At 40.4% G+C, this 144,179-nt stretch overlaps 1 protein-coding gene across 1 annotated transcript; it reads right to left on the reverse strand.

Moving 5' to 3' along the window:
• Positions 1-21,698: 21,698 nt before the first annotated feature.
• ANO5 (anoctamin 5) lies at positions 21,699-80,456 on the reverse strand. The gene is made up of 23 exons (XM_081999927.1): positions 79,289-80,456; positions 67,617-67,661; positions 64,949-65,019; positions 58,316-58,363; positions 52,784-52,825; positions 51,475-51,588; positions 45,104-45,172; positions 43,693-43,977; positions 43,214-43,327; positions 41,051-41,217; positions 39,996-40,130; positions 38,639-38,744; positions 38,489-38,549; positions 36,742-36,893; positions 32,395-32,469; positions 31,493-31,715; positions 28,867-29,036; positions 27,661-27,758; positions 27,279-27,409; positions 25,289-25,494; positions 24,045-24,226; positions 22,835-22,940; positions 21,699-21,976 (listed from the first exon to the last, which is right to left on the reverse strand). The coding sequence occupies exons 1-23, from the start codon at positions 79,803-79,805 to the stop codon at positions 21,755-21,757; spliced, it is 3,339 nt and encodes a 1,112-aa protein (XP_081856053.1). The 5' UTR covers positions 79,806-80,456; the 3' UTR covers positions 21,699-21,754.
• Positions 80,457-144,179: the final 63,723 nt, after the last annotated feature.

The following is a 144,179-nucleotide window of genomic DNA, read 5'->3' on the forward strand; positions in this document are numbered from 1 at the left end:
GCTGCAGGCAGCCCCCGGGTTTCCCGGCAGCGCGGAGCTGCCAGGCACGCTCAGAATGTCTTCTGGGCCTTGCAGCGTTCGGCGGTGGCGGGTGGAGGCAGCGCCATGCCCGGCTGGGGGTGGAAGGAGATCCCTTTGCGGGAGCGTTTCAAAGAAATCTCGGTTTGGCGCTGGCGGTGTCCCCGGCTGTAGAGCTTAAGGGGGAGGGGTGCGATTCGCCGCCGGAGGCAGGCGGTCGCCAAGTACCGGAGCCGCTGGCTAAGTCCCTCGAACGGCTAGCAGCCCTGGCGTGACCCCGCCCGCCCACCCGCGCAGCGCTGCTTCTGCGCGGCCGCGCAGGTCGCGCCCCGAGGCGGCGGCGGAGGCGAGAAGCACCCTGAGGGCGCCGCACCCCACGTCAGCACCGCGGACAGCGCCGCACCCCGCTTCAGCGCCGCGCCCGGCTTCAGCGCCGCGCCCCTTCAGCACCGCGGACAGCGCCGCGCCCACTGCGCGCCGCGGGGGCGGACGGCGCTCCGCAGCCCACGGAGAGCCGCGCTCTCGCCTCCCACCCGCGTCCGCGGGGCCTCGTGGGGGGCCATCGTCGCCCCCTTCTTCGGGGCCAGCTTGACGCCGGGGGCAGCGCTGCGCCGCGGGGTTTGCCACTCCTCGGAGCCAGTGTCGCTGATCCATTTGTAACTGTTCGTGTGGAAAAAGGACATGGCCTTCGTGCGGTCAGTCGCACGTCAAGGGAAACAGGGCTTTAATTGCAAATAATGCTGCTCTTGCTATAAATAGGTAACATCTATTCTAAAGGTATATTTCTCTCTATCCATGTTTACTTACACAGCTTATTTGTGGCGTATTAGGCATCCACTAGTGACTGCTTTCTCTTAAGCCTTTAATATTTTCATCTCTTTTGCTTTCATGCCTCTGAATAAGCCAGTGTAACATTTGGACTTGGTTTGTGGTATTATAGCACTGGAATGAGCTGGGCATATTCTGAACAGAATTATTTTTCTTTTCAGAATCTAGTAGTAATTTTCTGACTTTAATCACTTTGAAGTAGATTGAAGGAGCAAAGTGTAGTATTTCTGTCTAAGTCATGACCGTTGTATTTCACTTAGGCTTCATGTTAATCTTGAAGTTTCTGTAGATTTGATAACAAAAAAAAAATATATATAACTCTGGCTCTGAACAAATCCTTCTAAAATTATTAAGCTCCTTCACTTGCCTAATTTGGTAACAAAATGTAAACAGCATATTTTAAAAGTAAGATTCCCTAATGAAAACGTGTGCTGCAGCTGCAATATCCTAAAAGCAACTGCTGTTTGGATTTATATAAATATTTTTTTCTAATGTTGCCCTCTGGTGGAGGGACAATGAAGTTTTACAGCAGCAAAGCACGTTTATGCAAGAAAGGCCAATTATTTTAATATTGAAATTCCCGTAATGACTAATCCTTGTAGAATTTCAATAATTCCTTTCAAAGTTGTAAAAGAACTACTAAGTACTAGAGTAGAAAATTAATTAAAGCTATATGTACTTGAAATGTTGCTAATTAGCATCATAACACGGTGCTGATGTCTAAATCATGGTAGATACTGAATGTGATTTTCAGCATAGGTTTCGGTACAGCATCTTCATTACCTTTACACTGCTGAAAGGATTTTTCCCAGTACATGCAAAGCTGCACAGTTACATAAGCAAGTTTTTCCAGTGTTTCATGGCTCCAGTGTGCCATTGCAGATGCTCTGAGAAAACCTGTATTAATAGATTTTTCTGAGGGCCAGCAGAAACAGGAAATTGTTTAGTAGGGATGAAACGGGATTGGATTCTGTAGCGCAAGCCTTTCAGAAAAGTACTGAGCACTTTTCTGAGCTGAAATTTGAGACTGTGAAGTCTGCAGGGCCAGTGTGCTTTTGTTTATTTGCACACCACATACAAGGAGCTCTGGCCCTTTTTATAGAAAGCTCAGCACTGGCATGTTTTTGATGCTCTGGCTACTAAGTAGCAGCAATAACTATTAGTGAAATAATAGCATTTCATAATTAAATGATGACTGACTTGGGAAAGGTAAATAATTTATCGTGTCACACAAAAATGGATTTAAAGGTCAGATGAGACATTCCTGGGTATAGACTCTTACTAGGGGTGAATTAGTTAGTCCTTAATTTAATAAAACATGCAAAATAGCAAGCAATCCTGGTCTAGTAAAATGCTGCAGTGACTAGGCTGCTGCTGTAGCGATCGAAGTAGAAATTTTATGTCTATCACATTTTATATCCGGATATTACTATGTCACATCCTTATCAAGCTCAGCAGTTTGTCTTCACATGAGGCACTAATAAGAGCAGTAGAAAGCTGATGTCATTAGTGTACAACATGTACAGACTTGTCAGCTTTTTTAACACTCTATATTAGTTATTTAACCTTGGTAGAATAAGCCATTTCTAGAAAAAAAAACACATAGCATTAATATATCTTATCAAAATTGTTATCAATAATTATTTCTATAATGAATACCCATCACAGACTCATCTCACAAAATGCCTAATTCAAACTCCAGTGAAACCATTGTGAGATCTTTCCACTGGTGTCAGTGGCAGGTGAAATAGGATGTTATGCAGAAAATACTAGTCCAGATATCACTGCTAAGTGTTCATGTATTGACCAGAAGGAAAGAGATTCAGTCAAAAGTCACCCAGTAAAAAATGCAGTTCTGAAAAAGCTCTGAGAATATCTGTGGGATGATATGGTATGATCCAGGATGCTGCGGATGCCTGCAGTTTTTCCCATAGAGCAGAAAGCTCGTTGTTCAATCCTGAAATTTTGTAATTAAATACAATTCTCTTGGCATGATAAGATTTTTTCTTTTGCTTGTGTGAAGGCTAGAGGATTGAGTCCTTACCCGCCCTTTTGTTTCTATAAATAGTTCCTTTTTACAAGTTTCTGACTGAGCTATTTCAACAAGTTAATTGAAGGAGATGAAGAATTACAGATGTGGTTCTTAGCTTGGTTTTTCTTATTGCTATGTGTCTAATCTTAATTTTTTCCACAGTAACCCTCAGAATAGTGTCTAAATATAGTGTAATCCTTGTAGAGGACTACAAAATCAACACAGCAATATACATTTCTCTTCTCTAAGTTTTAGAGAAGCTAAAGCAAACTAAACCCTAAGCTAAAATTTTCATCAGCGATACATACCAGTGATTTAAAAATGTGAATTATTTACATTCCATTTTGACCTTATCTTTGCTGCTGATACACTGCAATGTGGATTTGCTTTTTCCCAAGTGTCATGCATGCAGAGCTTGTAAGTGAATATGTATTTTATGATCCATTTTGAAAAATAATCATATATCACAGAATCACAGAATCATTAAGGTTGGAAAAGACCTTTAAGATCACCAAGTCCAACCATCAACTCAACACCATCATGCCCAATGAACCATGTCCTGAAGTGCTATGTCTACAGGTTTTTTGAATACTTCCAGTGATGGTGACTCCACCACTTCCCTGGGCAGCCTGTTCCAATATTTGACCACTCAGTAATTTTTCCTAATATCCAATCTAAACCTCCCCTGGCACAACTTGAGGCCATTTCCTCTTGTTCTATCACTAGTTACTTTCAATTCATATGATCATACAGATAAAATGTAAGAGATTTTGTTTTCCCCATCTACTCAAAGGTGACAAAATACTGCTCTTAATGATGCAGTATCATCTTCAGAAAGAAATCATGTGCTTAAAATCTTAGTTGTGCCATTAAATACATGTCTATAATACCGAGTCATTTGGGACTAAGGATAGCATAAACATGCTTCAAAAATTATGATCTAATTCTCACTCCTAATTATGGGAGCTGTCCATTGAATCCAATGGAATTTGATGTCACCTTAAGAACAAAGCAATTTGTTACCTTCTTTGGGACTATGGAACAGCAGAATCCCAAAGCAATGCCAAAATAATGATCTTGCTTGTTAGACCACCAGGAAGAAGATTGTCTGGAAGAAGCAACAGCTTTGTAAACTCTTTTTCAGTAAACTATTTATTGAAAATAAATATTCAATATTTCAAAAAAATATTGAAATAAAATCTTGTGCCAAGCCTTTGACTGAAGAGGCAGAAAAGGGGGACAAGGAGATTGTTTTAAACCAGGAGCTTCTTCATTCTCCCTGAATGTTTGTGAGGGTCACTCCCTAGAACAACTTACGTGGGCTTTTGGTTTATCCTCCAGTGTCATGATGATTCACAGCAACAACTGGACAAGTCTCTTGAAAAATCACACAATCGAGCAATTTGAGGATTTAGGTGTAGTGTCCATGCGTTGACACATTAAAGACATGTTTATGCTGAGTCCTGCACTCCAACCTGTGAAGATTCCCAAATCCCAGATAAAATGACATGAAGTTGGGTTGACAATACTTTATAAATGATTTTGCCTTTTGGAGATATATCCAGCAGTGGCTAAACATCTATTTTATGAAACAGCCTTGTTCTTTTTTGTGCACATAACTCCAGACCTAGCTTGTGTGCACAATGTGGTTATTATGTCCCGTTGAGAAGTATATTACACAACGGTGTTGAAAGGAGTAGCTGTAATGTGCTGTAATGCTAGAAGTTCATAGAATTTCTTTCTGTTTCCTCCTGATCTTTGTTGCTTATATCTTGAATGATATTTTAATTTCCTGAACTGTGGGCCAGATTGGTAATTTATATGCTATAAAGCAAACATGGCAGAAGTTGAACTGTTGGATCAGATCTTGGCTCTTTATCTCTACAACAGCATGAAGACTGTTTATCTTTCTCATTTTGTGTCCCAAAGAGAAAAGGCTTGAGCTGAAACATGCTAAAGAATGCATGTGTCTGGGCAGAACATACACATTCACACGGAAGGTCACTCTCAACCAGCTCGTGCTTCTTGGAAATGGGAATCTGGAACTTTGGGCCAAGATCACAGGGACAAAGAAAAATCTAGCAGGAAGCTGGCCGCAGAGGCAAAATAAACTATGACTGTGGATTTTGTCAAGCAAGGTTGTGTAGCTTTTCCATTACTTCAGCTAAGTGTGATATATGACAGCTTAGAGCTTGTAAATTGGGCTACTCTCTTTCAGATGCCCGCATTCAGTTGCTAAAGCATTATTACATTGCTTTGCTAATAGCCTAGTAAGTGCAAGAAATGTTACATAATAGAGGACAGAAGTTGCATGCTAATTTTTCAGGGTGATTTCTGGTTTTAAGCTGAAATGGATGTAATTTGCCCAGAAACCTCTGCACTAACATACATGATGAAATACTCTAATGACTTGCTACAAATCCCAGTATTTTGAAAGTTGCTCTTGCTTTCTGAAAAGGTGGCAACGGTCGTTTGATAGAAGGCATAAAAGTATCTGAAAGCTGCCTTTTTTTCTATTAAGGAATATCTAGTTTTTAAGCATATACATTCATAGTGTTAACTCTAATGGCAATGCCTAATTTTCAGATTAATCCATTTGGCTCGTGCAGCAGGGTGTGTTCATTATCGTGTTGAAGCTGTTGCTTCAGCCCTCTAGTGGTAAAAGCCATTAAGGCACTAGAGTGCTCTCAATTTTTATGTTCTACTAGTGTAGCGGATTTCACTGTGAAAAAAAACCACAAAAAACAAACCCAAAACACTAGGTGATTTGCAGTTACCATATATGACTACTCCATTGATGGACATTTTCCTGCTACATTACATAAAGATTTATTTACTTCCTCCATCCTTCCTTTCCTGTCTAAAATCTAGTTTGTTTTTAATATTAGCAAATGGATTTTAAAAAAATCTAATAAAAATCCACCCAATGGCAAATGCCGTTTAACTCATGAAAACAATTATATTAGTATTAAAAATCTTCTCTTTTTTTTTTTTTTCTATCTGTGGAGAAATTTGATAGTATTGGATATATTTAACTTAAAAGTAAATGGGGGTGCTTATCTTCTTCCCAGATATTACAGGAACATCTGTTCCTTTGAATTCCTGTACTGCTCCCTGAGTTAAATGCAGAGGATCCCGATGGACTTCAAGCCATCTGTCATGTTACACAGACAGAAATGCACCTACCTCTGGGCGTGAGCCCAAGCAGCAATTCTCTTAGTACACAAGAAAGCTGTGCAACACTTGGTGAGTGGGATGCAATTACCCACAATGAAATTTAGCCAAGGATTGCAGCATATTATCCTATCTTTTATTAATATGACAGTTAATCATCTTTTATATCATTAATCTATCACTATTTTATTGTTCCATGATGTCCATCATTGGACTGTTTAACAGCTTAGGCAAGGCTTTTAAGCAAGAGTCAGTTTGTTCTTAGTGACAGTCAGGTCTCTTTTCACTGCGTGAAAAACCTTGAGGGAAATGCACAAATTGAAGACTGTATTATGGTGCCTTTTTATTGCTAGAATTAGAAAATCAGAACCAGATTTTCTAAGGCTGCAGTAGTCCTTTCTTTTCTGCTGACTTGTCTCATAACATTATTTTAAAATGCATTAAGAGGAGTTTGGGAGGGGAATTTCTGTCGATTCAGATCACAGGTTGCACTGATTCGAACAGGGCTTAAATCTGTTATAGACATTCATTTGCTAGGAGAACTGTTAAAGAGATACCAAAGGTAACTTCAGATACATCATTTGACCAGGAAACTATTCCTGGTAGGGAAAACCAACCCAACCCAGCTCATAGTAGATATTTGGAAAATAGTTGTGCTTAGTACAACAGGGAACTGACATCTGAGTTTGCGGGCAGACTCTTGGACTACAGTGTTGGGTCTGGGATTGATATTACAGCCTGAATTTGTCACTCATTTTTTCCATGCCTCAGGTTTTTTGCTTATGAAAGAGGGAGAATAATCCTTCTTTAGCACAAATATTGATTTGTCAATAGACTAAATTAAACCAAACTACATAAAATGCTGTGTAGGAAGAATGTATGGAGCTTCTATTACTTGTAAAGCGGTTTCTTTAAGGAGAAACACGTACATAAAACTGTAGTTAGCAATCTATACCCACAAAATATAATTTGCTAGTGATACAGACAGCCAATACATTTCGCCTTCAGCACTAGACTCTGCCAGAACAGGTGGCAGTGATCTAGAGACACTTGTGCGTTTTCAACTGCTATACCATAGCTTTTCTATGTAGAAGGATATTGAGGCATTCATCCCCTGTTTCCTTCTTGAGTTTTATTTCTTGATAAGCTGACAAACATCACATGAATTCAAGACTAAATGTGACCACATTTCATCTCTTAAATTTCATTGGAATAAGTCTAATAGAATTGTCTCCAAGCTGGATCCAAAAAAAAAAAAAAAAAGAAGAATTGGTGGGGGGAGGGTTCTTATGTGATACGTTTGCATCTGTATCAGATAACACTAATCCAAGCTAGCAATGCCAGCATATCCTCAAATGACTAGTATTTTAATCAAAAGACTCCCATCATTTTACTTATAACATAAAATCAAATATTCCTTGTTCTATGAGAATCAGAATGAATGCATCTGGCTCCCTTAGGCTTCTTGTCTTCAGTAACTCTAGGTTTCTACTACCCCCTCCTCACACTAGGCCCTGCTCAGGATCTATGAGAACTCCAGTCCTCCTCTGCATGGTCCCTAGTGCTTTCCTGTCCACATCGTCAGTTCCTGTCATGTCTTCAGCATGCCTTTTCTATCTCCTTCATCGTGTCACTTTTATTTTACTTTACAAAACCCTTTTTCTGAAAATTGTAGGGAACCCTTAACTCTGGGACTTTTATGTTTCTGGCAAATTTGACCAAACTAGGTTCAAAAGTGATTATGAAGGGGAACAGGCACACAAAAAATGTGTAAGTCTCATTTCATTAGAAAACTGGACTGAAACAGTCAGTGTTAGATGTTGTTTTTGTTGGTCTCATGTTCCATTAATAGCAGAAGTTATCTTCGATATTACTCTATCTTTTGAGAAACAATTCCTCTGCTTTGTATAAACCACAAAGGTCTCACCTCTTTTATACAATAAACACTTAAGAAGTGCTAGATACCTTCTTTGGACAACATATCCATGGGTTTGAAGCCATAAAAGTCTAAATGTTCTTTGTCTTACCACAAGATACAAAGGAAAACCAAAGACTGCAAAAGGTTTTGAGGGAATCTGAGCACAGAACCACTGTTCCTGTTGTTTTGTTGAATACATAAGATGTTCCTCATCCCCTGAAAGCATTACAGCAGCACATAATTCAAGATGACAGGAAAACCTCTGCTTTATTTTAGGGCACTGCTAATGAGCAGAATGGTGATTACATTGTGCTCCACAGGGCATGGGGGAAGATTGGGGTATCATGTAGCTAGCTTTGCGCCAAAGCACTCTACCCATCCATTTAAAAGTATCCGTGATCTCTAAATGTAACTAAAAATACCAAGTTCTCAGTTCAGACTCTTTTTCTAAATGTCACAGGGAACACCCTCAAGCTTAGGCTTCATATGCATTTCATTTTATAATCTGGTGTTTAAGAGCTGGTGGATTAACTGCTTGATTCCACTAAAGGAAGCTGTGGCTCCAAATGCATTGTGTAGTGCCATGGGGTGATATTAGCTTTCACAGCTACACTAGCACGGCACTGCTCTGGCATGATTAGGCTCTGCAGGCACAAACTGAAATGGGTGGAGTGCCTCTGGACCCTTATTTAGCACCTTAATTTTATATATAGATATACTAGATTAAGGACAGGCACATACGCACATTTAAGAGCATGGTCCTTATTCACTTCCAAGTCTGTCCTTCCTTTTCCTTCCCAGGTTCCTTTGGATATAGTTAGCCAGAAATTCAGATGTTTCAAGGAATGCCTCTGGCTTCTTCAATTCCACCTGGGTCAAACTGACCCCATCGATTCTTGTGTGACTCAGTCTCCGTGTGGCCAGTTCTGATGTCTTTAGCTATGCCAGGGCTCCTACAGGGGAGGTGAATTTTAATTACATATTTAGTGGTCTATTACAAGACTTGGAAGTTCAAACAGTTCAAAAGACTCATGCTCAACCTTCAGCCCTTACCAGACTCAGGGATTGCTTCTCTGCCTCTTAAATTGGCATTTTCATCGTGAAAGCCAGGACAAGCTTTTCTGTCTTTTAGTTTTCAGCCCAACAGCCCTCAGTTTAATAGCTGACATCTACTGGGCCTTCACCATGGACTTTTACTGCATTATGTCTGATTATTACCACTCACTCTGTACTTGAGGTACTTTCTGGCTCTTCTTGTGTCAAAGATTTTCTGGCTGCTTCCCTTTTCTCTCCAGAGGGCACTGTCTTATGGGCAGTTCTTAACTGTCTTTTTTTCTCACAGCTGGAGAAGTGATCAGTATTACCTTTAGTGCTATCTCTGTATGCTGTGGTGTATGATCTACGAATGCCATTCTGTCTGCCAAAGCCAAACACTAAAATGTAGATAGAAAGCTCTTATAAGGCAATGGTACTTATTGTCTGTTTTAGTGCTACAGAAACTTCTCAATCCATTAGAAAAATACCAATTTAAAGGGGGAAAAAGACAAATGTTAATGTCTCTACTTGGGCTGTATCCTACCTAACTCAGAAGGAGGCATGTCTCTGCAGAATATCGAGAACGGAATTCAAGATTTGGCCTTCTGTATGGAACTAACTTTAATGTGCACATTGCATTTTACAGTGGTCTATCTTTAGCTGAGAACCCTTCCATACACAGTTTCACATCTTCTATGCTCTCCTTTCAGAAGCGATGCCAGTTCCTCAAAAATTGTCTTACCATTTGGTTGTTCTAAAGCCCTGTTGAGGAATAGGTATTTCTTAGATATTAAGCCTGCTTTATCCATGAAAAATATGCATTACGCTACAGCCTAGCAAAGATCAAGCCTGAGATGTGTATAAGTACATTAAGAAAAGGTAGGCTATGAGCACAGTTCTATTGCTGTTCGCCAGATGTCCTGAGATCACACCCTGGGGACTGCAGCTAGGTAATTAATTTCTGCAACACGTAACTTGTTAAATTTAGCTGTTTGTTTTCTTGTTCTCTCTCACTTAATATTTTCCTACAGTTCCAAACTGTAGGTCTTACTTTGTATATAACTCCAATAAAATCACTGAGGCTATTTCCAGAACAAAGGATCTAAATTTTCTTACAGTGATCTGAATCATGCCATATGTTTTCTATGCAGATCATTTTTTTCCCCTTATCATGATTGATTGACTTTTAACTCAGTAAGGAAGGTACTAGTGGTACCTATTTTTGTTTTGTTTTATTTTGTTTTGTTTTGGAGTGATGCATGTGTCCAATAGTTGGTCTGAGACTGCCAATTCATTCACATATAACACGTTGTTATATATTCCTTTTTTTCTGGATGTCTTCTGCTTTCTGAAGGGCTGAACACATCAGAAGCATTACAAAGGGTAGTCTTTGCGGCCTTTGGAACAACAGGTTTCATGTTTTTTTTACTTTCTGTTAGGAATAATCATATAATAATCCAAGTTCTGAAATAATTACATGTCCCCTGACTGAATGGCTGGAAAGCAAGTTGTCCCTAAAAATCCATTCTGTCAGTCACGTCTTCTTCTCTTCCAAATTCCCCTCTACTTTGAGGCCTCCATGGCTCATGGAAACACCTTTCCCTGGAGGTAGCGTATCTTTAATAAAAATCTTCACTGAATCCATGAGTTCAGTCAGTCTCATATTACTGAGTCACTCTTGGTGAATTGAGTTGGTCTTCTGCTTTCAGAGACAAATTTCCTTGGCAGGTTGCCCATTTTGTCCCATTTATGACAAGAACATTAATCACTCTCTGAATAGTGCGTGCTCCATCATCAGTGCACATCATAAATCATTGAGAGGTACTTTCGCATCTGGTTAACATTACACCTAAGGGTTTCACGCAGCACATGCTTTCCCAGTCTACATGGGCATCTTTCCTTTGCTCATGTCTTGTACCTTGGCTAGTGTTCTCCAAAAGGCTTCATAAATTGATTGCTTGTCTTTCAAAAGCTGCCCTATACTCTCCAGCACTTCTAATAGACTTCAAAATGATCCTCATTAATCCTTCTGCTCTAAAAGGATGGATGACCAATCATACAGCCTGAAGGAGATGGGAAAATATGAGCAGTGAGAGAAAAAGAGAGCATGATTCTCTCTTAAATCCATGTGGAGCATGGGGGAGGTCAGACAGTGTAAAAACCAGCCCAGGTTTCTCTACTTGAACTCAACCTCAAAGAAAATGACCTTAAATACAACACAACTTTCTCACGAGTGCTAGCATTTTTGCAGGAAATCTCACAATGATTCATGTTCTGGAATTGCTTTCCCATACCACAGGCAGGTTATCAGCCTGAAAGCAGACCATAACTAGGCCTTTTGTGGGGGGTGAAAGGGGTTTCTGTTTCACATATATATTCCTTTTTTTCCAAAATACTCTATGCCTCATCATCCCATGCCTCATTTACCCAATTTCCCTGTAGTAGGGTAACGAGCAGTTTACAGCCCCAGTGGTTCCCAGTGTATGAATGAATCTTTATCAGCAGAAGTAGGATGGCAAGTGTACAGGACAGCTGAATCACCTTCTTCTCCAAGCTTTTTCTTAATGTAATCCCTGTTATTTCAGGGTTAGAGTGACATAAATTTCAAAGTTGAAATAAGTCTAAACAGTTGACCATGTTGCTAAACATTTATGCCCAATTCTGATACGCTTAACAAATACTTGACTGATGTGTAACTTCATGAGTTTTTTCTTCTAGGAGCTACTCCAAGAGAAATCAGGCTCTGAAGTTCTTAGTTCTCTGCACATCAGGAGTAAACTGAGTAAACTGAGCATGTGCAAGAAATTTTTACTTCTTGATTACATTCAAATACCTGATACTTCTCAGCATTTTTTATTTATTCTTTAGGAATGAATTGGCCTGAGAACAGGTCTCTAGCTAAATGTGAATAGGCTACTAATCATATATAATCTGTCTGATATTATGGCCACATGGCAGCCCGCAAATGCAAGTAGCTGAAATGGAACTTGAATGTGGGAATTGGTAACTCAGTCTTGCAGAGCAAGATGGAAGATCAAGAATAGCGAGACATAGAAAACTTTTTGCCTTGATGATAACAAAAAATGAGAACTTCTGTTCTTAATATTTTAAAATATTCCCAGAAGCATACTTTACAACCATTTAGAAAATTTTGTACGATTTAAAGCTTTTTCATTTTAAAAACTGTCCACATAGAAGTTTGTTTTTCATGAAAAGTCCTATTTTAGAAAAATTGGGTTAACAACCAGGAAATAAAACTAAGGGAATAATTTCATTTGCCAAAAATGGTGGGTCAAAATGTTCTAACTCCTTTCACTGGCATTTTTTATAGTACATGTGACGTATGAAAACAATAAAAGAAATAAATGAACAAATCTTGATGAAGAGATCAGTTGTGAGTCTTCAAAAGAAAATTTTGAAAGCATAATTTTTGTCAGGGTTTCAGTTTTTCTGCCAGCTCTATTCATGCCTACTTTGCTTCATTCAAGATCACAGAATATTCAGGGTCAGAGATTGACAACTGCAGTGCCTGAAGCCATTTTGCATGATCCCCGAAGTTGCCCAAATTAGTAGTCTTTAGAACAGAGGCATCATGAATGTCAGTATGTTCCTACATATATGGTGTAATCCCATCTTGGGAAGTTGATGAGATTTCCTATTGATTTCAGTGGCAGAAAAGTTTTAATTTCTTCAGCTAATATTGTGGGATACTGGAGATATATACTGGTTATACAGGTGCCCTCTGCTGCTGACTTTTCTGAACTGTGCTGTTACAAAATGAGGAGGCTACTCTGATAACAATCTGTTCTCAAAAAACCCCACCAGCTCAGAAGCAGAAGAAAGGATTGATGCAAGTATTTAGGCTGCATGCTGCCATCTTCAGAAAGTATCCACCCACCCAATGGCTGTCCTGGCAGTGGGCCGCCATGCTTTTGAAAAGATGCAGGTTTTTCTGCACAAGCGTTAACGAAAATAAAGGCAAAAATGGTCAGAGTGAAATACCTACGTTTGGTGAGTTTATTCCTGTTAAGAAAAGGGAAGGAGGGCTCCATTTGTCAGCATCCTGATGCTGCTGCAGTTACAGTAGCAAAACCAACAAAGGGCAATAAGCAGCCGGAAACTACACAGCTCAGGGGGGAACGTCGGAGAGGGGAAGCTGGAAACTACATAGACGCAATGAATAGTGGTGGTGTTTGGACATGTTTGAGCACTGGCAACGGAGGTGACTGGCACACTGGTCAGGGTAGTGATTGTCCATATGGGGACACAAATCAGAACCCACCACTGTTTAACACCCTCAAGGATTTCAGTGGATGCATCAGGGCCAAATAGTGATCCACGCTCTGACATGTGACAAAATAGATGGTACCGTAGTAGCCAACAAGGTAAACTGTCCTGGTTATCTTGCAAAAAAATCTCAAAAGATACAGTGGAGCTGGCTCAAATGGCAAACAACCAGAAAGGGAAGGGTTAGGAGCCACAAGGTTTCAGCTTAGACCGGGCTACAAGGGAAAATCATGCTCTCTGAGTCCAGCATTTCCTTTGGAAAATGAAAATCCAGGTAACAGAGATGTTCAGTCAGCCCTACAGATGGGATGAAGAAAAAGTCCCTGGAAGGAGAGTCCTGTGGACAGTGTCCAAGATGGTACCTGCATTTCCACAAAAATCTGTCTCTGTTTTCTGTCCAAATGCAGAGACATAAAGCACGATGTTTCCACTTTACATGACAGTCATCTCCTCTCTGCGTTACAGTTAACATGAACATCTTGTGATTGCCTGTACCATTAGTGCCAGCTCTGAGAAGAGATTTATGGTGGGAATGTCTTAATTTTTTTTTTGGTGTTTGACACTTACTGAAAAATCACTTGGTCTGATCAAAAGCATTAAAATTGACAGAGAAATTCCTACCTACTGCTTCGGATTGGCCCTATCAGAACACCTCCAGGCCCAGCTGCTGTTCCAGCATGCTTTAAAAAGCCACAAGGAATTTGGTATTTGAAGACAATGATCCCATATCACTTGCTTTTCTTATGCTAAGTAATATCAAAACTTTTGCAGGATAGAGGTTTAATTATAAAGTTTCAGAATAACTAAGAATTTCATGTGTTTGTGTGCCAAATATACACCAAATAACTGGCATTTATTGCAGAATGAAGACAGTGGCCAAGGTAGACTTATATGAAGTTGTAATTGCTCTCTCTACAAAAGAAACTGAAGTTACCCTGCTCAGCATTTGCCCCATCCTCATCAGACACCCCGAGTTCTTTGGCAAAGCACTTGCTCCTATGACTGTCTTTGTGCCCAGGGATGAGTCAGATGGTACCCTGCAATGACAGATGCCTGAATAAATCAGTGATGTGCGTGCGCAGGAGGAGGGGAGGCTGCTCTGTGCACGGGGAGATGTCTGGTTACGCTGGATAGACATTTGAAGCAAAGTTTATCCTAGCACTGAAAGCAAAGCAAATGCTCCAAATGTTTTCTTTGCATTTAATTTCTTCCAGGTGCAAAAGCCTGCTTTTCCCTTTCCTGCAGAATCAACCTCTTGGATGCCCCATTTCAGTTCCTGTATTAACTGCTAATAAAATTGGCTCCTCTCTCCTAGGCAGGCGAAACTTGCTGACAGACTAGCATTTACATTTAAAGGCTGCTTCCACACATCTAAGTATTAACAAGTGCCCATATCAGTTTCTCTCTGGTCTGGTTTCAAGTCTGTCTGGTGCCTCAGTTTTTCGATCTTCTCCAGTTCATGAGCCTTTACACGTCCATTTATTCACCCTCCCCCTTTTGAAGATAGTCATTGTATCGAGGACTTCATAGTTCCTTGCTAAATTCAGTTCCCTCCAGATGTTCAGCAGGTAGCCTTAGCACTTAGAACTTACACTAAAAGTACAAAGCAGGTTTCTTTCTGCACTGATTTCCTCTATCCATGTCACCTCCTTCAGCTCTAATCACAGTAATGACCCCATTAATTAGATCATCGTCTTTTTACCAGTCCCAGAGAGAGCACTTTCATTTGATGAAAAAGTTGAATGTTGTTTATTGGTACGTGGTGGCTCAGCACGTTGTGGCATCTTCTAATTAAAACAGTAGTTGTCGTGACAGGCTGGTTGTAGCCACATAATAATTAGTTATTTTCACATGAGTGCACAACAAAAAAATATAATGAAAAAGCATCAAGCCACTTACTGCTTACCATAAAACACACAGGATCTTGTTCCCTCACTCAAAGCATAAGACTTTTCTACTTAGAAATCTTTGTTAAAAATCCCTTTATGGTGCTCTACCAGACTGTTCCATTTAAAAAAAAAAAAAAAGAAAAAAGTAGAGGGCTGGAATGTTTGTCTTTTCCCAAGAAAACACCCCTGGCACACCGCACAGGATCATCTCCCGTTGTTTCTCTGTCCTGAACCTACACACACGAGCTTCAGTGGCAGGAAACACCATTAACACAGGGCGCCTTGAGTCCTTGGCTGAGATACGAGGAATATTTGTTGAAATGTTCACGCAATGTGGCATCAACACTAATATCCTTCCCCCAGCGCATTCTGTATCTCCCTGACATGTGCCCCCTCATACTCTGCAGTGTCTTGGGAGGGTGCTCTGGGGGCACGTGAATCCCACTTCTAGCTGAGAAACTGAAAGCAAGGAAGCCTCTGCTAGCAGGTGAGTGGAAGTGTGACCTGGCACCTCAGATTTGGTGTTTGGTACCACTGCCACGTTGTCTCCTGTATTGCTTCTGAGGAAACCAAAAAAGCCAGCACAACACGGAGGCAACCCTGTGTGAATGGCGAAAGCAGGGAATCCTTCCCGACTGCAATGCACTAGCAGCTTGCTTAGAGCAGCATGAAGTCTAGACACCTTAAAATTAACAGATTGCCGCTATACGGTGAACTGTATGGAAATCTCTTGGCTCACCTATTTCATCTGTTTATTTTTCTACCTGGATCTTTGTTAGAGAAATGTTGAAATCTTGGCCACATCTGAAAATAATAGTACAATTTCCACCAGTTTAGAAGGAGCCAGGATTTTGTCTGAAGAATAATATAGATGCCACAATCAGAAAACAGGCTTAACTGTAACATTACTATTTGCTGACACTCTACTAATGGGCTAATGTCAACAGAAATGTTTATTCAAGAGAATCCGATAGCAAAATTGTTGTGATGAGGTTGTAACATGGCACAGAATCCAGCCTTTCTATCAGTTTTCCCTGCTAAAGCCTTCTGCCTGGAGTATTTTTATTTCTTTTTGAAAACTTGTTAAAAGAGCCAGCAAGCGTGCAGCGTATGCTTCTTGAACATTGGCTTCCTATTACATTGCACCAAGCACTAGCTGAGAAAAATTAGTAAAAGCCATCAGCATGGGAGATGCATGGAACTAGGGCCCATATGGGACACCATGACACAACTTTTCCACCGTGGTCTTTCATTGCTGAGGATGGTATGGTTCAGTTATACTAGCAACATTAAGCATTTTAAGCCTACTGTAGTATGGAAGGGACAACATAATAAAAAAGCTCATTTATTTAATGCCTCTTGACTACAGAAGTAGTTATGCTGTCCCTTCCATCTTTCAGTACCAAAACTGAAATGCTGAATAGCGTCGGGTGTTTAGAACATCCACGGACAAAACTAGGTCAGTCAGTAATTTAAATACATGTGTGCTTCTGACTAGCTAACAGCACTGGTTTGTTGAGGAGCTGAAAAAAAAATTAAAAAGAATCATACCCTTACTAAATGTTTCAGACTGACTCATTTCTGACTGACAAATCGTAGTCACTAATTATTGCAGTGGAATGTGCATATGCGCCTTCCAAAAATTCATGTGGCTGCTGAATTTCACATCCTACTCATCTCCCAGCAGATTTCTCGGTACACATGCTTACATAAAAAAAAACTTCCTGAGCTGCATCTGAATGATGTAAGTGTTGGGTAAAGACAACTGATTATTTAAAACAAGATGAAGGTTCGATTTAGCTATGTTTAACCTCCAAGAGCAAAGCTTGAATGCACCTGAAAACTTTTAACCCTTCCATAATACATAAATATCCCCCATATCCTGCATAGCAAGAGCACCTGCCTTTGTCTTCTTTTTCTACTTCTTTCTCACTTTCCTTTTGCTACCGCTTTCTTCTCAATCTTTCTTAATGCTTTATTTTATCTTCTGATACCTAATTATGTAACCTACCCCACCTCGGTAACCAGCACAGTAGTAGCAGCATAATACATAATTACACCTTGCTTGTTTCGGTCTTTTCTTCTTTTTTTTTTTTTTTTTTTTTAAACACAGACAAGATTTGTTTTATTCATCTCATACATTTTGTTCATTTAATTACTGCTATTGCATCTCGCTTAATTTAGCATTTCAAAGTTAGAAAGGAAATTACCTACCAAGTCTGTCAGATGACCCTGTTCCCAGAGAAGGTCTGGTAACAGGAGAGATAACATGTGCTGACGCTGTCTACTGAGACCAAGTCATAAACTCAAACCCAGATTCTCTGTGATACAATTCCAAGTCCTACACTGATGCCAGAAGTGAGTTCTTAGAAAGATTAAAATACGTAGAGGTATCTATGAGCAGTAGGACTTTACCAGACCCTTGGAAAAGCTTTAGCTCTGCCATATTTTCCAGTATATGTGCTCAAAGCTATTTAAGTGCACGTACATGACGCACTTGCACTGCATGTGTGACTGACTGAGAACTTGAGAAGTCACCCCAGGTCCTGACATCACAAGGATAAAACCTGCATCAAGAGAATGAAGGGAAAAGCAACCTGGCTGAAAATGAACGCGTGTTAACATACTGTTCATGCCGTACCTAAAGGAAGATGAAAGTGCTGAGTCTTTCACTGACCTGTCGACTTCTAATGTAAGGAACTCGCAAAGCTAAATTCCCTCACGGGCTATCACACACTCATGCCTTCTTGGTCTGTGTGCATTGCCTACATTATGTGCAGAACTTGGTGCAGGTTTTCCTTGCCAATTCATTCTTAAGGAAATGCATGAAGACAGAAAAGACAGTCACACAACGTGATTATCAAGTGGAAGATGGCAGTCAGATGGATATAATAACCTAAGAAACTTGTGAAGTTACAATTGCGGGAAATCATAAACAGCATCCAAATATCCTGCAATGAGTTGCACAAATCTGTATGAATTGTGCAAAAAAGCATTGAACTTTTAGTACTTCTGCTACTCTCTGAATTCTTGGCATTTTCAAAAACAAGGAGACAGCACATTAAAAATAAACACTGCTTTATTTGCCAGATGTAGATCTTATTAAATGTACATATATAAGTTAGCTGAATGCAATGTTTAAAAAAATTTATCCCAACATTAGTGTATCATATACAGCAACATACTTCGCAGACAAAATGCCACTCAGATTACATGGCAGTACAAGTCAAAACAAGCAGTACACATACAACAGTAGGAATGTCCATCTATTTTCACTCCGTCCTGTTGACTCAAACTGAGAGCACTACATAAAAAAGTAAAAGCATAACAACAAAATCTTCTAGAAAAAACAGTATAGTGTCTTATAGTAGCACTCTTATTTTGCAGTCATTTGCTCAGAACATACCACACTAAATCTTTCCAAGGTAAAAAGACTCAATTTTAATTGGAAAAAAAATAAAAATCCCTGATTGTGTTACACTTGAAAGGCCAATTTTCTTTTTCTAATTCTAGTGAAGCAATCTACTGTCACTTAAATTACAGTAGTTCCAAAACAGAACTATCTTCCTGTTGATTAAAGGACACTTTTAGATACTTCTATTAAACATATCAAAATCAAATATTCCAACAGTAAGAATAAACACATCCTCAAACTGACCAGTCCATTTTTCTTATTTTTGCCACTTTTCAACAGCACTTCAGGAAATGTATATGTATGTGGACCATTATAATCCTAATCATACTAATAATCTTTTGTCAAAATACTGCTTAATGACAAGACAAACTATTATGTAAAGAGGTGTTAGACTTATTTTGTTACATAACATTAGCTCTGAATATGACAACACATTCTCTTCAACAGTTTCTATATACTAAGAAGTAATGCTATGAAGTGTAATGATACATTTTTAAGACATATATATTTCTTTTTAAATAAGCTGATCCCAGATTTTTTCCACTTGCTATTATAAGATACAACATATGCAAACCAGCTGTTTGTATAGCATTAAATAGGAAGTGATCTCAAAAAGTAAGTTTGAAAGAAGCAAGAAGTAGGGGTCAAAACATCAGTTCAAATTTGGGGGTCTGCATACAGGGCTTCTGCATATCAATGCTGCAGGACTGATAAGCTAAGGAATTTCCCTGGTTTCCTCCATCTTGCTTTTAAATAGCATTATTCATTCACAATACATCTATTTTGCTGACATCTTTTCAAATGTTGTATATTAGGAAATTTTATTACAAGACCTGAAGAGAATAGTGCATCTAACGCTGAATTTTCAAATGTTTTCAGCTTCGATCAGATTGTACATTTTGCATAGAAATATTGTTTTGCATCTCATCACCTTACTGTTTGAAGAAATTGTTTGCCTTGCTGACAGTAACAAAACCGTGAAATCTAAATTAAGCACTTCAATTAACAGTATATGTGTAAGAAGCAGCAAAGTGCTTGCATCGTGTAAATTCTGGTGTCGCATACATAATTATGGTGACTGATATTCTTCTTTGGCATATACATTAAGCAGCAGAGCTAATTTATTTATACATGCATTCCTCCAATAAAACCATTACTTCAAATATATCTGAATATTCAAGAACACGGTCAGTTCATCATGAACATGAGTTGCCAACATGCTTGATTTATCAAGCAAACTTACAGAACGAAGCGGAATAACTTACAGTAATGAGAAATGTACATCTGCTTCAATTCCTTGACTGGCAGCCAAACCATGTGATGTTTGTTCGAGGTAGGCACTTCAACGTTACAACTTTTGCTAATAAGGATGGTTCCATTCAAGACATTGATTTAAAACTCTGTTACAACGTTAAGGTTACTAGCCAAGTATTCCAAGACGTAGGCTAGCTCTGGTAAAACAGAATAGGGAAACCTCAAATTGTGGATCTAGTAAACAGTACATCACTTGGCTGATATGGAATACAAATCTAAATTTTTTGTGTATACTTGCAAGGAATTATAACTTTCAAAGTGCAAATATAGTAAAATTGCTAATCTCTCTAGCTAGTGTACTTGAGCATGAGAGAACTCAACAGTCTGGTGCTACTTTACCTAAGCACTCTCGCTACGAACTGCTCCCTGTGAACAGTTCGCACAGCACTAGGACAGACGTGTGCCAAGGCAGGCATGGTTTGGCTAGCACTGTGCAGCTATGTGTGCAGGTTCACAGTATCACGATGCCTGCAAGCATACTTTGGAAATACGCATTTCCCCATAGTGATCTTTTTCACATCTTTTGCCAAATGCAAATAAACAAGGCACTAAGCATGGAAGTGTTGATATGTTTAAAATATATAGCAAAATCATAAAAATGCCTAACTGCTTCAAATTATAAAATGAGGGCGCATTCATAAACAGCTGGTAGCTACTTCGCACAAGTAGTTATTATATATTTATAAACTCGGTAACTTTGTAGAAAAGCCCCATGACAAAACAGGAAAAAAAAATCCTTATTAAAGATTAAAATGAAAAAAGAAAACCAAAAACCACAGGCTCTTATGTATAAGGACAATACCAACGTAAACATAGATTATTTGGCATGCTTAATATCTTTTGAGTACAAACCCATCTACAAACCACCCAGCTAGATCAATTAGTGTGGCGGTCCAGCTCCCAGTCCACTCCACGGTGCAGCCATACTCCAGGGTATGCATGGAGTACGGACACACAGCGTTAGCCCTGTGTTGGCATTCACAGAGAATCCAAACAAAGGAGCAGCTTTGACCAAAACTGATGTCAAGCATGATCCTCCAACAGCAGTTTTTGAGGCTGAGGAATAAGTTAGCTGTACTTCTCCAAACTTTTTCAAAAAACACTGTAATTGGATGATTCCACAATACTTGCATTTAAAGAGCAAACTCTTCGGCAGATGATATCTTTATGAAAATAAATTATGGTGGGTTTTCTTTTCCTTCATTAGTATATATTAACTGAATTCTGTGCCTATAAATAATTCCAAGTGGAATTAAGCCAATATATCTTTAGAAATCAATTCCTTCTAAAAAGTGTATAGAAGTTCAGAGCTGAAAACAAATGTTTCATAAGACATAGTGGATACAAAAAAAAAGCCCCAAACCCTAACCCTTGTATCAGGAGCATTCTCCTATTTAAATGATCATGTCATAAAAATAATAATTCTCAGCGTTTTCCACAGCAGGAATCCTCTACGATACCTTTTTCATTCAGCTGGGATACAGCCTGGGACTTTGCATTTCGCAACAGGGAGAGGGCTTGGTGGTAATGACCTTATCATATCCTGTGAGCCCTTTGAGGGTAACATTCCCTACACTGGGAATCCAAATTCTAGGATTACAAGATTACACTTGTACACTTATTCAAAGTGATGGATTAAATAGAAAACAGTGCTGAAGTCATACAGTTAAGTAGATTTACTGAACCTAGAATGCTCAGTAAGACTTTTAAAGAAAAGTCTAAAATCTTTGGACTGAAAGCGAAGGGTTGAAATTGTCCTATAGCTTTCAAGATGATGCATACTGAGCAAATCACAGATTAAAAAAAGCTAAAATCAGCGAAATCCCAAATTGTTGTTTTTTCCACTACATTGCTCTGGATAACTCCATTCTCCCTTCTGTGGCGATGAACTCCTTTTCTGTGGCTCGTTTATCACCTTGACACAGTCTCTCCTTCAGTTTTTCAAGTTCATACTCATGTAGGATTTTCTGTGTTAAGTATTTTTCACGTTTTATTTTGGCTTTCACGTCTGCAGGGACATCAGGAATCATCCATGCTACAAAGAATTTGACGATGAATACAACATGCTGGGGAGGGGGGGGAAAAAAAAAAAAAGAGGAAGCCAGGAGAAATGTAACAAGTCCTTACCAAACAAAACACCTATTGTTTCATCTAACACCAAACAGATCACTTTTTGTTCACAAACAGAATACATTACCTTTGGCTGTCCTGGAACAATACATAACAAACTAGTGTCTATCTGAGATGTGCACAAAGATTTTATGCAGAAACTTTAATTCCAAGCCACTTACGAATTAGCAAACCCAAGAGGAAAGTGTCAGGTTCTGAATCCCTAGCATCACTTTCTAATACCGCTGTGTGGTTTCTTAGAGAAGTTACATGGCTGTGCTGGTAACGCTCAGCTATTGAGAACTGGCAAGACTGGGTAAGAAAAGTGATGAGAAGAGCACTTTAACAACTCCCTTTTCCCTTCAGAACTTGCAAGGTAGCGGCTTAATACTGAAGTACCAATTACCTAAATTATTGATTTAGCTATTTTTTGCCAATACACATCACTGCAAAATGCCTTCTGGGTTTTCAATACAGCCGTCTCACGTACAGCTCTTTAATGAAACCAGCAGGAGTGAAAGTGCTAGTCCTGGTGGTTCATGTCTCTCACCTGCATAAAGACCTTTTTTATTCTGCTGTTTTATTTTGATCAAACTTAGCAGTCTCCTCTGCTGTTTTCACTGTTGTTACTCTGAGGTTAACTCCCCGAAGTTAAAAGACCTAGTTATAGTAATCATTTAGGACATGAGCATTTGGCATTGCTTGGGGAAGAAACTATTTTATATTCTCAGCAATTCCATTTTCTGTAACAGTTGTGACTACCTAGAGAATCTATAAGGTACTGATTTTGGAAGGAAATTTTGCAGGGAACATACCTCCATAATAATTATAAAAGCCAGTTTTGCAGCAAGAATGTGCCAGAACTGCATAGTGTGTAAATATTTCCTCTCATGATCTGGAGGATATCGATAGTCTCTGTACCTGTTGGATAGAAAGACAAGCAAAGGTGAAATGTCACATTCAGTCTGAGACAGACTACAAGCTCAGTGACAATTACAGGCAAATACAGCTGTCACTTAAGGAACCTTTTCATCTTGTTTTAAATGCTCTGTTTCCTTTTGCAGAAAAAGGTTGCCTCTCAATTTGTTTCTCTCATGTTTGCTTAAACACCCTCACATTCACAGCAACAGAGGAGAGATGAGGATGTGTGAGAAGTGGAATTTTGTACGTAGGTTACTCTTTATTTCAGGCAATGATCAAATAATACAGGATGGAGTGATGGAATGTACCACAGAGTAGCAGACAAGTATTGAATAAATGTGATAGATGTTGACAGGTTATGGACTGGACAGATGCAAGGTTTAATGGAAGGAAAGTCTTGAGTACATGTTCTACACTTACATGTCTAAGTTGGGTAAATACCCCTGGAGCTTTAAAGCTAAAACATCATACAAATGCAGCTGCTTCTTCAAGTCTGGGTTTTTTTTTGTTTGGCTCATTTGTTTGGGGATTTTTTTCCCCATCAAATCAATACTTTTACCATGGACTTCTCCAAAGTTCTTTCTCAGTTCTTCTAAAACCTGCAATGCTTCTTCTAGGAAGAAAGGACTCTTTTTTTTTAATGAAAGCAGGATGGCCCAGATCCTTGGTGCCATCTAGTGCAGTAACGACCGACTGTAAATACCGTATTTCATTTTCAGCTTTGGAATCTAAACATCCCCTTAATGATACTTCCCTGCACTTAGGCATTGCAGCCTAAAAATCTTTGAAGATATAGGCTGAAGTTTGCAACCTTAGGGACATAAATCTCCTCCATCACCCAAAAATCAATCGTTTAATTATGTATAAAACAGAAAACATCAGTAATGAGACTCTCAAACAAGAAAAAGGCGATTTTTTTCATTACTGACATGATCTCTTACCATGTCAAGCACTGCCTTGTTAATAGCTTAAATTACCTCTCATACTTCAGAAGCAGGAGAATGACATCATTGAATTCCTAGTGAACTACTTCAATCTGCATTGACTTTTTATGCTGTATTCTAAACAAACTAATAAAACATTTATTATTATACCAACACCAACCTGCATATGACTAAGTTTTCTGGATTCAGTTTAGGCTTGTTTCTGTCAGGAAAATCTGAGATTTGAAACACTGACAAACTATTGTTTATGTATCCAGACATAGGCGAGTCTTCATTTTCAGAGTAAGCATAGTAGTAAACCAAACGAGGAATCATATCTGATGTGAATGCAACAATAAAAGCCTGAAAAAGAAATTGGAAAAAGAAATTAAGGAAGCGGCACTCAAAACTTATGAGCAGATTTATAAAAGGGGTTTTGGTACTGTGACTCTGTGCCATAACCCAGGATCTTTGAAGGAAGGGTGAGCAGGATTAGGGCACTTTACCTTGGTAAAGGTGCTGACTGCGGCCTCTGCTGCAAGGACCAGCACTCAATGAACAAAATACGTGAACAGTCCTTACGAGAGCCACCAAACCCCAAATATCCCCTCCCACCGAACTGTCTTCTATCTCGGATTAACAGCACTCCTTAGTGAAAGGGGAGATGTGATTCTGAATTCTTGTGAGAAAGGATGAACTTGAATCCAGTGTGTGATCGCTTCACGAAAGAAAGGGAGCCATTTTCTCCCGCTGTATTTAAAAAAGAAACAATGGCTACCATTTGCCCGCAAACCTGAGATACTTAAGATGCTCGGGTACCTTGCTAATTAGGCAATACCTGCAAGTGGGTTTGTTGCCTAAGACGCTTGCAGATCTCATACCGTTTCATATTCTACATTAAGAAGAGGCAACTCTTTTGCTCAACAGTCTGCTTTACATTATACTTAAGATGAAATACTAGCATAGCATTTAGTTTCCAGTTTATAAAAAGTACTCTGAGCCACTGCCCCCATAGGGGCATCCAGAAGCAGGTGAAAGAGCAGAATTCCCACAGAATAGGCCTCATAGTGACAAGATAGAAATGTCATCCGGCCACCAGAATTAATCCACCTCTCCTGTCCCCTACAGTCCCCTCTGGGCAATCAGTGTGCTTCGCAAGACTAAGCTTCAGACTAGCTTACGCCACTCCAAAATGCTGAAAAACATGTAGGAGTGAAAGAAAGATTATGGTCCCATGAAATGTGGACTGGCAGCTGCATGTCGGCAGCCGAACCACCCAAGTGGTTTGACCGTATCTCCAGAAGGTAACATGCGATAAAGTGAATACTGTTGATGAAGGAGAAAAAGCATCAGATGATTTTTAAATCTGCAAATTCTGAGTATATGGAAGAATCAGAACCAATGTGGCACAGTCAACGTACTTACATTAGTGACAACAGACAAGATGGCCATTCCGTTCAGGATTTCTTGCCAGACTCCTATGCTATGTGCTTTCGCAGCCACAGGTCTCCTGTACTGAGTGGTTAATTTCCAGGAGTCTACTCGAATCTCCAGGATATTATTCATCAGAGCAAGAAGGGGAGCCAGGGGAAAGGACGCCACGAAGAGAGTAATGAATCCAAACTGAATGACTGCAAGGGAGAAAAGAAAAGGTGCCAAAATCTGCCCCTACAAAAGTGCCCTCAGGGTGATAGTGAAATCACAGAATCTTTAAGGTTGGAAAAGACCTTTAAGATCATCAGGTCCAACCATTAACCCAACACCACCGTGCCCACTAAACCATATGCAAGTTGCCGCCCGCAGACCAATGGCAAACTTCTGCCGGGCTGCACAAGTCCTCTCCAGGCCCAGCCTGAGCTAAGCGACAACGTGCCCCAGCCCCGAGACCTCTCTGCTCCCTCAGGGCTGCCTTTCAGCAGCATCCAAGGGAACGGGGCTTTCGAGTCCTGTCGAATCATGCTGCCAGCAGTGCTGGATACCAGTTCTTTCATGGTGCTGCAGTTCTCTCACGATGGAACGTAATTGTAGGCAAAGGGGAACGTACTCGTAATCAACTTTCTGGATTACAAGAGAGGAACAAAACCAGGCTACTTTTCCTCTCCTGCAGTTTGTACAGAGCAAGCCTGTTCTCCTTTTACTTACCAGCTAGTCTCCTAAATGAAAGAGAGGAAATACTTTTACTTTTATCACAAACTTACCTCCACCTATTGTTATTGGTGTAGACAAAATATGAATACCAATTCTGTATGTAATAGTTCCACTGGGGAGTCTTAACACTAGCTTAAGAATGCAAATAAAATACACAGATGATCCCTTTAGTCATTACCAAAATGAAATGCCTCTTGGTACAGAATGTGACAGTCCTCAGTGCAGAGCCAATACTGCCACTATGTTTTAAAGTTAGGAAATAGAACATCTTGTCTGGTTTAGGCAGCGGATAAAAATAAATTCCCATACACCAGTCACCAGCTCTTCCATCATTTCAGTGATGAGTTCTTCATCTTAGACAAGCAACAAAATTCTACTAGCTTAGCAGCCCCAGGACAGTGCTGGAGTGTACCGGTTCAGTTCTGCTTCAGGAAGAGCAAGGACATCTATTAACGGGCATGGCTGACAGCAGTGAGTGCTCTGAGTGTATTAATTTCACACAATCCCAGCCCTGTACAAAATATCATGAAGTGACGATAATAAAGCTACACATCTCTAGGCAACACTTCAAATTATTTCTGTAGAAATAAAACAATACAAAGGTCCACTTTTCAACAAATTTTGTCTTTATAACAGACAAATATTCTTTTTTTTTTTTTTAGTGTCTTTAGATTTAGTTTGGCTTCAGGTTCTAATTTCAGTTTCTCACGTTTTGTAAGCTAATTTCATATGCTGACCTGTTCACATTACCTTTGAAAAATCCTATTCTGTTACCCATGCTCCCTCTGCTGGTCTACTGGACTGCAGTCAGTGCAAACCTAAAACTAAACAGATTCTCCCCGATCCCGTTCATAGTTCTCATAGCTGCAGTACCCATCCTTACAGCATATTTGGCACTCATCCTATACTTACAATTTCCACTGACGTCAGCTGAGAATAAGCTTGGGAACAAGAACAGAACAGACACTGAGACAGCTGGCTGCACCGAGAATAACGTTCCCCATTCAAATGAGGGAAACAAACAGTCTTTGCAGCATTTCTGTGAAATTCCCTGCAGTCTAAGATGCAAAGGCAGCTTGCCTTTTTCTTCCCCCCGCCCCCATTGGGCTGACCTATTTAATGATTTCCAGCAGTTAATGGTCTACTGTTTACCAGATGAAAGTGGTGGCATCAATCCATAACAATTAATTAAGAAACTATTTTTTTTTGAATGGTGTCAGTACAAGGTGTCTTGTCCTCAATTCCAAATGTGTATTTTTAAACTTACCCATTTCTAGATATTCATAGAACAGGCCTAAGGCTCCAAATGTCTGCAGATCATGGTCTTGCTCCCAGCGACTGTATAAATTTTCTGGATTATTTCTGGCTTTCCGGCGACCCCACCAATTACAAATCCACCTGTATATGCAGAAAAAAGTTAACAAAGAGAGAAGCAGATCAAGTTTCCCCTTCTCTAAGCAGTGTCTTTGTTGCAACATGCTTTTACAAGCATGGCTTTCACAAAAAGAGGCCAAAAGCCTCTATGAAATGAGTCTACTTGTCAGAATTTGTGCTTAACTGACAGAATTTTTCTCAGCTTCTTCATATGACGATACTTGTTAATTGCCTCTGTCTATAACATGGGCATCTCAGCGTACGAGGTAACTTACGGTACAATGGCCTCTTGGATATTTCCCCAGATCTGCTTGCCAGCCATGACTATGGTGAGCTGTGTCGTCAATTCTATCAAACAGCCCGCAGGATCGCACTGGCAGAGACAAATGGGGGATAATGGACATTAATAATGGATGTTACACAAGTAAATTATATCCTGATACTGTATAAATGAAGGAGAGAAGAGGATTTATTAAAACTTGTTAGGACAATACTTAATTTTCACCTGGACTGCCAGCTAAGTTACCCTCTCAGGAAAGCTGATACAGAAGGGCTTTCAATGCTCAACACACTTGACAAAACACACACCAAAACATAACGAGCATTTAAAGACAGAATAATTCAGGGGTGCTTTGGGCTGACCCCTGTGCAGATACACAAAGACGGGCCGCAGGATCCGCATGCAGCAGCCACCCTGCAGCCCCAGCAAGGTGCATCTATGGCGCTCGGTTTGCTCTTGACGCCAGACCAACCCTGACCTAGCAAGCACCTGCACTTTCTATTCATATTCCTGCAGCAGAGGTATTTAAATATCTGCCAGTATCCGGTCTCTGCTGTTTGCTGAGAACACAAGTTTTAAAGTTTCAACTCTTTCTTGAGGCCTTCTTAAGAATTTAGCAGCCAGACCGGTATTAGGAGATACTCTATCACTAAGTGCAATGCATTACTGCATTGTGTTTTGCATGAAGTTTTTCTTTCACTATCGACTCCCAACCAATGCTTCATATTAAGTATTGTATTTTATCTCTGTACAAAAAGCATAATCAGAAATGAAATGAGGGGAAAAAAGCAAAAGCTTATAGATGTGCCTCTTACCAAATGGTTTCTCTGAAAATGTAGTGCCTCAAAAAGCTTATGAAGACACCCGAAAGCCAGAGACCATTTCCATTTACACTAGCTTTCTTCAACCTAGAGAAGTGTTTTTAAGACCTGTGGCGAGATCCACTAGTATTTTAGGAGGACTGCGGCCAAGAAAAGCTTTTTGACAGAGCCACAGATTTTCACTGCTGGTGCATTCCCGACTAGCAACAGTAGGAGTCGTCCTTGGAAGCCCCTCCATCAGCCTCAGGATGGCCAGCTGAGGTCCAGCTCATTCCAGACCAAACCTGCAGCTGGCAATTTATGACTGCACAGGTTGGAGGGGATAAAGAGTTTAAACTAGTTTGTTATTATTCAATCCACCTTAATCAAGATAGTCCTACCTCTTCATTTCGCCAGCGATTAAACATGTATGTGTAGGCACCTGGGTAACCAACAAACTTCCCTTTGAAGAAGGCCACGTAGAAGCAGGATGAATAGTAATTGACAAACTGGAACAGAAACATCTTCATAGTGAGCCTGTTCTCATACTCCATGTGAGTTCGGGGAATCTCTGTGAAACCAGAAAACAGTAATTTCATTTTCCTTTATTCCCTTTAAAAGGATACAGATTCGTAAGTACTCATTACCCACAGTGCCTTTACAGCCCAAAGGAAAAAAAAAAAAGAAAAAAGAAAAAACCACCCACAGACAGTTCAGCAGATGGAATTCCTGCTCTCAGACACTCTGCCTTTAATGTACAACGCAATGCTCCAAGCAGACAGGCAAGTGAAATTCATTCTTGAAATATTTAGAAACTTCAATTTCCCCTTCTTTGTACCATCCACTAGCACTTGTCCATCCCAAAATCTTACATTATTTTTAGGAGATCCAAGATGAATCTCAAACATTAACTATCAGGGTCTTCTAGACGATGAAAATTTCACTGTTGGCAATGCACATGATAAAGAATATTTATTTTCTTTGTGGTAGAGAAGTACGTTACAGGATTGTTTTTTTGAATAAGTTGTATGGGTGTAGCTTCTATAGAAATCAGCAGAAACTGGATGGGTCCTGTGCCTCTGAAAGATGAGGCTCATAGTGGAGGGAAGAATAGGGAAGGATACAAGCATCTCGGTGGTACTGAACATCACCAAGCCTTTGCTTAAGATTTTGCTGCCTTTGTAATGACATTGTCCATCATGTTTACATTTTTAAGGGTAGCAGGAAGCCCTACGCACATTATGGGTAAAATGTCCTGTTAAATGGTAACATATAACCAATTCAAGCTGGGAGAAAGGGGAAGAAAATACACCACAAGCATTCACGTCCCTCTGAATTAGTTAGGACCCAGCAGTTGAACTCACAGGCCCTATTGCAAAGTTATTTTATATAGCCGAGTAAATTAACATTGAAATAAATCTGCATGACAAGGTATTTTCTGGGAACCTGCAGTGTACTACAGAGGAGGCAGTACTCAGGTGCAGCAGTCTGCCTAGGTTGCAGCTTGTTACAGGGTTTTTATTGGCAGTGAGCTGTTCAAATGTTCATGTGAGACACTCAATGTTCAGAGCACCAGAGATAGATTTTGTTTTCCGACATGCACGTATAACCTGGCCTAACCTTTCGAAGGAATTCAGGTGTGAAAAGAGTTAGAACAGCCAACCTTGATGGCCCCAGCCAATATTTCAGACCCTGCACCCAACCAGGTCTCTAAGCCGGGTCTCTAAGCCAGGGCCGCCAGTGGAGGGCAGCGGTCCCACAAAAGTGAGCATTTATTTTCTCTCCCTGTACCGGATAACCACAGGTAATGCTGATACTTCAGAAATTAATCCTCCACACTTTGCAGGCAGCAAAATAACATTGCTGAGCCTTCATGCTTATAATTCATGCCCTTCAAGAATTAAAGATTTAAAAAATTATGATTTTCTGGACTTTTTTTTGTTGTTGGGTTTTTGTTTGTTTTGGTTTTTTTGTTTGTTTGTTTTTCCTAGGGGCAACTTTACATATTACATCTTCTGTCTGTCTTTGGTCTAATTTGGCCAAGTGAGATAAGCAATACAGATCCCTGAGACAAGAGATGGTCCACGATAAGTCGTAATAAACCCTATGCAATGTCCCATTAAGTTTCTGCAAGAAATAACTCTCAATTCTTGATTCCACTTGTAAGACCTCCTAAAAAAAGACCACCCAGGTGTTTTTATGATAGGCCTCCAGCTGAATATTCTGCAATTATTTCTTTCTATAAAGCACCTGCAGCGGTTTTTTACATCTAAGCCTTTAAGGGCAAACTAAAATATGGAAGAAGGGCTCTAGGGAAGGTATTTCCAGCAAGCAACAACAGCCAAACATAAAACCTGCTACAAAAGTAATGGACCCTTCTGGGCCGGCCTGCCTGGTGTGAGCCTGCTGCAAGTAATGCTACCAATGGCTACAGCCACAATGGCACACCTTGGGCCCAACTTCTCAACCTGCTCAATCTCTCCCTTCAATCTGTATTAACTCCAAATCTGTAAATTCACAGCTAAGGGAAATAGTGCCAACATTGGAAAATATATTGTCCCACCCCATTCTCCAGCCTCCTACCTTTTCCTCCAATGGAGGAGACAAGATTATTTAGACTTTTTTCTTGTAAAGATGGCTGTGAAAGCTTTGATCTATTTTTCAAAATGTATCTTCAGGATTCCTAATTGAAATACTGCCAAAATCATGACAGTTTGATCTTGCTTTGGTGACTCTAATATAAAACATGACAATTTTAAATTATGTTCAGTGCTCTGATTGCCTCTGTAAACTATTTTTAATATAAGCAAACATTATACTAAGAGAAACCTACTTATGATAACTATTCAAATGCAGGGAAAATGTTCAGTATGGCCATGGATACAACTGAGCCATTGCTGCAAGCTACAGACTAACGTCCCAGTGCTCCCACTGTGCCCGAGTTGAGAACAACTACCTACAGCACCTCTAGATGGGTTCTACCTCTAGTGACTCCTTGAAAGTTTTGTCTTCGAGTACACTGCTTACCCATATCAGTAATCCAGATGGCTATTCTCTCATATAAGAAATTCAATATCATGATGATGACAAAGTTCAGGCATGAGGCTGTGACTGAAGTTGCCAGCTGAGGGGTCAGTAATCCACTGATGGGTTGTAAAGTTTGAGTGTTCTCCATCAGGCTGGCAAAGGCAGCGTACACAGCAAGACGATACACAATCACAGCTATCATGCTAGCTATAATCAGAGACACCTAAAGAAAGGACAGAGATTTGAAATTGTGATACACTTACAGCTCAGTATAGCTATATGCATGCAACTTCTGAAATAAGATGTAAATCATCATGCTTTATAAATTTTAGTCTTTACATGTACGAGTTCAAGCAGCACTGAAATGCAAAGTACACAAGCAAAAAACTTTATTGTATTAGGTACATTAAACCCAACAAAATTATTTTGTTAACACAAGAAAACCAAACAATCTAATGCCAATTTAAAAAAAAAATAGTGGAGAAGGATACAGACTTATAGAAATGGAGACGGAAGGGATAAAGATTATATTGTCCACCCGCAAATTCACTCTGCAGGTATTTCTAGAGGAATATGTAGATACCTTGTTGTAGTGAGGGTTTTTTTTTTCATTTTCGCTTTTATTACAGATTTTTTCAATATGGTCTGTTAACAGCACATAAGCCAGAGAAAAAGTTACCCCTATGCTAGAATGTCCAATCAAATTACTAATTAATGACAGATTTCAAAGGTCTTTTTTTTTTTATTCTGAAGTGCATTTTGCATGACAGCAGGAAAACTGCAGGGCAATAATAAAAGCATGTATTAATATCACGATTAAAACCAGTTTGTGTTAATGTCATGATTAGGGATGACTAGCAACTCTGATATATGTTAAAATGATGATTCAAAAAGATGCTCACCCAGAACAACACTGTAGTCCCTGAGATGCAGAACCGCACAGCCTGGCTAGTTATAGGCAAATAAGGCTCCATCTCCTGAAACAGTCAAGCAAGCACAGCACAGTTCACAAATCCATAATCTTATTCTAACGTCAAGCAGCACACAGAGCTCTCATCAGCTGTGTGAAAGTGCCCACATCCGAGGAAAATCATTCAGAACCACCTGCTCTAAAAGGGCAGGCAGGACATGATTTTGAATGTGCCGGGAGGGGGGGGGAAAGATCAAGACAGAAGTGGTCGTAACAATGCTAAAAGTAAAGCCAGTACTTGAAAAGAACGGTTAAACCTTTGCAAAAATCAATCAGTAGCTGAAAGAAAAAGACCACCTCCTTCATTAGATGAACAGGACAGAACTATCACTGTAATGCTAGCTCAGCTGTCATACAGCTCTTGGTCCGAAACTGGACTGAATTTTAAGAAATTCTTCATGTTGAGGTTTCTTAAAATGGTTATTTACTTGGATGTACCATGTTTTTCCACACAGCCAGAGAGTGTTTGCCTCCACTCCTTCAATTTTTGTTGTTTTTAATTGAAGAAATGGCTACATTCATTAGTTGCCAATCTCTGCTGCAGCACCAGGCAGGTAGGTCTTACCCAAGCGAGTATCCCCATATAGCACATGACCAATTTTCCATGTTCGTGTAAAGTTCTCTTTTTCGCAACCAATTCTAATTCCTAAAATATCAGGTTACATGTATTAAGAAAGGATCATTTAAGAATGATCTTCTTTTGGCCAAGGCGGCCAACAGCGTCCTTGCCTGTATCAGCAATAGTGCAGCCAGCAGGAGCAGGGCAGCGATCGTGCCCCTGTACATGGCACTGGTGAGGCCGCACCTCGAACACTGTGTTCGGTGTTGGGCCCCTCACTACAAGAAGGACACTGAGGTGCTGGAGCGTGTCCAGAGAAGGGCAACGAAGCTGGTGAGGGGTCTGGAGCACAAGTCTTATGAGGAGCAGCTGAGGGAACTGGGGTTGTTCAGTCTGGAGAAGAGGAGGCTGAGGGGAGACCTTCTCGCTCTCTACAGCTACCTGAAAGGGGGTTGTGGTGAGGTGGGGGTTGGTCTCTTCTCCCAGGTAACCAGCAATAGGATGAGAGGAAATGGCCTCAAGTTGCGCCAGGGGAGGTTTAGATTGGATATTAGGAAAAATTTCTTCACTGAGAGAGTGGTCAGGCATTGGAACAGGCTGCCCAGGGAGGCAATGGAGTCACCATCAGTAGAAGTGTTCAAAAAACGCGTGGATGTGGCACTTCAGGATATGGTTTAGCGAGCACGGTGGTGTTGCGTTGATGGTTGGACTTGATGATCTTAAAGGTCTTTTTCAATCTTAATGATTCTGTGATTCTGTGAAGAACTAATGCCAATGGAAGCTGAATTTGATAAATTTTTGGGACAGGCACTGTAGCATGCTTACGCTCCTCTGGGACAAAGGGGCACTGACTACTACAGGCAAGCACAATATTAAGTACGTTATCAATAAGTATACTGAACCAGGAAATGCTTGTTTTGACAACAAAAGACATTGAACGTGTAAAATGTTATTGAAGGGAGTTTGTTTTCTTTTGCACAAAAGCCCAGAATGTTCTGGCATAACGCGGTTTAATTACGCCGAATACAACGGCCGCAACCGAGCTGCGCATTTCTCCCTGATACAGCCAAGCAGTAGCAGTTGCTTTACAAGCATTGCCTCTTGATGGCGATATTCTTCAGTTGGCATGCTCATACCAATGGGATTGTGTCTGACGTGTAATGCGCTGTTCTCTCAGGAGAGATATACTGCCCGTACCTGCCTAAGTATACTTACTAAACACAATCACTGATACCGTAGTCTTGAGTCACAACAAGTTGTTTGATGTGGCTTTACACAGGCTCATAACATTTTATACATATTATGCATTAATAAATAAATAATATACACATATTCTATTCTAAGAACAAATGTTTTGCACATTCTAGGCTATTCAACAAGTTTTCTACTTCAGAACAAAATGTAGGCAACAATGTGCAATGACAGAGCCTAAGTTTGAATGCAGTGCTTCATTATTTATGTCAATTCAGTTTCTACTGTAATCACCAAAACCAGATTTTAGCTATGATCTAGCTGAATAGTTTAGCATCGTGACTAAATGAGGTGTTAATTAAAGCTTCAAGATGGGCAATTTCTGTTTCAGTGCACTTTGAATGCAATGCACTTCAAAACTTTGAATCACGGCCAGGAGTAATGAGGAAACAATTTTCTGAGCAAAGCAAAACCAGCCTTGGGACAGAAAAAACTCAGTGACCTGTATCCATATTATCTTATTAATCTGCTGAATTAACTTATTTGAAATCACTGTCCTTTCACGTGTTGCACATTATCTAATGGAAGGCAATTACGCTACAGCGTGGCTAACCTGTATGGTTTGCTATAACTGGGTATTGACAAAGATCACTGCTAAACTCTGCTACACAAAAGCTTCTGAAAAATCCACCAAGGTAATAAATTGATGTGTCATAAAATAAAGGATTGTACAGTCATTGAATTTTTAAGGTAATTGCTAACGCATACTTAGAAAGCACAGAACAGTGTAGTACCTTACTCCGAGGTAAGAAAAATACATTAAGGTCCAATTTCTGTTTCCAAAATACAGTCCAAATAAAGCATCCTACCTAAGAGATCTGCATGAATTGAGAGAGAGAACAATCTCCTCCCTCAGGACAGTTACACAAATGCACCTCACCCACACCATCTTTGTCTGTCACCTGCAGTGGCTGATTTGCTTCGCCAGACTACAGGTTTTGGTCCATGAGCATGCAGAAATCAATGTCTTGGCAGAGCTAAACGTAAAATCACAGTGCATGGTTACCCAAGATCCCTGCGTGACTACAGCATATAAGTTACAGGTATAAGAACAACAGCATTCATGTTGCATTTGCAGAAGGGGAAGGAGAGACAGAAAACTGTCTCTCATCAGGAAATACATACACTAACATTATTTCTCATCATTAAGGAGAGAAACCCTGAAAGACAGTGCTATTGTTAGTAGAACGATGGTGCGTCCCATGTTCTGGCTAAGCTTCTATTTCTTTTCTGAAGACTGTGTTATCTAAGTCATCTTATGACCAGTGAAAATAAGTTATTTATATACAACTCTAGGAAGAGAAAGGATGTTTTAAAAATACATCGAATTGAGGTGCTAAATGTTACATTGGAATGCAACCATCTGATCCCTAAATTTGTCAAATAATTTCCACCTAAATTAAATGAAGACAAGTAACATCTAGTAGGTGTTTACATAGAGCACTTAACAGAGTGTGGCTAATTGTATCTCAACTAGATTTCAGCCAAAGGGCTTCAGCAACCTTCATCCCTCTAACATTCCTCAAAGTGGTTGTATATCAGAAATAAAACCACAGCCAGTCCTACTTCTGTATCTTTAGATCAAGGCGACTCCTCCTTCATATGTTGTGCAGGGATGAGAAAGGGTTCTTTCAAAGGGGCGAAGATTTCAGAGACTGCTACCTTGAAACATGAAGGGCACTGTAAAGATGGTGTTAGCCAAGTGAAAGCTATAAACTTTGCCTTTGTACTCCTAATTTAATATATCAGTTTCCTGTGGAAATTAAAATCAATAGAGGATAGTTAACGAAAGTTATGCACACTCCAGAGGCAAAACACTGCCATGTTCTCATTTATTCTGTGTCACAAGCTTAGATAACAAAAGCCACCTGCAGGAAGAGAGCCATGGTCCAAGGGATGGGGCATGCCTGTCAGTGCAAGAGGAGGCTGAACTGCTGAGCACCCTCGGTCACCGTTACCTTCAGACTGGAAAGCAGGACAGCCACACCGCAACGGCCCTGCGTCAGGGTACAGAGACCCTTGAGAGGCAGGGCTATCAACTCCAGAACCTACCGACACTAACTCAGCCTCGCTGCTTTCGGCAGTTAAAGTGTTTATCTCTAAGACTAGTCAGCGAGAGCACAAACCCCAGCACTCATCAGCTGGATGCCTTCAGCGAGAAAACAACATGTTACCAAATTCTGCTTTGATGTTCAACGCAATCTATTGTGTTCAGTGAGGGTGTGGTTGGCATCACGTTCTACATATTTAAGCCAAACTCGCTGCTACCATAAACACTGGTCAGTGGAGATGTAATAGCCGAGGGCCTGCCCTGCTCCAGTAGAAATGCAGCACTCTTTACATGTCTCACACAAATCTTTACCTAGCCGTGAGATAGAGACTTGTTCCTGAAGCAGAACTCACACATCATCAAACCACCTTTCGGCACACAACCGAATCTGCATGCACATCAACCAGCAGGCTCCTTACCTGAGTTACAGGATTCTTCTTCTTTTGGGTACATTTTGCCTCGTACTCAGGCCTCAGCTGGAGTTGTTGCTGTTCCTCTTCAAAATCAACCAAATCCCACTCATATTTCAGTCTAGCTTGCCGTCTCTTCCAAAACTCCAAGAAAAGCGTAACTGCAATGTGGAAATGTTAAAATAGAGTTCAGGGAGAAGCGAACAAGTTCATGAACCAACTTAAGCTTATTTCTGCACTGGCTTCTATTCTGTGGCCTATTATTTATCCTCAGTGGGACACATCTATTTTTATTGACTCCCTATTAAAGTTCACAGCTAAGACTGTAATAGGTTAAGTAATTTATTAGCTAATTGAATTCCAGAAGTGGATGACAAGGAAGATGCCAAGACAGGATATGGGTATTTCCATTGTTATGACAGCCACGTTCAATTACAGTTTAACTACTTTTCATATGCAAATAGCAACATGGAATTAAGAAAGGAACTTGATAGTTCAGCTAATTGTTTCTGTATAAACCCGTAACACATGAAGAACTACTACAAATAAGCAGAACTGTCTTCAAGTAGTATGTTCAAAGATTTCTGTTGCTTTTTGATGATTATTTGATATGGTCATTTAAAGACAGTGAATGTCTGATGCTTTTCATACGATCAAGAGTGAGGCTGGCTTAAGAAATTTTTAAGATGCTAGAGGGAACTGGTTTCATAAATAAAATAAACAACTGTAAAAGTTATAATATATAACATTTAAAAAGCCCTCTATAAAAAACTATAAACCCTTGGTGATCTGACTGTTCTTTACGTGAAGTGGGGAGGCTCTACGGTTTACACAAACATAGGAAAGCTTATCTCCTACAGTTCCAAAATCTTTTGCTGGTACTTCCTGAATGACTAATCCGTGTCACTCAAAGGTTAGCACTTAAAACCAAGAAAAGTTTAGGAAACCAGCCATACATCATCATCTTATTCAATTTTTTTTGGAGAACTCTCTACAAAAAAGTTAGTGGCTAGGACCTTTGGTAACAAATACAAAAATTTTGTATTAGCTCACAGAGATCTTTCTATGTTAATGAAGTATTTATACTCAAATCGAAGATGTAATTATGATATTTCATAGAAACAGTATGAAACAGGAGACAAGGTAATAGGAAACAACTACACTATCCTGCATCTATAAGCCTTCACAGAGTTTAAGAAAAGAACATGTATTCAAGACAATACTATCTTAAAGTCTGCACAAGTATTACTTAGTGTGAAACCACACTTATAGACAGAGTCCAGAAATCCACCTATTTCTGCATCATCAAAGCATACTATAATGTATGAACTTCACTGGAGTAGAAGCCAACTGATTCTCATCCTAAAAGTCCTGCTAATGAAGTGGTAGTACTGGACCACCATCCAGTGAAAGGACAGAAAAGCTCTCTACTCCCTCACAGAGTTGTGTAGGGCTCAGCAGAGAGGACTGCATAAGGTTGGACCACTCTATCCTAGATTACTAAGGAAAGAAACAAACGTTAGCATTACGAGTATGTAATGCTTATATCCTAGATATCTGCTGGATTTTGTTCAGTTTTGTTTAAGTGCAATTCCTCTGTAACTTTAAGTTATTTTTACTCTTTCATCACTTATTGCATCTGAGGCAGGATATTAAAGTGAAGCCATTATTCCTCCTCTTCCCACTTCCAGTGTCCCTCAGGAGTTTGGCCAAGATATCCTTATTACTTGACATAAAACTTATCAAATGTACTCACCCCATATGCCCATGAAAATGGCAAAAAAGAGAGTTGCCACGTTGTCAAACAAATGGGAATACTGCAATAGAATACACAGGAACAGGTTGGTACCAAAATAGTTTTCAGTATTAAGAAAAACGACAAGTGGCTGGAGAACCAGATACAGACCTCTGAGGACTCACAGGTGGTGTTTAGTCTCCAGTACTCACACTCCCGGTCACAAAGAGGGCACATGATGATCTCTCCTCCAATTGCAGGGTCACAGATTTCTTTGCTGAGGAGAAAATATTGTACAGTATCTGTTTTCATAGCATCTTAAGAGCTGCTATATGAAATGTATTTAAAAATTAAGAGCTTCATTTGTTTAAAGCTCAACATCTGCAGCTTCACAGAGAAGATGCCAAGTCTTGTCACATTCGCTCGTGTTAACCTGGTCAGGGCAAGCCAAGAAATGTAGCAGCTGCTACAAGGAGGAGAACTAGCAATTCACTTGGTATAGGCTTTCTGATTCCATCAGCAACGAATCAGAAGTCTGTAAGGGGCTGTACTGTACATGCACTGCTTTCAGGTGAGATATAAACCATGTTATTTCTCACCAGGTTAGTAATGCATTCAAAACACCTTTCCTAAAAGCAGAGGTATTAATTCAGCTTTGCTATCTACAGTAAAATTTGCTACTTCAATTTAACTGCTAGAGTGGGTGAAGGTTACAATCCTACGATAATCCTTCGGTATCCAGAGAAAGCCAAACATGTATAGCAGTATTGCCAGATGAATTCTGAACCTAGCTGCAATGTAAGTCTCCGAGTGACTTAATTCAATAGAACCAATGAGAATTTTAACCCGTTATTCATCTTTTATGGTTAAACCTCAAAATTTTCTGAAAAAAATTTTCTGAAAAAAAAACCAGTGAGCAATGAATTGTCAAGCCTCTTTTCCTCTCCCCATCCATCCACCCTGCCTCCCCAAATCCCTGAATACAATAAATCTTGGGACCCTTGAAGAAACAAATACAGTGCTTATTCAGAAAGAAGCAAACTCTGGCTTCTGAGATACCGGATCCCTCTGATGGAAGAAGACTGCTGATCTGTCCTATACTCATGCTTTTGGTAGTTAGTACAAATGATGACCTGCACAAAAAGGTCAACGGACTACTCTGCAGAATAGATTAAAATAGAAAAGCTTAAGGCAACAATAAACACTTGAAACACACAATTCTGAGAGATGTCAGTGGTACTCTTCAGACTTTACGTATTGCGGGTACTTCAATATAAGAAGCTATTGGCAACTGGCAATAAAATACTGCTTTTCGCCTACAGATGGAGTCTTCCTAATTAAGAGTCACAAGTTCTGCATTAGCTGTCCACCACCATTTCAGTCAACAAAGACAGCTGAAAAACAAATTTGTGTGCTCCAGCAAGCTTTAAAAGCTTGTTACCTGTTTTTTTTTCCCCCAAGAACAGTATTTTCACGTTGCTTAGCTTTTCCCGTTATAAGCCCAGGAGATTTTCAACACTACACTCACCTGCTCATATTTTCATCCATTGTAAACAAGCCATAAAGAAAACAGATTAAGCCAACAACAGCTGCAAGGAATAACATCTCAGTGTAAAATCCTAGCCAGGCAAAATAGATCCCAATCTTCTCACCATAGTACTTCCTGAATACAAAAAAACCCAAAAACCAATTAATAGGAATACAAAGCAAAGTTTAAAACTCCAATAGATAGCAAACTGGCCAGAGTCAAAAATGAAACACTTGGCAAAATTCTCATTTAACAGAAGAGTAAATGCATTGACGCACAGTGGAAAAATGAGATTTAAAGCTAGCTGTGAGAAGTTATGCAAGCCGAATGAACAAAATACATGGCCTCTTTTGACCTTTTCTTCCTCCTAGCAGAAGTTCCAGCTTTACAATCACTCTTTCACCTTCCCACATGATAATGTAAATGAGGATTTACATTTTTCATTTTCCAAGGAGTTAGACAAATGAAACTGGGCACAACAGTTCTGATCATATGGTCAGAATGAATGGGTAATTCACAGAAATACACCTAGTTGTGTTACAAATGGAGCAACTGTAACCTGTGAATAAAGTAATGGGTTTTCTGTATCATCTGATCTGAATCAAAGGGATCTTGGGTAAGGTTAATTTAAATTTGAGTTTAGTACTGAATTAAGACTCAAGTTTCAAAACTGCTTTTATCAGTGTTTTTTCAAGTCTGTGTCAAAATTTCAGAACTTCACGTCAATGAAGTTTAAAAAGTGTGGCAAACATTGAGTATAAAATGCAAGGTATTCTTCATATGTGTTCCTCTACAGCCGAATTATCTGTAATATACCTCACCCGGGGAGCACTGGCTAGATTGAAAGAGGCTTGATTCGAGATAAAGCATTTTACCAGTTGCTAGTAAAAACCTGTGTCATGTCCTCCAGGGACCTAGTGCCCAGCTAAGTATCTGATTCTCATTGCATATTGAAAGTAGTAAAAATTTCCCGGCAGGATCAAGCTACAAATGAATACACACTCGCATTACAGTGAAAACCAAGTACATATAATAAAGCACAGGCAGTATTTTACCTGATGAGGTCCAAAGGCTGTTCTTTGTAGAACCGCAAGAAACGGGCCCACTCCATGTACAGCGTGTATCTCTCATTGTCACAGTTTGGATCATTTGCCTTTTTCCAGTACTGGCACTGTGAGAAAATCAGAGTAAAGGCAAAACACCTCATCGACAGACTCAAATACTACATTAAAAGAAATGAACATTAATGATGATGATGCATACCTCTTAAGATTATGCCAATTAAACTAATTTAAAATTCAAACTTAGCACTCCACCACTTTCTTTAAGCAGAAGCCTTTTTATATATGTTTTAAGATAATACACACTTTCAGAAAACATTTATCAATCTTAGACGTTAAGTCAACCTGTACAGTAACCACATCATGTTATTTTAATGCCATAGAATCATAGAATGGTTTGGGTTGGAAGGGACCCTTAATGGTCATCTAGTCCAACCCCCCTGCAATAAGCAGGGACATCTTCAACTAGAGCAGGTTGCTCAGAGCCCCATCCAACCTGACTTTGAAGGTTTCCAGGGATGGGGCATCTACCACCTCCCTGGGAAACCTCTTCAAGGGTCTCACCACCCTCATTGTAAAACATTTCCTCCTTTTATCTATTCTGAGTCTGCCCTCTTTTAATTTAAATCCATTACCCCCTTGTCCTATTTCAACAGGCCCTGCTAAAAAGTCTGTCCCCATCTTTCTTCTAAGCCCCCTTCAAAGGCTGCAATACTAGCGTTGTGCCGGTACAACATACTCATTTGCACTGGTAGGTTACTGCAGTGAATGGCATATTCCTTTACTGGTGTACCACATGAAACTGCAGAAGTTCAAGCTTCCCTAAAGTAGAAAACCACCATTGTGCTCCCGCTTCATTAACAATAATGCCAATTTTAATCTTGTTCTCTGTACTTCTGAATCAGGCTCTCATTGTAAATTGCACAGCCAAAAGCATTTCACCAAGAGACGTAAACTAGGGGATATAAATTAAAGTTGTTTCCTGCTCGCAGCCGTAGCACTGTAATGTACTCCGTGCTGTGATGATGTGCACAATGATTTGTAAGTCTGTCTCGTGACTTTGGAATTTTGTCATATAGTTCCTTAGCATTTAAGATTGCTTGTATTTGTATAGAAAGGATTCTTGTACAACTGCTTTTCATTATCTGCGTTTATGGTAGTCCCAACAGTACTTCCCAGCCTAGACCAGCCTTCTACAGCCTAGACTCTGATCAGCTAAATCTTCCCCCTGAAAAGATATAGAATGTCCACTCGTCCATTTATTTTCATTTTCTAACAGAGGAAACAATATTTTAAAAACATTAAAATAAATAATTCTATAAAAAGTATTAAAAAATTTCTTACGGTAGAATTCACAGATGTAAGCAAGCAATTTACATTCACTAAGGCATTGTGACTTAAAAAAAAGAGCATTTAAGAAATAATTAAAAAAAAAAAAACAAAAAAGAAACAATCAGCAAAATAAGTAACCCATCTCTTCTCATTTTTTGCAAGGGATTTCAGGGCTAAACCCACATATGTTGTATTAAAAATTGACCCTACGGCAAAAATAAACACCAGTATTTGCCATCTTGACCATACTTCTAGTATTTGCAGTTGCTCACCAAAGCTCACTAGAAGATGGACAAGTGACCACCCCACACTGAACTGCAGGGCTCATGCAACTCGTCTGACTTCAGTCCCCACATGGTATGATCCCAGGAGTATTTATATAACTACAGGTAGTATGCCCTTCTGTATAATTACAGTACATGTATGTACACACCCTACAAACGCACACTGCAGAATGTATGCATCTACAGTAGGTATTCATTCCTTGTTATCATGTTTTTAATGTACTAGCACATAATCTGTATCATAGACATTATAGGAATATACTATGGAATAAGTCTCTTGCAAATTATGTGACTGACACATAAGTGCATGCTAGAAACTCAGTTCCTGTATGCATCCATAGGAAGAAACATTTCAGCACATAAAATCCAAATAGTAGACCCGGCAGATATGTCTTTGTATCATAAAACAGAATCAATTACTGGGACAAATGGAAGGGTCTGAGTGCATTTTCATTTCTGCTGGAAACAGCAAATGTCGCAGTAGGTAAAAGAGCAAGAACACTTGGAAATGCTTATGGGAGCAGAAAGCTAAAATACTTACGTCATGAAGAGGGTATGCAGCTGAATAGGTGCCATTATTTAGCAGTCTCTTAATCCCAAATTTTTTCTTCCCTTCTTCTGTTCCATACGGGCAACGTGTAAGAATATAATTAACCTGAGATTCAAACACAAGGATTTCAGCCTTTTCCTGCTTTATAGGCCATTTAACAAAGAACTATAGTGGTTGTGCACTGTGTATAATCTGCAGGAATAATAGGCAAAAGCAAAAAGTGTTTCTTCAGAAGGCCCTACCCTGCATGGGACCATTGAGGGCACACTTCTCTTGTAGACATCCAGAAGATCCATTCCAACAATTACTATTCCAGATTTTTAAGGAAGATGCATAGGCATCTAGGCTTCCTCATATTTACCCACAGATATCACAGTTCATATACTCCTTCCTTGCATGAATATTCCTATGGGTCTGTGTAAATCTAAGTAGATAAATGTAAATGTAAGTAGACAAATTCGCATACGTACTATTCTGTTTCTCATGGATGGTGAGAAGAAAGTGCTCTCGTCATTAATGAGGTACAGCTCCTGCTTCTCCTTGCTGAACGGGGCCGTGAAATAATCCGGTTCCGGGTGCATCACCTTCTCGGGAAGCCTGAGTGGCGCAAGCATACAGTCTAGGGGGTTCTCCACCGTTGAGGGAATGTCATTTTCCTTGATGGGAACTTTAATGTTCAGCACTTCTGCGTATGTGATCAGAACCTCCCACGGGGCATGGATCTTCACAAAATAAATCTTGCCATCTTCAGATTCCTGCCCCAGGAAGATTAAATCTGACATCAGACTAAACCGTGCTTTATTGCAACGATTTATAAGAATAGTTGTTATACAAAATTTATTACCCTTTACATATTTTTGAAAGCTTTAAAAAAAAAAAGGGGGGAGGAGGGAATGGGGGATTTTTTTTTGTTTTTAACTGAAAAGCTTATCCCAGTGATTGATTGTTCATAAGGATAATCTTTGCACTGCTAAAAGCTCACAAAGGCTTTTTTCAAACTACATTAACCTTGTGCACTGAGGCCTGAAAACTCTCAATACACCTCGAGTGCACCAGAAACGCAAGCCCACGCGTCCTGCCGACCACCGTGCTGGACTGTAAAGCTGTTCTCATTCTAGAGAGGGCGGTTTTCATGCAGCGGAGTAGAGCATACAAGGCTCCTTGCAAAAAAAGGAGCTACCAACCAGAGCTCAGATCTGTTATACCCTCACAGCTACGAAAAGGACTAATCTTATCACAGGCCTCACCCCACAATGTATTTTCTTCTAGTGTTTCCCTGCATACGCAGGAGAAAACGGTGATCACAAGGTATTTTTAACATGTTGCTCACTCAATCCCATCTATGCATGTTACAGAGCCTAAACTTCGCCAAGAGTTATTTAGTCCCACTCAGTCTCTGTCAGAAAAGAAGAGCGTGCTGACTGAAGTCAGCATCCCGTGTTCTCCAGTTATTAAACAAAACAGTAACACTAATCAAACATCCTCAGGTTGTTACACCAGAGTCCTTCCTCATCGTAATTACAACATCCAGTGGGCATATGCTAATCTAGTCACTGACTTCCAAATATGTTACTAGTTGTTAGGTGGGATTAAATCTAGCTGTGAGCATACTTCCCATCTACATGGGTTTAAATGAAGTCACAGCTGCTTTGGAACTGCTTGCTGTTTGTTATGAAACCAAAAGCCATCACTTCCACCTGAATTAAATTACTTTCCACAATTCTTATGAACATATCTGGAAAAATAAGTCAAATAGACACATTTGAATCTGCTAGAAAAATTTATGATTTGTCACAAAGAAACAAAGTGGTATACATTAATAATGTGCAGGTCTATTTCTTTGGTCCCCATCTTTCTGCCTTTTTTTTTTTTTTTTTTTACCTTCTTATCTTCTGTTTCTAGTTCCAAACCAGCCTTTTGCAGATTGCTCTCAAATTCTTTTCTTCTTTCCTGAAGAGAAATAAACACTTTATTAACTGATGAAGTTAGCAGCTAACTGATCACTTGCTGGTCACTTCACTGAGTTTCACTCCTCTGAACTGCCCTGACGACAACCCCTTAATGCTCTGCAACCTTTCTAAAAGAAGGCAGACCAACAGACAAAACCCAGCTGATGCATACGGGGCCACTTCCGAGCGATGGCCAGCCTAGTGATGGTGACACGTCGGGAATTGCATCGACTAGCAATGGGAGACCTATCTGTTAGTTAGGGATAGGCTCATAAACGGCCCAGTCTTGTTAACCAGAGAAGTAAATGAGGTCATGCGTCTTGGGCATCTCTGGCTCTTCGGGAAGGTGGTGTGTATGGTGTGTTGACGTTCAAGTTTAGCTATATTTCTGAGAGAATGTTAAAACCAGATGAAAAGAAAAATTCTGGTAGCGTCTGGAAGACTGATCGCTTATAGTAACATCTATTTACCATTTAAACAATCGTGCCCAATACAGACGTTCAAGTGCTGATTACAGACCATTCAAACAGTATGCTTCACAAACAACATAGCTGTAAAACTAGATAAGATTAACAAATCATCATGTGTAAGCTTACATATGCTTAGCTTGCACAGAGTCAGCGTGGACTTCACGCAGAGACAGACCTGCCTGCGGCAGTGTGCAATGGCTGCATGACCTCCCAGAGGCTGAAACCCTTCTTAAACTCTGTATTTTGCCAAGTAATTCCTAGGTGATGTCTTAAGGTAAGAACATTTTCTTCCCCTCCTTCTCTGTAGAATTTTTCTCATATTAGGAGGCCTTTTAGTTATACAAAATCTGCTGAAGGACTGCCAGAATAACCGCAACTTAAGCTAAATATTGAGCCCTAGCCTCTTTAGAAAGCACTAGCTAGATGACCATTTTTTTTCTAGCTAAAACCTGCAATGCTGTGTGATGTGCTCTCGACTGAAAAGTCTTAGATTGACTTTTTTCACATACACTTGAAAAAAACAACACACCATCGTTTTCAGCATATTTCCTTTTCCCGTGTGTCCAAGAGGAACAGGCTGCCCTATTTGCAGTTTAGTTTGCATAAACTACTCAGATAAACAAATACAGACTGAAGAACAGCTTTAATGGCCCTCAAATCTATGTTAAGATGTATCGATATATTTTCCTGCGTTAGTGGCCTTGCATTTTTACCTCTCACATCCGATGTTGCCAAATATTATTAGATATTAAATTAGACACCGGCCTCGATAAGCCTCGATATTACTGCTAATACAGTAATTCCTGAGTTCTAGCACATGCTGGGGATAAATGCAATTCCATGCATTATTTTTTAACTCTCCTATCTCAAACCTGCCTACATGCACCTGTATAAACACACCTGATAATGCTTGTTTGCTGACCTGCTGATCTAATAGAGAACAGCACAACTAAAAGGTGATTTACGATTACATCTGAAAGTGCTATATAAAAGCTGACATTCAAGCCTGGTATCCAAAGCTGTGTGCTATTCTGGATTATGTTTTCTCCAAACAAAGCACGCTGGCGTGCGTTCTTTCCCCAGCGAACACTGGAGGAGAGCCAACTCTGAGGGTTCTCTGCCACCAGAGACACCAGCCAGCTCCTCCTCCAGCTCTGCAGCTTAATAACAGAGTGAGCCAAGGGGTCTGGCCCCATCATGCTGATCGTTCCTTACTATAAACTTACTGTGATAAACTGTAGTGCTCTAATAGAAATCACGCTCTTTTTACCACCTTGCTCTCTTCCCATAAGCCACCTTCTCTGAAACCCTTGCAAATGTACTGTACTTTCCAGTCACTTGAAACAACCATCTTTAAAAGTAATCCATCTGCTGCAAAAAAACCAATGGTCCCCCTTTTCTTGCCAAATACTGGATTTCTCCATGTCGCTGTCAAAGGCTTAAAATGGACAAAACGTACTCTTGGAGCAGTGCTGGGATTTTTTTAATAGATACTTGTAAGAATTTTAAGCTTACTGTCCCAAACCTAAAAAGTTAGACCTGATGCATATATTTCTGACTCCACTATAGATGCCACTCTGCAGTCACAGGGGGAAGCAACGTATGTAATTGCATTAGTGAAGACCCATGTAAGTGGGCTAATGCCCTTCCTCACCTTTTAAGTACAGTTCTTAAGCCTCTCCAAAGCACCTGTAACAAGACTGAAACACCATTTTCCGAGACCACCGTGCACTCTATAGGCAAAGCCAGTAGAGCATTCACCTCTCCGAACACCGCTGTGGATATCCCGCATACTTGTGCGGAGTAACTTTACCATCTAACATCTGCTTGGCTGTAATGAACCACGCCAGTAAGATTAACAAAGCGAGGTCCAAAGTCCAGCGGTACTCACATGCCCAATGCAGATGCAACACTGCACGATTAGTTCCCTGAGGAAGACAGACAACTGTTATAAACCTGTTTCTTGATAACAATGCTGTTACTGCTAGTAACAACAATCAATAAACAGGAGAATAAAATAATTTTAAGTTTACAACATACTATTCCTTAACCAAACTCCTCCTGCTCACTTTTCCCCTTCCCTTAGGCAGGGAGCCCCAAGCTTACAAAAGCCTTTTACCTATGAGGATGCTCAGGCTTATTCTAACTGAAGTCACGTGTAGGATATCGGGAAATAAATATGACCTTTAGGAACAATCGCATGCTACTGCAAAGCATAAAAGAGCTCCACTCTTCGCGGCACCCTGGGGAAACACACTTCACTTCACAGGCGCAACGCAGATGGGCTCGGGCCGGGCTCGGGCTGCCCGCGCACTCCCTGGCAGAATGTTTGGGGTGAGGCAGAGCCCGTTTAGGAAAGGCCCCTTGTCCTCTCATCCACCGTCAGCCACAAGAGCCGGGGGCCGAGGAGACAGATGAGATACCTGGCCCTACCGCAAGGCTTGGGAGCGTGCTCTGCGTGCCCTCCGAAGCGCGGGAGATGCCAAACACCTTTCCTCCGCAAGGCTGCTGGAAAGCGGCATGGAGAGGTGTCCAGTTTGGATCCAGCCCAGTTTTCAGGTGCTCCTGCAGAGCTGGGGACACAGCTTCTCACAGCCGGCAGCCTCACAGGGTGCGGCAGGAGCAACAGGCATCTGATTTTTTGCTGCCCTTGGCTCCCTAACTTTGGGCTATCTGCTGCCTGTAAGAAAGCAGAAGTTTCTGTCTGAGCTGATGAAAAGGGGAAAAGGATTAGATAAAATTTCTTTCTGTACCTCCAAGCCCCACTGGGGACAGGGGGACTTCACTTCCAGTGAACACAGGAACAAGTTACTTTGCACAGAGATCCCAGAGCCCTAATGCTCTGGAATTTCTTGTGAAGAAATACACTTATGGACAGTAAAGATCGTGTCCTGCTCATACATGAATAATTTATTGGACATTTTTAAAAACTCTATTTTTCCATGTACACATGCATTTCATATGTGGGTAAAATATTTCTACTTATCTGCTACAGGCTTTGAGGAAAAATTATAAAGTATTGTTTCAAAAATGTAATCCTAATTTTTGTTTAGAGAGACTTTGTGGTTAGGATTTATTCGTGTAGCTTATAGAAGGCAAGTTCAAAATAGAGTTTAAGCTGGAAAGTGTCTGGGGAACATCAAAAAAGTTAATGCATTTGTTCTGTGTGAAGCTAAGGGAGAAGATGAACAGACCATCTCTTACATCTGTATCAGGGCTATGTTGAAACACACAAAGAAGTTACTCATCCCTTTCTTAGAAATGCAGAATAAAGCTGCTTCCTTGAGACAAGGAAACAAAACCCTTTGTCACAACTCTTATTCTCTTCCTATGAACACTGCTATTCTTAGCTGTTCCATTTTGCTGTATCATTGTACCATAGTAAAAGAAATTCACATTTCTTTCCTGTGACAACTGTACAATAGCAAGTACAGTATGTCAGACGAATTCCAAAGGCTGCAGTGCCTCAGTATTTAAACCTTGTTCCCCCAAAGACAACAGCACAGTACTTCTATGCTAAGAAGTCTGCATTAATATACAAGCATATTCATTGCTTAAAGGTCTACGCTGGACACAAATACAGGGCAAATTTCATTTCCTTAGCAGGTTCGCCAGGAACTGTGTAAAAACCAATGCGCTGTAACATTCTTATCTTCACGCCTGTCCATTCTGCGACCGCAGAGCTAACCCACAGGGCCACAGACCAAACGCCTTCTTCCACGGGGCCATAAACCCTTTTGTAAGAGACAGACACAGAATTAAATCTCATGGAACCGTGCAGATGTTCTAGCCTTTTGTAAGTCAGAGATGTTTCTTCCCAACTAAGTGCATTTTTACCTCAAAAAGGAGCTACAATGTTAGCTACTAACTCAGGTTCTTCCCCATGTGAATCCTTCAGTCAACAGTGACACCATGTACATGGCGTCTGGTCTGGCAAAGATTCCTGCTACCCCCTAATGACCCACACACCACTGAGAAGGAAATTGCTGCACACAATACGAATGAGTGACTAGACTGAGCATCTGGCTCATTTTCCTTCCCACTTGAAACATTACCTAAATAGTCTCCATTTCTTTCCTCATGTTATTTGAGTATGACTAATGGAAAAGTTTATTTTAAGAGTTGCTTTCACATATTTTGCATGGATATCTTTCTCCTCTCTACACTGACTGGTCTCCTCTTCCTTCTTTTTTAAATGCATTTTTTTGCTTTATGGGAAAAGAAGGAATCTAGCTAGTATTAAATCCTGACAGAGACTCAGGGTTGGTTTGAAAAAGTATGTCTTTATATAAACCTATGGTACTATAGCTATAATGTAGCCCTGGTCTCCCAAGCACATCTCCTGAACGTGGCTAGTGGAGCAAAGCTGACTGGGAGCTGCTCAAGCTGGGAAAAGTCCCAGAGACGGTGACAGAGAGTCTTGCTTTTTTAAGGTAACAAGAGTAAGATGCAGGGGCTGTGTTCTACACTGGCTCATACATGGATGCAAGTATAGGCAGCATAAGTCCTTAATGAAAACAGTATTTCCTTCATAAGGGAAAGCAAGCAGTAAGCAATTCTTTTGTACAGCCCAATCTTGCAGGTTTTTTTCCAAAGGAAATGGTAATTTTTAATTATGAAACACTTCAATATGACAAGATATAGATGAGATGTTCTTTACTTCACAGACCTTTAATTTTGATCGTGATTTTGTCATAAGCATCGGCATAATTAGTTTTCTTCAGATATCCCTATCTTTCAGAATAATACGATTACATGAGAACGAAGTATTTTGGTCTCTCTCTTTTTTTTATTATGAACAAACTTTGGAGCTCTATATAGGAGAGGCTAGTTTGTAAATGTAACCTCTGTTGGCTCAGAAAGAAGGCAGTGAATAAAGAAAAAGGAAATTAATTAAAATCCCTGCAATTATTATTTTTTTAAGTATTTTGCTTTCTATAAAGTTTATTGTTTGTCTTGACTGCATATCATAGTACTGGATTTTTTAAATAGCTTGAATTTACATGTTAGTCAAGTTAGACCTCAAGTGTCAGTGTGAGCAAGGAACATATACACGTAATTTACTGATTCCGTCTGACCTACTGTTACCATTCAAGCAACTGGCTCTTGCTGGGAAGTTCAGGGTTGATCACAAATGGGTGTTTTACAGAAAGCTCGTACTTCGTGCTCTGTTACATAGGAGGTCCCTTATCAAAGCCACTTTAAATATTCTTCTAGAAGAATGAATACACTTATGTAGAGAGTAAGTCAGGCACAGGGAGAAGCTCAAAGAGGAGACACTGTGTTTGTTTTACTCAGAGTATATATTAAAGAAAAAAAAGTCTTAAAAGGAAAATCACATGGATTCTTGGATCTAAGAATCTATGTCTGCTCCAACTGAAGTCAAAGGATGGGAAGAAAACGTTATTGTTAAATATCATTTGGATAATGCTTTGCTTATTTAGAAGAAACTTCCTTCATTTAACAGTATTTACAGATATTTCACCAAAGCCACAGCTAACTATAAGACCGTTAAATTAAGAAAGCAAAATCATTTGGATTACTTTGCACTGATTGTACAACATGTTTTATGTATTCTAATATATTGACCTGCCTAAGTAATGGAGAGTGAACAATTCAGTAAACAAAGCCCCAAAAGATCTAATAAAATTGGGTCCCGACACACAACAGTAAATTACACAGGAGTTTCAGTACATGGAACGGCTTTTCACACAGTTACAAATTTTTTTGCTAAGTCCTACTCCAGCTAAGTGTAGTAATTTGAAAGGCTTAGTAATTGATATTCCAGTTATGATAGATAAGAATTAAGAGGACCTCAAAAAGTCAAACTTACCAACTTTTTTTCCCATTCCTTATTAAGATCATCCACATAGGAGAGAACAAAATCAATTCTCCTGACACCGTCCCTGAAGAAAATAGAATCTTTGCTTTGATGTCTTTTATCAATCTGTGGAAGATATAGGCATATGATGAAAAAAAACAAGTATTGCTGTTGCTCTAAAATATAACAGACAAAGAAGTTTCCCCAAATTGCCTCAATTCTTCAGTTTCTTCATAGCTGAAGATATTCTTGGCAAGTTTTAACGAGGCCTATAGCCAGTTAAAATAATGTCAAAATTAACTGCTTATACCCACAAACACTACATGTAAATAACAGGTATATGAAGAATAAATGTATGTTAGTGTAGCAATACTTCTGAACAATGCTACCATTTATTCTTTCACGGTCTTTACAGTGTGTCATAAATGATCAAGACCAGTGTTATTTTACAGCATGTTTTTTTTCCTGCAGTTAGTCCGAATGGCACTCTACACAAAAGCCAGCTAAGGCACAGTTCATCAACTTGAAGCAGGTAGCAAAAAGTAAATTCCATGCATTTTCTTCTACATAACAGGACTCACTATATCAATCACCACAGAGAAATATGTCCCAGCAATGACCACGTATGGAAATAGCACACAAACAATACAGGGGTGATATTTCAAAATTGAATATTTACTTTTCTTGGGGGGGATCTAATAAAAGGTATGAATGCAACAGGATAAGAAGTATTCTAATTGATCTATTAAAGGTCATATTTTCATTTATCAGCATGCCAGAATGATGTAATAACATTCATCTTTTTCACTGATCAGGCGACAGCAACTAATGTTAAGCAAATAGACGACTATTACCTTACTCTCCTGGGGAAGTTAACACAATATTAGGTAATATTATTATTATCATATCAGTTTTCAGCTCCACCGAATTATTTACAAGACTAGAGGTTCATACAGCAAAGTGCTCTCCACAGAAGCTGATACTCTGGTCTAAATTTAACTCCATGCTAAGAAAGGTTGGTGGTGTTATTGGGTTTTTTTAACCACATCCATCAGCAGAAGTGTATTTGTATAGGACTGAATTGGGTTTTCATTTTATTAGAGTAGGAACAAAAAAAAAAAAAGAATTAATTCGGAGGGTTATGTCTCTGTCTTCTCCCTCTTAAACCATGCAAGGATGCACGTGAGAAAGTTCTCTGAGAAAGCACAGAATGTTTATAACCGTGAACCTTGCTCCCAGTTAACAAAAGGCATCACACAGTGAAGCATGTTATTACTGCAGCCATCCAAGCCACTTGCAATATCATTCATCACTGTTTTACCCTGAGACGTCGCTTCAGGAACAGATTATATCTCCTTCCACTCTGCCGGAATAACCAACAAGTTAGTAAGCTCATTGCTCCTCTCCAAGACCCAAACCAACTGCTTCGAGCACGTACCCCCAACTAAAGTTAGCAAGAAATCCATGTCCTTGGAAAAGCCAGGAAAAGCCTCCAACTATTAGAAAAACACAAGCACCCACAAACATTATGACTATAATGTCTTTTTTATTAAACACAAAGCTGTGCTGGCATCCATTTTGACAATAAGCTCAGGTGTTTTAAAATAATGACTCCTATAATGCTAATTGCCATCATTTGGATCCTTAAGCAGATTTAAAAAGAGAACAGTAAGAAAGTTTCTTTGAATGTAATGCAAAGGTGACAAAACAAGCACTGGCTAATCACTAGCGCACGCGTGTTGCTGTTGCGCTCAGGTTGGACCCACTGGGGCATAAAAAGATGAATGGCAACCATGTAATTCCAGAGATGACAGAATTACAAACAACAATAGCTGCATTTCTCTTCAAATGGGCTCAAAATTTAATTAAAAAAAAAATTTAAAATCCGTATTATCCCACAGTGTTGCACAACTTTATGCGTCTTCACTAGACACACTGGTAACTGGTAACCAGATAGTACCTTCTTGGACCATCCAAGCATCATGGAGATTTCCTGTATTTCTGAAGCTATCCTAGCCTTTGCAGAGCTACAAAACATTGTGTTGCAAAGCAAAGTTACACAAAAAAGCTAAAAGAAATTACTTCCCGAAAATGCTGCAATCCTGTCTTTGCCTTCCCTCTTTGGAAATTCTGTTGGTTTTTGTTGTTTTTCTTCTTGAGAAATATTTACAGCAGATCAATTAAAGTAGACTACTTTGTAAGATTGAAATCAGGACAGCTACCTCAGAAAATGCTTTTGTTTCTGAATGCTGTACATAATCATGCAAGACTAAGAGCCTAACAAAAATCATCCAATAGAAGAAAAAAGAAAAGAAACAGCATTTTCCTGTTGTATTTTGTGCTTACAGGTGGGAGTTTTTTGTAAATATAATTATGACTACAAGCAAATTGCAACTGTTTAGATGTTAATCAAATGAACATAGTGCATAGAACCACACCGACATCTACACAGCATCAACAGTACTGTAACTATTCAGTGTTACAGTAAGTGAACCCCAAGGTACATTCTAACAACTTACAATTTTGGGCATTGGCCTAAAAACAGACCACCCCACCAGTAATTTTAAAAGACAGAGATTGTGCAAACACAGAGATTGTCCTAGTGAACTAACAAAATCCATATACACAAAACCCCCCAATAAATAGTATCTACTTCAAAAAAAGCCCCTGTCAAAGGAGCGTCCCGAATTCTTTGTGTAGCATACTTGTAACTAGATTATTCCATACAATTGAAGGAATACTTTATCTTCAGTGCCGTCAAAGGTTGATCATTTTCTAAGTCGTATCAGAATCCAACTCAGTCACGGAAGGTCTGACTATCAGTTAAAGAAGATGCAGTACTCATCATTGGATCTGCTTTGAGAACAGAATACTTATCGCTTCCCTCTCCTATACATAGGATTATTCATCGTGGCTAGTGACAGACCTACTTATTAAACTCGTAAATTACTCCTTTCCATTTTGCTGCCTTTGGATTTCACATGAACAACAAGATCAGTCTTGCATATTCATGCAATTCTGTGCATACATGTGCACTTACAGGTTTAAAATACATAAAGTATTAGTAATTTGCATTGGTTGCATCAATGAATCATAAAACATTATGGCTTAGTACCTTATTTCTTAACAACTCTTTCCAGAACTGTACTCAAATTAATTGATCTTAGACAACCTGTAGTTATTAAATGAAGTTACACCTCATCAGAGCTGATATTCTGTGACCTGTAACTTCTGGAATACAAGTAACCAAATTAAAACTTCCCAACGCAGCACAGATAGCAAGCAGAAGCTTTTGAATAACTGAATAACCCCCAATGAGGAATTACAGGAGAGGTGGAGCGCCGAAGCGTATGCTAAAGACTCGAGAGGGAACAGCCACAAGTTGCAACAAGGGAAATTCCTACTGGATGTGAGGGTGTGGTTGCGTGGGAACGGGAACAACAGGTTTCCCAGAGTCTGTGTCATCTCCATCCTCAGAAATCACACAGCTTGAACAAGCAAGGCCCTGACTGAGCAACCTGATCTGAAGTCAGCCTTGCCTTGAGTAGGAGGTTGGCCAAAGAGACCTCCAAAGGTCCCTTCCAATACAAGTCACTGATTCTATGAAGTGATGTTTCTGCACGTGTTCAGTGTTTACCAACGCTTCCAAGAAGCTGAATAAATCCATCAGCTACAAAGCAAGTTTACAAAAACTACTTGTGCAAAACCAAATACTGCCCTCCTGTTCTCCTGTCGTAATCTCTCAGTTTTAACAGTCACTATAAGTTTTAATGTTCTCTATAAGAGCTAAGCAACTTCATAGCCTGCAGATAGATAGGCTAACTGAACACTGTAATAATCTGTCAGCAAGAGCTAAATTTTCTTTTCACATGGCTACGTAAGTGCAAACTTACTGGATTCATATGGAATTATATTAATATTTCTAGTTACCCCATAATTGATAACTTCTGTCTAGGCATGCAGCAGAGGTCAGGGTGTTGGACCACATTCAACCAAACAACCCTCCAAGTACCTAGACTTGCAATCCTCACATTAGACACAAACTAAAGCCCTGCAGTAGGAAATCCTGACTCAAATAGGAGAGGTTACAGGAAAGGCCAAGGTGTCAGTATGGAAATAAAAAAAGCACAGCTCAAGATGAAGTAAGACTGTAACACCCCACGTTTGGTTCTGCCCAAACTGGGTTGGGTAAAGCATGTAAACGCTCGCTGGTGGCCGCACGCTACATTCAAATCCATCAAAACTCTCCTGCGCTGCTACATACTGGATGAGCAGTCCTCAGCCACCTCGCTCCCACGAGCAGCTCGGATACGCTTCTCCAGGGCCAAAGCAAACAAGCCGGTCACCACGAACAGGAGAGGGGAAACCGAGCTGCTGGATGTGACATCAACACTGTAACAGAAAGTGCTTCAGAGGAAGGAGTTTGGATTGAAGCTGAAGAGACTGCGGTAAACGTTTCCGTGGCCCTGCTCACCCACCAAGGCACGCAGACCGCTGACCTCGGTCAGTAGTCACTAGCCCTCGGTGGTCTAACGATATCACAGTGCCTGAAAAGCAAATATATTGTGCAGATCGTACCCGAATGATTTAATCCTGTGTATTTTGACAGGACTTGGAGGCATTTCTATTCCCGATCATCCACCTAACAGGAAATTTGTGTCCTTACAGGCTGCTCAGCACAGCACTCGCCTTCTAGGCATCGGAGCTTCCTCCAAATACACCCTGCTACTAAATATCCCGGTCCATACTTCAAAGATGGAGGAACGTGGCTTAGAGCAATACTTTTCACACTAATATTCAGTCAGAAAACTGCAAGTTTCTTAGGGGCCTACATTCAGTAACGCACTTCCAAAATTCAGTTCCTGGAGTTCAAGGTTTCAGAAGTGTCCCGCGCCGCAGAGCTGGGACTGCAGGTTCAGACCACGGCGTCCTTCGCCTTCTGCCTTTGGTACCTCAGAGCGGGAGATGGTTTAGAGCAGCAATTTCGGAAACAAAGCCCTAACCAACACTAATCCGAGGTGGAGGAACCCAACACGTTGGCTTCGTTAGAGTCATAGCAGAGTGAAGAATCTCTGGCTATGACTACCGGGTATGTGGAGATGTTACATCGATAACACCATCCCCGTCAGCACATCGAGGAGTTGTATCATCATAGTCCTACATTACCAGACAAGAAAACTACCTGAAATTCCAAGATAAAATTGATTTGCAACATTCTGCTTACTTACAAGATACAGTCAACAAACCAAATATTTTATTTACTGCATACCTTTGATAATCATACAAGCAAATCAGTTTTTATAACAGACAATGTAACAAACCAAAATAACTATATTACAAAGCAGTTAGTTCTTTTTTGAATTAACAATCCACTGCAGAAGAATTATCAGAATACAGACATGGATAAAAATACAAGGGTTTGAAAGATGAATCTAAATACAAGAAGAGCCTCCATAATTGCAAGGCTAGGAAACATTCAATGGCTTAAAAACAAAATTATCACCGCCACTTAGATTCCCAGTTCATGAAAAATATTTATATACCCTCCTTTTCACAGAACTAAACATACTTACAGCTACAGGAGAAATGTGCTGATTAAAGTGCCACTGTGCTAAATATAACCGCTCGATGAAATTTATTTCCACAAGCAAAAAGCTTCTGGAAATCCATTTCCACAACATATGAAAATATACAGGCACTCTACTGAAAATCAAAAAGGCAAATTCCTGGTTTATGCACAGTAAACCCAGTTCCCATTAGACGAGAGATCCGCTTTGCATGACGTTCTCGTCAATATTCTTCCTTGGAGGAATCCACGCAACTGAAGTGCTTACCCACTTCAAAGAAGTGTATTAACTCCACACATCCCAGTTACACTTCATGCAGGCTACAAAGTTGCATAAAAAACTATAACATTTTCCATTCAAAGAAACACAAAACAGCACGTATTTCCCGTAGCTAGAACTTGCAGGCTACTTTTTGCACCCTTACCACACTTGTGTTTGGATTTTGAACCACATTAAAATCTGAAAGCTCATAAACATGCATTTCCAAGCAGTTTAAGACATAAAGATGTTTTTACTAAAATTTAAATACACAGAAAAAGCCTCTCTGGATAAAAGAGCACATTAAACAAGAATAGAACAACGAAAAATAAAAAATATGCTAAGAGAGCGTATGTGTTAATGTAAGACACCAGAGCCCAATGTAAGCAAGCAGACAGTTTTAACATACCTCAGCATGTACTTCTTCAGTTATCTTAAATGAGTTTTTGTAATTTTTTTCTCCATAAAAGAGTAAGTTATTTTAATTTTTCTGATGTATTTGAAAGTTAATACAATTATCTTGTCTGTGAATTTCAGTAAGAGAATATTTTGAGCCTTTCCTTATTACTTGCTACAATAAGAAAAAAAAAGGCAACGCATTTCAAATGGTGTCAGTGTTTCTTGCTCTTTAAAACATTTTAAAAGTATCATGCTGACCGAGAGAGCCCTCCAGATTATTATGTAAAAAGGAATCCCACATTTGTTAATAACACCATAGTCAGAATACAGCCTATATCCCATCAAACCAAAACAATGATAAAAAAAGCAAAACTTTCCAGTTTACTCCACCAATACTTTTCAATTTTGTCTATTATCCTTTCCATTTGCTTGAATTTTATCATTTAAGCCATCACCAGGAATAAACTCAAACACCGCATTCATTTTTATACGCTAGACAAACAATTCTTTTTGGAAGGATGGCCTCCTTGAAACTGGAAAATTTTCTGGTGAGGAACTTTTTGGCATACGGTAATAGAAGACGCCACACAAATTCATGCAAGGAAGCATGAATATCGCTTACTGCTTACCACTTGATGTTCAGGGATGAGTAAAGTAGTCTCAGTGCTGTTTAGGCCCTGCCAGTGGCATCACGGGAAAAACATAATGTTGTTAGCGATGATGCAAAGGATGCTTTAAAAATAAAAGGCTATTTCAGAATAAATTTAAGTTGCTGAAAAGCTATTCTGAGTGATAGTTGGATTTTCAGTCTAGATAGTCAAAAGTTTAAACAAACCTCTACTTCCTCAGATGAGCTGGGTCTCTAGCCTAAGCCACTGACTTTTACATGGCCCATATTGATTTTTAAACATTAATAACTTTTAATAAAAGCTACACAGCATTCCTCAGCGTTTCCTTTATAAAAAATAAATTCTAAACAACTTGGCACACATTTCTGTTTACAAGCTGATGAGAACAACTTTTAACAGTACCTTTTGTTATTTTAATATTGAAGAGAGAAAATGTACATAGCATAGATGGCTGCACTTGCACTCAGAGCAAACGTGACACCCCTTACTTAGCTATTTTTCAATGCAAACCAAAATTACACCATGTGAACTGAAGGAAAACAAACTCGAGGAGACAAATCGTTAATCTCGCAGCGCAGACAAGGCAAATGGGTACCAGTAAGCATAGCTGTTACGCCTCATGGGACCAGCAAGGGCTTCCCAGCTTCCAGTTCTGATCCACGCCTGGCGAGGCCCCACCCCGGTTTTAATTGTATGAGATCTGGTTGCTCATTATTTTCCCGTCCACGGGCCCGGAGGGTGCCGCAACGTCCTGTGGCCAGGCTCCACAGCGGGGCGACGGGAACGCCACCAGCAGCGGACTCCGCAGAGCGCAGCTACCCCACGGCGCCTCGGCCATAAGCTACCGGGGGTCCGGGCCCACGCCCCTGTGGTTGTATGAGCAAAGGGTTTGGACATCAGGCCTCGCTACGGGAATGAATAATGCTTTGCAATACCTAAGCTGTTTAGCAATATCTGATTCTGTTAGTCAATAATTTCTCACGCTGATCTTTTGGTTAGCTTCCGAAAACAAATCGCAGACAGGTTGAAACGGTGCAACCAAACGGCGTGAGCGCGTTATGAAAATACGACAGTTCTCTATGGAATGAAATTAATTTTCAAGAGAAGCAGCACACTAACTTGATTTCATTATTGTATCATCATTTATTGGCTTAGAGTTGTAATATTTCAAAAAGCGTATCTCCCAAAATCCAATTTTTGTAAAGTACCGTCTATGATTTTCAACATTAGAAATGAGTATTTTTGACTTCTATTACAATTTTACTTGAGAGAAACCACACAGGTCCGTTCATTCCTATAACTTTGTGAAAGAAACGTGCTGGTTTTTTTCCTATTTACACTGCAAGTAATACATACACACACCTTTACATTCTTTATAAATGATGCCATCTCTGAGAATCTACTTACCTAACTAAGATAAAAATGTCCGTTTCAGAATTCAGTCAAATCAACACAGAAAGATCGATCTGTTTTTTGGCAAGGGATCGAGGTGAGAAACAGTGCAAATATAAATAGCTGCACTATGCTCTTACCCTAAGACAGACTGAACTGCGTTTAGAAGTCTAATCCTTACATCAGTCTAATCCTGATGCTACTCTTAAAACTGCACTATTGGGAGAGAAGTAAGGGCTGAGACACTTAAGCAGAAAGTTTTTCTCCAGTTATACACTGAAAATATCTGCCATGTGAAGTACTGATGTTAAATTTGTACAGTAAAGAGTGCAGCCTTGCTTTTCATTGCTGCCCTACGGCTCCCGACCTCTCCGCAGCACACCTGCCCTCCTCGTCCAGGCTGGTGCCCTTCCATCTGCTTCTCTTCCACCTCTCCATCCTCTCCACCTCCCACCCACAGCTTCCCACCTCCTCCAGGATTAGATGTAAATATGGGTTTTAGCCACCGCTGGCCCTGACATACTGCCCACACTGCTTCACTCTGAGATGAAATTTTAATACATTTAGTGAAACACTGAACTGTGGGATGAAGCCACATAGATGCTAAAAAACCGCTGCACATTCCCATGCGTTTTGTGAAGTGCTTTCCTGTTAGATTAAGGAACTTACCCTGCTCTCAATACAACTGCCCAAAATTAATTAGCTCAAGTCGTGAGGGTTAAGCATTGTAAAACTGGTGATAGTCAACTTACCTTTTCCTGCACATTTAAAGCCTAAGAACTCTTGTAGGTTCTTTTTCATTATATGCCAAAGTCTACGTAGGGCACAACGGGGCTTCAATCTTGATAACGCATGAACCCCAAAACAAAAACCAATCGGTGCTTTCAGAAACACTCAAATAGTCCAACTTTGTTGAGATGAAAACCAAGAGTAAAGAAGGCTGGCACTGGTGGCAGTAGAGTTGGGCTGGTCCTTCATACTTTGGAATCCACTCTTGTATTAGTAATGGTATTTTATGTTTCTATCTACTTGAAGACCAACTGGTCTGAATTGAAAAATAAACAAGCATGAAAAGTAATGTATATTATGATGGTGTTTCATCAGGAAAAAAAATTCATTTGGAACACCTGCAGCACCTGCTGCTCTCCAAAAAATTAATCTATGTGTCATATCCCTAATTTTGATAGAATGCATTGCTTTTTACTGCAATTTACTCCTCCTAACCTGGCTTCAAGACAGCTTCTTCTCAGCTTTCCTCACGATCAAATTGCAATACGGAAAATTCCAATTAAGAAAGCCTTTTAGTGAGCATTTAACTGGTGTGAAATTAACAGGAAAGGTGAAAATTTCATATATAACTGCAAAATTAATTCCTACCTTCTCACAGCTAGAATAGGGCACAGTCCTGCAGCTTTACTCAGAGACTAGTGCAGCCATCTGCCTTTTATGAGGGTGAGAAACCCAGGGCCCACATGCATACAAAGCAAACATTAAGTTACTTTGTACTTCTTAATTGGAATAGCAGACAGACAAATAGTCCTCAGTATACACCTCTTACAGATGTCAATAAACTACAAACTAGTTAGTGACTCAAAATTTCCACATCATCTGTGCTAATCTTACAATTATCCCACTTGAATGGCCTAAAATTTTATTATCAGGAAATCTAATACAAATTCCATTTTTTAATCTTTCTTCCAATTTTGGATTATTTAACTGACCTTCTTTGCTCTCAAGAATAGGAACTCTATTTTGTTAGTGGGCCTCATCCTCATTTACTTTCTAACTTGAACAATTAATTATCATCACTGAACAGAGATGCACTATGCCATCATACGTATATTTTTCTAGCGCTCTCTCTGCATAAATATAAAGCACAGAGGAAAAAGAGATTCTCAAGTTTTATTTCATTCATTTTCCAATTTGCTTGAAAGGACTTTCAGAGGCATTTATGTATTTCTTGGAACGGGAACACCATAAAGGCTGAGTCAGGCAGATTCTACATAGAGACTCAATTAGGACAGTTGCCTGTCCCTAACAGAAGCGGGTGCCTGTGAATTACTGATTTAATAATGGCATAATTTGAAGCAGTTACCATTGCAACACCTATTTGAAAATATCCCTATCATAGCCTTTTTTTTCCCCCCTCTCTACTCTGCTCTTTGCTAAAAACATCTCCTTGCCTCCCTATATGACATAGCCATCTAGAAATGGTGCAAGCTATAAGGCTTGTAATATCAAAAGCTGTTGAACTGCATGCAATCCTGTTTCTTTTGTCCTTGTGGGAGATTAAAAGAAGAAGAAAAATAAGGAAACTCAACAAGAAGCAGATAAAAAAAAAAAAAAGAAAAAAGGGTAATATAGGGAAGCAGTAATGGATTAGAGCACAAATGCAAAATCATGAGGAAGGACCAAATGCACCACTGATAGGAGATTCAACTGCTTTTTGAGTTGTGGACTTCATCTGACTTTCATGTCATGTTGGCAGGCTTCACCACAGACTGTTTTTCACCTTTCTTTTTGTTTTACTTGCATCGTTCCTTGTGTACAAATAACATACTCCTTTACAGATTACAAAAGGGAAAAAAAATACCAGTGAATGATGGATACAAAATGTTTTCTGCTCGCTCTATCTGAATCTAGATTTCTTTTTTTCCCCTCCTCTGTTGCTGAATCAACAATACGGACATAGCTTTTTCTCCCTACTGCTAAGCAGAAGCATACTGTTATTGTGTCTAACATTTCTTCTCCTCCAAAAGAAAGGACAGCCCAAGCACAATGAAGTTGTGATATGAATGTAAATTCATTTAGCTGTTTCCCAATGGTCTTTTTATGAATTAATTCCATTTCTATTTTAAAATTACCTAACTTAAAAGAATTTAAGACTTCCAAGCGTTCATATTTTCCAATCACAGGAACAAAGTTAAGTACACGGTTAAGTAACAGGAGAGTTACCAATCTATCACCAGATAAAATTATAAAAATAGAGAAACGCGCTGTCAAAACAAGGACAAAGCATGTTGACCTGAGCTCAAAAGAGTCTTGGTGAAAAGAGAAGAAACCATGGCTTGTCTGTCATGCCAGTATAGATGACCCTGCTCAGTTATCTACGGGAATGCATCAAGGATGACAAAAGGCAGCCTAGCGAAAAACTGAGGGAAAAGAAATTCTTCCAGTTTACAGAGAAGAAAACTGAGGTTATGACAAGACATGAAGATGAAGGATTAGCACTGGGAGGGGACAGAAATGAGGTCTATCTTACTGTTGGAATAAATTCATGGAAATACTTTAAGGTGAGACTTAACCTGACTATCTAGGACATTAATCATCAAGAACTAAGCCTGTCATGGCTGATAAGAGTGTGAAACTGGGCAAGAAGATTAAGAGCAACTCTGTAACTTTATGTCTGGCTAATGCATAGAAAGCAGAAGTCAGATACATGAGACTATTGGGGGACATGGGGTAGACTGAAGCAAAGCACAGAAAAGTGTAACTTAAATGTAAGCAAACATCCGATAACCAGCTGATCTGGAGAAACAAACTATCTAAAGGCAAATAGGCCGTCTCTTCTTAGAGGGAGAGAGGAAAATAACAAAACAAAAAACCTGAGTCATCAAGTCAACTATGGACTAATATTGCTAATAAGACAATTATTTGTGGTATCTAAGAACAAATTATGAAGAAAAATAATTATGTAAGGAACACGCACAAGTAGAAAACAAGAGAAAAGGCAGCATGAAGTTACCGACGAGAGATTTTTGAGATGGTAACCAGATATGTTTTTCATAAGGAGACTACCTCCCAGACAAGAAAGTGCTGAAGATCAAAGCCTCCTTTCCCACCCCATCATGAATCTCTCACCCATTAAACAAGGGTCAAATCCCATGTCTCTACATACATGAGACACATGCGTTGCACCCTTTCTCCCATGTTTCCTGCCTGTTCCTACCTCCTAAGTTATCAAGTGAATTCTTTCAGGCTTTGGGGAAATAGGTCACCGCGATTCACTCAGAGACACTCAACAGGAACTCAGAACCAGCTTCAGACTCTGATGCTTATCATGGTACGATGACTCATATGCTGTAATCTGAGACTGTATCTGCCCAGGGTTCAGTGAATTATTTGATATGGCTGTTCACTGAAAATTTTCCTGGAGAAAAAGATTACTACAACTCCTGCAATAGATTGAGAAAGTAGCAGGGTGAACATACTAACACTTTGTAGGAGGAACTGGCAGATTTACAAAAACACTTAGATGATATGGTTCCATGTGCTAGCAAGATAGAGATCTGCATAATCCAGGAAGCACTTCTGAGTTCTGTTTTCACAGGACCATCTCCAAATTTGCCTCTTAGAGCTAGGCGAGGACATGCTTTACTCTCTTAAGAAATTCAGCAGAACAACTACAGTTTTCCAACACTCAATTCAATAGATATCATGTCTGATGAGTGCTCATGGCAAGTATGAGACCCTACTTTGACAGTGCAACTATTTGTCTTACCTAAAACTCTTTCTGTCTTCCTCTAAGCATGTAATAACCATAATAAAGAAAACAGACAATAGAAATTAAAATAAAATACCATTTTCAAGAATGCATATTTTCAATATTCTGTTTTAGTCTGTTTAACTGAATAGTAACCACACAGCACTATTCAAGCTATTGTGTACTGTACATATTAAGCAATGGAGTACTGTGAAAAAATAAATATCTGATGATGATATTTGGATTGCACATGTTGCAAGGAAGAAGTGTTCTTAAAACTCAAATCTTCATTGCATTCTCATAAATTTTGCTGCACTGTCAAAAAGTTCCTAGAGCAGAACAACACAAGAGCGCCTTGCTTTCCCTATCAAGCCAACAATATAATATGCAGCATAAAACAAAATGCTGGGTTTGTGCAGAAGCATTATGTTTTTCCAATTGCCAAAACATTGAATGATTGTGCGAGTCTCATTTCAAGACCGATACTGGAAACACTGTTAAGCCCATGCTGTTTTCCACTACTACTGTGTTGTAGCACTAACACTTGTAAGTCTCCAAGACTCAACGAGTATCAGTGTTACTTTCATGGTTTTGCTCCTTCAGAACACTAGAGGAAGAAAATGTTTACATGGATAAAAAAGGAAGTATAAGACAACATAAAAGAAAGATTATTTTGGAAACTAATTATCTCTTTCACAGCAACTGTTCCTCTTTCTTCCTACCAGTAGTAGGTTAACACCATCTGTACTGAACCTTACCTCAGAGCTACTCGGGACTTCTGATCCTGCAGTTGAAATAGTTTCACATAAAGGTCCATTGCATTCTTCCCCTAAGGAACATTGAAAGAAAGATTAACATAAATACATTCCTTATTTTAAAATATGATTGTATCTGAAAATGAAGTGAACCTTGACAGCATGGAACTATGAACAAGAAAAAGCTGGAAAATAACACACAGTTACATAAAATCCTCCAGAATGGTTCTTCCAAGGGAAAAAATGCTGCAACACACAATATACTCAGTCTGTACTACCTGGTTGTAACCTTGCAGTCACGGAATTTTTAAATGTGACAAACAAAACTCTGTCAGCAGATTTTTTGTCTAGAAATTGAATTTTTTTGTTGTTGCTAAGGGATTAATGGTGCAGAACCTCAAGATTACACATGGCCACTGTGTAATCAATGGAGATAGGATCAAGAATAGTAATATCAGCTTAAATTACCAAACTTCTTGTTGTTTAAAAAGCAAAAACAAAACACCCACCTTAATTTTAATAACAGTATTGAATTCCAACATGACTTTCCCACAAATATAGTCAGTCCACCAAGAACACTGTTACTTCAATGTTAACATTATAGGGAAAAGTCACATTGAATATCTTCTGATCCCTAAACCATACTGAGACATTTGCTGCGTTTGTGGCTCTGTACCTACTCTGTCAAGAATTCCCTCTGGAGCGCAAATCAGAGCCCATAAGGTTCCTGCTCCAAAAAGTTTTTGTCAATAACCGATCTCCCTGCTGATTAGACATACAGACCGGTCTCCTATATCAGGCATCTAAATAACTCTATTACCAATGGAAAAGGATAAGCAGTTTTGAAAACAGCTCGTCACAATCTAGAGCAGGCATCTAATAAAGTTGCCTCTTTCTTCCAAAAAAAGGATTCATCATACTCCTTCCTTCATCAAACAGCAAGGGAGTATTGATGGGTATAGCTTAGACTGGACAGACTGACTAGCACAGCTTAGACTGGACCACTGTCAGACAGCTATGGCTAGATTAGTCCCATCAGTAAAACCAACCTACTTTTTTTTTTTTTGTAACCTACAAATATTTCATGTCAAAATTGCATCCAGGCAGGATATAAACTGTTTTTTCTGAAATCTAAAATAAGCTACTTAAACGAAAGAAAAAAATTAGAGGAAACAAAACGCTCTCAAGCTGTGCCTAAATTGACATACAGAAAACAGTCTCTGTAATTACAACTGTACGTATGATGTGATGAGAAACTGGGCAATAGTATGTAATGGTATATAATGGATAATGAAGTTTCTGAATGCTAAGACATTCAAAGTTGTTGCATGCTATTTTGCTAAAGCAAATTATGCCTGCAAAATCTGTATTAGTTGATATAATATATCATGCCCCTATACATGCCCCTCTAGAAAGATGTTTGCATATGCTGATACAAGTTGGGGGACCAGTGTTAAGTCATACCTAAAAGGTTAGCATGAAAGTAAATAATTTGGGATCATTCTGCTTACCCAAATATATCATAAAAGCTACAGGGACTACGCTGTAAGACAGACCACCAAACACAGAAAAGGTTTACATGAACAGCTTCAGCACAGAACCGAATTCACTTCACCTCCCAACACAGCACAAGCGTTCAACACGTACGAGAAACAAATGGCACATATTGGGAGAATATTACAATAAGAACACAGAAGTCTTGACTCAAAAAACAACTATCAATATTCAGATTAACTTACTTGAGAAACTGCTTCTGCAAAAATATTCCAAAGCAGAGGGTCTGCCTTCACCCAGGGCTGGCTCTAGGCACATGCAAGCTTGGCAGCTGCCCAGGACAGCAGACGCTGCCTGATGGAAGAAAGGGATCACCGCGTTCACGCTCCATCCGCTCTGCCGACGGCCCTGGGAAGCAGGCGGCTGCTGCGGCTTTGGCCGAAGGGAGCGAGCCCCGGAGCAGAAAGCCCAAACGTCTGGTCACACAACCCTCCCCGGCAGGAGCAGCCTGGCACCTTGTCCCTGGGGCGGCAACACTCGGTGTGCCTATGCTGCCGGGAGGACTTGAACTGACTCCATGGCCTACAACAGCAGCCTTGGTGTTTGTTTTTTTCTGGATTATCCTTTCTGTAATCGTGAAAGTTCAACCTCAGGAACAAGTGTGAATCAGAGTTCTGCATTTTAAATGCTCTCCCAGTACCACAGCTGATTACTTATGCAACTTGTGAAAGGAAATCCTCTTGGTATCTCTGATCCAGGGGAATAAAACTGAATAACCCTTGCGCAGTACATTAAGTCAAAAAGAGAATGCAAAAGATATCTCAACTGAGAAGTACAACATACTTAATACGTTCACTCCTTGAAAAACACGTAACAGGTTCCTACGGAGTATAAGAAATGCATGTCCGAGTCATGTAGGAAGGTATAAAGGAGCCACAAGCCAGAATTGCAATAAGCACCAGGAATGGAGATGCCTAATTAGCTCTTAACCAAGAGAGCTGCCCACAGAGAGCTAAAAAATTACTTGGAAATCACATTGCAAAAAGCTTGGCTCATATGTGGTATCAATGACTGATACAGACTTAAGTCTGATTTCCAAGAGTCTCTCAGCAGAAAAAGGAAAGGACAGAGGACACACACAAAAGGGAGGAAGGCATAACACTGGTTAGTACAATACCTTCTGACCGTGATGGCTTGAACGCTGTGAGAATCGCAAACTCATCTTTAAAAAGGAAAAAAAACACTTCAGTAAGAACCAGAAGTAAAACTGAATTATAGCATGAACCCATCTAATAATTCTCCTCTACCCTTTACAATACAGGCGCTATATCCAAACAAAAGAACAAGCCCTGGAAACAAGAGGCTCTGGCATGGACAGAAAACATGGAACAGGTTACTCTTGAAACACCAACATTCACCTGTTTGTCCAGGCACCTTATTCAGCAACACAACCAAGGATACCACTTTCCCGTATCAGCAGCGAGAGGACAATAGCCAAGAAAACGCCTTGAAAATCCTTCAAGAAGTTACAACTTCATATCTAAAGATGGAGTAAAACAATAATATTCTGATAAAACCATCATATTTAAGGGAACAGCCTTGTCCTTCAACACTACATGCTCTACTGTATATAAAGAGATCCAGAAATGCCTGCACACCAAGAAGAACGAGTGAGGACACCTACTAAACATAAGCGTCCCTTCAATACAAAATTTTTTTGTACAAATTGCAGTCACTCCTTGCAAATTCTTCGTTCCAAATTAATCCCAGAACCACACTGTGACTATCAGAACCCATTAAAATGGTTTCAAACTATATATAATTTTAATGTTTATTCAAATCATTGGCCTTTCATGGGCACGCACGTGTCCCATCTGAAAGAATTATCTCTTTCTCAATGTAACCGCTGTCTCCAATAGCCTTGGAGTCCTGCACACAGCTATTTGCAACTCCTTAAACAGGCGTGTCTTGGGAGTTTACACATTATGGGAAAGAAGTGAGCTTCATGTGGCCTATAATTTTGCAGTTTTAACATACACTGTCCCAAACTACACCCTACCGCAGGGCAACCCTTGGAAACTTTCGGTATGCAACCCCTAGGAATTACAGAGCACTTCCATTTCAATTACAGACCTGGATGATCAGATCAACAGTAATCCAAAACAGCTCACAGCAATCAACATTCAGAACTGAAGGTTGAAGAACATAATCAAGACTGATCTTGCTTCTTAAAATATTAGTTTACCTCACAAAAAAGGTAATCTTATTAGGGCAGTCTTACGATTTCTGTAACAAGCATGAAAAATGGTTTCTTGTATAATAAAATGACTCGTCATTCTACAATAGTTTAACTTCGTTCACAGTGACTGAATCACTTTTTCTTCATGGCAAAACTGACGTTTTCAGAAAGAAATAAAGGAATCTAATTCGATGTCTGGGCCTACTGGTTAAAAGAAGTGGTTTAATATGATTAGTTATGTCAGGAATGAAAAAGTTGTCCTTCAAAACCTTCCTGTTTATTCCATGAAGACAGACAAAAACCCCTTAGGGGTCTAGACACCCACATGCTCACAATTTTTAAAAGATGCTACTGTATCCGCAATTTACAGAATTGGCACGCAAGCTATTCAAGTACAACTGGCCATCACATATTTAAAATCAGATAAGTGAATTGCAGACCACACGCACGACCTACCTACCAATTCTCTTTGATTGTTACAACGGTAATACGGACATTATAAAATTAAAAATTGAAGTCACCTGTAAGAAAACCACCGGCACAAAATAAATTCTATTTTGACACGTGCTGTTTAATTTGATTTACAAAATCTCATAAAACACAAATAACTGTATTCAGTGCTGTCGCAAAAAAGTAAGGATGCGTTGTAAATCAAGGCCTCCTGCAGCCCCCTATTTTCTGATAGCTGGGTGAGGTAAGCAGCACAGCTCAGTGACACCATAGCACTAGTGATGTACCCCCCTGCACCAAAAATGAGCTGCACGTTCTCTGGGAGAAGCGCAACCCCTCACAGGCCACGTCCTGGTCGCAACAGCTGTGCCTCCACTAGGCAAATAAAAGGTCCAGGACACGGGCCCAAGCACAGGACTGCTCACTCAACTATCAGTGCGCTTCGTGCAACGGTTTTCGGCTTCTAGCCCTCTCCCAGACAGAGCAGAAACACACTCTGGAGGACACCATGGGCCAAGTTCTGGTCCTCAAAACAGTGTGGAGAAGTTTGCCCTGCTTGGGGAAGAAGGGAGATTAGCCATGCGGACGTGGCTGGACGTTTGATCTGGAAGGCCAATGTAAAAATCCCTGGCTTTTTTAACTACTAGCACGGGCGCAGCCAGGGATGCGCTAGCACCTTTAACTGTACCTAACCAGCAATTTCCCTGGAAGACGATAATCTGTCTCACTTCAGGAGCCTCAGTAAGCTGGGGTCTGCTGGCAGACGGGAAGACAAAAAGCTTGGCCGATGATGCTACACTCAAGGTACTGCTGGGCACGGAGCCACTGGTGTGTAGATGCTGCAGTCTGGCACGGTTCAGAGCAACTGCATCGGGAAAGAGAGCAAGAGAAGGCATTTAAGCTTTCCTTTCTTTCAACTTCTATCACCCTGACCCATCTGCATCAAGCAGAGCTCCTGGTAGATGTGTTTTTCTACTAATGAAAAATGTTAGGTGCTGCTAAAGCCAAGTGGCAGCTGAATAGACAGGTTTAGGGATCAAAATTTTCCACTTGGCTACTAAACTAGAAAATCATCTGCACTCGCACGCTTAAGACCTCAGACAGAGCTGTTCCAAAGGCAAAGTCAGAGTCAGGATTCTCAGGCAGGTGTTGATAAACTGTTTATTGTTTAGCAGCGGTAAGAAAGACAGTATTACTACTGGTACTGCTATTTCTTTCAGTATTGTTTCCAAAATACTGCTTCCATTTATTTCCACGATTTTCTTAGACACAGTAACAGCATCCCTTTCAGTCAACAAAACCAAGCAGGTAAAAACTACTTTCAGACCTGCCATACTGTTCTGCATACTTCCGACGCCTTCAACATCTCAGTTTACGCACATACATATCCCTAGAGTGGACTTTTGATGGTGCAGGTAAAATAAAAAAAAACAAACCCGAACTTGCATCGCAGTTGTTACGAGGCAGCTACTTCGTACTACAAAGAAACTTCCTAATAGTCATTCTTACTAAGCAATGCAAATTTTATTCCTAGTTGTCTTGAAGTTACCATCTTAATAAAGCCCTGCCATTATTCAATAACCTGGCCTGCCTGACAGAAAAGAGAATTCAATCTAAAACACAATTATTTATCAGGAAATCACTGTGCCATTTACAGTACTGTGTCCTTTGCTCCCAAAAGATCACCATGGGATTCCTGCTGTAGTGGGATCTACTCTGACCAATTTCCACCTTTGATAAGGAGCCTGATTCAGCACCGAGTCACTAACAAAAGTGCATACTGAACAAAGACCTCTCTGGAATAAAGCCACTCATTCCAAATAAGCTTCATAATGACTGCTGTAAGTGCTTCCATATCTAATAACAACATAGCTTTGAAATTACTCATTAACTAAATTTATGTGTATATTGACCATATCCTCCCAGTGCTGGAAGACTGGGTAGCCTAGATGAGCTGAGGGCCCGCCTAGTATGCTGGCTCCCGAGCAAGTACCGTAACTCTTATTACTTCACTTGGCATCATCTCACGAGCAATAACTGTGCTGCTGAACCAAAGACTCCATCGCAAGATTGTGCTTCAAGTGGTGGCTTATGCACATTCAGCACTGCTCCTAAATTTAAAACTATTCCTTAACAATGAAAACATTAAATTCTCAGTAAATCCAAGAAAATTTCCTGGGAACATTTTAAAAGAACTTTTTGATTCCCTTAATAAAAAAAAAAAACCAAAACAAAACAAACAAAAAAAAGAAACTGCATTCAAATATAGTGTGCTTCAAGGACATATCAATTTTCAGCATGTGTTTTATTATTAAACAAGCAATTCCAGAGGACAGGTATTTATCAAGACATAGAAAGTAAAAGAAAAAACAACAGTATTTTATATAGGCATAAATACACAGCACAGAAATCTGTTCCTAACAACCAAAAAATCTCATTTAGCATTTGGAAAAGAAATGAAGTCCTCAGTTCTAATCTCTACTATAGTAAAAGAATATTTTAAATCAGAACTGAGGTTTACCCTCAGCTGCCTTCCTTTTAAAAAAAAAACATAAAACCTCCCTTTTGATTAAAAGGCACTGGGTTAAAAAAAAAAAAGAAGAAAAAAGTTGTGCAAATCTGTTTTTAGAAAAAAACCACAAGCATAGTATTGTAACCAAGCACTTGAGTGGCATTTTAATGTGGTTAAAGCAATAACCATTACTGTATTGTATGTACAGCATCGACAAGGCTTCAGGCACGCTGCAAACGCTGAAGGTAGCACTTATACCTTCCAGGTATCACCATTTTGCAGAATGACACATGTGAACTGATTAGTAAGTTCTAACGCAATTAAGAAAAAAGAAAGCCCAGACCAGTGACAGCTGGACAGTCAGGTATTTTTAAATTGTGCAGCATTTAGATGCATGTTAGTAAGGGGAACAGGATGGCAAACAGACCTCAGAGGAGCGGAGCGGTAAAATACCGGACTGCAGAAGTCCCAACAACTCATGAAGCACTATGGCTGCGCTTGACTGCACTTAAGCCTATTGCTACGCGGGGGACCGGATTTCATCAGCGCTCTCCGACTGCGGAGGCAGACGAGCAGCTCGGGCAACGGCCTCGCAGGTATATGGAAGTGCCAGGTGCACTCCCATCTCCTTCAGGAAAAGCTGAAGAAAGGGGAATGGTGGTAGCGGTTTTCATCACAGCCCGAGGGAATTACAAGCGCTTCAAAAAGCGTTAGGTATCGACTTGTTTCCCAGTGTTCCCAGAGGCACACTTAAAATCTTATAGCATTATTCATTAATGCAGTTCTCCAACTTCCACTGAAATCACTGATGTCACTCTGAAGCAACACAATCTCCGATTTCTTTCGGCATTTGCAATACACAAGTTTTCAACAGTAGTGGAGGGCCCAATGTACTATTCATTCTGTGGACACACAGCACAGTCCCATCGTTGTATGGGAGATCTTCTATAGATATTGCAAGAGAAGAGTGATTTGTGAACAGGGGACTAACAGCAGGGAAATAGTGGAAAGGGTGGGATTATGTTTAGCATCAACTAGGAACATATATGACTTGTACGTTTATTAAGAGAGTAAAAAGCAGTATATAAAAAACCTACACCTCGAATTTACTGACCTCTGGCAGTATTCCTCAGTTCCATGCTACCTGCACATTTAATTTCAGATGGCCAAGTTCATCCACAATTTTCTGTTCCTTCTGGTCCTCGTGCTCTACCTAGTTCAAGACTATTTTGGTTACACTTCCGATGAAATGTGTCATTGAGAATCTTGCTACTGTATTTACCAGGACAAATATTTCCTTTTCTCATTAAACAACCAAAATATACCAGTATCGAAGGGCTTTTCATAATCAAATCCCATCTTTTTTTTTTTCTGAAGTATGAGTTTGCATGACTTTTAACGTTTTCTGTCCACATTACTTTAAAGATGACAGAAGAACTGTGGAAGTCATATACTGACCCAGAGAGAAACTGTTCCTATCAATCAAGAAAATGAGCAGGGCAATGGACTGTGGCTCCCACCACTTACCAGTTTTTTTAATGTGAGCACCAGTCGATTAACAGGACTGAATTACACAAAGGCATCCAACTTGCCTACGGCCTCAAAACCACGTCTGCTAGTCATTGCCCGCTAGCATGGTATATTTCTAGCACTCTATAAACTGCTCAAACATAGGCTCTCTGATTTCCTACCTGATAGTTAAGAAACCCTCTTTGAAAAACAAACCACAGGGCCCTTTCTAATTCAGGGCTAGTGCAGCAAATTAAAGGCCAGCCATCTGCATCACGAGCCCTACCCACATGGCTTGCTGGCGTCCTGCTATCTTGCCAAAGGCCTCAAATTTCACATCTATCCTTGGAAGCCTGCTAAAGACAAGGGGATCTCTTGGGATTTCCAGTTATAAAACTGCACTTCACCCGAAGATATTCTCATTTCCTAAAAACCAGCCTTTGGGACTTTACCACCTCTCCTGTTCCTCACTGAGGAGCAGTGGAGAACGGTTCTGACTGTACCAAAAGACCCAGGCAAACCAAACAAGATGAAATTATGAAGTGCTTATATTTATACTGCTATGTGTAAATGAGTGATCCATGTGCACTGGGGGGGGGTGTGTGTCTGATTTGAAACAGTAGTCTAGAATGAAGTCTTTTAACACAGGTAACATCAAGTGTTAATAGCCAGATCTGTAACAGACTACTATACTAATGTAAAAAAAAAAAAACCCCACAACAGTAGTGAATCCCATAACCCTTTAATCTATAGGATCTATTGAAAATTCCAGATTACAACTGTGCAAACAAGGACCCAAGACAATTTCTCTCCTCATTTCTTGGGCACCGGTTACAACTAAAGGAGAGACCCTACAATAGCAGAAACCAGCAATGAGAACAGGGGCTAAAGAGAAAGACCGAAGGCAAGCCTGGGCCTACAATGAGTGAGAACACATGCCAGTTCTGCCTTGGTGTGGAGTGGGAAGTGATCCAAATTTACACCTGAGCGTATTCTGAATACACAGCAATAGATTCAGAAGCCTTTATTGGATTACTGCTATATAAGTATTGCGGGTATGGAATTAAGGTATTCTCTTAACTGTTCTGGGGAACTACTCTTACACGTAAATTTTCACATTACACCCCTTAGCCCACCCCGATAGGCGAGTTAAGAATTGCATTATGCTACACGAAGAGAGGTAATTAGTGCTTACAAAGCACGTCAGCACAGTTGCACCAGACATGAAGTTTCCAGCCCCGGCTCAGGCATCCAGCCTTATTCTGCGCCTTTTAGCCGCAGCAGCCAGCGCGCTGCTTCTTGGCGCGCATCAGACTAAAGCAATAAACACCACGGGTTTAACAGCTGTAGGTTCTTGCAGGAGGCCCTTCGAAGAAAACCACACATCTCTATAGTATAATCCAAGTAACCACGTCCCAGCCTGGCATCAACTCCTCCCACACACAATCTTTAATCTCTAAATAATTCCTGACATGTTATTCAGCTTTCTGCAGACAGCTGACACCTCAAACTCCTTCCATAACTATGGTATAATTGCAAGAACTGTCCCTAGCAACACGACACGAGGATCTTCCCTCCCCTTCACGCATTTATACACATGCGTGCGTAAAGGCTACTGCCAAATATAATGAAATTACCGCTAGATAATGAAGCACAACCTGGCAACTAGGCTGCTCTTCAGTTCAACCCCCAGATAAGAATAAAAAAAAAAAAATAGTGGAAAAGTTCACTGCAATATTACCTCACCACTTCACATGTCACACAGCAACTCTTGCACATTTTTACATCACCTATAGCTTCTTCATTACATATTTATATTAGGCAACTGTACTTCTCCTCCATGTGTATATAGAACTCGTAAGTTAGTCTACAGATACTAAATATGAAGACAATAGGTTTCGGGGGGTTTTTTGTACAGCTTTTTTTGCCAACAGTTCGCAGCATAATTTTTAAAGCGCATTTTCAGTAGTGCACTTACATCTTATCCTAGTTTTTCCTTGCATCATAGTAATTATGAATCATTTGTACATAGATGTTAAAGTGCCCTTCCATTTTATGATAGGGCTATCTCGTTTCTGTAGAGACTTTTCCAGAGTGCAAAAACTTGCATTTCAACACAGCTTGCAGTTCTCAACATGTGCTGCTAACACACCTGTTACTTTGCTTTTCGAGCTTTCAGTTAACTTTGAATTTTGTCTGTAGGTTGAGAAGAATTACTTACAAAAACCTCCCAGGGTGCGGCACCATACTTACAGCACAATTTCATCGACCAGCAGCAAAGCCTGGAAACTTTCCAGCTGTAATTATACTTCCAAAATTCTGAATTTTACTCAGATCCAAAGCCAAATTTTAATTAAAAAAGATAATCATATCCCTATGAACTGGGAACTTGCCTTTCCATTAGTCCCATAAACCCCTCAGAACAGGACACCACACCAGACAGCACCTTAGCTGCAAACTGCCCCGGGGGAAACACCAGGAGAGCATCGCTGTGCCTTCCACCACAGCAGCGTCTCAGCTGCTGCCTCAGCTCTTATTTGGCACTCACAGCCCAGAACCTCTGTCCCAGCTGGACCCTGTCCCTCCCACCACGACCCGGCGCCAGGGAGAAACAGCTGCAGAGCATTTTCTTGCATTTTCTAAGCAAAAAGGTCAAGCTGGGGACCCCTTATTAAATAGAGGCTAACCAGCATTCCCCTGTGATGGGTGGGACACTCACTCAGCTTGTCACCTGAGGGAATTCAGCGGTAATACCCAGCTCTCCCAAGCCTGGCCTAAACCACCCACGTAATTGCTACTGGGTTAAGAAGGTATGTGAGAGACTTAATCCCTCCTTGGGAGCTGCTCTGCTTTGCCACCCGGCTGCGGAGAGCCTGACTTTAATCTCCTATGCAGGGTCTGCATCTAAAAGAAAAGTGTTATAAACTTCAAGTCACCAGTCTAAGGGAAATCTGGTTTGGTTTTTGTTTGGTTTTTTTTGTTTAAACTGAGACAATCTCTGGATAAAATCCATACTTAACAGCTATGGTTGAATAAGCTCAGCCTGTATTTTCTCATTAAAAGCACCACAGCAAGTATACCAAAAAAAAAAATATACAAGGCGATATTATGCAAGTTGTTGGGATCAGTTCCCAAAAGCAGGCTTTCCTACTACAAACTGGAGTCTTCTGTTAGAAGTAGGTTTACCTTCCGATAACCAACCTGTATTTAGCCCATGCCCCCACAGTGACGCATCGTGGCCAGTGAAGAAATTCCACTCAGGAACTACACAGTGGTTGGTCTAAGGGAGTATCTTCTCCCCTGCCTTTTATATTCTGAACTACGTCTAAATTTCTCAGAGCTTTTATTTCGTTACCTAGGAATAATCCTTTAAAAAAGCTTTCACATTAACAAACCCTCCCCTTTAGCCCTGGGGGAACATGATATCCCATTCAGCGCTTCCACAAATAGATCAGAAATTACTACATACATTGCTCCAGAAATTAGAGACAGATGTAGTTTTGAACGGAGACCTATATTTTATGTTACTAGTACAAATCATAGTAATTCTGATTGAGTGAAGCACCATTCTGTGAAGCGACAGCAGCATTTGGCCCTGAATGCTGAGGCGTTACGAGAAGCCGACACGCTGGCACAAGCACCTTTTGCAAGTCACGCCATCGGCTTTTCCCGACGTTTTGCTGCCTTTCTCAGAGGGACCACCAGAAAGATGACAACCAACCTAAGTGAACGTTTGAATTTAGATCGGTCTAAGAGGATTTTGAGTTCAAACCAGACTCCTGGAAGTTCTGGAAGAGGAACGATGCGCATAAAGGCAGCGTATTTTAAGTCACAGCACGGAGCCAATGACAGGTTTCCAGAAGATGCGGAGCCTTGGGATATACCCCACACAATTACTATAGCATTAACATTTCATGCTGGGAAAAAAAAAAATGCTGAAAGACAGGACATAAAGAAATATTCCAAACAACATACTGTAGCCTTGTTCCTCCGATGCTTACCTTCCAATTTTGCAATTTTCTTTGGTTTTAATATTTGAGGTAAATGCCACACATTTTCCAACAGAAAGCAAAATCACACACACGAAAATGGAAATTATTACCTCATATGGGTGTAATTCAACAGGAAGCCAGAAAGCTTCCTTCAAGGTAGAAGTTTTGGCGCACGGTCTCTAAACACACTCTGCAAGTTAAACTTTCCGCTCCTGGTAAGTACTTTTTCACCCCCACAACCTGTTCCTCAGCATTCAAGTTTAAATACACACGTACTATCCGAATATGAACATGCCTTTAAGGAAAATAAGTAGCAGATGTTTTTTCTTCTGCCTTGTTCCTACTGACTCAGAGAGACCCTGCTCGTGCATGTCAGACCCCTGCAGCTTGGAGCCTCCTTAAGAGCCTATCTTTTCCCGAAAAGCACAAAGCAGATGTTTAGATCTACGAGAAGTCCCAGTGGCAATATATGCCTACTGTGAACTTTTCTAAACCATAATTTAAGGAAGATTTTTTTTTTTACCTTGAGAGATTTTTGGACAACAAATTAATGTAAATTTTAAAAGGTCTACTCACTTGGGCCCATATTCAATTTGTTTCTGTTTTAGAAAAGTGTTTGATTAAAAAAAAGGAAAGAATTGGAATGGTGCAAGATTTTGTACGGACAGTTATCATACAGTGCTACTGTATGGCAAATCCTACTAAATCATCCTCGTTCACTGAAACCCCTCAAATCTCCTTATATTCCACATTTATGACACTAAAAACCCACAAGATGCTCACGGGAGAAGTGAACGCTGCAGAACTAAGTTTACAAACCCGTCTTCCAACATCGTTCCCTACGTGGTTATCGCATATTTGGTAAATACTTTTCTTAGTCTCAAGCTCCTTCAGAAGCACAACCACCGGTCAGAGCAGCAGCTCCGTGCTAAGCCCTTCCCGCTGTTCCCGGGCAGCGGGACGTCCGGGCAATGACTCAGGCCTCCCCACAAGACTGTGGAAACGCGTCGCTGGCTGAGAGGCTGCCGTAACGCCCATCGGCGTGGCCTCCCGCGCCCGGCCACCAGCCCCGCCGGGCTGGCACAGAGGGGGCAAATGCTCGTCTGACACTCGCCGTGGTCGGACACCGCTCCTCGCTGTCGTTGTAAAACAGCTCCTTTTTGATCATTTTCATAGTCATTATGGGAGGTCATACTTCTCTGAAACAAGACTGTCAAATATTTCGAAAATCGTGACTTCATGCTAGTGCTCGAGGTGTTTAAAATGGCTTTATACATTTTTTCTAAAAAAGACAGTGTTGGCCAAGCTGGGAGGGAAAACGTACAAGCCAAGCAGCCAGCCCAGAAGCTCCGAGTGGTTCTTCCCTGCTTTAACATCTTCGCTTCTAGGACCGATGGCAAAGCACAAGTCCCATAAAGAAATCCTTCTAGGTCAGCGTTTTTCTTTTTCTAAATACACTAGAATCTTTCTGAAAATATCCACATGCTATCCTACCTCTGACTGTTGGTTCATGCTGCCAGGTGAGGTACTGATAAATACACACCTGGCGTTGGCGGCACGGTTATTTTACAAAGTCATTATTACCGCATTTATTATAAATAATAATAAGCCGCGGCTGATGTAAACCCAGCCGGTGCTTCGTGAAAGGCGCAAAGTTCGCTCTTAGGCAAAGGCAACCTTCGCACGGGAAGGGTGTTTAAAAATAAAAATGAAGGGCTGTCTCTAGCATTGGTTCTGAGCGGCGTGTTGATGGAGGACCGGTTTATTTAGGGTTAATAACGATCTCATCGAACTACGCCGAGGCTCATGCAAACGTCTTTGCTGTCTGCTGTGTTCTCTGGCAACCGGGGGATAAAAGCCAGAGGCGGCCCGGGACCACCCGCACCCCCCGCCTGCCTGCAGAGCCCCGCGGCAAGGGACCGGACCCCGCCAACACCCACCCACCCCCGCCAGCTCGCCTCGGCGGCCGGGACGGTCCCCTGCCTCCCACCCGCGACGGCGTGGGGGCTCTGTTACATCCACGGGCTCTGAGTCACCACCGAGCCGGAAACCCCGGGCCGCGCCCGACCCCGCAGCTCCCCTACGGGGGAAACGAAACAAAAACTCGACACCCCCCCCCCCCCCCCCCCCCGCCCGCCATCTCCTACCATCGCCAGACAGAGCCATCTCGATAAGGGTCTCGTTCGCCTTCTTCCCCAGCCGGTTCATGGCGGCCGCCCGCTGCCTCTCCGCCCGGCCCGCGGCGGGGAGCGACGCCCGGGCGCGGAGCGCAGGGAGCGGGGGGTGAGCCGAGGGCTGGGCGGCCGCCCCATGCATGCGCACTGCCCCAGAGGCGGAGCGCCGCGGAGCGGGGGGCCGGGGCGGAGGAGGAGGAGGGAAGGGGGAAGCCGGGGAACCCGCAGCCGCGCCCGGGCGGGGGGAGGGAGGCCATTGCCTGGGCAAACCTGCCACTAAACCCCTTGTTTTTGCCGTTAGGTAGCTAGAAACGACCGAACGCGAGCTGAGAAAAGATGCAAAATGCGAAGATTTGATGAAATCTGGAGTGTTTTGCGCCCATGTTGGAAGAGCAACCTCTTGGTACAATTTGATTTCTTCCGTCAGGTATAGCAAAGGGTTTGTCTGTCTTTTTTTTATATTTATTATTTTTGCTTTGCTTGTCTGCATCTTTTATAGTAGCTGATCTTCTGTGAGAGAAGAGAGGGAAAGAAGTGGGGTGGGGTGATGTTCCCTGTGCTGGTCACTGTTGTGGTTTAACGCTGGCCGGCAACTAAGCGCCACACAGTCCCCAGTCCCCCCAAGGTGGGATGGGGGGGAGAATATGAAGGGTAAAATGGAGAAAAATAATGAAAAAAACACATTTTAATAATTAAAAAAGGAAAAAAAATAGCAGAGAGGAAAATAAAACCCAAGAAAAACAAGTGATGCAAAAGAAAACAATTGCTCACCAGCAACCGGCCGATGCCTGGCCAGTCCTCGAGCAACCCCAGCCCCTGCCAACCTCCGCCCCCCTGGTTTTATTGCTGAGCGTGATGTCGTACGGTATGGAATATCCCTTTGGGCAGTGGGGTCAGCTGTGTGTCCCCCCCAGCTTCTTGTGCACCCCCAGCCTGCTTGCTGGCGGAGCACTCTGGGGAGCAGAAAAGGCCTTGACTCTGCGTAAGCACTGCGCAGCACTAAATAAAGCATCCCGGTGTTACCAGCGCTGTTTTCAGCACAAACCCAAAACATAGTCCCATACAAGCTACTGTGAAGAAATTTAATTCTATCCCAGCCAAACCCAGCACAAGTCGCTGATTGTTCTTTACTGAGAGTAAATTTGCCCTTAGTTCTCTGATCCTGCAGGGATGTTAACAGCACGCAGTTCTCCCGCTTACAGGACAAATCTAAGCTGGTGTCAGGCTGTAAATGCTATCCTGATCACACATTCAGAGCTAGCAAAACCGTTGTTTTGGCTAGTGATCCTAGGTGCTTTTTAAGTAGTAGTCAGAAGAGAGACAGAAGTAAGAAGAAAGCCTGAGGAAGGGGAAATGAGGCACGAAAAGGTGGCAGAAGAAAAATAAGCATTCCAAGTGTTGGAAAAGAAACGCCACCTTGGTCCCTCAGTCGGGCCGGATCCAGTCTAGGGCCCCTCCGGGTCTCTGAAGCAGGGGGCACCTCCCAGGACCAGAGCCCGGCGGTGCCGGGGAGGGCGGGAGGCTCCGCCGCAGCCGCTGCCCCTTCTCCCGGCGCTGGCGCCGTTTCCGCGTCTCACACTGCCCCGTCTCCCCATCGCCGCCTTCGGTAATCTGAGGTAGTTCCCAACGGGCTGTTGGTTCCGTACATGTATTTCACCTATTTTTGTTCATTAATACCACCTCAAGCCTTCTTTCAGATCAATTTCTTGTATATTTGGCTTTTACTGCCTAAGTGACCATTTTATGCACCAAACTGATCGGGAGTTGTGTTACTTGGGCAACTGTAACGCAACAGTGGATTCTTGACAGGATTTCTTAATCATAAACTTAATCAAAAGAGTCAGTTAAGGTGCTGGGCTTCTGTTCAGGGCTATGTATAATATTAGGCCTTTATTTGTACTGTGCGTCATTACTGCTTCGAGAAGTATATTTTTAGTTAGGAGCAAGACCTAAAAATGTGTCTGGTTGCTTTCCAAAGTCTGAAATGTTTAGTTTGGTTTTTAACCTCCCAACACAGGGTGGTGGGAACAAAGAGCACGGGCACGGCGCACCAGAGGACGCCTTTAAACAGCTTGTAACCGCATACAACGCACCAGGTCACAAGGTTTAGTTTCAAAGCTGTGTTTTCTAAGCCTTTAATTTCCTCACAGCATTATATATCTCGGATAAATGCTTTTATGCCCATAGAAGATGCAATTAGAGCCAGTATTCAACAAGAGCCAGAAACAGGCAGAATTGCAGCGGCCATTGCTGGGTTCCGCCTTCTAATTACACACTCGCTCTTCCCCGCTCCACCCAGCACGTGCAGCGGCGAAGCCAACCGTACCTAAAGCTGCGTAAGTACCACGTCCAGAGCGCCAAAGATGATTTTGCAGATCTCTGTAGCTGGGCAGGCTCGTGGTTTGCGGGGCGCTGACTTCGGGTGCGTTACGCGGTGGCCTGTGTTAGGGACCCGGCAGCAGTCCGCGCTCCCGGAAGGCGCCGGCTATGGAAAGCCTTGGCCCTGCGGCGGGCACACAGGGCGTCCGTGCGATACCCAGCCTTGAGGCTTCATATATATTCAGAGTTTAAGCAGCCGTTGTCTGACTTGGTTGGTCTCACAGTATGCCTAAGCGATCCAGGACCACGCTTCCTTCAAAAGGCACAGACCTTTTTCCCTCTCGCCTTGCATTTTCACTGCTGATCCATCATAAGGCCATACAGTGAGTCGGGTGGACCTGTTAAAACTGACAGATCTTTTTTTTTTTTTTCCCCTGGGTTTTCAGTTCCATGAATTACTGCAAGCGAGGTACTGCCAAAACAAAGGAGGAAATGGGGAACCGCACAACGGCAGGACCATTTTATTCCTGAAATATCAATACCATAACCAGGTATGCCATAGTATTTCTGGTTTTGCTGGTCTGGAGTTCAAACACTGTTTCTGATACAGTGTATACATAAACAAACAAACAAAAACCACCCTAGAAGGCTGTGAGTGTAGGTAACAAGCATCACAAAAAATTAGTAGCAGTGATCACACTTAGGGTGTTCAGCAACAAAGCGTAATCCTTTGTTTGTGCTAAAAGAAAGCAGATAGTTTGTAGCCCTTATGAAGTCTTGTCTTCCATTGATGGGCTTTTTCAAACTCATGGAACTGATTTACAGGCCTTCATACTTCAAAGAAATTATTATTTAAACACAGAAAATTGATGAGATTGCAGGGCCAGATTTCAAAGGTGTCTCTGCGCCCATCATTGTCTCAGGTAGGTACCCCAGGGCCTGTTCAAAACCACTCACACCTTACAGTCCGAGATCCCAACTTTTCAAAGGATTGTCTGAACTTTTTTGCACCAAAGCATCTTGAAAATATGACCCCGAGACCCAAGTCGTGTGGGAAATGGTGCTTTCGTGTCTAACGGTTAGATGCTTTGAAAATTTTCATTCTCTATTATCTATCCTCTGGGAAGGAATCCAATATACACAGCTTTTGCATTTACCACCTGGGGACCTGTCTTGGATGTTGTTCAGATAATGCATGCTTTCAGGATTCCCTGATGCTCTGCATGTCTTATACCCACATCACAGTCTCAGAAGGCGCAGCAACTTTCTGCTGCTGAAGACATGTCTGTTGTGTACACTCTTTTTGTTAAAAAAGTTCCATATATATTTTCAGAGTTTTAGTAAGTTTTCAAATCAGACTGTGAGCTGGAAGTAATAAAACACGAGTTTGAGGCAGATACAGGAACAAAGGGAAAGTGGCGTATCTCCTTCCCAGCCTCTTAACCTGCTTTTTCTCCACTGAGGGCTGAACAGCCCCGTGGACGGTCAGTTTGCTGTGGGATTTCAGCACACGCAGACTGGATCTGAGCCCCCACTGTTGCTGCCTCCCCCCTTCAGGACTCTGCTTTTGTCAACCGATTAAAGGGTGCTGATGCTTTCTAGTTGAAGGGCTAAACTATTTCTTTCCCTGTCTTTGAATTAGCCCTTTGGAATATAAGTAAGAGTGTCATTTGGAAAGAAATGAACCTTTTAGAGACCGGTAGGCCCAGATGCCAAACAGGCTTAGGAGGGTCAAGTGGGACTCTGACGGAAGTTAGGTGCCCAAACCCAGCATTATGATACCCAAACCCGCCACTCGGTTATCACAGAACCTTGCAACTCCTACAGGCTTTTTTCTTTTTAAATGCACCCGAAAGGCAGCGCAGTTTCTGTACCTCGGGCAGTAACACCAGTTAAAGTTTCAACACCTGCCCAGAGCGTGGGAGATCACAGGCCAGTTCCTGTGTCTGGAGGGGCTTCCGCCTCTCCTGGCGTGAGGCTGCCCCAGCAGCCAGCGGGCTGGGGGAGGCGTGCGGGGAGCGCGCGACCGGGCAGGAGCCGGGGTTGGTGGGGGAAGCCCTGCGCGCTCTGCTGTGAAGGTTGCCGCTGTAAAGAGGGGAATGCAATAGCCACGGGCCAGAGAGGAAGCCTGAAGGAGTTTGCAGCTGTCTGGAGCTTCAGCCTGGGCTCCCTAAACTCATTCCATGTTTTACTCGGAGGCTGTTTGGCATCCGGCTCTTCCCCTCCCGCTATACACAGTTACCAAGGCTAAACCCGGCTGCTTGAGTAACCACTCCAGGGTCAGGCTCTCAGAAACACAGCAACGCTTGCGGAGGGGTTTGAAGGGCGTTTGAAGTTGTCTATCAAATCAGCGAGACGGCCGATTCTTTTTGCATGGTGCCACACGGCCCTACAGCCGTCAGGAAGCGAAAAGAGAGTGCCATAACGAGTTGTGGTGCAGGGCAACAGAATGCCAACGCTTCCGAAAGGAAGTAAGAAGTTTTACATAGTATGCAGACGTTCATCATTACTCACTGCATTTTTTTTCTACTCCATCACTTTTCTGTTAGTCAGCTGTTTGCAGTAAGCAGTGTGGGTAAGAGTAATACCTGTGGTGTCTAAACAAACAGATGACTTTACAGGCTATAATTGACTTTTTTCTTGGCTGGAGCTACTACACGCTTGCAATAGGAGAACTGAAGTCAACTACCCGGTTTGCGCTCTCCCCAGGGCAAGGAAACTGCATGGGTGCGGTCCCAGCTACGCCCAGCCGCGTCCCAGCCTCCCAGCCGTGCTGCCGGAGGAGGAAAGCCCGAGGTGGGGACACCGGCTCTGTGCCCTCGGCGTGAGCAACAAGCGGTTTTGAGAGAGCTGCTAGAGGTCAAGGTAATCTTAACAGAAGCCTGTATCCCGTTTCAAGCACAAGCAGACGTTTTCGCTCTGTAATCTTGCGGTTACGCTCCCATAGCTGGATGGTCCGGTTTACAGCTGCCATCAAAGCCTTCTTAAAAAAATCATGCAAAGAAACCACAAAAAAGATGAGAAGAAAAAACCACTTTGGTGTGTTTTGGGGAATAGAGAGAATTAATCTTTTTCCTGCTGGTAGAGACATTCTTAAGTATACTTGAATATGTACAAAATCTTTTCACTAACAATGTCCGAGGCATGATTCTTCACTCTCGTCATGCTCCGTGGATATAGTTCCATTGATTTTGCTAACCTGCTCCTAAACAGCATGAGTGAAGAAAAGTATTTAATTCTGATGGGTTGTTGCACTGATAGGTACGCTCACATAAAAGATTATTGAATGTGGTAGGGCTGGGATAAAGCCACTTCATCAGTTCTGGCACTTAAATGACAACGTTAAGATAAGAAGTTGCATTATCTTCGTAAATTCCTGTGTGCTTCTGGTGAAATCATCCATTTTCTCTCTCGTCCTTTTCTAGAGAATTTAGTTTCTCAGGGTTTAGTGCCCTCTGGTGGTGTAGTGTTTTTCCTGTGAAACGAGATCTGCTGACACCTCATGCTTCATTTTGGGTTTTTTTTTTACCTATATCTGTTGATTACCCCAGAGTGAAAAATTGATAAATAAAATCGAATTATATTCTTTTTTTAAACACGGAGGATTGTGGAGTGAGTAAATGAAGCTGATGTGTGAAAGCCAGAGCACTGAAATGATGCAGGAGCTCGGTAGCTCTAGCAAAAATATTAAAAAAATTGGTTCAGTTCAGTGTGCATTAATAAGCTTAGACAGTAAAGCAGAACTGAATGATAAAGGTACCATAAAAGTACATGAGAACAAAAAAATGCAGTTACGTATGAGATGAGATACACACAAATAAAGTTGTGTGTCATCACAAATAAATCTGTGATAACCGTGACTTCTTGTATACGCCTTTTACTTGTGCATCTCTCATATATGCATATTTTTAACTGTCCTTGATTACATAGCTCATTACAAAGTGTATAAAAACTATAACGAGATTAGCAGTTTTGTCAAAAATTCTAGAAAAATAGAAGCCCTTCAAGGCATTCAAACACAAGTTATTTTGTGTGAGATATTGAAGCAGAACTTATTTAGCTGGCAGGCTGGTGAGAATAATAGAAATAATAGTACAGGTGATTGCCTAATTCTACGGGCAGTACTGAATGAGCGTGTTCTTCTCTGCTGTTTATATCATTCCCCATGAAGAACAGCAGCAGTTATAATGTGAGCATTAAGAAAATGTTTCACATTCGCTCTTATGAATTATTGTTAAATTCTACATATTTGGTAGTCCTGCGCTTGGTTCTCAAAGCTTCCATCCATTGCAGTGCGCATATACAGCACACCTATAAAGAGCTGCAACAAAGGAGGCATCTCTCTGTGTTGGCTTCCCTGACATCAAATGATCAAGCTACATCATCTCTTTTCTGCCCTTCTCCTTGGATAGGCTCTGCAGCCGAGCTCTGATGCCTTGGCTGAAGGTTTCCATCCTGCAGAAGCTCGTGCAGCTTCCCATTTTCCCCTTCTTTGCCAGCATTCCCATTCTGCTCCTTCCCTGCAAAAGCAGAGAGAAGCTGCAAAGCCTCATGCCTTACAGAGCGGCCAAGGTGAAGGGCTGCCGGTAGCACTTCTAAGCAGAAGTAAGTGAAGATAGATGGGCCAGGAAAGAAAACAATATGCAGTTTTCTGTGGAGACAGAAAAGATTGGGCAGCAGGAGAAAAAACTAGAAACTAGCATTTACAGGAGCAAGCAAGACGAGGTGGGGTGTGTAGGGCTGTCTGCCTGAGGGAAGGCTGTCTGATGGTCACAGGCACAAAGGAAGGTGACTAAGGTGTTTCTGCAATAACCAACCCTACCCCAGCACGCACAGGTTTTCCCAGATTCTTGGGGCTGTGCGCTGCCTGGTACCATCTCGCCGCCGAGCTGCGTGCTTCAAGGTGCTGTTCTCTGGAGATGTGGATGTCTGTGCTGGCCTGCACCCTGATGGATGTAGTAATGCTAATATATGCTGGGAGGGAGCCTGTTTCGTAAGAGGTAAATTAGATAGTGCATGACGTCGGCCTCGATCCAGTACTGCTCGATTCAGGCTTGGGTTTAGTTCTAACAAAAACGGTAGGTGGGCTGGTAGCTCTTGGTTGTTGCAGCCCTTGGGTTTCCTTCTCATTTTCGCAGCTTTTCCACGCAGCTGTGTGAGATGCGGTGACCTTACGGTTCCCAGCCTTGCCCCAGTCTCTAGCCCTAGCTGATCCCCATTCCAGATCCTGTCTGAATCATGTAGCACTTATCTCCGCGCCCGGAGGAGCCCTCGTGCAAAGCTGTCAGGGCTGACCCAGCTGGCGGGTCCGTCCCCGCCGCAGCCCAGGCTGGGCATACAGATGGGCTCTGTCAGCTCGGCAAACGTGACGAGCATCCAGGAGCCGCGAAACGCACCGGCACCCCCAGCCACGTCGAACGGAATCGGAGGGATCGGGCAAAAAGTAGAGTTGACAGATTTAAGCAGAAACGATGTATCTAAAAATCAGTACTTTAAAAGTAAGGTAAGAAGTATGAAGAGTAGGATGAAATCAATATAATCTAGCAATTTATGTACACATGCTAAACAGGAAAAAGCAGAACCTGTGAAGAACAGTGAAAAAGAATGTAATATCAAATTAAAACATTAATTGGCTGGGAAGTATATTTAAATTTTCAGGGGAATAGATAAAAGCCCTCAAAATGCAAGGTGCTACTTTGTTTCGTCTGGTTTCAAAGAGGCCTACCAGTGCCAACAATATAATTTCTTTTTTTTTGCTGTTTACCTGGCTTCAGGTAGGAAAGCCAAAGTGTAACACAAGTAGGACAGCACATAATTCTGTAATTTCTGTAGAGCAACTCTGCCGTTGGACCACTTTTTTGGTGGCTACCTGTCAGAATGTTAACTCTCCTTTCCTGTCAAACTGCTGAATTTGCAAGAGGAGCTATGCCATCTCTAATAAAAGTCAAATCTTTTTTATTGAGGTCGTTGCTGTTGTTTATAATATAGTTCTTCTTCTGACTTGTAAATTGTATTGTTTATCAGAAGACGAACTAGCTGTGCCTTCTAACTATGCCCTCTTGGATATCCATTCAAGTGCATAATATATGAGGAAGAGTCTCATTTGTCATTTCTTGTTCCCCTCATTTCAAAAGTTCTTCTGTTTCATGTTTCACACTTCAGTTAAAATGTCAAAACAGGCAAGAAGATACCACGGTAGTTACTTATCCAGTAATTACTCACTGGATCATTTCTGAAATCCTCAAGTCTTCCTGTATTGATTGTGAAGATTTTTCCCGATTGTTGAATTCATTACTTCTCCTATTGGTGAGATATATATCCTGTAGTTTTGGATGATTCTCTTTAAGTTAAATCTTCAGGTAAGTCAGTCTGCTAAGATATGCTGTTGTTAGCGTACCTGTCAAATGCTTGAAGTTACTGGGTTTATCATTATCACCAAACATAAAAGATGAACACACAGACATGCATTGGTAGCCCTCTGTATTGTAAAGGACAGCAAGTGATATTTGTGTGATCTGGTGCGTAAACTCTGGTACTGCAAATATATTAGTAGGTCTATTTTTCAAGAACTCTTGTTGTTGTTTTTTTTCCAAGATAGACCTTTAAGTCTAGAATAACCTTTGCTTTTCTTGGACCAAACTTGGTCCTCAGTTTTCCCACCGTTTTCTAGCACAATCATACTCAGTTTCTCAGAGGTATAGTTCATGCTTCACGATTTTAATTTGTGTATGAATCAAGAAATGAGCTAATATAAAACACACAGCACTTTTTGGCCTGGCTTTTAAAACCAGTCAATTGCACAAGGACTCAGTGATCCTAGTATTTTCCTTTGGGCCCTTCCATGGGTTACTGAAGAAGCTGCAGCAGCAGGATTTGCAAGTGTAGAACTCTGACCCCGAATCACCTCATCCCCTGCCCCATCAGTTCTAATGGGTGTGTTAGAGGAGTGAATGTGACTTTGCACAGGAGGGGTAACGCCGGCTTTCCCGATCCATCCCTACATTAATAAAGACAAGTGATCTACTTCATTTTTCAGTTCAAAGCACATCTGCATGTTTTGACAGAAGTCTTGAATGGTATGACTACTATTCATATCAAAGTCATTTACTCTCTGATTTCCAAGCGGTCTTTGGAAATGGAAGCAAAGCCTTGTTCAGTATCTGTAAGTACAACAGTTCTTAGTCCATTTTTGCCTGATGTTCTCCTACAACTTGCCTGACTCAAGTTGATGGAGTATTCTTTAGTTAATCCCTCCATTAAAATTGTTGAGGAAAAGTTTCATGAAAATTGGCCTTTCAGGAATGGATCTGTGGTTTCTGATGTGATTTAATTTTCCTGGGTCTGACATGTTGAGAATTAAAATAGAACGGCATTTTTAGAAACTGTCAGTAATCATTGCTCTTATCAATCATTAGCCAATGAGGCAGCCTTTGCCGGCTGCAGCTTTGTTCTTCATTTCCTTTGTACTTTCACAAAGTAATGAAGTTATTAAGCTTCATCCCTCTGTTTCTGTTTGTAAAATGGATATCTTCCCCACACATTTCCTGTCATGCTCAAATGAAAGCTGAAACAGGCAGAGCATTTCTCTTTACCTTGCACTTATGAGCACCCATACTATTTTTAAATAATATTTCAGACTGACTGCTTATGGTTTAGTATCTCCATACCACAACCCTTATGAAATGCTGATGGTCTAAGAGTCCATCATTGTTTTTCTATCTGCATACCCCAGAACTCATGTTTAAAAATCTCTTATTCTTCTTCTGTTATGACACTTTTTAACCAGACATCTGATAATCATTGTTCTGAATTCATTTTCAAGATCATGCTTTGCTGCTACATTGGGGCTCATATTCTCTAGTTCGGCACAATCGCATATGTTGTCAGGGTCAACAGCACTTGCAGCGCTTGCTTTAATCAACCTTTCATCACACTAATCTTTTTAGTGTGTTATCAGGCAGTGGAGACTTGATTATTAGTATCCTTTTACCATGGTACATCTTACTGAATCATACAGGAGAGCTTCCACCTCCAAAGACCATCAACTTTTATACAACCCTTTCCTGAAATATAGTCAGCGTCCCACGCTGCTTCATCACCCCTTCTTCTACGTTTGGAGAAACCAGTTTCACATGTCTCCCATAAGCTTTCACTAATTTTTTTTTTGGTGGTGTCATTTGTTGGTTTTAGACCTGGGACATGGAATGATGTGATTCTTTCTATTGTTTTTCTCTCACAAAAACCTCCAAACCACAGTTATGTTCCCCACTGTGATTATGTGGTGCATCGAGTGCAGCCACCATGACTGCAGACTGTATGAGAAGCTGGATCTGAAACTTGCCCTGTGTGGATTCCTAACACCGACCCTTTCACTGCTAATTTTAATTCAGGTGAAAAACTGGCCCAGACAGTGATGGGGATAAGCATTGTCATCGGCTGCTCTTTCAGAACAGTTCCTCTGGTCACTGCTCATCATTATTTTTGATTGAAGCAGTCCAGTGATAATCTAGCAACTCAAGTTTCAATGATAAATTTATGAACAACAGGAACATTGCTCCATATACATCTCAGAAGCTGCTTAGCTAGCAGATAAGAGGCATGCGAGGAAATAGGGTCCTGGGTGAGTTGTGTGAAAAATGCGCCAGAGACTTTCCTTAGTTTTATTACACCTGTTGTGAACATGGCCAAGTGAGCTTGGCTTTGTGCAACAAATAATTTCCAGCAATAGGTTTCAAGCTACTATCAGTTTGCCAGTTGGTTCAGCGGGGAGTAGACATATCTGAGCCAAATCCAGACAAACAGCTTGGCTGGAGCCTTGTTTTCCCACTTCAAAATGCTAAGTAACCAGCAGAAATCACGAGGAGGTAGAGGATTCACAGTTGTCTTAGGGTCCATAATAGCATTGCGTTTAACTCCTGCCAGAGTAACGTGACCTTAGCTTAGTTTTTCTATCTTACCTAAGTTTGTACCTTGATCTCTCCCACCCTGTACCTGTCTAGGTTATCCTAAAACCTGAACTACCTCAAGTACAATTTAATGGCTCCCAGGTAGAAAAACCTAGCGTTTTCTCCTGATAATTCTTTTCTAATTTTTACTCTTGTGAATTCAAAAGGCACTGCTTCGACGTGTTCAGTCAGCCTTGTCCTTTAAGAGCTTTACATCCAGACCACCTTCCAGTTGGCCGCCAGTGTTGTGGACACGACTAGGAGTAAGACCTTTTTTCTGATGGCAAGAGGCATATATAGATATCTCCCAGTACAGAGCCCAAGTGAGACTTAGATAGCAGAGTTGGCAGGGTGGTGATTCTTGTATATCTTCTTCTCATACTCAATAGCTAGGGCTCGTTAGGCATATACATCTAAAATACAGATTTAGATGTTGAAAGTGTAGTTTGCAGAAGGAAAAGTAACAGGTAAGACAAACCACAGAACAAGCTATTAATCCAGAAGGTACTCTTTTTTTGATGGAGACTTGCTATTTTTTTATTGTTTTTCTTAATATTTCAGAATGAAAATGTTTTCCTCTCTGTATGTAAAAAGCAACCCGAGAAAAACAAGTTCTCCCCTCTCTACTTTCTTTCACGCTTTGCAGCTTTTATTTTGTTCTTTTCCTGTTACAATCTCACACTTCTACATAGAGTGAAAATTATGTGTAATCTGAATAATAATTCATGTAGGTTTACTGCCGTATCGTGTACAGTGCCCGTGATTCCCAAACTTTTTTGTACCAAGGATTCCTCTGGTGTGTAACTAAACTCCCAGAGCCTTTGCCTTCTCCACCCCTGTTCTCTCTTCTCATCCCAGCGGTGCTACCTGGCTCTCCTTGCCCACCTCCAGATCCCTTCCCTTTCCACTTGATTCCGATATCGCCCTTTCTTCCATTCCTCCTCTAATCACCTCCTTCCCTCAGGTTCGTTTATCATTCTCTTCCCAGCCAGCTCAGAATATCTTTTCTCCTTCTTGGAGTTTCAATGCTTTTCCCTTACGAAGGAAATGAGGGTATGGCAATGGTACATGATTTTTGCTGCTTCCATGGCTGGCCACCTGCTTTTCCTCCACAGCCACTTATTCTCACTTTTCCTTCCCAGCAAAACTACATTTCTTGCTGTCTGAAACAGAGACTGCTCTTTCAGGGGATAGGTGCTGTCACAGTAGTCTCCTGGTGTCCAGCAGTTACCCTTGGGGAGCAGCAAGTATTTTATGTCACCTTTGAATGCATTCCTGTCTCTTCGTCTGCAAGTATTTGACATTTAACATTTGAATATATAAAATGTTTCAGCATCAGACTACCGTGGGCTGCTGCCGACACTGTCGTCCTCTGTTCCCAGCACGGTCCCTTTGGAAGTGCTACGGTATCATTCACGGTGAATAAATATTTACCTATTTGAATCTAATGATGGTGTAATTCTACGGACCTAATGCTGAAATGTTTAGTTTGTCCATTTTCAGGCAAAATTTTCACTAAAGTTAATGGCTCAAGATGTTCTGTTACTGTTATAATGTCATTGAAAAAGAGAAAACCCTTGTCAGAAGCATTCATTTTGAGAGAGCAATGTATCTCTTTTTTAGATGAGGAAAATCAACTGGAAAACAAATATAATTGGGAAGATCTTTAGGCATTACAGGCATTACACAGCAAATAGAAATGCTTTTATATAAGGGTTTGATATGACAAGTTAGAAATCATTTTCATTTCTTTTAAATTAGCATCTCACATGGCCAGAGGCTTTGTCTTGGCTTTAAAGAGCATGAAGAAGAATACTGTCCCCAGAAAAAGCTATCTTATGTAATTTCTTTCTTCCTTGCTTGCAATCAATCATTCTTGCAGTGAGGTTGATCTTACGTGCTGCTCCTTGGTTCCAGGATACTTCTTGCTGTACGATACCCACGGCTGTAGCTCACCATAATATGGTCATCCAGTTTGCTAGGTTTAGTCATCTGTGGCTAGGTTCTTGAACATGGTATTTTAATTTGGTTTAATGTGAAGAAGTGTGTTCTTCCTTTCCTTCGTTGTTAAATGCTTTTCAAGAAGTATTTATGCCTTGTCTCTGGCTTTCACAGTGTGTAAGGAATGGAGTTGCACTGCAGTACCTTATGGAGCTCCCTTGAATCGTGCCTCCTGTAAGCAGACTAGTTAGGAATATGTGCAAAGCTCTCATTTGGGGAACACCTGGCAATAATTTTTCTGTCTATTTTAGCCACCATTTAGAGATTCATAGTCCCTGACTTTTTTGGTTTCAGACCTGGAACAACAAACATATCATTGAAACCGAGTCCAACACTGATTTTCAAGAGCCAATGTTAATCATTTGAAGTTGACGCTTTCAGAAAGAAGTTTACTATTCTTAAGACTCTTTTTGTTCTATAAAAAAGATTTCTCTTATTCTGGACAAAACAAGAGAAAATTAGCACAAGGTACTTGTGTAGGTCAATGACAAGGATATTAACCTGGCAATGGAGAAATGCCAGATCACCAGAAACGGTGAGTTAGAGCTATTGCTTGTGAATATCTCCTACCCCATGGAATCTATTGCTATTAAAACTGTTTTGTTCTATAGATTTGTTGATGACAGAGTCAAGGTTAAGGAAACTGACTGTAATCCACTGGTTTGGGCATTCATCTGGCATACTGGAAAACCAACTGTGTCTTCCAGCCCCACAGGCATAAAACTTTCTGTTAGAAAGGCAAGGGTGAATTATGAACGACTCAAACACAGTACAGAAAATTACATTAGCATATGTAACACAGGGAGGGTTAAGTATAATTACAGTAGCTGTACACAGCAAAGTGTAGATGGGTAGAAAAACAGTGGGACAAATGTCATTCCTGCTGAGTAACCTTGGTGTGCTTGGAGAAACAGATTCCAGGCTCCCTTTGGTTTGTATAATCTGAATATTTGCCTGGCACATTTTTTTGCCAAAGCCCAGTATGTAGCACAGATGTGGGGTTAATGATCGATTCATATTAAGCCTTGGATGAAGTCTAGGATTAGACGATTCAGATCTGATATGCCCCTAAATGCTCACAGACTTAATAAAACCTCTTTGCTTCCTTCACATGGTACTTTTTCAGGCTCTCAGTGGTTGCGGGTTGGGATTGTAGGGATGATCAATAGGTTGCCACAATGATACATTTGTGGGGGGACTAGCGGGTGGAAAATAAATGCATGTGGCTAGGGAATTTTTGGAACCATGGTAGAAAGGTGTCTTAGTGCAGTTCTCAGTCCAGAGTATGTGTAGCTGCTGCCCATGCACCAGAGATGCTGCCCAGATCCACCAGATCCACCATCAAAACACCTCAGACTTTCTGAGGCATTTTTTTAAGGACGTATTTTAAGTCCTTTCAAAAAAATCTTAATTATATTATGTCCCTCCACTACCTACTGTTTCTTGGCATAACAGGAATATTCACCAACCTTTTTCTGGAAAGTGAAAGCCATTTTGAGAGCAGCAATACAGTTTATGATTCGTGACTAAATCTAAACTGAGGGACTTAATGGGTTAATCGATGCTGGTGATGTAATCATTTAAACTTGATGCACTCCAGCTTTTCTAAAAGTTCTTCTTATCAGCGTATTAGAGGAAGCTGGCGTCTGTGCATAGTTCTATAAATGCTCTAGTGTGGGGGTGAATTAATTAAACTTACGGTCTTTCCTGTCTCCACTTTCCTAGACTCTCTCTGTTTTTTTTCATAATCCCTCAGAAAAAATAGTTCCAGTCTTATCAGTGCTTAACCTTGTGTTTTGTTACTTGTTAGCTAGCCTTGTGTTTTGTGTTTTAATACCAGGAATACCTCGTAAACTGCATGACTGCGTGACTAATTCACCCTGTGTTTGTGTTTGCCAGAGCACTCTGTTGTTTCAACACCCTGCTTATCCAAGAATGTTTCATGGTTTCTTTATATTTATGCTGGAAGAAAGTTGTTGATGAGCTTTAAGAATGATAGAAATCCTCCCCTCCCATCTTTCCTTCTCTCCCCCCTCACAGCCAGCGTAATACGTTAATGGAGTGATTCTGTGAATACCAAGCGCTGAAGCCGTGGGGTTCAGCCCTAGTGCTTCGTCCCCACGTTAAACCAGCTCTGTATCGTAAACTTGCTGAAATTTGTTGCTTTCAGGGGGGCAAGAGCTGTGTGCGCTGTAGAGCTCCAGGTTCTATCACAGCCCCAGTCAGACTCCTTTGTGTATGCAGTTCATATAGTTCCTATTTATTCTATAAATTAATCTGCTGTATTCTTTTAACAATGGAAACTAAATGCATCATGCTAAAATCAAATCAATGTCACCCTCACTGTCAGGGGACTCTTGATCTCTTTCTAGCAAGGGTTTTGTTATTCAGACATTCCCCACAAGCTGTCAAATGGTCCAACTTAATAACAACTAATAAAGCAAGCACCCCGTAAAAATTTCCCCAGGGAATTTTTTAGAATTGAACAGGGAGTAATAAATCTTGTAGTGTCAATAATGGTGGAAATGTTAATTTGGTTGACTCTACTATGTGCCTCATCAAGTGAAATTTCAAATGCTGTTCTGGGAAGATGGCTGCTACTTGAATGCACTCTGTTGCTCTCTGCCTGCAGCACCAGTTTCAAATCTGTAGCAAGCGCTCTCTGAGATGGGCTGTAAAACAAAAGAGCGTTGTGGTGATCTGCTTGCTTTTTCAACCTTTTAAATCTCAGCTACTGATTTTAGCGATGCCCTTAAATGAAAGTTTGATGACGGGGTGAACATGCTGATAAGACTTGCTCAGGTGGCTGACACAGTCCCTAGCACGCAGCAGAAACGCGTCCATCTGCTGAGCGTAGCATGAGTCTGATTTACTACACCACACAAAGCTGGTTTAACATTAGTATCTATAACATAATTTCCTTTATTATTCAAACTGGGTAGCAAAGGGGTGTAAATTTAGTCTATTAAGGGCATTTCTGTGAATAAATTGTACTAGATGTTCTTTTCATCCTTTTTAGTACAGATTTTTTTTCACAGATGTCATTTTTGGGCATTAGACAATTTTTTTCTCCTGCTGTTGTGAAAGGAGAACTGCAAGTACTGACATTAAACACTTTGGGAAATTTGTTCTGTTCTTTTTATAATAAGCAAAAGCAGACTTGCCAGAACTCAAACCTTCCAGTGACTTAAATTTCTATTTTATTGTGTTATTTTTAGGTACTTGATATTGTTCTAAGGAAATTAATTAAAAGACTATTTCTGAAGTCCCTATTGCATACTCACTCCATTTAATCATGCTTTTATTTTTTCATATTAAAAAAAAAATTATATCTGCAGTGGAAAGAAAATGTCAGCTTTAAGCATGACTGCTAAAATACGTATTTTCAATATAAATTTGTGACATGAGATAACAAGTGCTAAGAATTTCTGATTACGAGCTGTTAATTTCTGGGCTTCGGCTGGGCACCAGAGCAGCCTAGGGATGGTACAGTTAAGGACCTACGTGGCCACTTTGAGATTCTTATTCATATTTTTTAAAACTCTTTTTTTTTCATTCCATCCTGCTAAATTTAGGACATTTTCCTCTTCTTAGCTGCTTAATCCACTTCAGGCCTTCTTTTAGCTCTTCGTGGGTGGTGTAGGAAAGTATTCAGTTTGCATACGAGGTAGGCAAGGAGACTTAGGACAGTCTTCACCCATCAGCTGTCGCGATCAAGAACCAGCGCGGCTCTCGTGCGAGGCGGTCCTGCCCTCCCCGTCGTGCGCAGCCCGTTCCCCCGCCGTGTCCGGAGTGGTGCGCGTCCTTGCCTGTCCCTTTACGGGTCCAGAAGAGAAGAGAAACCTCAGAGTTGGGAGGAATGTTAAAACAGGAGGATGCCGAAGATACCACGCAAACTTGCCAGGGCCCTGAGGGCACCACCAGCCCTGCGTGCCCCTGCCCACCGCCCCACAGCCTGGCCCCGCTTGGCAGTGGGCCCCACTGAGATGAGCCTGGCTGATGTCCCAGCCTGGCTGATGTCCCAGCCTGGCCTCGGCCCAGCCCCACGGAGGTGCCCGATGCCCGGGGCTGGGGCTGCCCCCGTGCCCTCCGGCTGCCCTGCTCCGCCGTGGGACCGGACCGGCTGCCGGGCCCTGCAGGTCGCGCGGGGTCCCCGTCGCGCACCCTGCGTGTAGCCATGCAGACAAAGCGGGCGTTACGTGAACTCCTCTCCTCGCGGGCGAGAAACTGGAGCAAGACAACACCGTCCGTCTGCGCGAGCGCGGGCCGAGTCTGGGTGCTAAGCCGGGTCGCCCGCGTCCGGGTGAAGGTCGCTCCTCCTCACCGATGGCCTGTCCCGGTTAGCAGGGGCATCTGTTGCCATGCTCGCGGTGCCAGGTAAGCTGTTTTGGCGAGTGACTCTTTGGAAATCGCAGAGCAGCCACAAACATAAGAAATTGTGCGTATGTAAAGCGCACAGACGTGTATTTCAAAATACGCGTAGGTGAAGTTAAAACTACTTTTACGGTGGATAAACCTTAGTAAGACGGACTCCGGTTTTTTGTGTTGGGGTGGGGTTGTTTTGTTTTGTTTTGCTTTGTTTTGTTTTTCTTCATACCGAGCCGGCGGTCCCGCCCACGCTGCGCGGCGGCTGCGCGGTGCCTGCGCGGCGCGGAGCCGGCAGGGGGGGCTGGCAGCACGCGCTGCGCAGCGCCGCCGCCCGCCCCCGGCGGTGCAAAGCGCCCGGCCGGGGCGAAACGCTCCGCCCGCTTAAACAGGTCGAGTTTAACGTCGGCAAGCGTTAGCTCGAGGGTCGCTTTTAAAAATTTACATGTTAATATAGCGCACGTAAGGCTCACGCTTTGCCGGGTAAAACTAAACGCTCCCTTTTGTTTTAAAATGTTTTAAAGGCCTGAGGTGGATCAAGGATGATGAATAATGCGAATTCCAACAGACGCCCTCTGATCGTGCCGGATTTCTTAGACTGCGAAGGGAAACGGTTAGAAAGAGTGAACACTGGCCGTCATATGCAGAGCAGGTTCTCTTTGAGAAGAGGCCATGAAAAAAATGTCAGAGCTGTGAGCGATGCTGTTTGGTGGCCTTGTTTGTTTATATTTGCACCAGAGCATCCCAGAGCCTCCGCCGTGAAGTGAGACTGCCTTCTGCTCGGAGTTGCATGATAAAAATACACTGAAGAACAAGATGGTCTCTGCTGCAGAGAGCTGACAAGCATCTGCGTGCCAGGCGGGCTGTGTCCCTGGGTAATGCCCAGCTGCTCCCGAGAAGGGTGTTGCGGGTACTGCCCTGGGTGCTTTGTAATTCACTTTGTAGGTGGCACCGGCAGTGTATTGCCTTCGCATGATACTGCTCTGAGGTGCTAAGTTGTAATTTACCTACTAGCCATGCACATCATTCAGGATGTACAGGGTCTTTTCCCGTTTTGAAGTTTTCCTTGATAGGGGTCACAAGGCTTGAAACTTTAAACTTCTTCTGTTTAAGTAAATATAAAAATAGGTAAAACATATTAAGGTTTTCTGCTGGTTTTGGCTGGGATAGAGCTGGTTTTCTTCACAGTGCTAGTATGGGGCTCTGTTTCGGATTTGTGCTGAAAACAGTGTTGATAACACGGGGATGTTTTGGTTATTGCTGAGCAGTGCTGACACAGAGCCAAGGCCTTTCTGCTCCTCACCCCACCAGCGAGGAGGCTGGGGGTGCACAAGAGGCTGGGAGGGGACCCAGCTGGGACAGCTGACCCCGACTGCCCAGAGGGATATCCCGTACCATACGACGTCATGCTCAGCATATAAAGCTGGGATGAAGAAGAAGGAAGGGGTAGAGGGAAGTTCGGAGTTACGGCGTCTGTCTTCCCAAGTCACCATTACGCGTGCTGGAGCCCAGCTCCCCTGGAGATGGCTGAACCCCTGCCTGCCCGTGGGGAGTGGCGAGTGAATTCCTTGTTTGGCTTTGCTTGTGCGCGGCTTTTGTTTTACCTGTTAAACTGTCTTTATCTCGACCCACGAGTTTTCTCACTTTTACCCTTTGATTCTCTCCCCCGTCCCGCTGTGGGGGAGCGAGCGAGCGGCTGCGTGGGGCTTAGTTGCCGACTGGGGCTAAACCACAACAGGCTTCCTGTTCAAATACTTTATGACCATCTATAGGAATGCAGCGCTGGAGGAATGTCCCCAGGTCATTAGCTCCAGCTACCTGCTATCGCAAGCAGGTTTGTTTTATCATCTGTTATACCGAGTAGTACTGATTCCTGCATGCTGGCAGTCATCTTCTTTTACAGGTGTGGCAAAAGCAGAAAGAAGGAAAAACATTTTCTATAGCACTATTCCTGGCAAGAACGTTCCATATATCGCAAAGGAGAGTGTTGGGTTTCTGCTCAATTTTTTCCTATGTTGTTACCTTTAAATGAAATCAACATTGTTTGGGACTGCTTTTCATGACAGGCTTTATAGAGCAATGCTTCATCTTTTGCACACAGGGTACTCACAGAAATGTCACCAATAATAAAACACCCGCAAAACCTTGTGAGAAAGAATGTCCTAATTTTCTGGTAGCATGATGCTACAGAAGACTTCCTATTTATCTCCTTACCATGAAATCATCAGTTTGAGATCGTCATCAATTTCTGTTCCCCCAACCTCCAGCCTTTCATCTGAGAGAGAAAAATTTGGCTGTGTACTTTTACCAGGTCATTTTCTGCAACCAAAATAATTTAAAGCGCCCCCTCTATCTCCTGATACAGACCACAGCAAAGAATCAGGGTTAGTTGTCCTCCTGCTGTTGTAGAAGCTGGGTACACACGAGGGGGAAAAACAATACAGGACAAATACTTACTTTTAGTTGGGGGAATCTTACATCTGTGCGCGGACTCTTGTCCATACTTGTTTATTTTTTAGGCAATTATTTTCCCTCCACTCTAATCCTATCTGAGCATTTCCCAGATGTCAAAATATCTTTACGCTTGTTAATGCTCGTAGTTTTCTCTTGCTTTTGGTTCTGCAGCTGAGTTTTGTCCAAGTTTTGTTGATTCATTTTTGAGAAATCCTGCTGTGCGTTTCAAAGAGGTATTTCCAGTCTTCCTCAGGCTGTTTCATCAGCAGCTGGAAATACAGCAACAGCAAAGATTACAGGCTCTGATCAGACAAAGCAAGCACAGCAAGTACTGTAATGTGAGAAAGGGCACAAGCATCGCTAAATTCCAATACTACAGCAGCTCATTGATTTAAAATATACTATTTACAACCATTTCTTTCACACTTGCTCTTAGGAGTATTCTTCAATAACATTTACAAGTTTAGGATCCCTTACTGTGTATTTTTATGCCTGAGTACCTTCATGCTTTGAGTGATCCTGTTGAGTTTGCAAACATTGTGTCCTAAGTTTCTATCTTCCAAATTTAGTTATGAATACTGCTGTTAGTTTATCACAAAGTGTGTGTTACATGAAGTGGGAAAAGCTTGTCATCGACAAGTTAGGTGAGTGCAGTTCTTTTAGACAAGGTATTTAATGCTGTCTGAAAACAAAACGTGAATTCATAGAAACAGACTCGTTTCTGTCAGTTGATATATTTATATTGTTGTCTCAACTAGATCTGTAGTGGTCTGCTAGGTCCTTAAATGTTGTTGTGCTTTAGGGGATTTTTTTTGGTAGAATAGAGTTAGAGGCTTGGCACAGACAGAAACGCCCAAGTCTCTGAAATGACCCTTTCAAGTTACAGACTTTAGAGGCAAAGGACCATTAATATAATGAAGCCCCTATTGTACAAAGAACAAGAAAAAGAAAAGTCTGTGCTCAGATAAATAACCATTTGCTCCAAAACCCAGCAGATTGCTGAATGTTAGAAAATGTCTGGGAGATTTCTTAAAAAATATTTAGCTGATGGAAAATCCTCTTGAGAAGTTAAGGCACTGAAGGTATTTCTGGATGCAAGGAAAAAGCAAAATCAAAAGGCAAGTCCCCAACAGGTGATTGCACGTTGAGGCTGAGGAAGCAGCGAGTTGGACCTTTTATCACACAGCATGACAAGGGAAGGAGATATGGGTTTGGCTGAACTGCTTCCCTTGCAGCCGCCTTACCTGGCAGGAGGGGCTTGTGCCTTAAGATTTTGGCAGTCTACCCAGAATGGCACTGTAGAAAGAAACTATAATGGACTGTCTCTTTCCCAGCTAGCAAGAGGCGTGAACACACGTATTGCCACCTTCTTCCTTTTCTGGCAATCCATTCCCATGGAAATAACTATTTAAAATATTTGACCCTGTTCTAATTATAAACATTTTCATAATAAGCATTTGTATTTTCTGGTTTGCTTTTGATGTCCTCTGAGAAGTCAACTACAAACTGCCCACACCTATGTAAGTGATCTTGCTCAAATTGCAAGATGGAAAAAAATCACCTTTAACCAACCCCAAGATGAAATAATTTCAAATTTGGACGTGAAAATAGTCTGTAGAAAGTATACATAGTCTCTTTATTTGCTTGAATACCAGTAGAAAAATAGTTGCCATTTGCAATAATTCTGTTTCTTAAAAGATAAAAAACTTAAATCACATTGGTTTTGTGCATGAGAATTGGGGAGTTACAGTGTTGAGTCACTTCTATTTTTAGAAGACTTAAGCTTGTCAGTGCCTACCTCACTTTCAAAAAGGGAATTTAGGTTCCTAAGTCATCAATGTGCTTATTAAAATTTTGCTATAAATGGCTTTTCCAACCGCTCATGGAGTGTGAAAGTCTCTACATTACATCCATAATTCTGAAAATCCTAGAAAAAAGTAAAGATGTCATGTAAGTGGACCACCTGCCTACCCTTTCCTCCAGGAAGCTCAGCTGAATTGTTTTTGATTAGATTAGATTTGATTTTAGCCTTGAAAAAATTTGCAGCATAGTCTGCTAAGTATCACTCAGAAGCATTTTATATAATCAAACCTTAGCTGCTTGCCAAGGTATTTTCTGATGTAGATTTATGGCTGTCCTTAAATCTAATCTAGAAATATTCTGGACAAATATGTACTTTGTACTTCTAAAAAAGTATGCTCCATTAATAAGGCAAAGGCTTTTCAGTCTTTTCAAAGTCAGAAAAAGGAGACGGTAAGTCATGTTTTCAGATGTGGGATCAGTTTGTCACTACTCTTCTCCATTATACTGAACTGGGAAAAATACTTGGTTCTGACAGCCGGCAATTAGAGATTACAATTTGCTTCTTGTCTCAGGCAGTGGTGATTTACGTGGCAAAAAAATTGTTGTTTTTATTATGTTTTGTTCTGTAGAATAACCTGACCAGTGCCCTTCATCAGGCAACATAGAACTGAGACATTGAGGGGAGATTCTCAAGGGGATTTCTGTCCCTGCATTACTAACCTACATAATTCCTAATTTTTCATACCCAGGAGGCTAGACGAGTTCACAGCCCAGAGATAGGTTTATAAATTCTGTCACCCAATACTTGGGTCCAGTACTTAGCTAAAAAAAAGAATTTCTAAAAGGCAGCATGCAGAAATGGTAAAACAGCTAGGTGATGGGGAAAGGCTAGTACCCCCCAGATGGCAGTGCCTTTGGGGAGCTCCCTGGCTCTCATGGCCCTCTGCAGCTTCCCTCTTCTTTTAAGAAACAAATATTAATTTACTCAAGGACTTAAATTAATTTTGCTTTTATCCCATATGAATTCCAAGAATCTATATCTAATGAGAAATATTTTTAATTTTTCTATGCAAAGAAGAAGAGCTTCACAAGGAAAGACCGAGAACCACTTGTCTTGTGGTTTCCAGTGGGACACTGTTCTACAGGAAGGGTTGATAGGTCCAAGTTTTATAATGTGATGAAGTTTTTTAACCTGGATTGTCCAGTACCCAAATAAATATTCTAATCACTTTATGGAGATTTCCTTTCTTCTTCATGGTAGTTTTTAAGTGTGAAGTGTCCACAGACTTGTACTGGTATATGGAGACAGGAAAATATAAAAGAATTCCAACCTCAGGGTGGTCAGAAAAGCCCTTATCTGCCGTTCATTTATGAAGTCTAAATGAAGCCTGACCTTTAGACATGACATATTTTTCTGGTTGGGTATTGCAGTGATAGAACATGAAACAAAACATCAAGACAAAAAAATGTGCAGTTATTTCAGACACCAAGAGAATAGCAAATACATGTTTTCAGAAGCATCTTGCAAACTGCTACCTGAAGCCTTGCTATTGCTAAAATTACTGAAACTTGATACTTTATTTAGTCAGTGAAATGACTTATTTAAGTAATTTGTTCCCTCTTACAGTGGGTAAGTTCATATCGTTAATTTGGTGTTATTTGCGTCTGAACTATAGCTGAGTTACACCAGTTAAGAATTTAGCTTGGAAACCGAAGCTGAATTTACACATCTTGATCCATCAAGTATAACTTAAGTTCCATATCATTAACATAAGGGGGAGAAACCACACTCCATGCCTGAGAAAATGTCTTCCTTCCTTATATACTAGTACCAGATTTCAGTGTCGGCAAGTTCTCAATTTTTGGTAGATAAAATCAAAATCTGGATCAGATTGGTACTCTATCTTCATATTTTGGGGATCTGAGATCCAGAATCAGATTCGAGTTTTGCACTTCTTAAAGTAATCCCTTCTCTAACTTTGCATTAAGTTCATTGAAGAGAAAGAACTATCCATTGGATATTGCTACAGTGGACATGTGTTCTGTGGTGATTCCTGTGAAATGCTGTAACAGCAAGAGATGACTCTAAAGTTTATGATGGTAGTCTTGCTGATACCAGCAGATACTTTCTATTACATTAATGTTCCATTTAAATGACAGATTGCCAGCCACAAACTTTATATATCTTATTCCCCATACGGGCAATATATGGGTCTCTGAGTATGGGTTTGTAGATTCATTTAGCACCTAATGCACTTTTAATGAAAGATTTTTTTCAGCGTCTGTTTGTAAGGCTTGTGATGCAATGAATTTTCATAGTGCTTCATAGAAGAGTTATTTATAATTTTCAAAATAGTTATGAAAGTCAGATACTAGGTTTACTGAAGCATACTGCAATAGGGGAAAAATAAAAAGGAAAAAATAAAGTGAATTAGGTCAGGAAACCTTGCATATAATCCGGTAGAGCCTCATGACATTTCATCCTGCTCTTTCTGCTGAAATATATGAGCTAAGGCTTATGAGCTCTTTCCGCTGGAGAGCACAGATGCAGAATTAGTCAAATATCCTTCCAGCTACGCACCTCATCAAAACCTATTTGACAAAATACCTAATCAAGGCCACTGATTTTTCACAATTCCAGAAGAATGGAAGTAAGTGTGGGGAGAAGAGAGTTCTCCCACACACCAGTGTTGAACAGGATGCAAAAAACATTTGTATGGCTGCGTGTGTTGGGCTAACCAGTATGAAGACATATTGCTTATGTTAGAAATCCATACTTCATTTCTGATTTAGGAAACATAATGGAGGTGCTGGTCATGGGGAAATTTATCTGAACAGAGCAGTCAAGAGGAAGAGAGGCAACGTGAGGGCTTTGCATCTGACTTTGGGAATCTAAACCAAAACAAACAGACAGCTGTTAAACAGAAAACTGGTGGCTTGCTCTTCAAATGCACACTGTAGTTAGCGTGGTTTGAAATATTAGGCGAGACCATGAACCAAAATAAGTTTAACTGGAAAAACTGATGGTAATGGTTCTCTAGCTCTTTATTAAAATACTCTTCAAAGCTAGGTTTTTAATATAATTACTGTATTAGATCACATTTGTTGGTAACAGATGGAAAGCAGCCTCTTTCTCAGTCGTTTAATTTGTGTGCTAGTGAACTAGGAGAATGCAGTACAGGAGTTAAATATTCTTTAGAAATATATGAGTTGAAACGGTCTCAGTATAATCAAACTACCAGAACTAAAATTGGAAAGAACAGACAAATATTAATGGGATACAATATTTAAGTGGTCATAAATCATTGTGTTTCAGGGTATATTCAACCTGAGCTTAAGCCCGAGCTTTCTTATTGAGCCTGCTATTCAGAATTTTTAGTTAGAATTACTTGTACCTCTTCCATCCTGTTCCATGTGATGTAACTTGTATTGACCATCACCAAGGACAGGGCATAAAACTACATGAACTGTTGGTTTGGTTCAGTAAATGATATATTTTTCCTCTCCAGCAGCAAATGCTTCCAGAGTGTATGGAGTGAAATGGCGAAAAAGACAAGTGGAAAAAAAATCAGGTAAAAATCTGTAGCAAGTAGCAGTTCTTCCTTTTCTAGAAGATAAATTTATCATGGAAAATTCTCATGTCTCTTATTGTAGACCATGAGATAGCAGGTAGTATTATTAAGATGAAATGCTTAATAGCTTCTTCCTCTATTAAGATCCTTCATAACCATCTACAGTAGGTGACAGTGCCTAGTGACTGTTGTTCCCAGTGGAATTTTGAACCAAGAATTTACTTAATGTATTAACTAGTGAACCCACACTTCACATTAAACTTGTTTTGCTGGACCACACTTACTTGATAATAAACCTAAAAAGTTGTACTGCTCGTGACATTTTTATTACATATTTTCTCTCTTCCAGTGCTCTCTTCTTTTGTGAGCTTAAATATGCCATGAACTCATGCTTTTTCTTCTATGTGTCGGGATCTGGATGCTGGCCCTTTGACTGCTGTCGGCTTTCAGAGAGTGTCTGCACCTGATTATATTTCAGTATGTTTCTTTTCCCTCTTCAGCCAGAGTTCAGATTTACTCAGCCTTGTCCAGATACCAAGCTAAAGTAACAATGAATTCATAACTTGGGTTTGATGGGCTTCACATTCAAGATCCAGTAACTAGATAATCCTGTGATTAAACCTCAAAAGGGATTCCACCTAGTTAAGTGCCTTATGAACTGGAAAGATTGAACAAAATGCAGGAGATGGCATTTTCCTTTAGAAAGAAGATAATCTCCCCCTGCCATTTCCCTTATATGTAGTAGCTTGTAATTGCAAAAGAATTATGTTCACCTTTCTTTCCTGCCTTACAGAGTTGAGACCCACGTGCCCCATTTTCTTGCCTAGTTCAGGTGTCTGTGGTTAATGGGGTATATGCGTGGGCAGTGCTCTTCAGCTGTCCTGTTGAATCTGGATTGTTGTATAGAAATGAACTCAAGATTCACTGGGCCAGTAAGATTACAGGAGTAGGAACATAGCTTCATGGGTAGGGCACTACATGATGGATAGATAGGTTGAGTTCTGCTCCAAGGATTCATATTTTATTCAATGCTCTTTCATCATCTCCCCTTTCAACTGTGTCTTAAGCAGGGACCATTCTTTTCCTTTTAGCTTTTGCAAAGACAGGTCAGAGACCTCTTCTTTCAGGAAAGGGCTAAAAGCTGTGGATCTGCAGTAGATAAAAGTGTTTTCCTGCAAAATGTGAAGCACGGAGTAGGTCAGGGTCACATTTCAAACGCATCCTTCTGCTTAGAGTTTCCTAAAACAGCTGCTTTCGAAAAGCACCTCTGCCCTCGCCTTCCCCCACAGCACAGAATAAATTATTGAAATACATTTCTCAGGAGCACGAGGAGGCCCAAGGAAAGATCATTGACTCTACCTTTCTCTTTTCCCTCTGTCTTTTCTCCCTAGTAACCTTGTGAAAAGTGTACACTGATTACTGTGGGCTAATAATTCTGGAGGAAGAAGGCACGAGGAGAACCCAAGGCTCCAACATGCCCTATCCCTGTGGCAGCAGCCAGGCGAGGGTGGTCAGTCCCTCTCCAGCCTGCCTGGCTCTGCATGGGCTGCACCACCACCGCTGGCAGATCTCTGCTTACCTGTTGAAGTAAGGCAGCAATGAAGCTGGACCGTGAGAAAACAGTTTACACAAGAAAAAGGCAGTTTTCCAAGAAATCTCTTTGTGAATGGGGACACGAGCCCTGAGGTTAGTGATGGGAGGCCATACAAGTCCCCTTTAGAGCGAGCCTGGCAGGGATTTAGGTCTCTTGGTCTCCAGGTAGGCAGTAAGAGTCCCAGGGGAGAGCTGGAGTGCCAGACCCCTTTTGCTGGAGCTTGGACATGCAAGAATTTTTATGCAGGATAGTCAGTCTGGATGGCATGCTAGAGGAGGGCTAGTGAAATGGAAGATGAGGTGAATAGCTAGAGCAAGTCTCAGAGGGAAAGTGTGTGAATTTGTGAGAGGGTGGACACAGAAAACAAGAAGCTGGAGACAAGAAAGACTGAATTACGTTTAGAGCAGCCACTATGCCAGTGTCTAGCTTTAGTACCATATATGCATTTTAAACATCCTTGGGTGCCCATTTTGAGGTCCTTCACCCTCCCAGTGCACTGCTTGTGGAGCAGTGGCACCTCAGGGAGGGTTCTGGAGACCTTTTGGAGAGCTGGGTATTTGCAAGTGCAAGTTTGACTGTGGAGTGCCTGACTTGCAAGTGCTTACTCTCCTTGTTAGCTTTGGCTTTGGTAGTGTGGAAGAGGATAAAAAAGCTCAAGGCAAACCGGAAAAAAACCAGTACTACTTTAGTAGCACACATTTTCATTGTCTGTGTGCCATCTAGTGCTGGTTGCTGTTTAGCTACTGGGTACTTTCTTCAGGTTTTTGTGTTCCTTAATACTCTTCAGGCGCTGCCCAGTGCTCATCCTCCAGCCTTACAAAACCCAGTCACGGCACCCTGTACTTGTGATTTGTGACAGACAGCAATCTTTTTCTACATTTTTTCCAAATCAACCCTGCCAAAATTAGATATTCTGCCAGCTAGCAGAGAGGATAAGGCTAATGCATCATCTTCAACCTGATAGCTGACCTACATCTTGTAAGTAAGCAAAGAACATCCATTTAATTGACTTTTTGTTGGTGTGTTGGGGGGCTCTGACTGCGCTGCAAAGCAGTTGAAATGAGTTGTAATAGTTCAACTGACATTCGTGTCTGACTCTGTAGGTCATCAGGATGTTCGAGTGAAAACTGAGTGACTTGAAGTGTGATAAATGAGAAAAGGTTATTTCATTGAGGAAATTCTAACTTCACTGTGCTTTGTGTTAGACTTCAAATAGTTACAGTAGGAAAAAGTGCATGGTAATAGGCAGTGAAGGGCAAAACTGCAGATTTCTTCTAATTTACTTTGTGTCCTAAAATATTTGTATTATCAATTTGTATTATGAAACAACGCAAGGGGATGTGATGGCCTTGCAGTGTTTTTATGATACTAGCAAAGATGTTCTCTCATAAATTTTCTTCTTATATATGAAGGTCCTCTGACAGAAATGTTAATATATAAACTCAAATATTAATACAGATACAAGCGTAGTGGTAATGGAAGTAGCTGCCAGGACTACACTATTTTGGAAATCTGGTAGAACTGTGGAAAGACATTTTGATGAAGACAATTGAATCCGGTCTGTCTTTTTGCATAGGGCTCGACAACAGTTTGAAGAGATATAGTTTATCAAGTTGTATCATTAGAGAGGGGTATTAGAACATGCTGCATCTGCAATTTACAATCAGACTTTTTTCTCATACTTGGCCTAAATTTTTACCCATTTCAACTACACATCTTTATTATGGCAACTTTTACTTTTTCTTTTGAGTAAGTATAAAACCACCCGTATATTAACATTGATTTCCCCATTCACCCTTCCCTTATTCTTTTTCTGAATCTGATGCAATGGCTACATTTTGGGGCATTGTTTCCTCATTTTGATCAGCCCCAGTGCAGATTTCATCATGAAAACTCCCTTGGCCCCTCTTAGGATTTGCTGCTCGATTCAAGCCAGACAGACACTTGCTTTGCACAGTCGTATTTTATACTTTTGAAACCGAGTCCAGCCCAGGTCTTAATTAGCAATGGCATATTCCCTGAACTCTTGGTTGCTAAGTGGAAGATAAACAGCAGTCGCAGCATTCTTGGCTGGCAATCATGCCCTCAATGCCTATGCCTATGCTTGATACGCAGACATAGTCCCTAAGCTGCTTATGCTCGTGTCCATCTGCCGAGATGGCAAAGTGCCTTCTCACAAGTTGTTTGGACCCTTGCCTTGAGGGCAGAGGTGCCAGGCAATGATCAGCAGCCTGCATGACAATGCAAGCGTCATTTCTTCTGAAAGAGCAGCTCCTTTAAGCAATTGCTGTAGTACAGGCTGCTACCAAGGGCCTCTCCGAGCATAATTCCATAATTCTACCTGTTGAAAATTGCATGCCAAGAAAAGAGTACCTGAACCGTGCCGGAGAGCAGTCCGACCAGCGCGGCGTCATTTTGAGCTGCCAAGGAGACAGGTTGCACTGCCAACAGGGGTACGAAAACTCATCAGTAGTTCTCAGGGTGTCAAAAAAAGATGTCAGCTGGGCAAAACTGCCTGGAGGCATATCTGAAACGGGCAGTACAACGGCCCCAAGTAGCAACTGAAGCAAAGTAACGGTAATAGAACCTGTGCGAGAGCTTTCCTCACAGAATTGGTAATTAAATCAAGCAAAAATAGGATAGGTTTGTGTTACCCTCTTCAAAGAAAAATAGAAGACCCTGACCTTATTCTTCCTGGTAAATAAACGCCTGTGATATGGGCTGTAAAGGCAAAGAAATAGTAGGAAAAGAAGGTAAAATTCATTTTTCATAGGCATAATTAGATAACCCTACAGAGTGGTGGGCCTCAGTAGAGCAGTCCTAAAACTGCTTTGCTAGCAGAAAAATCAAAGGACAGGGAGGAAATATGCAAGTGCAATAGAGGGGTAGGCACTGAAGAAGCCTGGTGGAAGGCAAATTCCTTTTCAATCTCTATTTTATCCCAGGATAAAAGGACTGAACTGCCCCTCAGTTTAAGGTACAGTAGCTGCATGACAGGAGAAGCAATTCTGTCAGCTAGGGTTAGTAAACCCACTTTTCTTTTGTCTTGAGATGTTTTTAAATCACCACAAGCCACTTGTTTTGGGAAGGAGTCCAGAAGCAGCTTGTGACCCATTCTGCCAGCCTCATGCTATCTAGTGGTCAAATCTACAAAAAATGAGCTAGGATTTTTTTGACCAACATTATTTTTGGGGAAATGAAGTTTCAACAACTTTTATAAGCATTGTTCCAGTTAGTTCACGTCAAAAATGAAAAGCTGTTCTAAAAAGTATTTTGGTAGATTTTAAATTAAAAATTACTTTTTTGTTTTACTGAATGATCAGAATGTTTTTCTTTATTTTTAAACTGCATTGCAAAACATTTTAAATTGAACAGGTTTTGGCCTGGCTAGTAATTTTTAGAATTTTAATGATCTAGAAAGTTAATGGAATATTCATCTGAGAAAACCTTGAAACAACATTTTGTTTTTATTTTTTCTTATACAGCAGAGAACTAAAAATCAGTTGTATCTGTACTGCTCAGCATTAGCCTCGAGGTAACTTTAAATCTCCTTTGAGTTGCTGGAGTGGACAAAAGGACTTGTGAAAGCCTCTGTGTGTTTCCAAGGAAGTGCAATGAGCTGAAAGGCTCAAACCAATCTGCTCTGGTTTATATGCAGCTGTCACATTCGGGTCCCATTGCGATCAGCGGGAATTCTGCCATTAACTTCATTAGGACCAAGTTTTATCCTCAGCCCCAGCTGATATTTTGGGTACACCACTGGAATTATTCTATTCTCCACCAGCTGATCATTTTGAGTGCCGGATTAAGAGATTTTGGCAAAGACTGGTGCATAAAGGCTGTTAATTCCTTATAATGGGAAAATTTTGGTTTTGAGACAGGTAGTAGTATGCCTTTGGATTTGTACTGTACAGCTGAGTTCAGAAACTAGTCTCTTGTGTGCTGGCTCATGATGAATGCCAGAGCCTGGGATCTTTGACACCTGCAGTTAACATCATAAATGGCAAAAAAAGCCTGTGAACATGTAGATAATGTAATTTAAACACAGATTGCACTTTGTGTGAACCTTTCCCTCTAATTGGAAAGAAATACAAAATGACTTCCATAACAAAAGAATATTGAACACCAAGTAAATAACCTATTGCATTTCTTCTGCGTGCTGTCCAAAAGACTCTGGATTGATATTTCAACATCATGTCATAGTTTCATTAACTGCAGAACTGGCTTATGTATTCATCAGGAAGCATCTTGGTCTGGAATCTTGGTGCAGCTGGAAAGTAGGATTTACCCTACTCACTGCACAGTTTTACAGTATGTTAATCTAAAATTATGTTGAGAAAAACAATGTGAATAATTACAGCTCTACAGTGAAAGGCTATCTAGCAGCTTTATTCTGCCCTTGGATCTGTATCACAGAATCACACAGAATCCTTAAGGTTGGAAAAGACCTTTAAGATCATCAAGTCCAACCATCAACGCAACACCACCGTGCTCGCTAAACTGTGTCCTGAAGTGCCACACCGACATGTTTTTTGAACACTTCCAGAGATGGTGACTCCGCCACCTCCCTGGGCAGCCTGTTCCAATGCTTGACCACTCTCTCAGTACAGAAATTTTTCCTAATATCCAATCTAAACCTCCCCTGGCACAACTTGAAGCCATTTCCTCTTGTCCTATCGCTGGTTACTTGGGAGAAGAGACCAACACCCACCTCACCACAACCCCCTTTCAGGTAGCTGTAGAGAGCGATGAGGTCTCCCCTCAGCCTCCTCTTCTCCAGACTGAACAACCCCAGTTCCCTCAGCCGCTCCTCATCAGACTTGTGCTCCAGACCCCTCACCAGCTTCGCTGCCCTTCTCTGGGCACGCTCCAGCACCTGAACGTCCTTCTTGTAGTGAGGGACCCAAAACTGAACACAGGATTCAAGGTGCGGCCTCACCAGTGCTGAGTACAGGGGCACGATCGCTGCCCTGCTCCTGCTGGCCACGCTAGTGCTGTTGGACGTCTTGGCCTCCTTGGACGCTGTTGGCCGTCTTGGCCACCTGGGCACACTGCCGGCTCATGTTCAGAATGTATGAGTCTGACTGATAGCAATATAATTTCTGTATATAGACCTAGGGGTAACGTTTGGTTAATGATGTTTTCTTCTTACACAAGGTATATATTCCTGCAGATTTTTTTAGCTGCCTGTCTCTCTTACGGTAGTACAGCTGGCACAGAAGCGATGTGCTTATCTCTGTGTCAGTGTCCCAGGAATGATGTTGGTACACAGGGAGTCATCGCTCGTATGACTAGTACCAGTATTATTCTGTTCCTCTTGAGTAGTTGAAAACAGAAGGTTATTGTACTCTGAAAAACCTGAATCTGATCCAAAAGTTAACCTTGGAGAAGGAGAAAACACTTTAGGTTCTTCATTCTGCAATTTTCTGTGTTCAAACCTAATACAACTTCCACTGAAGGCAACAAGACCAATTGCATTATGGTGGGAAGAATGTCAGGCTTTGGCCTTTCTACTGAGATCAGCCAAAGGTATTATTTAAGGGTGAGTGTTGCAAAGTGAGGTAGTTCTGATCTACTAAAATTTCAGAAAAGCATAAAAAACAACTGTAGCCGTTGTCAGATCCATCCAGTGCAGTATATTACCGCTGACAGCAGCCAGCAGTGGGTGTCCAGGGGAGAGTATGAAGGCAGGGCAGATGGTGATACTTAACAGGATTTTCTCTGAAATTAAAGGAGAAACTCAAACTCCAGTGACACAGAACACAGAGAGTCAAAAGAGTAACTATTTTCAGTCTCTTCATCTCCTTGCTCGAGTTTGAAATAGCAGAACACATGACAGCTCCATATTCCATTACCACTAGCAGCTAGTTCAAATCCTGAGCCAGGGTAAAATTATGTGCAAGGCATGCGTCACACTCCACATTGTGTGAAAAGGCTGTGCTGAAATGCTTGAAGATTTAGGAGGAAATTGGATGCAGATTAAAAGGCCTTTTAAACCAACAAACAGAAACATTCCCTGCAATCCTTTTCAAATACGCCTGACAATGAATGCCTCTTCAGTTCATACTTGTGTTTGTTTTACTGTATGAAATTCTGATTTTGTACAGTAATGAAGTGCTGCAGTTCAGCATCTTACCCTGAAGAAAAAAATTGACATTAAAAAGAGTATTCATAAAGCTTTTACTTCCTCATGTTTTTAAGGATCCCTTGCTAATTAATAAGCTCCATTAGCAGAAGAGTTAGTTCTTTTAAAATTAAAGCTAATATCAAGACCTCTCTTGTTCGCTAGCTTCTCTGCAATTTACCTTTCCCCATTAGGACCCAGAATGAGACAGACATAAGCCTTCTCTTGAGTCACAGAGCCTTTTAGCTGTAAAGAAAGCTGAAAGCAAAGAATGTGAGAAACCGATGGCTTCTCAGTGTAAGAAAGAAAAACAGGGAGGAGGAAGGAATGTGAAGGATGATGCTTCAGCAGTGATGATACTAATCACTGAAGTCCCTACTTCCCTACTGAGCTGAGCAAGTTGTTGAGAATTAAGCAAGTGCAGATCACCCAAAAATGTCACAGGGGAGAAGCCAACAATACCTCTTCTTTTGCCTGCAGGATGCAGGTGGAATTTAGATGCCCAGGGCTAGGAAGCGTTTTCCAGTACCTTTCAAGCCCTGGAAATACTTGCTTTCTGAAGTGTAGCATTCTTGAGGTTTTTGAACATAAATACTAACATGTTTGCAGAAATCAGGGAGGTGGATGCCTGGAACGCCTGATGTTCTCTGCTGTGGTCCAGAAGCAACGTGCAGAAGTTCCTCAGTTCTGTCCCGGTCACTGAGCGCCATGCATAAGTCTCCTTCAGGTACAAGGCTTGCTTCAAGATTGACATACAATTTACCGCTTTCTGTCAGATGGGGAACTGTATGCTTTTCCTGAATTTGAAGGTTGCTCACAGTGTGGTTTCTGTTTTCTTTAGCCAGTGACTGGGCAATTTAAAACGCACAAACAATGGTGGGAATAAAATGCAAGCTTTTTGATTTTCATCATAGCTGATGGACCCATCTTCTAGTCTATATTTTTTTTGGTCCTCCGAAGCTTGAATTTATGGCCTCACACTAGTTCATCTTCTACAGAAGGGATCCAGTATGCTTTTTTCTTTCTGACTGTGTACTCTATGTGGCAGTGAGATACTGACTGACGTCCCTCCTGTTGAACTGGTACGTGTACTCAGGTTTCTTGTCTCCTGGATGAATGCTTTATCTTATTGTTCAATAACTGAGGTCCAGCATCCTTCAAGTGTGTTTTTTGATGAAATTTGCTGTATGAAAATTGTAACTTTAGGATTTGAATTACTGTGGATTCAGTGACTTAGGGTATGTCTACATGAACAATTTAACTCAGGAGTCTGTTTTTAAAGCAAATCACCCAATTATCTCTCCTTTTACCATGTTGTGTTTTGTATCATGGGATAATCTATGAACACACAGACTGGTTCCCTTTCCAGTGAAATTAAAGTGGTAGATGTGTTCAAGAATTGCACCTAATGTACTGTAGTCATTAATAGGTATTCAGGTTAGAGTTCCTCTGAAATATAACTCTTGAAACTTCTGTAGTGTGGATGTCAGTTCTCCAGCAAGAATTGTGTCACTCTACAGATACGTTCCTGTTGTGTTGCACAACTTGTAAATGCAGAAATAGCTTTATGCTGAGCTTTGGGCCTCTTCTTCTTTATCTCTTTTAAGAAACCTGGGGAGGAGGAGGGAAAGAAAATAAAAGATGGCAGCAAAATGTGGAAATAGGAAATAGATAGCACTTAAGTGGACAAGGGCACTTTAAATGGACAAAAAAGCACTGCTGACTGACGTGGGTAAAGACATGGCTGTATGACCACCTTACACAACATGGAGAAGAGAAATAGAAAGAGAATTAGGAAGATTATTCCCTCTTTCCATTAAATAGAGTTTAAGTCCTGTAAAAAATACATGGTTAAATACAGTGTTTTCAGTCCAATTCAAAAGGAGAAGTCATTAAAGCTGGCAAAAAAAGATTCCCTAACACAGCATTCACAGATGGGATTAGGGAACAGGAAACATTCAACTCTCAAGGACTTTGATTAACCAGAAAATCTGATTGGATTCTGGGATAGGAAGCATCCTCCTGGTGAACCTCATAAGGAATAGCTTGGGGTCATCTGCAGTTATTGCAAAGGCAGGCTAGAGAGTTAGCACTGAGCGTAAGTAAGTAAATAAATAAGTAAGTAAGTAAATAAATAAATAAAGTGACAAACCACCCCCAACTATGCACCCTGCTAACTAGTAAAATAAAAACAAGTTAAATGAGCCGTGTTTCTAAGTAATTGTAAATTTATGGCTCTTCTAACTTTATTAAGGTAAATAAGTAAAGGCAGAATAATTTTTCAAAAATACCCCTCTTAAATGTCATTAGAGAATTTGTTTTTCACTATTCAGAAGGAATGCAAAAAGCAGTGGGAGTATTGAGAAGGAAATCTGTGAGAGGTTTGTCCTGTTAGTGCAAAGATGCTTCCAGAAAGGGAGCTTTACCAGGCAATTACTGGGAACCCTGGGGAGGCAGGTAAGCAACGTGGGCTACTTAAGGTAATAGCGTCATAGAACATGTTTTTAGTCGGTATCCGTACTCTACTGGCTACAGGTAAGTTACATGGCAATATTCCATAGTTCTGTTAGTTGTAGGCGCCGATAAAGTCAACACGTAGATAGCTGGTACTAATGTCAGAAGTGTTATGTTATATCCGGAGCTGAAGCTCGAGGATCAATTTTCTGTCCTATTTGGGAGTCTGTGAGATTTACATGAGATACTGTAAGTGTGGCCAGATGTTTGGTTGCTGTGCCAGGAAGGAAGAGCACTAGATATTTACACTGTCTTCATTTTCTTAAAGCCTTCTGAAAAACGTCAGGTTTTTTTCTTGGGAACAGAAATGTAGGATTCTAGTAAAAATACTAGAGTAGGATATCTAGCTACAGGTCTTTTCACCCTTGCCACCTTGGTATACTTGGCTTTATCATGTTTCTCGTATCCCGTGTAGCTGCCACACTTCCTCCCCAAACTTAGACATATTTTTGTGAGTTACAACTGATGCGATATTTTTCTGTGCTATTAGAAAAGAAAATTATTCCTATTTCTGAACAGACAACATTATGCTAGTGTAAAGGAAGAAGAGGTGAAGAAAATTGATATATCCAAAGGAAGGGCATTATGCTCTCAAAGTATATACAGCAATAAAAACCTACTAGGCGACACCATTTCATCTACAGAAGGACACTGTTTGGTAAGCCTTGTTATCTCCCTAAAAAGTAAACACAGGTGATATACTGGGTACACACTCTGTGGCTATGCTTGTAAAAATGAAAACCACAATCAACAGCAACTAAGTTGGAATAGGATCCATCAACACAGCATCTTCATAAGACAAGCTAATGAAATAGTTAAACTCTAATAAAGATTGCATACCAGACCACAAAACATAATCCCGGTTGTCTAGTCTCTGAAAAGACCAAGAATGATGATAGTATTAAGGAACATCTGTCAGAGGCTTAACAAGTCTGGATCCTTTTTAGTTACTCATTAAAGCCCCATAAAATCTTAGGGAGTTTAAGAAGAAAAAATAAATTAATCCTGTGCAAATTACAGCAGGGAGTGCTGGTATGGTGAAATTTATACTCTTTAATTCAGCAGTTTACCGGTAGAACAACAAAAAGTCACTGCTTGGGGTGTTTGAGTGGGGTAGTTCAGCTTTTGGTAGAACTTGATTAACAATTGTAGTAGAAAGCTGTTATGATGGGAGTTCTTCTGGACTACAGGTGCTCCTTACTCACTGTCAGACTTTTGCTAAGGTATTTATCACAACTGTGCCCACCCAAACTACACACATACTAAAACTCCATCTCTTAGTCTTTATCTGCAGCTTCCAATCGCCAGGCTCTAATCAGAACTAAATCTGAATCATCTGTGGCATTTAGGCTGAATGAGAACACCATGTTCTCTGACTTTTGAGAGGGACAGACAACATCCTGACTTGCAGAAGCATTTTATCTAGAGAATGTTGTAGATGTCTGAATTGTAATTTTGTGTGAGAGCAGGTTAACACAGATAAAAAGGTGATTTTTGGCAATTCATCAATGTTGGCCAAAAGGGAAGCAACTAAATGTGTTCTTTAACTGTAAAAGCGTAGACTGCTACTCAGTGAATTAAAAGTTCTGCTAGTTTGGGCTGCAAAATGAATTGTCCTTGTAAGTAGGAAGAGAAAGATTTTATTCTTAACAGAAGTGTGTCAGGGAAGGAATTTTCTGAACCTTGACTTATACGTTGAGAAATCCACTGTTTTTTATCCCATTAAGAAATAATTATAAGTCAATAATCTGTTTCTACATCTTGTATTAATTCAAAATAAGATAATTTGGAGGCCAATAAGTAATTTCCATTTTTCACTTGCTTCAGGTGAATTTTGAAAATATTAGATTACAAAAAGGTAAAAAACCTTTAGAGTCGTCATTTGGTAAAACATGAATGATGAATTTTTTTTGTTCTTTCCTTCTGTGCCCTGCAATTCTGATGCTGCATGCTTAAAGAGCGGGCAGACACCATCAGAGCCAGGATAGGGCTTAGGCAGACAGAACTTGTGGGGAGATGACAGCGAGGCAGAGTTTTGACTGCTGGGTTTGGTCCTGAATCTTGACCTAAGTGGCACCATCAGCATTTGGTTTCAGATCTCCAATTCTAAATTCCTTTCTTTCTTACAATGAAATACCCATCAGCCTAAAACCAAAGCATAATTTCTAAGGCAGCAGATGGAAAATAATACAGAAAACAGTTAAGACACTGTAGCAGCCACACCAAGCAAGATAATGAGATTCCACTGAGCTGGTATGAGTTATGAAATGCTTTTCCATTTTTTGCTCTCGTGTTGTCTGGATATGTATCAGGAAGTTGCAGTTGCATGAGTTGCCTTCCCAAAGGGAAGTGTAAAAGAAGGAAGGTGATACCTTCCATTTTAAAGAAGCAGCAACTCTTCAAGGAGAAGTCTGGAGCTGCTCCATGGTAGTCTGTCCTACCCACCTCTAGTCCTTTCCTCTGTGCTGGGGAAGCCCAGTTTTCTGCCTGATCCTGCTCTGTTACAGATTTTGAGTCTTTCTAGTGTCAATAATGTGGATCCCAGTTTGCTCCTAGTCCAAATTGCCTAAATTGCCTCTTGTTCCCAGACAAATCAACCCTCTGAGATGGAAGTGGGATGTAATTAGGATGGTTCATTTTAGAGTCTACCTTCCTGAAGATAGTATACACAAGAGGTAATCCACGCTGGCACTTTCTACCCTCTGCAGTCCCCCAGTGCTCTCCCAGCAGTTCTTGAGCATATCTCTGTGTCTTTCTCTCTTGTCAGGGCATTTTAGGCTCATCTTCTTACCCAGTCTATGAAAGCACAACCCTGATTGCTACACCACGGCCCTTACTATTTTATTTTTTTAGGGTTCAGAGGTGAGGAATCTCAATATCCTACCACTACCTAGTAAATGGGCATCATGTGGGATACTGTGTTTTGATATTTCCAGTCACCATAGATTATTTTACATGTAGCCTGTGACTGCTTATTCTGTTTTCTTCATATGTGAGTGTCCTTTAACACAGACATATAAATCTAGAGGTTCTGCATATCATGGGCATCTTCCCCAGCGTTTGATGTGAGTCATGTTATTGTTTACAGATAGATTCTGTGAATCTTCAACCATAGTGCCGTCTTTCGGAAGCCCGTCATATCTTTCTACATGAGAAAATCAAATTGTTTTCTTATTCAGAGTGATGACAGCAGGAGCTACCAGTAGCTGGATAATTACTCTTAATTCAATAGATGTTGCTTTCCTTCTGTCTTTCTTACCTCTCCAAGATGAACATTGGGTGAAACAGTTTCTTAGGGCATGAGTGGATCCTACCTGTAGGTAAAAGACAATTTCCGCAGCCTGGGTTCCTAGTACTGTGATGCATGGTAACAATGCAGTGTAAATCTCTGAAGCATTAATGTAATCAATCATCCAGCCATGCACAGAATTGCTTCTTGCCTCAGCATGGGAAAAAATATCCATTCAGTCTGAAAGCCTTCTAACCTGATAGGATTTCCACTTGGCCCAGATCAAAAATGGAACAAGACCTTATAGAAAGCATTCTACCAGCAGCCCGCTGCCTGCAACATGAAAGGTCTAGACTGAGCAGGTTTCATAGCAAATGGAAATTTGGCATGGAATATGTACATCTCAGTATGACTGTAGGTCATATAAAAGTTTATAGCGGTCACATGGTTCTAGCAAGATGCTCAAGTTAACAAATTGAGTTCTTCAGATTTATCTATAAAGCGTTTAAAGGATAGCCCCATACTAAATATATTTCAGCAAGCTAATTTTGATAAGAGTGGTAAGGGTTACATTCAAAGAGGAAACTTGCAGTGCTGAAGAGAGATGCAGACCATCAAATGATGAGGTTACTGCTGCGTTATGATCAAAAAACATCTGGGAATCAAAATCACTTCTCTGCTGTGGATCATAGAAACTAAACAGTTGTATAGCCTCCTGCAGAAAGCCTAATGTGACTTTTGGGTAGTATTAACTGCTAGTTAAACCCCAGGTGGTCATCCTGGCGATGGGTAAAAATACCTTTCAATCCCTTAGTAAATTTGTGTCATATAAGATTTGATTCTTTAATGAAATTATTTGAGAACACTGCTTTGAAGATGTTCCAGAAGAACAAATTTGATTATAATCCTTATCATCCTCCGCCTCCCTTTTAATTGCTACATTTTAACATAATCTCTTGGAAATCCAAGGAAAATCTGTGTGGAGCAGCTTCACTCTTGATCCTCCTGCTCAGTACCCTCTCTCCCATGTTGTAAGATGTATAGATATATACGTACATATAAAACAAACTGTTTTTTCTCGTCTTCCTTTCTGAGTCTTTGCCTCACATCAGCCTCAGCTGAGCTCCAGGATTTATATATATTCGTCAGTTGTTGCAGTTGAATCAGCAGGGAGAGTATATCTAGGTTTAGAGGTGTGTTGGATAGTGAGTTTGTATTTCTTTGATGACAGAGTGGCAAACTAAAAGATGTGGAGAAAATGAAATTTAGAACATACAGCAACATTAATGTAGGTTTGCTTTGAGAAACTAAGCTCTCTGAATGTTCCTTCGAGTGCCATAATTAAGAGCAGCTTACATTTATATAGCACTTTTCACCCTGAAGCACTTCCATGCATACAGACGATACATACAGGAATTGAGCCATGTCTCAATGGTTGAGGGCCTAACTGGAGCGCAGAGAAGAGGAGATCTTTTCATTCCATAATTTCAGCCCTAATAAAAAAGGCTGTGACATTTCTGAGTTAAAGGGAATGCTTTTGAAAACTTGGTGCTTAATGGGGTCTCAAATCGGAAGGTTTTTGTCAATGTGGGTTATTTTCTTATTTTATAGTTAGATAAGTCAGCAGGGGGGAATCTCATCATCAATGCACAATACAGGCTTCTTCATTCTGCAGAGACCAAAGGGCTGGGTAAATATTGCCATAAACATTCAGGCTTGTGTTTCCATAAAAACTCAGCTAGTATTTAGCCCACAAGGTCAGCAAAAATGGCCATGTGTTAGCCGTATGTCTTTGTGTTTTGGCTAATGAGGCTGACAAACGTAACAGGAAGAAGAGTGGAGGCGAACAAAATTTTACTATGCCAAAAAGTCATATCAGGTGTTAAGTACACAGAGCTATTGTATTGCTGGAAAACTTCACTAACACATAAGAATTAAGACCCAACAGTTAAGGTTTGAGAGCCGTAAGAAGACAGGGCCAAAGGGACAGCTATGTTACTGAGTCGCATTGTCTACACTACTAGGCAGCAGTGGCTAAGGTGTTAAGTCTTGAGCGGTCTTCCTTGTACACAACAAGAAACAATAGACTTGCCATCACCTTAAACCAGTTAGATTTTCAGCAAGAAAAGTGTAAGCCTGAAAATCAGGCACAGGAAGAGAGGAGGAGAGGGAAAAAGAGACATTCTAGCTCCCTTGCTAAGGTTTAGCAATGACATGGAACATATTAGGTGAAATACTCAGGTAACTCTGTTGATGGCACTAGCATTTATTCACTGCTGACTTCAATGAAAATCTGTCAGGCTCTGTTTACTTTTGGAACAGTTTCTGGCATTTACCAAGACTGCAAGGATGTTGTACAAAACCCTCAGTGAAACAGCATTTTGGCAGCAGTGTTGCATAGCCCACCTCTTTCAGCAAGAATCGTAAACCAGGCTCCTGAAAAGAGGCATCAAAAAGCAGATGTATTTTGCGACTTTTCAGACTCTTTGTATTTTGCACAAGGAACAAGGAGTGAAAACACCAGATACATCTGAACAGTCAATAATATCAAGAATTCACAAAGCTGTATGAGTAGTCTGGTTGTTGGAAGATGACAACATAGTCTTGGAGATCTACTCTACCTCTTTTTTCTTACATGGGACCAGGAAAAGCATAAAGCAACCCAGACAATTTCTAGGAGGATGATGAAAGGGAACAATAGCTTTTAATTTTATTGTGGCAAAAATCCTTGCCTTGACCTTGTCATCGCTGAAGTTTAAGCCTGCTGTTCCTTCACCTTGATTTATGCCTTCTCTGTGCTGGTAATGTAACTAGTCAACTTCCAGTTCTCTATAACCTTCTGATAGAAAAATTTTCATGATAAAGTTTCAGGATTATTTATCTATTTTTCACTTGTAAGCTTTGTGGTGATGATTGTTGTACTCCTTCTGAGGTAGTCTTTGGCAGCCTTCTTAAAGTTTGTCAGTCAAAAAAAAAAATCTGAAAAACAAATGAGTTTTTTCTTCAGGCATTTTTTATTCCTCTCTCTCCTGGGTGTTGTTTAATTACATTATTCATCTCAGTACAAGTCATAACAGAAGATCTCTGATCTTTTAGGAGTAAACAACAACCAAGAGCCAAGTGTTTTATGCATGCACAGATCAATGCATGTGTTAATCTGTAGCTAGCAATTTTTTCATTTGGGAGGAGGAATACCTGAAAGTATAGTCGTAATGAAGATCAAGTGAGAGGAGTTTTCCTGTGCTGGAGAGATTACAGCATATAGAAAATATACTAAGATTGATCCTTTAAATTGCCATAAATTCCATTATATTTCACGGAAGATAATGACATCATGAAATTGAGTTAGGTACAGCACTGGAAGAGATAGCGACCTTATCACTGGAGCCTGAATGATTTTATTTGAACCCATTTATCATTCTCATTAAAATCACTGTAATGAGAAAGCAACTCTGCTCTATTTATAATCTTTCCTGTCACTCTGTAGCACGCAGCACGTTAGAAAGAGCAGCAAAGCACAATACTAGATCTGTTTTCACTGTTGCTTACTGAAAGAAAGACGGGAAGGGCGATGGGGTGCTGCAGCAGATGTATGTTCTAGATCCACGTGCAGCACGGTTCATCCGTCCAAAGTGAGTGGCTTTAGCACCGGGGAGATGAAATGGCGGGGCGTGGATCGGTAACTGGCAAAATAGAGTTAAATAAATGACTACATGAAGCTGCAATCTTTCTTCCTTCTCAGTACTTTTTCTAAGAGTGTCGTGCTGGTGTGGAAAGAGCGAAGTAGAGAGCACTGGAGGATGAAGTCTTTCCTTTACAGAAGACGACTCTGGATCCTGCGGAGGGAATGTAAAGTTTCAAATTTGTCAACTCAGGGACAAGCTGATTATACAGCATGATCTGAACAGCTTGCTTTCCTATTCAAGTAAGTCCAACTTCAGCATAACCAAACGCAGTATTACACATCTAGCGACAGTGAATGTAGGTCAAATTGCCAGACTGAGGGATTGTGTTCAAGACAGTATTGCCTCTGGAAAAGACTTTCAGGTCATACTGGATAATCAACCGACTATGAGCTCCCTGTGCAAAGCTCTAGCTATGAGAAGACATGTTGAGAGGGTTTATGAAGAAGGACCTTTCCTTTGGGAATTAGGAAATGATATTACCTGTGTGTATGGCATTAGTGAAATTACTGTTGGGCTGTTTATGTCCGCTTCTGTTGTCCAGAAGGGTGCAAAAGTTGCTTTGGTGACACCTAAAAAAGCACAGTCTATCAAAGAGGACTTTGAAAGATGGCTTGATCACATCTGTGTATCACATGGGGAAGGACTTCAGCTGATGGCAAGTGCAGCATAATCTAATGCCTAGAAGTTGATGTGAAATAAACTCAGGTAGAAATGATGCTCACATTTGTAAATTAGTTCATAAACTTAAAAAAACCCTATTATAGTACCTTATTCAAAGATTGGTGATTTTCTAGCAACTTGGGATTTTTAATGAGTCAGTGATCTTTTTGAAAATACCCATTTCTTCCTTATCCAGAAATTAGCATAAGGGACAGTTATATGTCATGTATTATGGAAGAATATAGATTATTTGAGTGCTAGTAGGTGGTACCTCTTGTTTCCAAAATGTCTGTCGTTAAATTTACTGTATCTGCAAGGACCAATTGTAGGTGCAAGATGGTATAATATCATCATATAAAATCAATGCTTGTACTGACATTAAGGTCTGGTGTGAAATTTTTTTGCATGAAATGGACACCTACCTATTTAAAGTGCAATGAAAATCTAGCGGTGCCTTTTCACATTAGGGCACTGAACAGCTGTCTGAGTGTGTGTCTTAAGAACTCCTGAATAAAAGTTTTCCTGCTAAGTGCTCAGAGCGCTTGGGGAAATTGGCACAAAATACCATACGCGTTATAAAGACAAATAGACTGGAACATAAGATTATACTATTTTAGGCCACAGAGTAATAATAACGGTAGGAGCATGAGGAACAGAGCCCCAGGAACGTGACTCTGAGTCATTCAGTCATCCCAGATAAAAAGTTTAAGCCAGTTGCATATTTGTTGAATATGACTTTGTCCAGGTTAAGAAAGTTTCCTGTTGCTGAGAAATATGTCTTTGCTGGAGAATAGCTCAGAAGTCAATGTATACCCTTCTACGTGCCTTGAGTTACCTAGTGCCTTCTGAAGACATTCATTTCAATGTCAATACAATGCTTGTTGCTTTGCTTTGAAATAGATCTGCAAGAGATGATTACCTGTATGATTTCATCAAAATACAATGCAAATATCTATTTAAAATACTATGAGGAAGTGTAACAGAAAATATTTTACCTTGCACAGTTATAATTTTATTCTGTCCAGAAAGGTTCAGTGTGTGCATTTAAGTGAAGGAGAAATTTTGCTGGTGCCATGGCAACAATCTCACCTTATTTTATAGAGTGAAATCTTGTAGCTTTCTTCATTGTGAAAGAGTAATTTTGTCTCTCTCTTCTTTTTTTTCTCATGAGAACAATAGATTTTTTTTTTTGGCTAATTCTGCTCACCCCATTCTCTACCTTCTTTCTCAGTGAACATCTCAGTTTCCTTCATGTACATCACGTAATCCTGGACAGTTTGAAAGGCCTATTTAAAAGGTAGACTTAAATGAAAAGTGTTCAAAAACAAAGCATTGAATTCACTCTGCCTCATTGTCCTGGTTTCAGCCAGGATAGAGCTGGTTTTCTTCACAGAAGCTAGTGTGAGACTGTGTTTTGGATTTGGGATGAGGAACTGTTGATAATGTGCTGATGTTTTGGGTTGTTGCTGAGCCGTCAAGGACAGTCCAGCTTCTTGTGCTGGCCTGCCAGCGAGCAGGCTGGGGGTGCACGGGGAGCTGGGAGGGGACACAGCCGGGACAGCTGACCCAGACTGGCCAAAGAGATATTCCCTACCATCCGACGTCATGCCCAGTACATAAACTGGAGTTGGCCGGGGGGCGGAAATCGCTGCTCGGGGACAGGCTGTCGATCACGGGGTGGTGAGCAATTGCTGTATTGGGCATCACTTGTTCTTGTACATTCCTTTGTTGGTATTATCATTATTGTTCCCTTCTTTCTTTCTGTCCTATTAAACCGTGTTTATCTCAACCCACGAGGTTTTTCCTAATTCTCTCCCCCGTCCCGCTGTGGGAGGGAGAGTGAGCGAGCGGCTGCGTGGTGCTTAGTTGCCGGCTGGGGCTGAACCACGACACTCATACACATAGATCTTGCTTTTTTGAATTTCTCCTTAAGATAATTAATATATTAAAATATACAGAATAAAGCAGAGGAGAGATAAAGGCTAAACTTAGGTCTACGATGCGGGAAGTCAAGGGTCAAGTGCAAAGAGTGTTCCTGCAGTGTAAAATTTTCTGCTTATTAAATATTTTATCTAGAAATACGGAGTTATTACTCATAGAGAGAGCCCAAATTCCATCTCTAAACAAGCTGGGACAAGCATAAAATCTGACAATAGTACTAATAATTTCAAAGGTCACTTGGAATAAAAATCCTTATAGAAAATAAACAGTGGTTAGTTGCTATTCCAGCTTTCTAATAATTTCCCCAGAATTCACCTTTGTCAAAGAGTATACATCTGAATTTCAGAATACTAAGGAAAATAAGTAATGACTCAAAGTGGAAGTTTTATAATAAGAATATACCCTCCCCTTCAGTTATAGGCATATTACATAATGCCATTATCATTCTTTATATTTATACACCACTGCCTATTCTTCAACTGGAGAAACTGGGCTCCTAATTTAAAATTATTCCTATTCTTCTTCCTTTACAGTTTTGCAGTCTGAATTTAAGTCAGAAAGGCAAGAAATGACTGTGTTACTGTTGTCATGACTTCTAATATCTTGCTAATTCAGCTGCTGTAGACATGCTATATACATGCTTATATCCTTTCTTCTGTTGAATTTCTGAATACATTACTAGTTTTAATTTCCACTATAATTAGCTGCTCCACCACGTTTGCAGCACTTGGTGAGTTGATGGTACAGAGAGAGGATGGGATGGCTGGAAAATGATATTATAGCTTTGCTAGGAGAGGCTTATGCAGAATTCATTTAGACTGTGTAAGTGAAAGACTAATCTGACTCAGTCAGGGAGTTGTATAAAGCTTAAAATTTCTTAAAATATCCCCTTCTTCTTGCTGGTAGATTTGAATTGGGAGAGAGTGATCGTAATATAGAGATCAGCCTGAAAAGTAAATATGGAGAGAAAGCCATTAAGAATAGATGAAGCACAGAAAACAGATGCTGGGAAATCATCCATCCTCATAAAAATTTCCACAGTTTACAATGAATCCTGGCTGGTAAAAGAAAAAAAAAATAATTTTTCCCCTGCAAATTATAAACTACACGCATTTCTAAACTACATGCATTTTTTTGAGTGAGGACCTTAAAATTTGCTATGGATTATAACCCAATCCATCTGTACATTGTGGCTGAAGGCAGCCATATACGCTTCAGAGCCACTGCAGTCCTGGGCAGAGAAAAGGATGCACCACTGAGACACCGGGAAGCTTTGCACTTGGAGAGTAACAAAAGTGTTTTCTAATTAGAGTTGAAACCTTGCTCCAAAAAGGTCATTATTTATGGTGCAAGTTGCCCATGTGTAAAGGGCTGATGCACCACTGAAGTCCCAATGCGAAGCTTTAATGGGATTTAAGTTGTTGTATAGGCCTTGTGAATTTTCCAGTAAACGTATTGAGCATCAGCTGTACAAATCCAATGTAGGAGAAGGAACCAAAATGGCTGAGCCGAATAAAATAATGCATTCTCAGCTATTGTTCCTGATTTTCAAGCGCAGCCTTGTACAAATAAGATAACGGCCAGGTATTGGCTCAAGGCCATTACCAATAATGTTTCTGTCAAAGAGAGTATCTGTATCACATTATGATGAAATATGCTCATTTTCATTTTCAAATATTAATTTCTTCCATAAATCATTGAATTTAGGAAACAATGCTGTAAGTCAGCATCAAAATGTCTGTGCAAATGATAATCCAGTATTTCTCCATTTGTAAATGACTCTATTTGGATTAAGAGCTGAGCTTTCCAATTGCCTGTGACAATACACTAATTAATAGATTGAATGCCTCCTGCTTAATAAAGTATTTAAAAATGTAATGATTACATATATTTAGTCAATTCTTCTGCTGCATCATGCTCTCGCTTGATTAAAATTAATTCAAGGGAAGAAACTGAACAGTTTTTAATTATCTTGAATTGTGGCTATTACCTAGAGTATATTCTGTAACAGTGATTCACAAACAATGCCTGGACTAAGGGTTGGGACATTGACTTTGTTGCTTCTTTCACTGTGACCTACCTCTGCTGCTTTATTTCAGGAAGCAGAACTTGTTTTGATTTCTCCTTCATTTATAGTGGTGATTTTTCTCTGTTGATAAAGCTGTTGAAGAACAGATATATTTTTCTTGAAATTTGGCATTAGCAATTCGTTTTTGCTATCTTCAAGTAAAAAATGAGATGCTACCCAATGGTTAGAGTTCTGTTCTGGGAATGATGATTGTACAGATATATTTCAGCTTGTCTGCAGATATTTAAGTCAAGCTATTTAAGACAAAACTTTTAAATGTCTTCTGTTGCTGGTATCTAACAAGAGACTTTCAGGATTAGCAAATTTTGCAGAGATATTAAGAATAGCCACTTCTTTACTATGGCTAAGTCTATGTCAGCAAGTGATGCAGACTGCTAGCAGCAGCTCTGTGCAATGGAGGAGCTAGTGTCTACGCTGTATGAATTTCAGGAGGTTTTACTTCACAGTACTCTAATTTGGGTCCCGTGCAAGGATTGCATGTAGGTGGTTCAATGTTGCTACGTGTCCTCCTGGACTACACCTTTGCATTTATTTCCACCTGAAGAAGGACCAATTCATGCAGTCCAAAACCACGCTGCAGTGAGAATGAAGACGCAGTAAATGGGGATGTTTAACAGATTGACATCAAATCTGCTCTCCTGATGTGCACTAAAATGCTAACGCAGAGGTGCCCCATGTGTCTCACCAAAGAAAACGGTGCAGTTCAGTATGCTGCTGGTGCAGAAAAAGCTGCTGTCTCTAGGTGTAGCGGTAGAGGCTTTTGTTTTGGTGCTCAAGGTCTCTTTCTTCTAAGAAAAGAAAACATAAGCTGATTTAGAATAGTGAAGTGTTTAAAAACAGATAGCATTTCCATCAGAGTAACTGATAGTTAGAAGGCAGACACATTTTTCATCGTATAGTCCTTTATCAGTTCATATTTGGAGATATATGTATTCAACCCTAGGGACCCAGGGTTTTGGCAAGTACCATACACTGATAGTTTTCATTGTCTTAAAGTGGATCTGTTGGTGCCAGTTGTTGCTAAAATGTCATGCAAAAGCATTTCAGATTGCACCCAAGGCATGAGGGAAGCATTTTCAAGACCTGGGTCTAAATACCTTGAGACAGAAGTGCTTCCTACAAAAAGAATTTTGTTGGCCAAAATACTGTAGTTTTGAGCAGCACTTTCCTGTCTTCAGAAAGAATGTGAGCAGCCCAAAATATTCTGTGTTATTTATTGTTAATAACAAACGATTGTATTACACATTTACCTAATCACCGCGATTTAAATGAACAATGAATCTAGTTTGATGCATCCTTCACCTCAAAGGAAACCTGCAGCCTCCTTAATCAGCAAAAGATTATGATTACCCCAGGGTTGTTTTGAATAAAAGTTTATGGTATGTCAATGCACTGTACCAACAAATCAATGAAGACAAATGCGGTAGTGTATATATATTAAAAAAAAAAAAGCAGAGGACACGACTACTGTTTGCAAGTAATTCCATTCAAGGATATACAAAGAAATCACAAGTCTCTCTTTTCCTATATAGTTGCAATTACCACAGTCATGGCAGATATATAAAACTGAACTGTGGCTCTGAGTTACCATAAGCTTAGGAAAAATAAAAAGGGCGAATTAAGTGCAAGCAACATAAGGAATGAAAATGGGGGGAAAATAAGGAAGTTGCATGTGGTTGTAAAAGAGAACTTGGGGAACGATGTCTGATAATGAGTTAAAATATAGCTAATCTTAATAATGAAACAGAAGGTTACTGAGAAATCTGACTTGCTCACTTCCAGTACATTTAAATTAGGGTAATAATGAGAAGTAGCAGGGAAAAAAACCCTGCTTTTCATTAATAAAATAATCTCGTAAAATAGGTGGGTGAATTAGATAATACCCTTGCTTTAACGTTAGAAAAAGTTGTCTAGAGGTATAAAATGAGCATGACGGGGTTAAGATGAAATATGCTGAATGGATAACTCTTTAAATCTCCTGTGTGGTTTGTTGAGGTGAACAGAATACTACTCATGTACAAAAAGCAGTTTGGATTAAATGTGTGACAAAAATACAGACCAGATAGGAAAAAGTTTTGTCAGCTGAAAATCTATAGTGCTAATTTACCCAAAGACATGAGCTCCCTATAAACTTCGCTCTCTTGGCAATGTTTTATTATTTTTGATCAATAGCTAAACATTGTCTATACAAGTAGCAGGTTTGAAATATTTTTTAGCTAGGCAGTTCTAGTCAAAATTGTAATTACTGTACTTGGAGCTTCATTCAGGTTGTCTTAAGCTGAAAGTTTTGGATTTGAATGTGTTTCTATTTCAGTAATCTCTGAAAATAGTTAAGTCTACAGTCCACAATATTTCAGTGGAACACTTCTATGACCATAATTCCTAATAGAATTTGTTGTATTGTGTTTGTTGTGTAAAACTTTTAAAAAATATATTGTTTGCCTTATGATATAAGTCTTAACATGGAGAAACGCGAAGAGCATAGGCATTTATCCTGATTTTATCAGTCTCATATTTTGGAATTTTTGACTTCTATAATCTCTGTTTGAATAATAGAAAAGTTGTCTCAAAAAAGGGTTTAACTTTTGTCTATATTAATTATTAGTTAAATTATAGTATCACATTTTATATTATTCAGAACAGAGACATGTAAAAAAGACACCACTTCGTCTTGAGAGCTTGTATATTGGGATTTATTTCTGGGTTCAGTAAATGTTATTACATTATCAACTTCTTGCATACCATTCCTCATGAGAAAATACATAATACCTTTTATTGCTGTGAGACACTCAGAGTGCTCCGAAGTATGATGCATTGTGCCAGTGTGTAGTATTTTTATTACTTAAAGTGTAGGAAATCTTCTATCAAAAGAAAATCTGAACTCTTTCTTTGATGTTACTTTATCCAGTATTCACAAATAGTCCAGTACAAGATTTTTTAACCTAAAACAGACTGGAAATTAAACAAAGTGACAACAAGCCTTGGAAACAACCAACAATGAGAACTCTGATTTTTATTTTTTTTTAGTTGTATTCTTAGTTTAATGTCTTTGTGTTCAGATACTAGCAACATATCAAACTGAGGAAAATGCAGAACAAGGCCAAGAGAGTTCTGTATATCTTTAATGACTGTAGGCTCCATTAAATTAAATAGGAGCATTATATGGAGCTAGTGGTAGATAAAAATCTAATTACTTTTGGCAATGTGCTCGTATCAGTAAAAGGAAATATGAGCACAAAGATAAGATATAAAATATCGAAGTTGATAGAATGCTGTGATCCTTTTGGGAAGCACTAATGTTACCTTTATTTATGATGGCTCTCTGATACTTAATAGGGATAGTACCTCAGAAATAAAGTACCACCTTTGTCTGTCTCATGGAACTCCATGGCAGTTCCTCTGCCTTCCTGATTACAATAAATCCCTATTTCCTTTTCTTCCTTGCACCTCTCTGTAGCCAAAATAGTAACTGAAGTTGAATATTTTAAAGATCATGGCCCAAATCGCTACCAAATAGTGATAAAAGAAGCAACAGAAACTTGTTTTGTCCTTCGAGCACTTGTAAACTTTTGACTCTTAGAGCCATGTAGCTGCAACCATGGAGAAATGACACGAACATTGTAGGCCACATCAAATCAGATGGAGACCATCTGAGCTAGATGTGGAATACGGCTTCCAACATTTAAAAAAAATACTATATGGGAATGGAGTTTTCTCTAGTGTTGGAGGAGAAAATGAAAGAAAGGATAAAGCTTTTGCTTACCCCAAACCACCTATTCCATCATCAGACCTTGCAGTATTTATGGTAGGGAAGAGGAAAGGTCTGTATGTGAAAAGCAGAAAAGACTACGTGTCCCATCCTCCCCCTTTTTAAAATTGCTTTCATTAAATATTATAGTGAGTAAGCCCAGTGGTATCAATAATCATGGAAACAGCTTGGGAATTACACAGAGCACATTAAAAGATTGTTCAAAGCATTCCTCTGAAAAAGCTGATTCTAAAAATTATGTTCTGCTTGGAGAATGGAAGCCTATGCATAATTTATGTGATCTGTGGATTAATGAATTGCACAGTCCAGGTAAATAATTTCTCATGAAATGTTGATGAATCATGAGTAAAATGGAGAAGATAACAATCTTCGTATATACACATGCCAGTAATTTTTGTAACAATACAGACTTTCATACATCCTGAAACTTTGCCCGAGTCTTGGCCTGTGTTTAGCCCAAGTGTGTCATGTGCCAAAGAACTATTCCTTGTGGGAGTTTCACCTTCTCACACCAGAACTTGTTCCAGTATCTTCTGAAATTGGTCTTGCATTCTTTTAATTTTCTTTTTAGCAGTCTGAAGCACAGTGCCAAGAGTATTTAGTCTTTATCCACCACGATGTTACATTCTACTCCTGCTCAAACTTTTGCAACATAAGGCCTTTAAGAATAAATTTCACATTCAATTTTTTTTCCCCACAGGCTCGTTACCTTCCACTTCTCAATGCTGAAATGCTTAGTGTGCTCATGCTTCAAGTCAGTCTAAGCCATTCCAAATTTTATTGCCCTCTTGCTTTGTATTGACTATTCCTCTCTCTATTAGACTCATTACCAAATGCAGTTGCCCTCCACGCCTGCTCATTCCTTCTGATGGCTAACAGTTCCAGTTGATAAGGTTATGTACAAATATAGTAGTCTGTTTGCTGTAACCCTTTTTTTTTCCCCTTGGCCAATAATTTACCCATGTTCTTCATCAACAATAATGTACTTATTAGCTTCTCATTTAGTCATCTGTGGTTCTTTGTCATTAATACTTTGTGAGTATAATTCTGTAAGTATAATTCTTTCTCAATTATACCATACTAGCTTGAAATATAACATCTTTGTGGTTCCATTCTGTTTGTCCTTTTAGTATGCTAATGCTTACAATAATTTTGCATGCGTATTTACAGCCTCCATGGTTAGTGCTTACTATGGACATAAAGCTTGAAATGTCATGTCTTGATTATCCAGTTGTTTTACGGGTAGAAAGGAGAATCTAAGTGGAGGCTCTAGAAGTATGGTGGTAAAATTATTAATATTTAAGATTGAGAGGTCTAGCTAAGAAGTTATTTTTACTAAAAGAACATTCCTTTCTGACTAAAAGCTAACAGTCTGTGATTGTTTCCAGCTCCCCACTTCTGAGCTAAGATAGTACTGGATGTGCCACTCCTGTAGACTCCATCAAGAGCCGTCTCTCCATATCGTCAATGTTATTTACTGTGATGCCTTGCCAGTTCGCAAGCTACTTAAGGACCCCATCCCTCCCAGGGATGGATACCTGGCTTTGTTAACACTGACATGATTATTTTTCCTCACTTCTTTTTTTTCTTTTCTGAAACTATATATAGGTTGGGTCTCTGCAATCACTTGGGAGAGAGGTGGGGAGTGGAGGGGGACATGCTGTGCTAAATTTCTCTGACTGTGATCATAGTTAATAAAGTTTCTGTCTGACCTGTCCTAAATTGTGCTTGCTTGCACTTGGGGTCCCCCGATTCTCCAACACAAGAAAATGATGCTTTATGATTTACTATAGGAAATATGTTTGTATATAGTGCTAGCTATATATCGGGGAAATTTTTGTAAGATATATAGCTCATGTTACTTCCTTACAGAATCGTTTTTGTGTAAGTGATCATGCCTACCGGATCTTCTGAGTGTCTGAATGAGTAATAATTTCAGGGTACTGAATTAGGTGAGTTAGATACTGAAATGCAGGGGGAAAGGAGCAGTTTAATTCCAAAATACAGAATTACCGTAAGAATAAAGCTTTTTAAAAAAATATTTGTTACAAGGTGTTATAGCATTAAAGCTTTTTAAGGCTCTGGCTTAGCTGTCCATGCTTAGATATCTTCTCAGTTATTGACATCGGTTGTGTTCTTTCCTGGCAATGGTGGCATTAGCCCTAAAATTCTCCAACGTTATGATTCTATGTTCTGCATAGATGCTGATTTCTTAATAACTTTTTATTGTTCTGTGTACAAACCTATCATCAATTATCTGTTGAATCCAATTCATAAATACTTGAAAATACGTTTGAATTTTATGGCTAGGTCAAGGGTGTACCATTGAATTGCACATCTTAACCTGATGAAATGCTTGTTTTATTATTATCTACATTTATTCATTCAGTTTCTATTTTCTTTATGTTCTTACTATTTCTTGATATTCTTACATTAGTGCATTTCAAGATCAGTGTAAAAGTTTGTCAATTCCATGTTATATTCCAGATAGCTGGAGGACACTTAAGTGTATAAAGCTTGTATTTTGGAAGAAGAGTTCTTTTATTGATTTGGCTTCAATGAATTGCAGTGGCTTTCACGCCGGTCCTTGAATAGTTTGGTAAATTAAACTGAAAGCTGTCCTTTAAACTGTGATCTCCCTTGGTGAGGAAAAAGATGATAAACTCGTGAGGTTGTGTTGTTTCCTCCTAATTGCATTATTCAGCTGTTAGTAAACTCCAGGAAGCCTAGTACAGAAACTAACCTGAGAGAGATTAGAAATGCAGCTATGAGAGTAAGATTTTAATTTCTTATAGAAACTTGTAATATGCTGTGTTTAAGCAAGGAAGCCTTTAAGGGTTAGCCTGCTGAAGCCCACCTATAAAGAACTATGGAGCACATGATCACTTCAGCACTTCCTTCACCAATTCATGGTTATTTTGTTAGGTCTTAGCCTAACTGCCTGCAGCTGCCATTTCATCCTAAGAATCTGGAACCTCTTCACAGAAGGCTGCATGTTAAGATACCGTGTGTGGTGTGGAAATCACTGTAAAAAGTTTTAAAAAGTAATACAGAAATTGTGATTGGTCTGGAGAAATTATTTAGTGAGGTATGTATGTAAAAACTCCACTGACTTCGGAAACATTAAAAAAAAAGAAGGAAAAGAAGATGACTTCTTGGAGTTTCATAATACCACCAACTTTCATTTACATTGTAGGCAACAACAGGAGCCCCTATGGGGTAGATACAGGCTTAGGCAGTTTTGTCTTACCTGTTCATGTTACGCCAGTTCAACACTTCGCACGATATGCATCATGTTTACTTATCATATCTGAGTTGATATCATTCAGATGAGTGTGCCATAAATAACAAAAACTGCATACTTCCTTTATGTCCTTGTTTAGAATATGTAACTGGAAGCTGCTGCAACTCATAGTAATGGTACAGGCCAATATTGCAGAGATCAAGGAAACTATTTGCTTAACATTTTTAAAAATCAGATTGATTATTATATTGTATGATATGGGCAATCTAAATATGGATATCTGCCTAAGGAATGGAAACAAGCTCGGAAAGGAGAAATTATTATAAATGTCAAAGTGCTTTCAAAACAGTCTTCAGTGGACGGAAAGTCTCCAAAAATTAGTAACATTCAGCAGAATACAGACATTTCTTGAGCTCAGTAGAAACACTGAAAGCTGTTAGGCCTTTTTTTTGTCCTAATCACTTACCCTTGTGTAATGGACTTGAATTGACATTGGGGAAATGAAAGATTAATCAAATGCATTTTCTGTCTTTTCATCAAAGCAGTCCTTTGGCAAATCAAGTGTGGATCTTCCTTGACCCATTTCCACTTGCAAGTTGCATCTTCAGGCAATGAATTCATGCCAGTAATATTTCAATGAATGCCAAGCTGAGAATAACTGTGATATTCTGGAGCACGTTTAAGGACTTTCTTTGATTTCCCTTGTCCTTTATCTTCACTGGAACACTGGAAAAGTACCAAACCCAAGAGCTGATACAGAGCTGACAAAGTAATGAATCACCATTTCTATCTCTGTCAAATTTTAAGAATTAAGAATGACTGCTTGATCCCTCTTCTAGAGAAAATGCAACATCAGAAGGATATTAAGTCAAGATGGAAATTTGGAGAAGAGATTTCTGTTTAAACAAATCTGTTCTGTAGGAGGGGGACATGGGTAATTTTCTTTCTGTGTAACAGCCTGAAAAATGTCATGATGCTTCATGTTAGCTAGCAGATGGGAGCGCCGTGTTATCCTGTTTACCTGTTACAGTACAAGCAATAACACGGCACATTTGAGTACATCTTACAGAATATGCCAAACTCGATTGACTTATTTAAAAAGACTGGTAACAAATAGCTATAGGTCTGACATCCATTCTGAATGGTAGAGAGTAAAGATATTTAAAGCATTTAACTCGGGCTCTCTTAAATATTCACCACTTGGCAGAAGGTGCTTGCTTTTATTTGGCTTGTGTCTGTGAACTTTTGCACAAACCAGACTTTTATTTATTATGTATACTGGAGACTTTCTGTAAATTTTTAAAGTTGCTGTTTATTGATATACTACAGGTTCAAGTACAAGTTGCAAATAATAGTAGGAATTGCTGATTAATACATTTTTTTAATCTCTGAAATCAATTTCTTCCAGTAGTTGTGTACTCTGACCCCAAAAAGATCTCGTGACTCTCTTGCTTCTTCATAGTTTTAAACGTACAGCTCACAACCCTTGGAGCAGTAATGTAATACCTCAAATCCTTCTTTTTGCAATTTCCCCTTTAATTTAGACCGTAGGCATACTTCAGACATTGCCCATGCTTCCAGAAGGTCCACCAGAGATCCTTTTCAAGTGTTATGTTGATGTAGGATGCAACAATCGTATTTTTGCTGGGAAGTAGCTCAAAGACAATTGTAAAATCGGGCTTCCCACTAGGTGGCAAAGAGAGACAGTGATTTGCAATGTATTTTTGCACATGAGAAAAAGAGGGTGAAAAGCAGCCAGCTATAGAGACAAGTTTACAAAAATATATTGTGTTTCACTGGCCTAGCTTTTCAGAGTGAAGCTGAGTTTTAGTAAGTGTGATTCTGAAAGACTGGAAGGAACAGATTGATTAAAGTGGTCTAGACTAGGGGAAGAAAGCTACCTGCATGTAAGAAAAATGATCTAATTTCAGTTTGTCCATTTTATTAAACTACTTGAAAGGTGTTTACTTCTCCAACTCATTTCTTACAAATTGTAATATTCAGTGTAGAGGACCATGAGGTTGCGGTCAGCTCAGCTGAATTGCTGAAGCAATAAGCTTTTTAAAAAAATTAATATTTTTAATGAAGAAATTCCACTACCCACACTAAAGAATGTTGGAAATATGGTCTATCTCCACTGCAGTTATTACAGTTGTCATAGAAATCCACTGCTGCAGGTAAAGCCATATGTAATCCATGCATTTGCAGCCCACACCTGCAAGGTACTTCCTTGACTTAATAAGGTCATACCCCAAGAATGTGAAGTGGAAGCTTTCATAATGAAAAAAATTCAGGATTTTGGGGGCTTTTTTTCTAGTGTTTTTCTATACTAACTCAAGGCTCACCTGAGATTCCCATGGGTTGGATGTAAGGTGATTGTGACATATTTATTATAAAACAGCAACTATATCAAGCAGTTCAAATTTGTTGTCAGCAGCTTTTTTGTTGTACTGTCAAAATAAATTCTTCTCAGGTTTGTAAAGAATTTTAACTTTCCCTTGGAATGAAAAGAATGAAAGCTTCATTTGTGGAATGCAAACAAAGTACTACTATTGGTATTGTGAAAATTCTATGAATTTTTGCAAAATTCAGCTTGTGTTTCAGTTATTCTTCCTCTTTGCAAGGAAGAGCTCAAGAAACTTTGTAGGAAATGGGAGAAAACCTTATATTTCGTTTCTCTGCACTTTCTGTTATGAAATTCTTTTTGCTTATTTTGAAGAGCTCTGATATCTCAATGAATTATAAAAGGAACTTGAAATTTGGAAGAGACAAATAGTTCGGACACAAAACCAGTCTCTTGTTCATTAAAAAACATAGTACTTAGCACAAATTTTGAGGTAATAAAAAAAGTGTTTTGCACCTCATATATTTCAGAATATTAGGCTCATGTTTATAAACTTACTACATAGAGAACGGCAGTAGAACACAGTGGGAACAGATCACGAAGAGAGAGAAAACCCATCTTAAAAGAAGAAAATCTTTCCAGTGAAATGAGGTCATGAAGTTTGTTTCATGTCTTTTATGGTAGGCACAGGAATAGATAGTACTTCTCACTATCTGTTGAGGGAATTTCTCTGCTAGGAAGTTTAAGAAAGTGTATTTGGTGAGGATTTTGGAAGAAGAAAGATGAAAGTACTTTTCTTTTTCTAGGAAAAAGATTAATAGTTCAAGTATAAGGTAACTAGTAACAAGGGCGGGAGGGACACTATGGAGATAAAGAATACGGAGGATGGCAGTAAGACATGAAAGCCAAGATGTTTAAATCTCTAGGTCTACATATAACTTTTCAGATAAATATGAGGAGTTTGATACTGATATGGAGAGTGTCAGGAAGCCTTGAAGGCGCTAAGTCAAGTCAAGGGGAAAGGATGATTCAGTGGGAATGGTAGAGCTGCAATTTGAACAAAATAAGGAAAATAAGTAGCAAAGGCAAGAGACTCCAGCATTTGAGGTACAAGAGGATGAAGCTAGATCGTAGAATGTGTCCATGGAAGAAGAGAAAGAAAGTACTTTTAGAACCATTGAGGAAAAAACGTTTATTTGATAGAAGCAGTGCCTGTGTGGGATGCAAAATTCAAGGGCAAAATTTCACCATGCCTGAAAAAATTGCCTGCTGAAAAACTCTCACGTATATTATGCAGAATTAACACAATAGCTTTAATCCTGTTCTGACAAAGAAAAAATGGTTTATTATGAAGAGGATTGTTTTGGAAAGGCAGTCTCTATTTTCTGCTAAATAAGAGAGAAAATGTTCTCTTGGCTTCCCACTGCTATCTGAGCATCCAACAGAAATGAACTAACCAAAAGGAAACCTTAAAATAACAAGAACAAAGCTTGTGTGAAAACTCATTGTTCTGTATAAAATACAAGGGTGGGGGGTTCTTTTGAGGAATAACTATAGAACTTTGTTAAAAATGTGTGTCATCCAGTTGGATTCATCAGTATTTTATTCAGCAGATTATTTTTTTTTCCAGAAGGGTACCTTGAATTAAAAAAATATCTCCTTAAATGAAAATGTGAAGTGAATAATTCACTCTCACTTAAAGTTTTCTTATGTCTGTAAAAATATTTTTTGTTCATTTAAATGCAAATTCTGTGCTTATTTTACAGGCTTTTTCACCTAATGTCATGTGGTTTGGTCATCTCATTGATGACTACTTTGTTCAAATGTCAGTCAAGATGTGGAGGAAAAACAAGTTTCTCTACAAAGTATTTCTTCAGTAGAGAAATTTAAAATGCATAGTCTATTCTCTACATTCCTCTGACGAGGAGATAATCTGAAAAAGTCCAGAAGGATACTTACAAGCATGGTTCTGGGATTTCAGGTATACTTTCAGTAATAATTTCTCCTCCGGATGCAGCAGCTCATTGGAGAACTAAATATTCAGGCCAACACAGTCAACACTATGCTTTATGCCCCTTCACAGAGCATATCTTGAGCATAAGTAAGATCCAAATTTTTGGCTGATTGAAGAAGCCCACTGAAATCACATTTAAATTTCATTTTACATTTCCTGTAAACTAATTTAATCGAACTATGTTTTAAAGTAAGTAGGCAAAGGTAACTTCTCCACATTGCCAAAGGCTTCCCAGGAAAGATAAGCATGCCAACGCTTGTGGGCTTACGTGAATAATTACCGGGAGGCATGTGATGGCCCTTTCTACCTCAAGATTTAGGTTCATCATATGTCTAGATCCATAACTTACAGGGCCTCCTAAAAGCTACTCCTAAAACTTTTCTCTGAAAATGTTGAGCTGACAGAGTCTGCTGATATACTTCCAGGTAACGTACAGTATTGCTGACATGCTGATAAGTGTTAAAAAACATTGACTAGGACATTTAGGAAAAACAATGAAAGAATAAAGAACCCCCCCCCCAGCATTGTTTCTAGGTAATATCTATGTGTCACTTAAACATCTATACTTAGCTTACAGTAGAGCTGTGGCTGTAAAAGTACCATTGATTTCCATGGTACGCATTCTAAAATGCTGTTACAGATTATATATATATGTATTATTATAAATATATTGATTTATATTTATGTAGATATATTTATATTTAAAAATAGTGGTGACATACTTTCCCTTCCAAGAATAACTATATAAATTAAACATCTTAAAACCTAACCTAAATGAGTTCTAAAACAGCTAGCAAAAGAGGTTTCTGGAGTGTTAATATTGATTTTTCTATACGTATTGGAAAAGCACAGACATTTCAAGGATTAGAATTAGGCTAGTACCATGACAGTTTTGTTTATTTAAGTTAAAAGACAGACATTTCACAATGGATCAATCAAAATAATCCATCCATCAAAATAATGGATGGATTCATACAGGACTCTATTTATAAAGACTTAAAGTAATATAATTAAAGCACAAAAGTTTGTAAGAAAATGCTTTTTAGTCAGGCAGAAAAGTCCAGGAAAAACAAAAGACTAAAAGTCAAGAGAGAATTTTAAGAATATCATTCTGCGCATATTTTAAATGGTGAGGGTAATTAAAAATGGGAGCGGTTTATGAAGAGTTCTGATGTATTTTTTCATCTCTAGGAAGAAGTAAAATCAAGACTGGTTATATCTGTGAAAGAAAACGTCTTGTTCAAACCCAACTCTTGGACTGTGAAACTCAATTAGTCCATGAAAATCAGGTGGTGCTAAACAGAAGGTTAGAGTACATAGTTAAAATGGGCTTTTCTTGACTTAAAAGGCTGTAATGTGTGAAAGAGAAGCATTGCAGTATGGAACTGTGAACTCAGTGAATCGATCCCCATTGTACTCATATATATAGCAAGCAACAATTCTGGCTTCAGCCTCATATTAATTTATTTTCGTGACAATTCTTTTACGTTGGAGTAAGTTCAATGGTGAAGGTCTGTGTGTGAAGGGGAATGCTCAAAATGTGTGGGCATTAGAAAAAGGTAGCGTGGTGGCCTTTGACTTACCATGTTTAATTTGCAGTGGGAATCCAACTTTCTATTATAGTTGGTACTAAACCAGTGATTTTGTAGAGAGCTGAGCTAAATTCCATTCTGTCAAACATTGCAATTTCAGATTTGGGCTGCAAAATTATTATTGGTAATGGTGCAAGAAGTACAATGAGCACAGGCTGACTTTCAGATCTTGGGGATTCTGTACGCTAGGGACGACATTTAGAAAAAACATTTGTTTTGCAAGCCTATTGGGTTTGATGTGGAGTCACTGGGGGGAGAATAAAACAGAGCCCTAGGAAGTAATTTCTGACACTGCTTTTCTTACTTGAAACACATTTTAAAGCTAAAACTTTGCTTTGTTGTGCTGTTGAAGTACTACTGCCGTTCAAGCGATGCTAAGCTGTTTACTGTCAGAGCAATAGTCAAAGGCAAAAGACACCGGTGTCTCCAGCACATGCTTAGACATTCTTCAGTCCTGGCAATGCTGAGCAGCTCAGTGCCTTCCTCATCCCTAAGCCTTGCTGGCGTTTCAGTGCCCGCCTCAGCCATGGGAAACACTTGATGAAATCTGTTGGAAAAGCGCTGCCGAAAGCGTGTCCGGAAGGCACAGGGGTAAGAGCGTTCCTGCTGCCTGTGGGAGACCCAGTTTGATTCCCTTTGCCGAAGTGGGTCGTAGCCCGTACCTCCAGAGAGTGCCCTCCCTCTTGCATCATAGGATGTTCTGGTTTCTTCTCAGTCTCAGGCGACTGTTCATACCTGTCACTGGCTTGTGAGTCTCTCTTTCTTTACGTGTGGACTAACCCGAGTCAATTGCCTTTCCTTGATTTAAGAAAAAGAAAGCAAGCTCACATGGATATATGTCCTTATGTCCTAAAGCTGATTTGTGCCCTGCACAGCATCCGTAAGCAGCACTTACAGGGCGCAGCTGTCATTTTTCGGTCATCCTTGCACAGCTGCTGAGGTGTGTTGTGCCCTGAGTGTGCATTATCACACTTCAGTCGAGCCCCTAATTTTGAAGTCCTCGCTATTTCCATGCGTGGCGTAGGGAGGACTAAATACTTTACTCTTCGCTCTGGGTTCCAGTGAGTGTAATGTGCATCCCAGCACACGAGTCCCGGTGTGAACCCAGGCCTTCAGCTTGTATATGCTTTCATCCGATCATCCATTAAAAGTTGTGACCTGTCGTATCAATGCACAGCGAACCATTTTGGAATAAACATCGTAAGATACGCATTATAACCCAGCAGACCATAACAGTTGCATATAAAACATTATAGTATATCATGAAAACATTTGCAGCTAATTAGTTTAAAGCAATAGACTACCATAATTATCATCTACTAAATAATTAGTATTAATTACTTAGAGGATTAATTAGTTTGCTTCTGAAGTACTTCGAAGATGCAAAGCAAAGAATAACTGCCACGTATCGTGACCTGTGTTCCCTTACAACTGAATATAGCATATTGTCTAAAATGTGTCTTCTTGTTTATACGAAATTGTGTTTCATTAGGCCAGTGTGCGGCAGCATTATCGACTGGATCTAAAAGGATTTTGTTGCTATGAAACCCATGCGGAAAAGTGGCTCTTTTCTCCAATCTAAATGAGTGATCGCAGCTTTCCTATGGGGAGATCTAAGGCTCGGAGGAGAAGGTAATTAAGATTCACCACGCATAGGGAGTGAAATTCATCCCTGTGCATTGATCTGTAATATATTTTTATATGCATACTGGCATTAAGAATCTAATTACTACACACTGGAAGCAAAATTCCCCCCCTGGAAGAATTAACTATAACCAGTTCCAAGGTGCTGTTCAAGAATCCCCGTAGCACTTGTGCCTCACAAAGCCCCACATTAAAGTTCCTAATTTTCTAAAGTACCAAATGCCAAGAAGTCTTAATCATCTTAGTAAGAACAGTGGCTGCTTTTCAAAACCTCTGAATCCAGGGCCCTTTGAGGCATGAGCGACATAGACAGCTTTGCATAGGCTCTGAATTTATCTGTATGAAACAGAAGTTTGGGTACGTGAGGTATCCATTGGCTTGTCAGTGCTTCTTAGCAGGTACACAAGACTGTGCAGAACAAAAATAACTGCTTAGTTATGATTTTCTTTTGTTTTCCATGTATATAAGAAAGCAGAATGATGGACAATGCTGAGTGTTAGACATCTACATAGGTTTGTATGTTGACCTCTAATGTAAAAGCAGTAGTTTCCCGAAAATTTAAAATAATCTGACTCGTCCCTTCCACAAATGGAAAAAAAAATCTAGTAATTAAATCGCATTGTACATGATGGCAAATTTACTGCATTAATATTAAAGGATGATTAATGGACTTATAAATCTCCAGAACCAAGGAATGATAAGGAAAATCCTGTGATAAATCCATACCTTCAGCAACATTGGCAGACAGCACTATATCTGGATATTGCAACAGTCTTGATCAGTTTATTGTCAAGAGATAGAGGCCAACTGCAGTATATTCTTAGACATGAAGGGTCAGCAAGTGACCTTCAGCTCTTTTAAATATTTTTAGAGCAATTATGTTAATACTTGTTCTTAAACACCAAAAGTATCTATGACAGTTTCATTTATCTTTCTAAAATTATGTCAAAGTGCGCCTTCTGTATATTAACGGCAGACAAGTGATGAGCTATTCAGCAGGATCTTAATCCTCAGTGAAGAAGGTGATTAATCATCTGAATATGATGTTGATATTAAAATGCCTACAGTCCTTCAATATTCCCTATTTCCTTCAATTTTTTGTGTGAAGGAGATTAAAAGCACAAGGGAAGGTGTATTGCACCTGGCAAGAAATGCTAAGGCCCAGTGTTAACGTAGCATGTTTCTAACTTCACTGAGTTATTTATCAGTTGCAACTGTGGTGGTGGTTGTTTTTTTCCCAACTGAAAGCATACTGTTCATTCACTTGGAGTTCCGATTTTACTTATGGATTTTTATAACTCTGAGGAATTCATTGAAAATGTTTGTAACCCTTTGAAGTTCCACATGTTCTACCATACATAATTGCTAATCCATAAATTTATTCTTTGCTCTTTCCTAGTTTCAAGAAAGGCTGGTTACTTAATCTGGAAATTTATGAAGACTGTAGACTTAGATGATGAATCACATAATATAGCTATCCAAAAAAAAATGCTGAATATCTGATATAAAGGTACGTGAGCAGTCACAGTATAAATACTGTGTAGCTAAACCATGTATTACTTACTTTTAAAGTAATTAATATAATAGAATCATAGAATGGTTTGGGATGGAAGGGACCTTTAAAGGTCGACTAGTCCAAACCACCTGCAATGAGCAGGGACATCTTCAACTAGATCAGCTTGCTCAGATTAGCAGACATCTGGTTTGGTTTTCAGTTTTGTCTGCAGTGCCTGTGTTTGAACCAGCTGTTAAAAGCATAGCCAGTTGTGAAAAATTCATAAAATCATAGAATCTTTGGGTTGGAAGGGACCTTTTAAGGTCATCTAGTCCAACCCCCCTGCAATGAGCAGGGACATCTTCAAGTACACCAGGTTGCTCAGAGCCCCATCCAACCTGACCTTGAATGTTTCCACAGGGGTGGGGCACCTACCACCTCTCTAGGCAACCTGTGCCACCCTCATTGTGAAAAATGTCTTCCTTCTATCTAGTCTAAATCTGCCCTCTTTTAGTTTAAAACCATTACCCCTTGTCCTATTGCAACAGGCCCTGCTAAAAAGTCTGTCCCCATCTTTCTTATAAGCCCCTTTTAAGTGCTGTCAGGCTGCAATAAGGTCTCCCTGGAGCCTTCTCTGCTCTCAGAGAGCCACCCCAGCTCTCTCAGCCTGTCCTCACAGATGAGGTGTTCCATCCCTCCGATCATTTTTGTGGCCCTCCTCTGGACCCTCCTCCCCAATTCTGCTACCTGTTCTTCCAGGATCAGACCAGCTTGGCAAGAGTTTCTTTCTCCTTCTATTCAAACAGGCTTGGATCTGGAAGGTCTTTGCCCCAGGAGAGGGGAAACAGGAAAAAATCCCTTCCAACAACCTGTTATGACATCTCTCTCATTTTCCTCTCTCTCTCCGAAATCCTCCCACAGCTAGGCTTGGGTAAATCCCCACTCTGACCAAGAGGATGTAGGAGTCTCCTCTTCATCCTGCTTATTACTGTCCCCCACCTACTCTGGTTCAAACCTGGAAGCCGACAGATGATTTTTAAAGAGCAGCAGATCTCCACTCTAAAAGGTAGAGAGACATACCCTAAAAGGAGAAGTCACAGCTGAAAGCCCTTACACATTCATTATAGGTTCTCACGTGACTGTTCTTGGAGCATTTCCACCTTTTTTTTTTTCAAATGGTAGATGCTTGTCAGTTTTAGACAAATTCAAAGGTCTCTGTTCCAATGGCAGCAGCATCTACAGAATTAGACTGTCTCCAATTAACCTGTTTGTTGACAGTGTCTATAGGGAGATCTAGAACTGGATAGGGCTGGAGATGAATACATTCCATCCTTTCCAGAATAGTTGTTTCTGGCCAAGGCTGATTCGCTGTAGCGGGAAAGAAGACTTGTCCAGGTTCTGCTTCTGGCGTGACAATGCTCTGAATAAAAGAAATAGTCTGTCTTCAAGACCATCCGTTTGATGTC

The sequence above is a fragment of the Phaethon aethereus genome (assembly GCF_964289735.1).
Source record: "Phaethon aethereus genome assembly, chromosome: 5".
NCBI lineage: Eukaryota > Metazoa > Chordata > Aves > Phaethontiformes > Phaethontidae > Phaethon > Phaethon aethereus.

Coding starts and splice junctions, on each gene's coding strand:
- ANO5 (XM_081999927.1), bottom strand. CDS start 79,805: ATGCAGACAAGCAAAGCAAAAATAATAAATATAAAAAAAAGACAGACA. Junction 67,662..79,288: donor GATGGCTCTGTCTGGCGATG/GTAGGAGATGGC, acceptor TCCTTTTTAAAG/ATGAGTTTGCGATTCTCACA. Junction 65,020..67,616: donor CAAGCCATCACGGTCAGAAG/GTATTGTACTAA, acceptor AATGTTCCTTAG/GGGAAGAATGCAATGGACCT.